At 39.6% G+C, this 144,179-nt stretch overlaps 1 protein-coding gene across 1 annotated transcript; it reads right to left on the bottom strand.

Moving 5' to 3' along the window:
• Nucleotides 1-60,049: 60,049 nt before the first annotated feature.
• Nucleotides 60,050-119,515, bottom strand: RRC1 (RNA recognition motif (RRM)-containing protein). Its single transcript, XM_087670029.1, has 18 exons — nt 119,367-119,515; nt 118,758-118,850; nt 118,547-118,676; nt 118,357-118,405; nt 89,179-89,248; nt 88,424-88,579; nt 88,126-88,245; nt 87,886-88,051; nt 87,667-87,779; nt 87,325-87,402; nt 86,970-87,191; nt 86,322-86,380; nt 86,075-86,168; nt 85,798-85,935; nt 62,448-62,672; nt 61,333-62,249; nt 61,048-61,238; nt 60,050-60,966 (listed from the first exon to the last, which is right to left on the bottom strand). The coding sequence occupies exons 1-18, from the start codon at nt 119,370-119,372 to the stop codon at nt 60,614-60,616; spliced, it is 3,180 nt and encodes a 1,059-aa protein (XP_087526155.1). The 5' UTR covers nt 119,373-119,515; the 3' UTR covers nt 60,050-60,613.
• Between the last annotated feature and the right edge of the window lie 24,664 nt (nt 119,516-144,179).

Raw genomic sequence — 144,179 nt, 5'->3', positions numbered from 1 at the left:
CCTCCTTCATGTGAAGTGTTGCTTCAAATTATACATTTGAGAAAGGAGGCTCTAGTTGTCATAGAATTGTGAATCTTATCCCATAAGTCCCCACTCCCCATCTGAGACAACATTATAGAACACCTGCTTAGAGAGGGACAATATGATGGTGGACTTACATAACTCATATAATTCATCCCAATTCTATACATCATTACGTTCAAGCTTGATATCATCATGTTTTAAAGGTGTAACCTGCATTTTTTGCACTTAAACTTGCCAAATTTGGGCTTTCCAATAGCTGTAGTTGGTGCCATCCAACTTGTTAATATTAAAGATATCACTATCATTGGAACCATTGGCCATACTGAGACCAAGTAGATGCACAGAAGGGCAAAACAAGTTGCTATAATAACCTGCAAATAAGCCCAAAACCACTGCCAGATCAAGCTGAAAAATAAGGGATACTAACCAACTAATGAGTTTTCCACAAATCAATTCAAAGAACTATCAAATGGAGGTGACTCCTCGCATAAATAATGTAGTAAATTGCAATTACAACATTCTGAAAATAAAGTACAATAGTAAGAGATCAATGCCAAAGAGGGGCAATCACTAATACAAGACAAACTACAACTATTCGGGATAGCTCCAACTACTAGCAATGATGAGTGAATATGTGATTAGCACTAAGAACTGTCAAAGGATCAATGTGTTAGACTGAGATACATCCCATAGGCATAACCATCATGCATAGAGTAGGTCTCATGGATAACAGAAGAGATCAACCAAAAGGCACAACAAACTAAGCAATGTAATGGAAGCTCAATAGAAATCATTGACAACATCGTGATAGAAATAGGTGCCAACCCAAAGTAATGTCAGATCAATCCACTAAGCATCAACTGCATACATAAAGCATGACAAGAGCATGTACATGTCACCAAGTCCCAAGGTCTCACTATAAGACCCTCGAGCTCAACTATATAACTAAAATGCTCATTGTAACATCCAAGTGTTAAGAAGCAGCTCCCACTGGAACAAAATTCAAATGCTAAACAAGAAAAAAAATCTCAAAACATCATGTGAAAGGCTTCCATACATCCAAGATCCAAGTAGCATATATCTGAGAGCATCCAATCGAAGTAACTTGCAAAGCTTTTACTAGGGCATTAAAGGACTATAAATAACAATGAATGATAGCCAATATCAAGATTCAAAGCTCCAAATTCATCTCAAGAGCATTTGGAAGTATAACCAAGTATGTAAGATCAATGTATACCCCAGTGTAGCATCCAAAGTGCTCAAGAAGCATCAATAAGCAATAGGCACAAAGTTTCTCTCGCAAAATAGCATTCATCTCTACTTAAAACTATGTAAAACTGAGCAAATGAGTGCTCAAATCAGGCCCATCGTGTTCCAATACATTGGTATAATATCCCCAGATGATCCAACATCAAATAAACATCCCGAGAAGCATAAGTGGCCTCCAGACAATGAGTGAAGTGATGCCCTAAACTGTATGACAACAAACTATCACAAACTATGAATCAATGGGCTGATTTTGGGAGGTTCAAAAGATGTGTAAGATGACAAGACCAATGTCAGGTAAGATTTCAAACATTTCCAAGTATTAGGAGCAGTGCCAAGAGCTAGAGGATGGAGCTGAGGCTATCAGAAGTGGGTAGCAACAACATGTGCAATTCACATTGTTGTTGCTACTCCTACTAATGGTATCATAAATCACCCATAAATCAAAAGGATAATTTGAAGGCTAAGAGCAAGTCAAACTCCCTGAATTTGGAAAGTTTTTTAATAAAATTAATTTTGAAAAAACAAATATACAAGCATCACCATAATGGGGAACAAGCATAACCCATAGGAATACCTTTAACTTGCTGTTTAATGCTATGCCCTACCCGAACAAATCAATTTTCGACAACTTCTTGGTTAAGTTCAATGAATTTTTCAAAGGATAGGAATATTTCTTTTGTTTTCTTGGTGATTCTAATAGAATTGCTATATTTTCTAAAACCCACACACCTCATTTTCTTGGTGAGCTTGGCTAGGCCAATCATTACTTCCATAACACTACTAGATCCATAACGTGGGATAGCTTCATAGCAAGAAGTAATATCAAATGTAATGTATAGAGTATATTTTATCTAGTAAATTGATCACGAAGTCATATTGATTTTGAATCGTCCAACAAGCATTAGTATGGATTTTAGAGAATGTGTCTATATCTTTATGTAATCCTTTAATAAACTATTGGATAACATAGTCTAAGGCTTTTAGAGTATTTGCTTACAAAGATGTGGCTCATGAAAATAGACAATTGTGGACATTTGTAATCCATCTAGATGATTTTTTATGAATTTTATATATTCCCATAATAATAGGGATAGATGTATTTTGAGGAGGGAAAGTTAAGTTCATTAAGAAGGGGAAGCCAACATGTAAAAATGTCTAGTTCCTTGAGATCAATATTGATAAATTCACGTCCCTTAATTCTTCTTAATGTTGCTAATTTACTTAGCTTTTTACTCATGAATATGGGTGTTTTTGCCACTTTATCTAGTCCAGATATGAAAAGATGCTTAGTCACATATTTCAATTCATCTAAAAGTTTTTTATAAAGATGCTAATATACTTGATTTTGGCTATGTATTGGGAATTTCCTATGAAATTTTTCCATTCTATGTTCATGGCATAAGTGGATATATAAGCCATGGCAAAAATCATTTCAATGTTTCCATAACTCATCTATAAGGTTAAATGGATTGAGAGGTACTTGTTGAATGTGATTAAGGCCTTTGCTAAACATATCACTAAGGAGAGGATGATGAAATATGTGTATATCATTAGTACTAGCATGCATACTATACTCATCCATGCTTCTGCCAAAGGATTTGAGTCTATTAGAATTAGTATAGATACAAATAAATTCATATCAAAAGGCTCCTCAAACACCTCCTTAGAATTATATGTAAAATTACCAATACAACAAGTAAATTTCCATCCAAGTGCCATTTGACTATTGAGGACCATCTGCTTGATGCCATAATTTTTGGCTAATTCAAGAAAAACCTCTCTAGGTCTAATAAAATCAAAACCTTTGTTTACAAGTAAAATGTGAATAAACCTTTTGCTTTTTTTTTTCTTATACGTCAAAGGATGAGTAATGAACATTTTTAGCAATCTCAAGCATGTAAAATTGGAAGTAATAGTAGATGATAAGAGTAAATGTAACCTCCACTGGGATAGTGGAGACCCAACAAATAAAGGCAAACACTTGCACAAATCCAGATGAGAAAGGAAAAAAATTTGGTAGATTTTGAAATACAAACCAAAGCAAATGGTCTACCCAAAAAATGGAAGTTGAGTAGGATTTCCTAGAATAACCACATTGGTATTTGACAAAGGGATGAAAGGTGTTCAATCAATTTTTAAGGAATTTTTAAGGTTTTGTCATTTTATGTACATTCAATGCACCTTTGGTTCATGCAATGAGATGCTCACTGTAACATTTTGTGTGGTCAAGTTCTGATAACCTAACAAGATGAAGATCAAATGAAAATTCGATTGACAAAAGTTCAAGGGCTTGTATGGCAGACGACTTATTTTGGTCCACTCCTTCTTGGGAGAGATTGCAAGTAATGCCAAGGATTGAATGAAAAGGGCTACAGTGGTTGATTACTTCAAAATCTAACAACTTATGTTCAAGTTAAATTGAATCTAGTTCAAGATGTCTAGGAGGAAGAAGTGGGATTACTCCATTAAAGGCACAGAGCATAATTCTACTTGACTCCTTTTGAGTTACTTTTTTAGGGAGAGATGATATAGTTTTTTCTTCTTCTAGGTCAATAGTAGGAAGAGGGATTAAAGGTAGACCATTGACCTAGTAAAGTTTATTTACTATGCTAATGAGGATACATAGAATTCAAGACCACAAGTGTCTTTATGCTGGGAAGAGAAACCAAGAGTCTTGTAAGATTGTCCACTTGGGAGTTTGGTTCTTTGTGGGCTTTGACTAAGAGATAAATCTAGTCATTAATTGAAGCTACTTTAAGGGCTAAAAGGGAATGGTCAAGAAGTGCTTGAGCTTCAAAATCCAATAGTTTTTTGTGGAAATCGGGGCCTCTCCATCATAGTATCATAACCCAATTTTACAGATGAAGGAATCCATGTATATTGCAATAACCAAACCACAAGTTTATTGGTTAAATGAAAGCATACTTTATTTCCTTAATATGTATAGTGTTAACTTGGCCAGAGATTAACAAGGATAGCGAGAGTGTGCATGTTTGATTAACAAATCCCTTCAATTTTTTTAGCTATAGATATTTAAGAAAAAATAATGATAAAGATATAAAAAAATATGATCTATTAACTCTCAATTATCATTGATAGATATGCCAAATAGCATAAGAAGTTCCATCAGAAAAGGAGAGGGATGTCTTCAATAGGAATCTTAGGCAGCTACAATCAACAGCACCTCATATCACAAGGCTAAGAATTATACTTGCATCCATGTAAAAGAAGAAGGTTAGAGACTAGTCCTTTGACATGGTTTTTATTATGCTTAGCCACTTGTTATCAATATCCATGATAACAAATGATAACTAATCCTAGCCAACCCTTGGATTCAATGTAAAATTCAATAAACGAGCTAAGTGGTAACAAGTGATAACTAAATCTGGAATACAATAGGGAATTAATCTTCTAATACGTATTATGGGTGTTATTATTCTTAGCCACTTGCTATCGATGTCCACGATAACAAACGATGACTAATCCCATCAATGGTTTCTTGCAACACTTAATCCACATTGACAACAGAACTTGCATTGACCAATCAAGAGTGGATACAACAGTATCACAACAGGGTGACAAATTTATATCAGTCACATCTAAGGAGAACCATGATGCAATAACAAAGCCTCAGGGGAAACATGGAAACCCCAAGAGCATAAGCAACCCTAATGTTGACCAATCTTGCTCATCTAGGCTGCATGAGCCCCCAGCTATGCTAAAGCCTAGGAAAACTCCTAGAACCTTGCATGAGATAGCAACCGAGCAAGCCCTTGTTGAACATAGAAGTGTCACAGAATGCTTAACTGAGTTGGATACTAAGCTCAAAGTGTTCGCACGTGCCTATGTCCTTGCGGAAATGGGTGCATTCCCTAAGGAGCAGCTTGAAGAATACTTGACATTTCCCCTATCCTGGGAAGAGCAAGAATATCTTGACGAGCACTATGACAGGCTCCTACATGAATGCATGTGACTCACCTCTGACGAGGAAGCCGATGAACTACGCTTAACTATAACATTCAATTATGTGCTCTGCCAACCAAATCTCTTAGAAATAGAGCAATTAAAGCGACAATCAGAGGGTTGAAGTCAATTTGAAAAACATTGGTTTGAAAACCACATTGCAATGGCCGAACTAATAGCCCAAAGTATGACGGTCTCAAAGGAACAGTTGGCCAAATGGCGATCTCAAAGAGACCCAATCTATGTGGCGCCGACTTTCTTTTGAGTACTGACTGACATTCGGGGTATGGACTTAGCTGGAACTAGCCAAAAAAACTCTCTGGCTGATAAGGTTCTCACTGAGGAGGAGCTACATGTTGCAACTAGACTCGGACAAGGTACCATGATACTTGACATTGCAAAATACCTGATGTTATTAAGAAGGCTGCCGCGGGTACTGGATGCGTGTGCCACACTCCAGTACAATCCTGAGTTCTACAATTGGTTTTTATCCTCACGAAGTGACTTGGATTCATAAATATGTACATAAATAAACAATGAATTTTGTGACCCTATATAGATAATATCAACACACACAAGCAATTATAGTCAAGCGCAGGGAGAAGAGTTGGGTTTGGCAAGCTAAGCTCCTTAGGTCCTCCTCTCACCACACATTTAGAAGTCATGTGACCATTCCCGCCTCCAGGTGGAGGGCATGCAACCCTCATTATTGCCATAGGAAGCCCTGACCAACATCTCTGATGGTGTAGACGGGGCACTGTCCCTTTCTATATACTTTTCCCCTTTCCAGTCTATCCTTCTGAGAATGAGCCATGTCCCACTCCATGACAACCAATCCACGTAACTTAGCATAAGCCAAGATCTGATAATGGCTGGAAGCAAAATGAACATCAACAGGGGTTGTCTCTCTACAACAAACGTTGCATGCCTCACCTCTCCCCTCCTCATCATATGCGCTTGATAACCCACTGTATAATCCCTTCCATGCAAATAGTTTTATCCTGCCTCAAGGCCTAATCCTTGGTTCGCATTTTGTAGGTCCCCCCTACAGTAGCTGACATGGAGCATCTAGTGCAGTTGGCTTGCAAGGACTTCAACCACCGTCGAAGGGAGCATGCAGCACAAGCTCCTCCGTCGGAATGCTATGTACCTACCCTTAAAAGGTATGCAAAGAAACGAGGCCCCAAGCAACACCGCCCTAGACGTAGGCCAAAAAATTCCCATGCGAGGGAAATAGAAGCTCAAGGGAGCACATGGGGCATGCAACATCGGTCATGCGGGCCCCCACCAGACGCTCGGGCACTAGGTGCTCGAAAGAGGAGAGGGCAGCTCAAGACAAGTAGGAATTTGATGCATTGTTCAAAAGCATTCTGGAAATAGTTGCGGCCAGGGACTACACCATTTAGGTCTTGGCCGACATCTTCCTTGCCCAACCTCATAGGAGCTCCTCACCAGCAGAGCCTCAGTTGCCCAACCACCCGGACTTGCCTCGCCTTGTATAAATAGAGTAGCCCCACATTGTGTAAAAGGCTTATCAAATGCTACCTGGCCATGACTTTTTGTCTCTAAATGGTTATGTGCTGACATGTTCCCCAGTTGTACAAACTTTCATATCTACATTTACTATATTTCACGTCTTTAGCAAAAGAAAAAGATAATCAAGTGCAGGTGATAAGTATCTAAGTCAACACCATGGAATTCAGATAAGTGATGTCTCAGTGTGTTGCACTGGTTTATTATAGTTGCGGCATGTGCTATGCATGTACTCTCATGAAGTGACAAGTGGATGTAGGATGACGCAGGTCTTTGTGCGAAAGTGTTCAATACCTAAGACACCACAAGACCACCAATCCCACAAAGAGCCGCAACAAAGCCACGCTGCCGAAAGCAAAAATCACCCTGGTTGATCACCCACAACGCATGGCCCAAAGCATGATCATAACCACTTTCTCTTTCTGGGTTACACTCTACACTAGGCACTCACGGCAACTCTTACCTCAATTGTACCAACATCACACGTTCCAAAGAGGGTTGCAAAATCTCAAGTGTATCTCCCCATCTCAACAACTGCTTCTCCAACAACGAGGCTAAGACACAATCATCGTTGTAATATCCATTTCCTGAGCCTTCGAAGCTTGATATTTCCTAACCCATTAAAAGGCTGATAACCTCAACATATTGCAATGGTTGTACTCAAACAAGTCAAAAAAAAAAAAGGAAAGAAAGAAAGAAAAAAGAACAAGAAAAAGAAAAGAAAAATGAAAAAAGAAAAGAAAAGAACGACGATCACAGTACAGCACCCTAGGGGTCCTCAAATTAAGTATGTTCAATGACCTTGGTCGGCTGGCTCCGTCCCTAGTCCCTAGCCCTTTAACATCACCCACAATTATTCAGGGCACATCAAGGGCAGGACATACCTAGGGAGCTTGTCTCGCCTATGGTTAGACATGTCACCCTGACCCATTCGCACGATTCCCTCTTGCACTTTGCCTTAATACCATTGTAATCAATCATGGTAAGCACCGAACGAATGGCCATGAAAAGTACACTGTCCTCATCTCGCATGTCCTATAGCTACCAGCTACCGAAAGTGCAGTGTCCGTATGTTCAATTATGCTACGTTGTGTAGTCACAATGCAAAGAATGTCTCATACACCTTCACGTGTACTTCTTCTCAACATGGATAACTTTGCTTCACCCACATGTTGTTACGAGAAACCAGGCCGCGGTCTTCTAAATACTTAATATCTAAGTATGCACGAGCACTCACATAATATTTGCACCGAAATATATACATAGTTTGGGTCCTCAAGTGCAGGACAATACTCTCAACTTACTTAGAGTTCAACATGTCTCCCAAACTAATTGAATTATGTCTTGTGCACGATAAAGAAGACTAGCACTACCCCTAGGGAGAGACCCCATATGAGAGATTTTCAATTGCAGGTATTGAAGACTCCAACGAAAGTGTCGTTCACTCTTCATCGACACTCACCTCTGAATTCTTATCCTTTATCATCCTGCAAGCTCGCCAAGAATCGTCATGTGTAGAATCCCCAACAAACCAACACTTGTGCTGGCCATCACTCGTCTAGGAGGGGGATAATGTTAACCCTCAAACGAACAAGGTGGAAAAGTTGGAAAATCTAAAGCAGAAGACACGAACAAGGCAAAAGTGAAACAAAAGATGAAGGCACACCAAGAAAAATCTGGAAACACAAGAAGCGCAGAAAAGTCCTAAATAAGGAAAAAAGCTGCACAAGGAAAAGCGCAAGTCAATACTTTTGTGAAAGAGCGCAAGTGCATCATGGTTTAATTTAAAGAGCACCGAGCTCTCACGTGTGAAATTTGTAAAGGTAGATGGGTGGTAGGAAGGAAGCTAGGAAGATAGGAGGACAATGGGAAAAAGGGCCTATGCCACATCCGGCCATGTAAAAAAGGGGATAAGGGGATGACTGCCCAAAAGGGATTTAGGGTTTTGTATATAAAGTTGAAAAGTGAATGAGAAGCTCATTCTTGTATGTGGCCAAAAGTGGGTCTCCTCTTCTTCTCCTTCTTCTTCTTCTTCTTGCTTGCTTGAGCTTGTGCTTAAGAGAGGGAGTGTGAGAGTATGAGGGAGTGAGTGTGTGAGGGTGAGGGACCGGGGAGGAGAAGCTCTCCATCTTCCCCTCTCTTCTTCTCTTCTCTTCTCTTCTCTTGTCTTGCTCGTGGCTATGGAGCTTGGAGTGTGGAGCTTGAGGATGGAGCTTGCTTGAAGCTTGCACTTGGATTGTGGAGCTACCAGAGTGCGCGGGAGAGCAGGTAACTCGATCCGCATGGAGGTAAGCTCACTACACCCATAGATATGGATGGCGCGTCGGCTATCTAAGAGGTAGTCATTAGTGCTCGGCTTGGAATGCTTAAAACAATAAGCGGTCCGTGGGTCTTGGCGGTTGAGCATGAGCTCCCACATTGTAATAATAAGGAAGCATGCATTTATTGATGAAAAGCTTACACCTAATGCTCATTAATGCTTTACCCGGATACTCAACTGATGTACCACTACTTCATTATTATGTGTACTTTTCAATATGCTATGGCATGCTTTTGAGGTGAGATTTGGGCTCCATTACTTGGCTGTGATTACATGCCTTGATTACTTTAGTGGCTTACGCAGTTATGAGCTTAAAGAATCTAATGGGTTTTATGCTCTATGCTTATGCTTCATGTACTTGATGTTATGGAAGTTGCAGTGCTACTTTGGATGTTACATAGAGCTTTAGATTTATGCAGTTAATCTTGAGCTTACTTTCACCAAGACTGTGGGAGACTTTCTTCATGTACATGCTCTCTTAACATGTATTGGATGCAATTACCCTATAGAGGGCTGATTTGATCACTTACTTTGGATCTAGCACCTATGCCCAATAGTGTATGCTTCTAGGTAATGTATTGAGCCTTGCTCAATGGGTTATGCATTTGGCAATTCTCTTCTCTTTACCCTGAGATCTCCTATGTGCATGATGTGTATGCCTACCACATATATGGTTATTAACAACTACATTTGTGACAGATTTCAGTGCCGATTGTTCTTGGTCTTTCTTTATTGTTTTCTCGCTAATGGTTGGTAGCATATTGCTACAGTTTATTATAGCAACTTGTCGTTTCAAACTTATGCATTCTATTTGAGGGCAATTACTTGATTATAGTTTGTGGACAACTCACCATTTTGATAGTGTCTCTTGCTTAGCCCTTGATTTGGCTATGATTTTAGGGTTGTTTTGTTGTATTTATAGCAACCTACTTATATTGGATTGTGCTTTCATCTCTTGCATTATGGCTGGCAGGTCAAATGACAATGCTATCTTTAACATTGAGGAGTTGGATGGCTAGTGCAGAAATTGCAGGTTAAACCATTGAGATATGAGGGTGTAAAGCCCAAATGCTTTGATACGCATGATTAGGTTGAGCTAGATAAGTTATGTAAATCTATAATCATATTTTCACTCTCTAAGAAGGTCTACTATAATGTTTTTTCTAATGGGAAGACCACCTAGCAATTATAGGATAAGATTTTTAATGTCTATTATAAGCAAAACCTTGCCTCTTAGATGTATTGGCTGAAGCAACTCATGGATCTTCATATTTAGGAGGGAACTTTCATGTCAGCCTACTTGAATGAGTTTCATTCCATTTTCAACCACTGGTCTTTGCAAAGAATCAACTTTAAGGGCAATCTTCGTCCCTTGTTCTTACTGGTTACATTGCCTAAGTCATGGGACACATTTTGTACTGTTATGTGTGTAAATATGTCTACTCATGGGTTGAAATTGCTAGATATAGAGGGTGCACTCTTGAATAAAGAGGTTAATAGAAAGAATATCAATGCTTCCGACACCTCTCATGCTTTGATAGTTAGAGGCAATAATGGTAGAAGAGATAATGACCATTGTGGGAGAGACCCTCCGAAGTCTTGTTCTCAGTCATGTGGACAGTCTCATAGTAAGTCCCATAATTATCAATTCGCATTGACTTGTCACTATTGTAGGAAGTAAGGTCATATTCAGCCACATTGCCATAAAATACGTGATGATAAGTTTAATACTTAATCTCGAATACTTAACTTTCAATCCTATTTTTGTTTCACTACTAGCCTTGAAAATATTGAACTGTCCAAATACATCACTCTTTTCCTTCATGAAATACACCCATGGCTCTCTTGAACAATCATACAATAAATATAAAAAAATATCTATTTTGCCACCAAGAGATGTGTTTTTGTAGGCCCCCAAACATCTGTGTGTACAACATCAAGTATATTTTTGCTCATATCTCTATCATGTAAAAAAGGTTGTCTTGCCTACTTATCAAACTCACATACTTCACAGACTTTATAAAATTATGCAGCTCTAAAAGTAGGAAACCCCATAAACAATCCTTTGAACTAAATTAATTTTAGCATCTTCACATTTGCATGTCTAATATATTTATACCATATTTTAATGTCTATAACCACTCCTTTGCCTTTAGCATACATAGCAGCATTCATAATAGGAATTCCATCATCTAAAGTGAATATGCTGCCAACTCTACTTTCTTTTGAGACCAACCTACACTTATCATTAAAATCTTTCACAAAGCAACCTTTTGCATTGAATCAAACCTACAATATTGCTCTACCATTTGGCCAATAAATAAATTCTTTATGATTGATGGCATATATAATACTATGATAAACTCTTTGTCCGAACCATCATGTAGGGATAATGAAATTTTTTCAAAGTGTGAAATTGGGTGACATGAATCATCACCCGTCTATACATAACCTGGATTTTATAAATCATGTATCTCTCCAAATTATTCAGCATAATTATTCATATAAGTAGATGCACCTAAATCAATATACAATACATCATCATGTGTCCCCTTTTCTGTAATAGCATTCATCATATGCTGCATAGCAAACAAATACTCATTTTTGTCTTCATTGTACTGTAAAAATTATGCATAATTTTTCATAATAGCATTCATCATATGCTGCATAACAAATAAATGCTCATTTTTGTCTTCATTCTATCATAAAGATGATGCATACTTTCCTTGCTACGATTTACCAATGCAAATATCATCATTCTTAGCATAAGAATGAGCTGCAATATGTCCTATTTTGCCACAATAATGACAAACAATACCAAAATCACCAGAATCTTTGTTCTACCATTTACCTCTTTCTTAGAGCTTTCCCTGCCTCTAAAGTTTTCACAGCCTCTTGAAACCTGCATTTCACTGAACTATTGATTCAACATGTTTTATTGGTTATCACAAGCACATTCCATACCACTGTCTCTTAAAAAGGATCTACCACGTCCCCTTCTTGAACTTGAGTAAAAAGCTTGGACTTGTTCACCATGGATGATTTACCCTGCATACTAATCGCTTCAATTATCATGAGAGAGACCAACTCATCAAAGATTGAAAATGGCTTCCATCTATGCACAGAAGTGACAATGGATTTTCAAGCCTTCTCATTATTAAGGCCACCCAAAGTAGATAAAACCAAATCATCATCATCAAACATTTCATCAATAGCTACCAAGGCATTTGCAATAATTCTCACTCTCAAAACATACTCATTAACTAATGTCTTCTCTTTCTTCAAGGTATTCAACTCTTGGTTGAGTGGAATCTTCTGTGCCTTTGTATTTACTGAAAACGTGTTCTCAAAAATTATCCAAGAAATATGTGGCCATGTGGAACTTCCATGATGGGTAGTTGCTCTTATCCAGCTTCTCAATGATAGAGTTTCCATTGTTCTTTGCCATTGTCACAAACTTGATATTAAACAACAAGCAAATCTTTTGCAACCTTTCACAAAAAAGTGCACAATAATACACTAAGCAGCCTTTTTCATTGACTATTCAATCATACATCTAATCTGCAATCTAAAGTTTTCTTCATGGCAAACACCTCAAAACTTATCAATTCGAAATCTATAATATGTGTACAAACTTTCGGTCAACACAATCGAAATTGTAGTATATCCTGAAACTAATGTATGCAACCTTGCGGATCTAAAATGGAGCCCAAAACAACTTCAAGTGGCCAAAAGAACTACAGGAAAGAGTGAATGTGTAGAATATACAATGCTCTGCTCGTATATCAAATCTCACATCAATCTGAGATTTTTGCATGCCTTGCTTTTGATGCCTCCATAAGTACTATCCAAGAGAAAGAGTGGAAGAATGGGAGAGCTTTTTACCCATTGCTTGCTTGCTTGAATCTATGCTTCTTCCCCTTTACTTTAGCCTTCAAAGCCAACCTCTCTCAATGGCACTACCATGATATCATGTCACAAATCACATGGTGGGGGGACTTGCTTGAGTTATTGTGCCACAAACACATACTATACACACGAGAGGAAGCTCACTTAGTAACACAAGAAGAGAGATGGAGACCAAAACGTTTTATTGTTGGTTTCTTTTTCTTCTTTCTCACTCAATACAATGTACAAAAAGTATAGATAAAATACAATATAAAAGAAAGTGGTCTACTAAGTTAAATAGTGCATAACTGACTATATTAATCGATTGGCGTTATAACAATGCCAATTATAGACAGGTGTAAAAAACTAAATATAATTATTGATAAGTCAATGACCATGTGAGAATCGTAATGACTACCAACATGCTAAGTGTTGAGCTTGCCATCTCAACATGTACAACTAGTTAGGCAGGCTATAGTAACAGCTAACGCTCCAATAACCTAGGACTATGATGTTAGGCAGAAGATACATTCCCCACAACCTATTTTGCAACAATCTACTAGAGATAGATGTTAGCCTAATTAGTTTGCATCCTTTATGCATTATGTTATGGTGATAGATGTTGGTGAGCCTTTTACCTACGATGATGCCATGTGCAAAGGTGGAAGTTACTCTTGGGAGATGGTCATGTAGTTAGAGTATGCTACATTGTAAAAAAATTATATGTGGGATTTGGTTTCTTTGCCTAGTGAAAAATGTGCTTTGCCATGTAAGTGGGTGTACAAGTTGAAGAGTACCCTTGGATGTCGCAAGCCAGCCTATAAGGCCAGATTGGTCCCTAAGGGTTTTAAGTAGGAGTATGGTGTTGACTTCAATGAAGTATTCTCTCTTGTAGCGTCAATATGACTATCCTATGCTTAATTTTAGCTTTGGTTGTATAGCTTAATTTGGACCTCTATTAGATGGATGTCAATACATCTTTCTTACATGGGGACTTGAATTATGAGATTTATATGCAGCAACCTAAAGGCTTTAAGGTAGGAAACACCTAGTACGCAAGTTAAGAAATAGCCTTTATGGCCTTAAGTAGGCACCTACGGAATAGTACCACAAGTTCAATACCTTCATGCACTTAGTGGGATATACCTACAGTGATATGGATCCATGTTTATACACAAAGAAGGCCCGTGATGGTAGCCTTATGATTTTGGTACTCTATGTGGATGATATGCTAATTACTAGTACTGCTCTCTGTAAACATTACACAACGCAGCGAACAGAATCTGAGAAAGAGATAGAGATAGAGAGTACACAATAGATAAGAGGAGAATTAGAAAATTTCTTTAGCTCCAACAACTTATACATAGATGGCTTTGTCCACCTGTGCGCTTCCACAGTGAAGCTTAGATGGCGATCTAGACAGAAGATAGGTGAAAAGCTTAAGGCTAGCTAGAACAACTCTGACTGGGTGAAAGATAGATGATCGATGGCTATAAAGGGGTTTAGCTTTTATAGCCCGCAAAGACGGTTAGGTCGACATGACCGACCTACCATATGAGCCTCCACTAGTCAATCAAGGGATATTCCCTTTACCGTCGGGCCTGGGGCACTGTCCCCGGACCCCCACCATGTGCCTCGAGTTGCTACCAACTTAACTACTCAGTCCAACCTAAAGATTAGACCCACAATGGTCACCTTTTTGCCATCTGGTCACATAGACCTCATTTGATATACAAGTCAGGACTCAACCAATATCCGAGCTCACATTTGGCTTCTCTTCATAATGGGGGCCTTACAACTTTGAGCACCATGGATCATTGGTCGCACCTTATGAGGGTGGGGCATTGACCATATCTAACATCTCATGATGAGTTAGATGCCTTGAAAGGTTAACTCAAAAAGAGCTTTGAGATAAAGGACATGGAACATGCCTCATATATTCTTGGGATGCATATCATGTGTGATCACTCTAAGGGGCTCCTGTACTTATCACAAAAGGAGTACATCTAAAAGGTCCTTGAATGGTTTCATATGCAAGATATTAAGCCTATTGGTTGTCATTTCTCTTCTCATGTGAGGGTTAGTCAAGCCAATTGTCTGCAGTCTAAAGAGCAAAAGATCGAGATGGCAAAGATCCCTCATGCATCCATTGTGGGCTGTTTGATGTAAGCCATGATAGCCACTCGTCCTGACATAGCATTTGCAATGGAAGTTGTGGCACACTATATAGATACACCTAGCATGTGGCATTGGAATGCCATGAAGGGTATTATGAGATACCTTAAGGGCACTGTAGATATGTGCACATGCAATGGTGGCCACGATATATGAGTCATGGGATACGCTGACTCTAATTATGCATGACATGTAGACAATAGGAAGCCACCTTTGGATATGGCTTCACCTTTGCTGGAGGTGTTGTTTCTTGGATGTCCAGGATGTAGAAATTCATAGCCCTTTCCATTATAGAGGCAGAGTATGTTACAGCCAATAGAGGCTTGCAAGGAGGCTCTTTGGTTAGGTCATTCGATCGCAGACATTGGTATTGATATTGATGGTAAAGGCACTTGTGCCTAACCACTCACGTATTCATTACATTGACAATACTTGCATACTTGTATAGTATAGGTGGTGGGTGCCCATCACTGTCACTTCATTCTTTATTCTTTCAATGACATTTGAATAAGGAACGGCTAGTCAAACATTATGATAGTTAGAGTTTCCACATATGGTGTCTCTCACTCTTGCTCTCTTGCTCCATCCACCATAGCTCTTGCTTTGCTCTTGCTTCCACTTGTGTGCTTCCACTCGGACTCTATCTTTCCAATCATAAAGCTGTAACACAAAAGTAATGTGTATAATCCTTTTCAAAGTCATTATGATGAAACTAATTTATTAAGGTATGTAGGTTGTGAAAACTTTGACTAATCAGCTTGGACAATGGAGGGTTAATTGCTTCCTCGTTGTTGGTTCCTATGGTAGAATGGATTGTTGACTTCTTAGGGTTGATATTGTCTCCTTCAAGCCCAAGTTCCTTCTCCACATCTCTCATTCCCTTAGGTGCCACAAGGGCTTGTGAATGTAGCCTTGGATCGATAAACTCGATTGTCCGATGGAGTTAAGAGATACAGGATTGATTGAGATTGAGAATGTATGAAGATACTAATTCTTTTTTCCTTTTTTTTTCATTCCTATCTACGTCTCTCTCTCTCTCTCTTTGTCTTTGTCTCTCTCTCTCCCCCCTTTTAAGCCTTTCTAATCCCTCCCCTCCTCTCTCTCTCTCTCTCTCTCTCTCTCTCTCTTTGTGTGTCTAATGCCTAACTCAATCTCTTTCCTACACACTCACTATTCTCTCCTATATGTCTCCTTACACTCTCTTCTTACTATTCTCTCTCACTCACACACACACACACACACACACTCTCTCTCTCTCTCTCTCTCTCTCTCTCTCTCTCTCTCTCTCTCTCTCTCTCTCTCTCTCTCTCTCTCTCTCTCTCTCTCTCTCTCTCTCTCTCTCTCTCTCTCTCTCTCTCTCTCTAACCTTATCTCCTTCGTGGCACACTCTCTCATTATTTCCTATTCATCTCCTCACATTCTTCTTATTATTCTCTCTCTCTCTCAACCACTCTCACACTCTCTAAACTGCACACATTGTTCAATGCAATTCTTGTGGGGTGCTCTATTACGAGTTCAAGGGGGGAGGGTTTCCATGATCCATGACAAGGGGAGGGGGGTGTGAGTCTAGGGGCAAGCAAGGGAGGTGATCGGGAAGGGTTAGTAATAGACTTAGAAGGGAATGTATTGTGTCTCATTTTTCTAATTTAATTGAGGGAAGGGGGGGTTCACATGGGAGGGGAAAACATTGCACATTCACATCTTCATTTTTTCACTATTGATTGAGCTGGGAGGTTGATTGAGTTTGGGGGTGGGCTGAGAGGTTGATTGAGCAAGGGTAGTAAGAGACTTGGAAGGGGGTCCACTATGTCTTGTTTTTCTAGTTTAAATGAGGGAAAGGGTGTTTCACATGGGAAGGGAGACATTACACATCGACACCTTCATTTTGTTTACTTGTTGCAACATTGTAGTGGTAATCACACGTGCATTACAAGTTCCATTTACTCTTCATTGCATTCACAACACCTCAAAATGTCAAGTTTACATTTATAGTTGATTTGACAGCATTCAACATTACCTAGAGTGCTTTCAAGGCACCACGATTACAATTAGTTTTAATGACTGCATTTCAAAGAAGGCATTTTAATCCCATGTCCAACCTTAGATATCAATTGAGCATCTCAAGTGTAGGCTTAGTAGTGGGCAAGTTTAGACTTGCATCACAAAAACATCTCAATGAACATTCGTATCGCCTCAAGAGTATTTAAAAGCCATCACCTTTGTGACACACGTAGGGAAAGTGCAGTCCTAATTGGCTCAATCATCAACGCAAGCATTTATATCTGTACTACATTGTTATTGTGCCTGTATCTTAGGTGATGCCCAAACCACCAAAATGTTGCCGAGCCTACTTTTCAAACGAAGCCTACTTTCAAACTTGCATGCCTTGCATGGAAAAGCTAGGATGTGCCATAATGATGATTAGGTGTGGTCTTCACTCCCTCCACGTTAATCCCACTCTTGCATGCAATCCTACTGTGCCATGTTAAGGGAGATTGCATTGCTGGGAGAGTTGGTCCTGCGTTCGCGACCATCCTATGTTCGCCAAGGGAGAGCTAGTCCTCCATTTGCCAAGGAGATCGTGTAGCCAGGTCTCGGGTAGTCAAGGTCGCTGGGGGTGCGTGTTAGAGTCATCAGGCGAGCATCAGAGTCATCAAAGCCGTCATGCATCGAGCGTAGTAGGCCTATCGGGTCATCAGGCCGTCGCTACCACACGATTCGCACCCCCCTTCCATAAGTGGTTGTTGTTAGATATGCTCAATGCCCCATCCTCATGAGGTGCCACCAATGATCCATGGTGCTCAAAGTTGTAAGGCCCCCATTATGAGGAGAAGCTATATGTGAGCCCGGACATTGGTTGAGTCCTAACTTATATGTCAGATGAGGTCTATGTGACCGGATAGCAAAAAGGTGATCGTTGTGGATCTAATCTTTGGGTTAGACAGAGTAGTTAAGCTAGTAGCAACTCGAGGCACATTGCATCGAGTTGTGAGGTAAGAGAGTTATCAGGGGCCCTAGCCAATGGTAAAGGAAATATTCCCTAGAATATTCCTTGGCCAACTAGTGGAGGTGCACATGGAAGGTCAACAGACACATGGGCACATGGAAGGTCAACAGACACATGGGCATATGGAAGGTCAACAGACACATGTGCATATGGAAGGTCAACAGACACATGGGCACATGGAAGGTCAACAGACACAGGTGCATATGGAAGTCATCCATCATGACCCCCTTCACAAGCTATAAAAGCCAAACCCCTTCATAGCCATCTATTATCTATCTTTCACCCAGTTAGGGTTGTTCCAGCTAGCCTTAAGCTCTTCACCTATCTTCTGTCTAGATCGGCATCTAAGCTTCACAGTGGAAGCACACGGGTGGACAGAGCCATCTTTTGTATCAGTTGTTTGGAGATAAAGAAATTTGTTATTCTCCTCTTATATGTTGTGTACTCTCTATCTCTTTCTCAGATTCTGTTCGCTGCGCTGTGTAATTTTTTACATGGTATCAGAGCCCAGGGGGCTCTAGGGATCGAAGAGTGCGCAAGAGGCAAAGGCTTCAACAGCAAAGAGGAACGATGTCATCTTCTAAAAGCGGTTCTGGCACATCAGGAAGTGGTGCAAGAGGTGGTGCTGCTGTTCCAGCTATTCAAACACTGAGGATTCATCCACCAACCTTCAACGAAGGCAAGTTAGATGGTACAAACTACACCTTGTGGAAGTTCAAAATTACAACTATCCTTGATTCTTATGAGCTTTTGGAGACTGTGCTGGGGATTGACACAGAACCACAGCCTATCCCCGACCCATCAAATTCTAGTGTGATAATTCCTTCGAATGTAGATCTTCTATGAGCTTGAAAATGAAGGAATGCAAATGCATTGTGTGCCTTAGTTACAAGCTATTTTGACAGTGTTCTGACTTTGATTCAGCATACAATCAAAGCATCAGAGGCTTGGAATGTACTGAGGAGTCAGTATAAAACATGAAACCAAACAAGGATTCAAAACTTGGAGAATCAGCTAGCAGCGGAGAAGTTTGCTGAAGGAGAGACGGTTGAAGCATTCATCACTCGAATTGAGAATCTGTGCGACCAGATGGCTGGCACTGGGATACAAAAGACTAGTGAAGAGCTAGCTCGGAGGTGTCTTCAAATTTGTCCACAAAAGTTTGATGGACTAGTAACTGCCCTTAATACTCAAGTGAGACCTCAAGCTTTGACTTTTGAGGAGTTTTGTGCATTATTGATGGAGGAGAAGTTGAGGCTGAAAGCCCGAGAAGGAAGCAACAATGGAGATGCTGCATTCTCTGCCAATGCAAAAGGCAAAGGTGGTTCCTCCACCAAAAATGATGGGGACAAAAAGAAGAAGGGCGGTAAGAAGAAGTTTCAAGGAGAGTGCTTCTACTGCAAGAAGAAAGGACATGCAATCGAAGATTGTCGTGTCAAGAAGGTAGATGAAAAGAATGGTACCCTTAAACGTAAAGGAAAAGAGACAGCCAATACAACTAAAGCAGAGTTGGAGTTATTCATGGCGACCATTGAGGAAATGTGCTCCACGGTGCAAGAAGAATCTATCACTAACTCATGGGTGTTGGATAGTGGGGCCTCCCGTCACATGACTAACAAGAAAGGTCTATATAGTTCTATGCAGCCTCTACAAGAATCCATCACTATGACGGTTGGAAATTATGCAAAATGCCCTACTGCAGGCACAGGTACTATTTCTTTTGTTGCTGCAAATGGTGAAGTCAAAAAGCTTTCAGATGTGTTGTGTGTTCCTGAAATTAGGAGAAATCTATTATCAGTTGTTGCTGCCATAACTGATCTTGGTCATGAAGTGAGGGTCAAGAAGATAGGTACAGAAATTCTTAACATTGTTGGCAAAGGGCTCGTGATGATTTCCCTATCATTCATCAATAGCATGTACACCATTGCGCTTTTGTATGAAGGTGGATAATCTCATATACTATAATATTGTAGGATCTAGGGCTTGGATCCATGGCCATGATGTCATTGCCTATAGTTGGCCAAAGTTACCCCTATCATGTGTTGTTTTCACCATAGCACATATCTTGTCACTTACAATTTGTGATTTTCCTATCATTCACTTTGTATGAAGTTAGATATCCTCATATACTATAATATTCCAAGACAAAGTGTGTAAGCTGAAGAAGGCATTGTATGGACTAAAACAAGCCCCCAAAGCATGGTACCAGTGGATAAATAAGTTCTTTTTAAGCTTAAACTTCAAAAGATGTGCCTCAGATACTAACTTGTATGTTTACAGGGATGGTAAAAAGTCCATATTGATTGTCCTATATGTGGACGACCTTCTTATTACATGTGACTATGAAGATATAATCAACCAAACTCGAAAGGCTTTGAGTTCTAAGTTTGAAATGACAGACTTAGGCTTGATGCACTATTGTTTGGGGATTGAAGTCTGTGGCAAGAGTCAGGAGGGATCTTCATCTGTCAGAAGAAGTATGCATGGGAGATCTTGAAGGCATTTGGTATGACCAAGTGCAAGGAGATAGCTACACCTATGGAGGTGAATGCAAAGTTATCCATTGAGGATACGTCAGTACCAGTAGACATTGGGAGGTACAGGAGGTTAGTCGCAGTCTGATCTACTTGTGTAACACCAGACCAGATATCAGTTTTGCTGTTGGTGTTTTGAGTAGGTTCTCAAACAAACCTCATGAGATTCGTTGGAAAGTTCGGATGCGGGTGCTCAGATACTTAAAGGAAACTCTTGACTATGGTATCACATACAGTTCCGAAACTTCTTTTGTGGAGAATTGTAACTCAGATAGTGATTCCAGGAAGTCTGTTTCTGGTTATTGTTTCAAGAATTTTCCCTTAGATTAGTAAGAAGCAGCCAACAATGGCAATGTCTTCTACCGAAGCAGAGTACAAGGCAGCTTGTTTTGCTGCAGGTGAAGCAGTATGATTGAGAAGGATCCTATGGCATATGGGAGTGCAGGATGAAGAACCAACTGTGTTGAGATGTAACAATCAGAGTTGCATCGCTATTGCCAAAAATCTGGTGTTTCATGCGCACACCAAACATAGAGATCCAGTATCACTATGTGTGTGATTTGATCGAGGATAGGATAGTGGAACTGATCTACTGTCCAACAAAGGAGAATGGAGCGAATATCTTCACCAAAGCACTTACGAAGGATCTGCTTCAAGTTCATCTTCAAAGACCTGGCATTGGGCCGAGGATATAGTTCTCCTATAGGTGGACATTGATGGGGGGTGTTAGATATGCTCAATGCCCCACCCTCATAAGGTGCCACCAATGATCCATGGTGCTCAAAGTTATAAGGCCCCCATTATGAGAAGAAGCTATATGTGAGCCAGGATATTGGTTGAGTCCTAACTTGTATGTCAGATGAGGTCTATGTGACCGGATGGCGAAAAGGTGACCGTTGTGGGTCTAATCTTTCGGTTAGATAGAGTAGTTAAGCTGGTAGCAACTCAAGGCACATTGCATCGAGTTGCGGGGTAAGAGAGTTATCAGGGGCCCTAGCCAATGGTAAAGGGAATATTCTATTCCCTAGAATATTCCCTGGCCAACTAGTGGAGGTGCACATGGAAGGTCAACAAACACATGGGCACATGGAAGGTCAACAGACACATGGGCATATGGAAGGTCAACAGACACATGGGCACGTGGAAGGTCAACAGACACAGGTGCATATGGAAGGTCATCCATCATGACCCCCTTCACAAGATATAAAAGCTAAACCCCTTCACAGCCATCTATTATCTATCTTTCACCTAGTCATGGTTGTTCCAGCTAGCCTTAAGCTCTTCACATATCTTTTGTCTAGATCGGCATCTAAGCTTCACAGTGGAAACGCACGGGTGGACAGAGCCATCTTTGTATCAGTTGTTTGGAGATAAAGAAATTTGTTATTCTCCTCTTATCTATTGTGTACTCTCTATCTCTTTCTCAAATTATGTTTGCTATGCCGTGTAATTTTTACAGTTGCAGGGCCAATAGCCCCTTGCAGGCCGTCACCCCCTCCCAGTCGACCGTTCATTTGGCCCCCCCCTCCGTAGGTCGTCGCCCCCCTCCTAGCCAGCCGTTCGTTTGGCCTCCACCCGTCGATTCTCCCCCCCCCCCCCCCCCCCTTCCCACCCCCACCCGCCCATGGGTTTTTTCCACCCCCCAAGTTAGTTAATTAGTTATATATAAATAGTTATTATTGTTATATTTTTGTATATTATATAGTTACATTAGTTATATAGTTAATAGTTAAATAGTTATAGCTAATTAATATAATCATTAATAGTTATAGTTCATTAATTAGTTAGTTATAATTATAGTTAGATAGTTTTTTTATTAGTTAATTAATTTAGTTTTTTTTTGTTATTAGTTTAGTTGTTACTCAATTTATTATTAGTTTATTTTTATTTTTTATTTTAAATGGTTTAATTCTTATTTTATTTTACTTTATTTACTTTAGTTATTATAATTATTGTTGTTGTTGTTGTTGTTAATTTAATTAATTACTTTAGTTGTTACTTAGTTTATTATTATTTTATTAGTATAGATATATAGAGAAAACAATATAAAGTTAATTATTAGTTATTAGTATAAATATATAAAGATAATATGATGTTATTTTTATTTTAATTAGTTACCCCTATCCCCCCCTCCCCCCCCCAAAACCTCACTCGCCCATGGGTTTGGCCCACACACCCCCAATTAATTGATTATTTATATAGTTAATAGTTAAATAGTTATATCTAACTAATATAGTTATTAATAGTTATAGTTATTTTTTATTAGTTAGTTATATAGTTATTAATTATAGTTATATTTAATTTAATTAATTAGTTATTATTAGTTAGATTAATGTTAATATAGTTATTATATTATTAGCTATATAGTTAATAATAGTTTAATAGTTATTAATAATCATAATAATGATAATTAGTTATATAGTTATTAATAGTTAATAGTTAGTTATAGTTATAGTTATATAGTTTTTTAATTATTTAATTAGTTTAATTGTTATTCAATTTATTATTTATCATTATTTTATTATGATGTTATTTTATTTAGATATTGTTAATTGTATGTATTATTAGTTAGTTATTTTTTATTTTTTATTATTATTATTTTATAAGTTTGACTGTTATTCAATTTCAGTTTATTATTACTTTATTATTGTTTTGTTATTTTAATTAGTTTTTTAATTATTTAGTTTATTGTGGTATTATTTTATTTAGATATTGTTAGTTGTATGTATTTTTTATTAATTATATTATATTTATTATTATTATTATTATTATTTAATTTTAATTAATTTAGTTATTATTATTATTATTAGTTTTAGTTGTTATTCAGTTTATTATTGTTTTGTTATTTTAATTGGTTTAGTTCTTATTTTATGTTAATTTATTTAATTACTTTAGTTATTATTCAATTTATTATTATTTTATTAGTATAGATATATACATAAGATAATATAAAGATAATTATTTGTTATTTATTTATTTTTTTAGTAGTACATATATATAAAGATAATATGATGTTATTTAAGTTTTAATTAGTTTAGTTGTTATTGTTATTAGTTTAGTTGTTATTCAGTTTATTGTCGTTTTGTTATTTTAATTGGTTTCAGTACAAGGAAACGCAAGTATAGCGACGGCCTGCAGCGACACAGGAATAGCGATGTCGCTATTTGCGTCGCATTTAGCGACGCCCCACAGAGAAAAAAAAGCGGACCGAAACCCGAGCGCGTTTCATTTCGCGCATTCGTGAAACATTGAGAGAGAGAGAGAGAGAGAGAGAGAGAGAGAGAGAGAGAGAGAGAGAGAGAGAGAGAGAGAGAGAGAGAGAGAGAGAGAGAGAGAGAGAGAGAGAGAGAGAGAGAGAGAGAGAGAGAGAGAGAGAGAGAGAGAGAGAGACTGTTTTGCATAGAGGGTGAGAGAGGGAGAGGAAGAAGGCTTGCCGCCATCGCCGCCGTTCGCGAAGAAGAGGAGTCGCCGTCGCGAAGAGGAGCCGCCAAACCCTCCTGCAAATCTTTACGGTAAGTCCATTCTCTCTCTCTTTTACTTGTTTAGGGTTTAATTTGTGTATATTGAGAGAGGGAGAGGAAATGAGAGAGAAAGAGAGGGAGAGGGAGAGGGAGAGGGAGGAAATGAGAGAGGGAGAGGGAGGGAGAGAAAGAGAAAGAGAGGGAGAGGGAGAGGGAGGAAATGAGAGAGGGAGAGGGAGGGAGAGAGAGGGAGGGAGAGGGAGGGAGGAAATGGAAGAGGGAGGGGGATGAAATGAGAGAACGAGAGGGAGTGAGAGTTTATTCTCTCTCTCTTTCTTTTGTATAATTTGTGTATATTAAGAGAGGGAGAGGAATTGAGAGAGAAGGAGAGAGAGAGGGAGAGGGAGAGGGAGAGGGAGGAAATGAGAGAGGGAGAGGGAGGGAGGGAGGGAGCGAGGGAGGGAGAGATAGAAAGAGAGGGAAATTAAAGAAATTAAAGAGAGGGAGAGGGAGGAAATGGGAGAGGGAGGGGGAGGAAATGAGAGAGGGAGAGGGAGGGAGAAAGAGAGAGAGAAAGAGAGGGAGAGGGGGAGGGGGAGGGGGAGGAAATGGGAAAGGAAGAGAGAGGGAGAGAGAAAGAGAGGGGGAGGGAGAGGGAGAGGGAGAGGAAATGGGAAAGGAAGAGGGAGGGAGAGGAAATGAGAGAGGGAGAGGGAGACATTAAACATAATAGGGAAATGAGAGAGGGAGAGGGAGAGAGATAGGGAGGGAGGGAGACATTAAACATAATAGGAAAATGAGAGAGGGAGAGGAAATGGGAGAGGGAGAGGGGGGGAGAGAGGGAGAGAGAGAGGGAGAGGGAGAGGGGGGGAGACGAAAACATAATAGGGAAATGAGAGAGGGAGAGGGAGAGGGAGAGAGAAGAAATAAGAGAATAAGAGGAAGAGAGCAAAAGGAAATGAGAGAGGGAGAGGAGAGAGAAAAGAAAAGAAAGAATGAGAGGAGAGAGAAAAAGAGAGAAGATGTTAAACATAATAGGAAAAGAGAGAAAGAGAGGGTGTGGGTGAGGGTGAGGGTGAGGGTGAGGGTGAGGGAGGGAGAGAAAATGAGAGAGGGAGAGGAGAGAGAAAAAGAAATGAGAGAGAGAGAGGAGAGAGAAAAAGAAAGAAAAATCATTAAACCTAAGAGAGAAAGAGAGGGTCAGGGTGAGAGTGAGGGAGGAAGAGGAAATGAGAGAGGGAGAGAAAGAGAGAAAGGGAAATGAGAGAGAGAGAGAGAGAGAGACGAGAGAGAAAAAGAGAAAAATCATTAAACCTAATAGGGAAAGAGAGAAAGAGAGGGCCAGGGTGAGGGAGGGAGAGGAAATGAGAGAGGGAGAGAAAGAGAGAAAGGGAAATGAGAGAGGAAGAGGAGAGAGAAAAAGAGAAAAAAATCATTAAACCTAATAGAGAAAGCGAGAAAGAGAGGTGAGGGTGAGAGAGGGAGAGAAAGAGAAATGAGAGATGGAGAGGAGAGAGAAAAAGAGAGAAAAATCATTAAACCTAATAGGGAAAGAGAGAAAGAGAGGGTCAGGGTGAGGGAGGGAGAGGAAATGAGAGAGGGAGAGAAAGAGGGAAAAGTAAATAGGACCTCACAATAAGCTCATCCTAGGCTCATAGGGGTTAGGCCAATCCTCAACAAACCTAAGGGATATATGGCTAGAGAGCCCTAGCATACTTGTGCCTCCTAGCATAATGTTCTTCTCGCAAAGAGACCTCTCATACATGGGGCTTGTCCTAGCCTCCACCACACAAATATACAACAAAGGAAATCAGCTTATCAGTATGAAAAACATTTATTTTTCATAACGTAATCCCAAAAATAACTTTGGATCTTCCATAAAAATCAATCTCTTCTTTAAAAGACAAATACAAAAAACTAAAACAATATCATTCATATATATGCTTCGCAAAACTAAAACAGCATCACCACATGATCTCTTAGGAAACTAATCTTCAACTATCAATTTTAATTAATAAATATAATATAAAATCACTTGCAAAGAAAGACACTCTTTTATCATTAACCCTCTTTCTTCCTTAGAATAGTCTTAGGAACAAATTTATGCTCTAACAAGCATATATTTGAGCATAATAACTATTTTAAGGTTTATTCCATGAGTAGTAGTAGTATATATGCAACCATCAAGCTAGAGATCATACTTTGGTATCTATGGAGATCCCAATCTCATGCCCTCATAGAGATTGTAGTGTGCAATAGTGTGGAGAGAAGATGGGTGAGTTGTAAATGGTAAAGGAGAATTCTATTGATCATGGAGAGAAGATGAGGTGAATTGCCAATCCTATTCTTAGTGAGTGCAACCTACCCATAGTCATGGTCGTGGTGGTCGTGGTCGTGATCGTGGTCGTGGTCATGATCATGGTCATGGTCATAGTCATGATCGTGGTCGTCGTAGTCATGGTCATGGTCGTGGGTCGTGGTTGTGGTTGTCGTAGTCGTAGTTGTGGTTGTGGTCGTGGTCATGGTTGTGGTCGTGGTCGTGGCCGTGGTCGTAGTCGTAGTCATAGTCATAATCGTAGTCATTGTCATGGTCGTAGTCGTCGTCATAGTCGTAGTCGTGGTCGTGGTTGTGGTCGTGGCCGTGGTCGTAGTCGTAGTCATAGTCGTGGTCGTAGTCGTAGTCATAGTGGTAGTGGTCGTCGTCGTCATAGTCGTAGTCGTAGTCGTGGTCGTGGTCGTGGTCGTGGTCGTGGTCGTGGTCGTGGTCATGGTCATGGTCATGGTCATGGTCATAGTCGTAACGTAGAAAAAGAGAGAGAGATGGAAGGAGAGGATAACAATTTAAGAAAAAAAAAAGAGAGAGATGGAAGAAAAGGATAACAATTTAAGGAAAAAAAAATGATAACAAAAACAAATTGTTTGTTGTAACGTAGACAAAATGAAAAACGATGAAGGTCCTGTTGTTCAAGATTGCGAAGTATATCTTAATCAGCGTGTCCCATGTTCTTGCTCTCAATACAACCTGGCAATTAGACGAAAACACCAATTGTCTATAGAACACGTACGATGATTTGTTGAGTTTCAATCTGAGATCATTGATCAGGCGATTGCGGATTTCCAACAAACGGTAAGAAAAGTTAATATCAATCATGCATTGTACTCGCAAGCTAATTGAATACCATATACAATAAGATTGGGTCTCGCTGGCAAATTTTCTATCCAGGAAGGTGATGTCTCATCCCAAGGAGGAGTGCACCCTTTGTGGCCAATTAGAAGATTTTGTGGGCGTGCAATGGATGGAGTGCATGGGCCAATCCACCACTTGCAAGGTCAATCTATACCGTCAATGCCAAAGGAGACAGGCAACCTTCCAGACCTACCTACAATCTTGGAGCCTGAGATGGAGGCAATGATCGATGCATTGATTTCCATGGATGTCGAGACTTCTGATCCACTTAGAGAGGAAGCATCCATACCATTATATGATGGGTGCCGAGTATCTCTCGTGAAGACACTGCTTGCACTCTTAAGTGTTCGAGCAAAATACGGGTGGAGCGATACGAGTGTGACCGAGTTATTCAAATACCTTGTACATACGCTTCGTTGATTTTTTTTCGGCACTATTATAAAAAATATTTGTGCTTTTTCAAGGTGTTTATGATTTTTTTCAGGTTATTGAAATATCATATATTACCACCTGCAAATACCATACCTGAGTCTCGTAATAATGCACGATATGTTTTACGAAAGCTTGGCATGAACTACAACAACATCCATACATGTATCAACGATTGCATACTGTTTCAAGGAGAATACGAGACTATGGAGATATGTCCAAAGTGTGGTGCTCACAGGTATCGACAGGACTTGCAAGGGCAAACCATCCTTCAAAAAGTTCTCAGACACTTTTCGCTTATGCCCCGCATAAACCACATATTTGGTACATCCGGCATGGCGAGCTTGACAATGTGGCATACGCAGAATAGGTCCATGGATGGAGTTCAACGAATATCAGCAGATTCATGTGCATGGAGCCACATTGACTCTACATTTCCAGGCTTTGCCCGAGAGCCAAGGAATCTTCGGCTCGGTCTTGCAATGGATGGCGTGAACCCATTCGGTCTGCGTTCAACTTCTTACAGTGTGTGGCCTATAGTCCTTGTCAACTACAATATCCCTCCATGGCTTTCTACGAAGAAAGGACATCTCATCCTTAGCTTACTCGTCCCCGACCGCTACAAAGTCAAAAATGTGGACGTGTATCTTCATCCATTAGTCAAATGAGCTTAAGATTTTGTGGGAGGAGGGGGTCACTGTGCAATATATGAGCAGGTGCGATGGTCGGCAGGGTCAGCCAATGTTCGAGCCATTCTCATGTGGACAATGCACGACTTTCCGAGATTTCGAGAGTGCTCAAGTGAACAAGCCTCCATTCTCGTTGGTAATATCTATATTTTATCTCGTTCAAGCTTGTATTCACTGGGTCGTGGTGTTGGAACAGGTATGGTTACCTTAGGTTATCATGCATGTCCATTGTGCGGGCCACAGTTAGACTCCCGAAGGTCACGAACCATGAAGGAGATGGTATATCAAGGGCACGTTGCTTTCTTGCCAGAGGATCATGAACTCAAGGAAGGTTTTCTTGGACGACCTCCAACACGTATGAACGCCGCAAGCTGGTACGAGCTAAAAATGGTCCACGCGAAATCACAACCAAACGGAATGCGGCGGTTCTCAGTTTTCTACGAGTTGCCATATTGGACCCACTTACAAGTCAACCACTTGTTGGATCCCATGCATATTTTCAAGAATATGGGCAGCTTGCTATGGGACCACATCACAGGAAAGAGAGACACTATAGGGGCACGAATGGATTTAAAGGAGGTAGGTAATGTTAGCAGTCATGTTTGTCATGCCTTGTCATCTCCTGCCTGTGAGCCTCAGTCTGAGTCAGATGAGGACTTTAGGAGCTCTGACTTGTCTATCACTTGTTTTGATGGAGGAGGTAGCTCATTCTAGAGCACTCAGTTTATTGCATTTCAGTGCATTTTCTCCTCCAGTCGGGATTTTATGTGCATTTCCCGGGGCAGTTTCTACATTCTTCAGCCTGCCTCACCTGCCGGACATTGTCCACCCTTTCCGGGATTTTTCTGAGCATTCCTGGCATTTTTACCAGCATTAAATACTGGTCGGATCAGCATTAAATGTTGGTCGGACATATTTATGGCCTCAAATTTCAGGTCGGCCAGTTTTTGGGTTTTTTGGCTATTTATAGTCATTTCCCACTTGGTAGTCAGTTGTATTATCATCTTCCCTCCTTCCTTGGCAAGTGCACACTCCGACTCCGTCATCTTCCTCTATCTTCGGTGCTGCCATCATCATCAGCCTGATTTGGTGCCCTCACTGACGCTTCGGGCTGCGTGCAGGGGCTGATCAGTTCATTTCAGTGTATTCAACATTCATTACAGTCAGTGCAGATTTTCTTCCTTCATTTTCTGTTGTCTCTCTCTCCTCCTCTGTGTTCGTGTTCTTCTTCCGTTGCACACTCTCACATGGTATCATCGCCTGACTGACAGCACGGAGGACCTAACCTTCTGGAGAGATACCTCACCCCTCTTCTGTTGCTATCATTTCATCTCCAACTGCCCAGGCAGCCCCTCCAGGTGGCCATTCTTCTTGCGTTTGCTGCAGACGACTACTCCCGAGGCTGCCATGTCATCAAACGACCCCTCCTGCTTGCGTTTACCATTAGGCGGCCCCTCTTTCAGCTAGGCGACACATCATCAGGCTGCGTTTTGCAAATCTGGTGGTCCTTTCCACTCCTGGTGGCTCATCTCCTGCTGGCGGCTTTTGTTCTGGTGATCTTCATCAGATACCCTTGCGTTTTGCAGCTCTAGGTGTTTGTAGGCTATCACAACCTGCGTTTTGGTGGTTGGTGACCAGACTGCTGGTCATTATTCGGCATCGGCAAAGTTTTCTTTGGTGTTTGGTGTTTTGCAGATTGGAAGATGTCTTCTCATCAGTTTACGGGCTTTGATGACTCAGATGACGAGCTTTTGTCTCGACACTCATCTGAACGGAGGCGTGATTTCTATCACGAGGACCGTCATCCAGAGTCTATTCCTCTTTCCCGTCCCCCTTCTATTCATGTATCTCGGCGATCCCCTTCTAGTGGGCTGACGATGCAGCCTTTGGTACCCCTTGTACAAGTACCCGTACTTCCTCAGCTGCCCAAAGAGGACCGGTTGGATGGCTCCAACTTTTCTCTGTGGTCCTGCAAGGTGGAGTGTATCTTGGACTCCTTCGATCTTTGGGAGCTTGTTTCTGTTCCTATTCCCCGGCCTCAGGTGGATCCCGTAGATGGGACATCTATGGATCGTGCAGCCTTATGGGATCCGCTCAATTCTAGAGCCCGATCTTTCCTCTTTCTGAGTTTGCAGGATTCTGTCCTTGTTCATGTTCACAGGTTGAAGACTGCAGCGGACATGTGGAGAAAGCTCGCGTCTCTCTATCAATAGAAGACGTTTACCCACCGGATATCTCTCGAAAAGAAGTTGCGGATGCTCGCTATTGATGATAGTCCTTCCATGAAGGACCACATCAACAGATTATAGGATATGAGGGATGAGCTTGCATCCCTCGGTCGGATGATATCTTCTGAAGACATGGCTATGATTCTTTTGACTCAGCTGCCATTGCCTCGGTTTGATGTCTTCTACACTAGCCTTCTTACATCGAGGACCCGTGAGAAGCTTCTATGGGAGGAGCTATCCCCGCTTGTCTTGGAGCATGACGAGTGACTCAGAGAGGTCACTGCTAGTGGATCCGACTCCACTAGAGCCTTTGTTGCAGGTTCGGGAGGACAGAAGAAGAAGAAGAAGAAGTCAAAGGCTAAGAAGAAGGACAGTTCTTCAAGCTCTGACTCAGATTCAGAGAGACCGAAGTGCCTACACTGTGGGAAAGGGACACATCCCGAGGAGAAATGTTGGAAGAAGTACCCTCACCTTCGTCCGGGAGCGAAGGGTGGATCTACATCGGAGCTTTCTTCTACCTCTACACCCGTTGTTACCCATGAGTCAGTGTTCCTTCATATCCATGCTTTGGAGGAGAATCCTTCTTCCATGGCTGCAGTGTCTTCTGCGCAGCCTTGGTTAGTGGACAGTGGTGCTTCACGTCATATGACTCCCCGAGGTGATTTGTTACAGGATCTCCGTCCATCAAAGGGTTCAGTCACTATTGGTGACCTTTTATCGGTGCCTATTAGTGGTGTTGGCACATTGCCTTTGTTTACCGACCGACCTTCGAGCTCCTTTTCACAGGCCCTACATGTTCCGGATTTGGGCCTTCCCCTCCTCTCAGTTTATGGCCTTATGAGGCTTGGCACATGAGTGATCTTCACCGAGCATGCCGTTGTTATTGAGGATTCTTTTACAGGAGCTGTCTTATCTACAAGTTGGCAGGAGAGTGGGCTTTACAGGCTCCATTCCCCTTCTTTGATGCAAGGTCCTCTGAGGCAGTCTATTGCTACACCCGTTCCCGCTTGTGCACCTTCTATTCCACAGGTTCCTTCCCATCCCCCACCCTCTCCTCCGGTGGTTCCCTCTACCTCCCATCCCTTTCAGAGGGGGACAATCTCGGTGATGTGGCTATGGATTTCCTGGCCTGTACTGTTTTAGGGGGGGCTTCCTAGGATCGTGAGGAGCTCCTTCAGCAGCAGTCTACATTGACGGACTTCATCGACCTTGGCATTCCTCTTGCCACCCCAGGATCCGTTTCTCCCTTGGCCTTCCACCACATCCAGGATCTGAGAGGGGGTGTTAGCAGTCATGTTTGTCATGCCTTGTCATCTTCTGCCTGTGAGCCTCAGTCTGAGTCAGATGAGGACTTTAGGAGCTCTGGTTTGTCTATCACTTGTTTTGACGGAGGAGGTAGCTCATTCTAGAGCACTCAGTTTATTGCATTTCAGTGCATTTTCTCCTCCAGTCGGGATTTTATGTGCATTTCCCGTGGCAGTTTTTGCATTCTTCAGCCTGCCTCACCTGCCGCACATTGTCCACCCTTTCCGGGATTTTTCTGAGCATTCCTGGCATTTTGACCAGCATTAAATGCTGGTCGGACATATTTATGGCCTCAAATTTCAGGTCGGCCAATTTTTGGGTTTTTTGGCTATTTATAGCCATTTCCCACTTGGCAGTCAGTTGTATTATCATCTTCCCTCCTTCCTTGCCAGGTGTACACTCCGACTCCGTCATCTTCCTCCGTCTTCGGTGCTGCCGTCATCATCAGCTTGATCTGGTGCCCTCACTGACGCTTCCGGCTGCGTGCAGGGACTAATCAGTTCATTTCAGTGTATTCAGCATTCATTACAGTCAGTGCAAATTTTCTTCCTTCATTTTCTGTTGTCTCTCTCTCCTCCTCTGTGTTCGTGTTCTTCTTCCGTTGCGCACTCTCATAGGTAAGATGGAGGCATTTTGGCCGCAGCTGAGTGCTGATGGTCGTGTACAGCTACCTCGTGCTCCTTGGGTTTTGTCCACTAAAGAAGAGCGCATTGTGAAGCAAGTAGTCAAGTCTATCCGCACTCTGACGAGTATGATGTATTTTCTCAGGTCTGCATTTTCTAAAGACAACCCATTATTAGGGCTAAAATTCCATGACTGGCATCAGATATGTCAGGTTTGTATTACGAGTGGATTGTAATTGGCGTGCACATTTTGCTATTTGGAGTGTAGCCATTATTCATAATGCTTTCTCATTTGTAGCAGTTTGTACTACCGATCGCGATCGCAGGATGTCTTACTCCAGAATTACGCGGGGTCATTTACAGGTTGTCGACTTTGGTGCAATGAATCTCATAAAAGGAGATTAAGACGTCCTCTATTGAATCCGCGAGGCGGGGAGCAGTGGAGACGATCTGTCTCTTTGAGAAATACCTGCCCACCAGCATGTTCACGATACAAATCCACCTTCTTGTGCATCTTGTAGATGAAGTGGAGATTGCTGGACCTGTCCATACGCAATGGACATTCTTCTTGGAGCACTTCATGAAAACCCTGAAAGGCTTTGTATGACAACGAGCTCGCCCAAAAGGTAGCATGGGTGAAGGTTGGTTGGTGTCTGAGGCACTAGTGCATATTTCACAATGGCTACCAACTATGGATCCAAACAGCGAAATGCTATGGTCGTTGAAGGACGATGATAGACTGACTGGAGATGTGGTGGTTGAAAATGGGGTAGAAAATAGAATGGATGCCTCAATGGAGGAGAAGGTGAATCGCTTTTGTATGTTGCACCATGCCTCTATGGAGACATGGCTTGCCAAGTACCAGATCGCTAGGTAAGATTGAGAGGAAGCACGAGCTGAATTCCGATGTAGTATGTGTCATCGATCGATTCAATATCCCGAGGGTATGGAGGAGATGTCGCGGTTCATGTCGATGCAATGGTTGCATGGAGCTTTGACCGCAGCATCTCACAAAGGGACAGAGGTCTCAATGGAGGAGTGGGAATTCTCGAGGGGATGTAGTCCAAAGGTGATGAGGTGTTTAGGATTTGTCGTATTTAAATTTTATATGCGACATCTAATTTGAGTGTTTCAATGTACAGTACAAAATATATAGTGCAGCGTGGTCATCCGGATGACATTTTCGCGTGGAGCGTATTGACAAAATTCGCTCCACAATGGACTGTGGTATCATGGCAAGGTTTGAGCAAAAGAGCCAACGACGAGCAACGGATCCAAACACGGTTGTGGATGAGATGAGTATTTTGGGAACTTGCAAAGTATTGTTATGGTGAATTACCGTAGCTTCTCCATGATACTATTCGATATCCAGTGGTTCAAAGTGGTACTTGGAGGAGTTGGAGCAACAGTTTGACGAGGTCCATCTGGATTTCTCGAAATAGATTCCGAAAAAAAATGGACGGATTTGCGCAACACCATTGTGTTGCCGCTCCATTGTGAATAGGTGCACGGACTCATTTATTTGTTAATTGTATTACAACATGGCTTATGTCACAATGGTTTAAACTCTCTTGTACGTGTTTGTGAATAGGTAATCTTCTATGCAAACCCCCGACAACCTCGATGGTGGTATGTTATACCTTCAACTCCCCGAAGTGCGAGAGTATATGATCAAAGCGATGTTCCGAGCATAGATCAAGATAATATGCAAATAGAGAGGTCGATATTACAAGGGGTGGAGGCCACCGAAAGCTTTGAGCCAGCATCGGCTAACAAAGATGGAAATACAGGAGTCCAAGAATCCTTTGAGAACGAGGTGGACTCATCCTTTTGTGGTGACATGTCTATCGACCTTCCAGTGTATGCGGAGTTGTGTCAGGAGATTGACATGGGACCATAGGATACTTCATACTTGGAGCATCCACTTACTCAATTCGTTGACCAATCGCTTATAAGGGTACATAAGATATGCATTTTAAGTTAGATCTTTTTTTTAGGATTTATATTACTGTGCTTTGTATGATTTAAATTGATTGTTCTAACATCATTTTTTATCTGTGCATGTGACATTTTCAGGATGAGTCGAGGAATGAGCGATGAGGAGTTACAGGATATCTGCACATGCATGTCTCCAGACTAGATTGTGAGATTCAGAGATATGGCAGACTAGGAGCTATCTCGGTCTTCGTCAGGGCGCTCTGCTAGATCTACTTTAGCGCAATCGGCGAATGCTTCAGCTTCAAGCAGACAAGCTCGATGCTCCAGACTTGGGCCACAGGGAGGGAGTGCTTTGGGGTCAAGAGGATGCTGCATAGATATGAATGTAGTGAGCCCGCATTCGACACGAGATACAAGTGCAACTCCTCGATCTCGTGGCGGTTCCAGGGAGCGTGGCTCAGGCTCAGGTGGATGTTGTGGAGGCATGAACGCGGTGTCTCCGTCTCATCATTCAGCTGGAGTTGCATCACCTCCACGATTTGTCACACCTGTGGGAACGTCTACTCCAATTACTTTGGCTTTTGCTCAGCCGTCAGCAGCAGGTGGCACCCCTATGGGTGCCACTTCAAGAGATATTACCCCAGTCAGTACACTGGATGCACAGGGGTCTCCTGGATATGCCCAGGAGCGTGGACACAGATGGGAGAGGATCCATCTTAGGCAAACCCCAAGGGGATATGGATATCTAGTCGATGATAGGTCATGAGCCATCATCATGAATGATGAGGAGAGGAGGATGATGGCTCACATGAGAAAGTTGTGCCAACAAGTTTTTCGGCACAACGTCTTAGATCATTGGAAGAACATACTGGAGGGGAGCAAGGACTACATAGTAGCATCCTTGCATAAGGAGTTTCCAGTTCCAGCCTCAGTAGATAGATTTTCTAAGAGCTGGATGATGGATTGCATGCATGCATATACATCACACAGACGATTTGACGCACGCAAGGCAATCAAGAGTAGGGCTGCAAAGCCCAAGTGGTTAGATGCGGATGACTGGCGCCGATTGAGGGAGGAGGCTATAGATTCTCCAAGACGTTGGAGTCAGCAACGCGAGGTGACGAGGGCACGACTCGAGGCCGGAGTGGTCCATTATCTTGGGAGTGGCGGCCACAGGACATATTTGGAGGACTTTGTAAGTTCTTCTTTTGTTTTGCTTGTTTATTTTTTTGCAATACCCTTTGTACTAACAATCATGTTTCTAACAGTTAGCATTTTGTTTTCTTTGCAGCACTCCATTACAAATTGTGATCCGACCGGCCTTGAGACTCAATATGCAGAGAGGCACGATCTCACTTCATTGATCAACCGATTGTATAGACGCAGGAGCCCTGTAAGTCACTCATCTTTCTTGTCCGTAGTTACCATGTTTAATTAGAATGCATTATTGTATGGTGGACTGATGTGTTGTTGTTTCTTTTTTTGCAGAGTCCATTCAATGCTCCTTTGCGGCGGGACGAGCTTTCGGAGGGCAAGGATATGTAGCTCGCCCGTGGATCCCTGGAGCTCACACACCTCTATTTTTTGGTCGCCTGATCTATATAGACATTTTCTATGTATTAGTGATATCTTGTCATGATTGTACCAATCGCTTATTATGCGATCATGTATTTATTTCATATATCAGTGTTATGATTTCAATATACTTTGTTTTTGTTTGCAAGCGCATTATACACAGTGCAGAAACTATTTTGTATGGCTCTAATAAACTGCCCTACCACAAAAAAAAAAATTTCTGTTACCGTCGCTATTAGCGTCATAAATTTTACTGCTCGCGTCGTTATTGGCGTCGTTATTTTCATCGCAAACCGTCGCTATCAGCTTCGGTTACGACGCTAATACCGACTATTCTATGGCGTCGCCAATAATGACGCTTTTTGCGATGACGGAGGCAAATTTTGTTATTTACATTTTCGTTACTTTTGACGTCAGTATAAGACCTATATCTTGTAGTGTTTAGTTCTTATTTAATGTTGATTTATTTACTTTAGTTATTATTCAATTTATAAAAAGTTGGTTTTTTTATTAGTACACGTGCATTAGACCAGTGAGTTGGCTTTTTAATTCGTGTACCTAAGTTTGTATGATGCACACCATACAATATTCTTAGAAAATCATGCCATAAGACGATGCAACACTCCCCACTCCTGCCAATAAAATTATAGCTCACACACTAAACCACTTCCTAAGTTTAAAAGCATCGATATAGGCTTTTAATAATGCCCCACGAATCGCAATTAGGGATGCAAAGGATAGTTCTATCTCTCAATAATGAAAGTTATGAGTAATAGCATTATAATTTAGCTCCACTCTAGTACCTTTAAGGATCGACAATATAGTACATATCTTAAAGCTACTACAGAATCTTCCACTCCATGTTTAAAAATGAACGTAAAAGATACCTTCCACTCCATGTCTTAAAACACATTTCCTAAAAAATTTATTAGTAAATTAAACATAGTTATAATAACAATAATCTGAATAACAAAATAATAACAATAACAATAACAATAAACTAATATTTATATCTCTACCTATATCTATCTAATCTAATCTTCTAATCTAAATATAATATATTATAACATATAATATAATAATCATAATAATAATAATCATAAAATAAAATAATAAAACATATATCTTATCTATACTAATAACAAATAAAATAATAAGAAATAACTAATAACTAATACATACAACTAACAATATATCTAAATAAACTAAGTTGAATGAATGAATGAATGAATGAATGAATTGAATAATACCATAAAATAATACCCCCTAAAGGTACCAAAGTGGAGCTAAATTATATTATATTATGTTACTATTTATTTGTTCATGATCATGACTTTCATTATTGAGAGGTATAATTATCATTTGTCTCGCCCATTGCGATTCATGGGGTTGACATGGTTATAATAACACTTCATGGCATTAAAAATTTATTATTGACATTTTTAAACTAATTAGGAGGTTGTTTAGTGTGTGAACTATAGTTTTATTGGCAAGAGTGGGGAATGTTGCATTGTCCTAGGACATAATTTTCTAAGAAAGGATATTGTATGGTGTGCACCATGCAACGTTAAGTACACCAATTAAAAAGCCAACTCACTGGTCATTATGACATTGGGTTCGATCCTTGACTTTGCTCATTGTAATTCATGAGTGGGTATAACTATAAGGATCTTTGAATTTGTTTACACGAGGGGGATTTTGCATCATGAAATGGATACATCCATTGTGACAAAAACTCTAATCTCTCACCTAGGGAGCCATGGGAATTTGTTTGAAATAATCCAAATGCACCTTGAAGACCCACTTGAGTCCTATGTGTGGGATAAACAAATTGAAACCTCACTCCAAATGCTACTTACTATAGCAAATCCTATTATAATCAATTATATGGTCTAATGCACGTGTGTTTTAAATTTAATGCTTTGGAATTTAATCTAATGCCATTTAGGATTTTTCACTATTTCTAAATTTTAAGATAAAATAAAAATAGTTAATATGCACCTCGATGTTGACGCATGTGTTTTGCGCAGCATGGAGAACAAAAATGTGTCTCTAGCAAATGTTGTGCAGTGCGCTCCCGGCGTGCGAATGAATATGTGCAAAGGGAAAGAGGTTATAAGGAAGAAGACAGTTCGTCATGCACTCAGGCATGTTGGAGGATATGAAAGTTCTTTTAGTTTCTTAAGAGTCATTCATCGCTTGGATAGGCTTCAGAAGCAAGTGAAGGCACTATTTCGACATCAAAGGGCTTCGTTCTCTTGGTGAGAGCATTGGTAGTCATCTACAGAGGATTGAGAGAATTTTGGAGGAGAAATATGAAGGGAACCTTTTGTCATGGGGTGAGGATACAGGATGAGTTAGAAGAAATCAAGGGTTACATAGGGGAGATATATGACCATGTCCGAAAATATTGGCCATGTATTGGATCCTTGAATGATCGTGATGAGAAGATGAAAGATCTTATTGATAGTGTTGGTCATATAGAGGATGGTATATGTGAGTTAATTGCTCACAAGAATGAGAACGTTTCCCTTGATGTGCAACTTACTTCTTTGAAAGTTTGTCTTAATAGGTTTTTGGCAATGTTAACCTAGATGAATCGTCGTGTGGGTCATCCCCTTACACTTGAGAACATTGCCCTTGATGTGCAACTTGCTTCTTTCAAAGTTTATCTAGCTAGGTTTTTGGCAATGTTAACTTGGATGAGTCGCTGCATAAGCACATCCTTGAAAATCTCCATTTTGAAAAACATTGTCTATCTCTTCCAAATTGAAAATCGCCACATACTTGATATATATAATCAATTGATGAAAATCCCCATTTTGAAAAACATTGTCTATCTCTTCCAAATTGAAAATCGCCACATACTTGATATATATAATCAATTGATGAAAATCTCCATTTTGAAAAACATTATCTAGCTCTTCCAAATTATTAAATTTTTTAACTCATTTTAATAGTTTATTTTTTCATATTTTCACATTGGTCTTCATTCATCTTTGAGCATTGAACACCTTTGGATCTTCAACACATTCGAGCCTTTGGCAAGACCTATGTATGGATGTAAATGAATGAACACCCATTAGTAGGCCCTAGAGAGAGAGAGAGAGAGAGAGAGAGAGAGAGAAAGAGAGAGGGTGTGCAAGGAGAGGAGGTTAGATAGTACTTAGCTGGCCTTTGTTGAGCGATGTGTGCATGTGCTAAGGCATGGCCATATATGCATTTGGTTATGCGTATTAGGCCTAATACATGTGCATTCTTTCACTTTCGAGTCTAGGATACCCTCGAGACTAACATATCTTCGAGTGATGCTTGCTGGGCCTTTTAGTGAGTGTCATGTGCGTGTGGATGAATGAACATTCAGTGGAGAGGAGAATCATTAATTGACTTTTGGCGAGCACTTGTATGTATGTGCTCATGCATGGTTGTTTATGCATGTGTTCATGCATGACTATTCTTTTATCTTTGAGTCCAATACACTTTCGATTTAGGGTTTTCAGTTGCAAATCTATTTATTGATTGTGTCTTTAATGGCTTTGAGATTTCTCTATTGGGACTCTTATACTCTATTGAAAGTTTTGTGTAGTCATCATGGAACGAAGCAAAGCCATGGACGATGTTCCAAACATAGTCCATTCGACTCCATTGAATGCAATTGATTTGGTTGAATTAAAGAAAACAGCCACAACATCTTCTCTTCAACGCTTGCATGCTTGGAGTCGTTCGTATGGGTATGGGAGATAGTTATTCTAATTGTATTTGCGTCAAGGTATTGTGTACATTTTGGGGAGATAGTCATTTGTGTATTTTGTTGCAGCCAAAATGTGTCAAGATTGTGGGAGAGAAGGAAGGAGTCTCACTTGTAGCTTTCTTGCTTGCACAATGGGGGAATATACACAAGGGTGGAGGCTGAAAATAGTTTTCCTCTTCTTAGTTGTGGAAGCCAAAAGAACTCTAGTACAAAGAAATAGAAGAACCCTATATATGGGTCTCAAACCAAACTCAACTAACTAAGGTGGCATACTAACTGAGCCACGAACTAGAGTAGATAAGGATAGCTATCATGTAGCTATTATTCATGGGCGGTGTACCAACCGCGTCTGCAACTGACAAGTCGGTGACATAAATACACAACAATCACCCTGGCGTATCACGAGTGGAGCTCGATATCTCAACACTCCCCCTCGAGCTCAATCCCAATTCCTGCACACCAAGCAGGTCTCTGAACTTGTGCAGCTTCTCTGCGCCCAATGCCTTCGTGAATATGTTAGCTACCTGATCCTCTGTGCTGACATAAACTAGATCAATAAGACCTAGTAAAACCCTCTCTCGCACATAGTGATAATGCACCTCAATGTGCTTTGTTCTAGCATGATAGACGGGTTATTTGCCAAGTGTATACTACTCATGTTGTCACAATAAATGACAACTGGCCCATCTGTAGACTGATGCATATCATAAAGTAGCTTATGCAACCAAGCTACCTCACATGTAGCCATTGCTGCACCCCTGTACTCAGCCTCTGTGCTCGACAAGGAAACTGTAGGCTGTTTCTTGCTGCTCCAAGTGACTACAGCACTCCCAAAAGAGAACACATATCCACTGGTAGATCGTCTATCAGAAATACTACTAGCCCAATCAGCATCAGTGTATCCATGCAACTATATCTGAACCCCAGTCTCATAAAATAGTCCATACTGCAATGTGGACTTCACATACCTGAGTATGCGTCTAGCTGCATCCAAATGTGGTTTCCTTGGAGCCTGCATAAACTAACTTACCAATCCAACAGCATAGCTCAAATCTGGCCTGGTAATAGTCATATAAATCAAACTTCCTACTATACGTCTGTACATAGTAGGGTCTTCTAGAAGCTCACCTGCATCTGTGCTCAGCTTCACATTCTGCTCCAAAGAAACTGAAATAGGCTTACAGCCTGTCATCCCATATTTGGACAGCATGTCCAATCCATACTGCCTCTGCAAGAGCTGTATCCCACTTGGTGATCTAATCACCTCAATGTCCAAGAAATAACGCAGCTCTCCCAAATCCTTCATCTCAAACTTTTGCTTCAATAGCATTTTTACATGAAGGATATCTTCATCACTGTCACCTGTCATAATCAAATCATCAACATAAATGACAAGTAGCATAATACCTTTCTCTGTTTTTCTCACATAAAGTGAGAAATCTGCCTTGGAAATCTGAAAGCCAATAGTGACAAGATATTGTCCTATCTTGTTAGACCATGCTCTAGATGCTTGCTTCAAGCCATACAAGGCTTTCTTCAACGTGCAAACAAACTCAGGATGAACAACATGCACATAACTTGGTGGCTGCTCCATACAGACCTCTTCTTGCAAATCACCATGCAAAAAGGCATTCTTTACATCCATCTGATGTAAAGACCATCCCTTTGATGCAGCCATAGCAATGACTGCTCTTACGGTTGCCATCCTTACAACCGGACTGAATGTTTCTTCATAGTCAATGCCATATGTTTGTGCATACCCCTTGACTACTAATCTTGCCTTGTATCTATTCACAGAACCATCTGCATTGTGCTTCACCTTATAAACCCACTTACAGCCAATTGCATTTTTACCTTTAGGCAAAGATACCAATTCCCATGTAGCATTTGCTTCCAAGGCATCCATTTCTTCATCCATGGCTTTATCCCATTTTTCTTTTCCCATGGCTTGCTCAAAAGAAGTGGGTTCTGGTTCCTGTATCACTTTGACCATATATGCATAGTGAATGGCTATAAATCTATCATATTTCAGCCTATCCACAGGATACCTAGCTCTCGTAGACCTGCGCAAAGTAGGTTCACTCCCAGGTGCTCTCAAAACATCCCTGGTCTTCCTTACTCCAGGTGTAACAATAGAAGGAATACCCAACTCATCATCAATGCTCTGTTCTGAGCCACTGGATTCACCATCCACATAAGAGTGATCTGCCTTCACATCAAACATGGGCTGATCAACCTTCTCTTTTCCTTTTCGTGATACCTGCATACCACTATCTGCATTGCTTTGAGAAAATTCTCCTGATCTCAATCTGCATGTCCATGGCGAAGAATGTGAACCACTGCTAGAGGACGCTCCATGCCCACTAATATTTTGTGACTACTACTGTGAATTCCGTGCAGCATTACCATTTTGTGCATCTACATCATCAATCACATTTACTGATTTATACCAGCTACTCATCTCATCAAAAACAACATCTCTGCTCACTGTAAACTTACGAGTAGTAGGGTTATAGCATCTATACCCTTTTTGCTGCAGAGAGTAACCAATAAAGATGCACTTCTCAACTTTTGGATCCAACTTGGATCTCAACTCATCTGGCACATGTACATAGGCAATGCAACCAAAAATTTTCAAATGAGAAATATCTGGTTTCCTACCAGTATACCTCTCCTCTGGAGTCATTCCATGTATTGTATTGCTGCAGTGGGAGTCCTGTTCATTATGTAGACTGCTGTAGCAACTGCTTCAGCCCAATAAAAATCTGGCAAGTCTTTTTCATTGAGCATGGCACGAGATACCTCTCCAATATGCCTATTTTTCCTTTCTGCAATTCCATTTTGTTGTGGGATATGACTGCATGAATATTGCTGCTTTATGCCATGCTCCTGCAGGAACCTTGCAAACTCATTTGAGAGGTACTCTCCCCCTCCATCTGACCTTAGGCATTTTATTTGCAGGCCTGTTTCTTTTTCAACCATAGCTTTAAGGGTTTTGAAATGCCCAAACACTTCACTTTTCTTTTTCATAAAATACACCCAAACTTTTCTGCTATAGTCATCAATAAAACTGACAAAATAATGACAGCCTCCAAGAGATGTAGCTTTAGTAGTCCACACATCAGAGTGGATTAATTCCAATGGCTTCTTACTCTCTTGAACATGTCTAGGAAATGGTTTCCTTGCCTGTTTTCCAAACTGACAGGCTTCACATACCTTATGTATTTCTACAACCTTGAATTTGGGCAATCCTGCAACAATATTTTGGGCCTGCATTGATTTAAGTCGTTGTACATTAACATGACCAATGCGTTTATGCTAGATATCAATATCTGCAACTACACCGGTCCCATGTGCAAACATTGCTGCACTTAATTCAGGCATGTCTGCATCCAATGTAAACATTCTGCCCTTCTTCTTTCCTTTTGCTATCAAGCGACCTTTATTTTTCATATCCTCAACAAAGCATCCATGAGGATTAAATCTGACCTGCAAGCCCTACTCAACCATTTGACCAACAGAAACCAGATTCTTGGTGATATTGGGAACATGAAATACATCGGACAGGTATTTCTTTTTCCCATCCTGCATAGACAAAGGAAATTTTCCAATCTGCACAATAGGATGTGCAGTATCATCACCAGTCTCCACAAATCCTGGTTTTTCCATTTTCCTTGCATCTTCCATCCATTCTACATGACCTGTCATGTGGTTTGATGCACCTGAGTCAACATACCATACATCATTGCTTTCTTCTGCACTTGTCACAGAATTGTTCATGTGCTGCACCATAAACAAATGCTCATTTTTGTCATCACCCTGTCTACTAGAAGATGCATAATTCCCTTGTTGCAGTTTTCCATTCATGATGTCATTTTGCATTTTATAGCAGTCTTTAGCCATATGACCCATTTTACCACATTAGTAGCATTCAACATTACTGTTTGCATTTTGGCCTCTTTGCCATCCACCACGACCTCTTTGGCTCCCCCTGCCTCTAGAGTTACCACGTCCTCCTCCATATGACTGGTTTTCTTGAGTTTGCTGCATATTCTGATTTCTGCCACGGCCTCCGAATCGGCCTCCTCTACCTCTGCCTCTACCTCTTCCAGCATTTGAGTAGAAGACAGCTTCTTTTGAAGTTCCTCTTGAAGAAGATGCACCACCATTTCTCTGCTCCTCAGAAATTAGAAGAGCAATCAACTCCTCAAAATCAGGAAATCTTTCACGAACTGAAATGGATGTCCGAAACTGTGCATAATCCTTTCCTAGACCATTCAAGGTCACAGAAACTAAATCATCATCTTCCACTGGCGACCCAATGGAAGCAAGTGCATCTGCAATCTTCTTCACCTTCATGTGGTAGTCATTGATGCTCATACTTTCTCTTTGCACATTGTACAACTCTTGCTTGAGCTGCATTTTCCTGGCTTGCGTATTTGTGCTATACATTTTTGATAAAGTATCCCATGCCTCCTTTGGCGTACTTGCATCTTGAATATGCACAATCGTAGAGTCTGAAATGCTGATAGACAGCCAGTACATAACTTTCTTGGATCTCTCATGCCATGCTTTAAATGCCTGCATTTGTTGTTGATTGGGAACATCAGGAAGAACTTGTTCTTCTTCATTTCCTGCAACAAATTCCCAATATCCTTTTCCCATAAGGAAATTCGTCATTCTAAACTTCCATGCTTGGAAGTTGTTCTTGTCAAGCTTTTCAGTGACAATCTGTGAAAGAGAATCAGATGCCATTACAGAAGACTGCAAAAAATTCTGTCACTGCAAAAAACAGAGTTTCACCCTCACAAGGGAAAATCTGCAAAACTAGCGAAAGTGGTATTTGACCACACAGTCACTTCCTAGTCACTATTTTGCATCAACAGGCAACAGGGATGATTCTGTAACTCCCAATGTCTCTGCGCACAAGCATACGATGCAATTTCTACAGTAACTTTTCACCGACCTGTAGAACAGTGGTTGCACAGCATAAAACTGGGCCTTTTCCTAAGTGTGTGCAGAAAACTTCCGCCTCCAAAACAGGCCCCGAAATGGCCTCAAATCAAAAAAACAAGGTCGCTAAGGGCTAAAGCCCTTGCCCGCAGCATATACTGCCCTCTTGCTTCACCGCGAAGAGCGTCTCAACCTGAGACAATGCACTCCTGCACTTTCTGGCTGTGCTACCTACAGAGATCTGCTCCCAAAACAGAAAATGAAAGCAACACTGCTCCTCTTACCAAAACACCGCGAGCTTGGCTTGCTTTCTTGAGCTCCTTACCACGAACAAGTCTCTGATACCATGTCAAGATTGTGGGAGAGAAGGAAGGAGTCTCACTTGTAGCTTTCTTGCTTGCACAATGGGGGAATACACACAAGGGTGGAGGCTGAAAATAGTTTTCCTCTTCTTAGTTGTGGAAGCCAAAAGAACTCTAGTACAAAGAAATAGAAGAACCCTATATATGGGTCTCAAACCAAACTCAACTAACTAAGGTGGCATACTAACTGAGCCACGAACTAGAGTAGATAAGGATAGCTGTCATGTAGCTATTATTCATGGGCGGTGTAGCAACCGCGTTTGCAACTGACAAATCGGTGACATAAATACACAACGGTCACCCTGGCGTATCACGAGTGGAGCTCGATATCTCAACAAAATGTAGAGTTTAATAGAGTGAATAAAGTTAATGTGCAAAAGATGAAAGAAGTGGCAAGGCAACAGGGAGGGCATGTTACTAAATTCACAAGGACATCAACAATTCAAAGAAACACAGATGATGCTTCAAGTTATTTGGAGTTTAAATGCCTCGAGACCAAGATGAATAAGTTGATGGAATTGCACATGAGTTTATCCACATGTGTCGATCACGCGCTTGCCATTTACTCTGCAAAGTTGCATGAACAAGCTAAAGGCTTGTATGGTATTGTGTGCGAGATGAAGCACACCCAGAGTGTTCTTCAACAAGTCTCGAGTGGTTTGGGTGATGAAGTGAAGGAACTTTCGCCAATTGTCTCTGAGACAAGCAAGTTCTTCAACAAGTCTTGAGTGGTTTGGGTGATGAAGTGAGGGAACTTTCGCCAATTGTCTCTGAGACAAGAAAGTTGATGAATTTGTTGTTGAATGATACGTGGGCATCGTTTTGGGGATTTCGAGATTACCACGAGCCTCTAATTTTCCAATGGGGTTGTCGACTACCGTTCTTGTAGTTTCAAATGAATGTTAATAGTTTAATGCCTTGCTACAGCAATTGAGTCGTCAAATGAACGGTCGCAATTGAGGAGGACTTGCTCGGATGAGGCTTATGATCTATTATTGTCTTGCTTATATCTTATTTTAAAGTGCTTGGGCTAGTGCTTTTTTTGTGATGATGTGTGCTTCCTTTTTGTGAAGCTTATATTGGTTTTAATGTAACGAGGTTAAGCTGAGTAAAATATATTGGGTACTTACAATGTGATGTGATACCTCTTTCTTGAGGTTTGATCTATATAAATAATTATCATGTCTTGCAATGTGGATACAACTTTATTAATTTTTGCAATGTAATGCATGCGAGAGTAATATTCTCTAATCGTATGGTCTAATTATAATGTTTGAATATTCACCTCTCTCTCTCTCTCTCTCTCTCTCTCTCTCTCTCTCTCTCTCTCTCTCTCTCTCTCTCTCTCTCTCTCTCTCTCTCTCTCTCTCCAATGTTTGGTTCAATTTATTAGGGAGCTTCAGTCTATGATGCATTTTCCTCTCTTTTAAAGAGTTTGTAAACATTGATCGCATTTATATGTGTCCATTGTCTCTTTGTTGAGGTTTGATCTATAGATAGACTTATTATGTCTTGCAATCTCATGAGAAAACTTCATTGATTTTTGCAATGTAGTACGTATCAAAGAGTAATATTTTTTGTAAAATGCTTGGATATGGACATCTCTCTCTCTCTCTCTCTCTCTCTCTCTCTCTCTCTCTCTCTCTCTCTCTCTCTCTCTCTCTCTCTCTCTCTCTCTCTCTCTCTCTCTCTCTCTCTCTCTCTCTCTCTCTCTCTCTCTCTCTCTCTCTCAAATATTATTTTCAATGTCTAGGAACTTGCTATGGATTGGAATAATGTGCATTCTTTATCTTTTGAAGAGTTTGTAAATATTAAATACATTTTTATTTTTAAGTATATTGCCTCTTCCTTGAGGTTTGATCTATAGAAAGACTTATTATGTCTTACAATCTATAGAGAACAATTCATTGATTTAAGAATCCTAATGTTTTAGGTATATTGCACATTCATATCGAAGAGCGATGTTTGCGTTTGAGTTATAGGCTTTGGGGGATCGCTTTTGTTGACTATATATTTTTTCGTATGTCTTTGGATTAGATATCTAATTGTATAGAACATATAAAAATATATGATGATTCTGATTTTGGCTACTATTATTTCTTGCGCGTAGGAGGATTGTGTTGATTTAAATTGTTGTAGTATTTTGGATTATGTGATTCTAGATTGATTCTACTTTTAAGTCTTTTTGAAAATACTAATCCCAATCAAGTCTCTCCTTGAAAGAATGCATGGTCTCTCTTGATGTGCAGGCTTTGTGAGAATCCAATCAATGTGGGATTTTCGCATCAGACAACTAGCAGGGATTATGTGTTACGTATTCATAGGCATAGACTCAACTCTACACGACATAGACGACGATAGGTTGCTAGGCCTAGGGCTCAAATGGCAAAACATGACCAAAGGGGGCACAAAGAGATGTGTTCTACTATAGTTGAGTGTCTGAACATTTTGCAAGGAGGGGCTCTAAATCATGGTAGTTTGATTCATGAGGGACTTCACAATTTGATTGAGCAGCAATTTGCTAATGATTATTATTGTGATGCTGAAAATCACCAAAATCAAGGAAATCCTGTGATTAATGAGTCACATGTCAATAATGCTCCAACCTTTAGTCCTCGAAATGGAGGTTTTTGCTCCATTTTACATGCTTTGCCTGCAATGGATATTCATCCTGCAACTACAATATTGCTATTTCAAGACCCGATTGTGCATTCCATGGGGAGTCTTTCTAAGATGTGTGAGCGATGTTCGGCTAAATTGTGGAGATGTGAGGCTCAAGTGCAGGGGTTAGTTTTGTTTGATAAACATTGTTGTCGAAATGGAAAGGTAATATTGCCACCATTGTAACATCCACCACAGCTATTGCATGATTTGTTGCATGGTATGCATCCTCAAAGTGGAGTATTCAAAAATAATATACGAGCATGTAATAGCGCTCTTGTCTTCAGGGTTGTCCAATCAACCTTTTGATGACTAGGGCTATATCCATCTCTTCTTGTTTTTTGAGGCACTCCTCCTTTCCTCCTCCTCTTTCTATTTTTTATCCTTCACTCCTCTTCTTCCTTCTTGGATTCTTCTTTGGATCTTTCTAACTCTCTCTCTTCTTTAGTCATGACCTTTCCTCGTTTGGTTGACACTTAAATGATAAAATTTCCCCTTTCTTCCTTTTTGGATATGTCTAATTTTAGCTCCTCTAGTTTCATTTCTAGTTATTACCATTGGATCTTTGGCTCATCTCTAGATTCTTATGTTGTGGATCATAGCATATATTGCCTCTCTCAGCTCTAGTGTTTGCACTAGTACCTGAGCTTGAGCATGAAGACTAGTTGTTGTGAGCTTTGGTTTATTTGTGAGCTCATCGTGGGAACTTTGGTTGCTTCTCTCCTACTAGATACTTGCCTAGTCTTGAGCTTTTGTCTTATCACTGCAATCCTTTAGATAGTTCCCTCCACTTCCAAGTACAATTTTTTGATTTCATGTTCTTGTAGTTTTCCTAAGGATTCATGCTCCAATGGTCCTACATGTGTGGATGACACCTCCTACCTTGCCATGCTTGGGGGTTTTTGGGATGTTTGTTTCTTTGTTGCTTGTGAACCCTTGATGACATCCTACATGATTGTTGTTAGAACCCCACTAATGTGGCTTTGGTTGCCACTCTTTTTCTATCTACTCTCTACTCGCATACTTCTCTAGTTGTTTCTGATATGGATCTTGATCTTTCAAATTCTTATGCCCAAATCCAAGTGCCTTTGGTGTATAATGGATGGTTTTTATGATAAAAGCATTGAGATTTTCATTGTCCATCTTGTTGCAGCCATGCTATCCAACATCACCACTTGGATCTACCCATCATAAAATTGTACCTATAATTAGAGAATAGAGCATATATTAACTTAGCTTGAACTCTCATCACTGCATGGTCTAGAATGCCCACTGGGCTTGCACCATCATTGAGAAACACTTTTTATTTGTCCATCTCAAGCATTGCATATACATCTCTTTTTGGCCTCTTCTCCTTTTTATCTAACAAACCTAGGGCTTCATGGACCACTTTTGGAATGAGAGGGATCTCCGCGTGTTTTGTCCTATTGTCATCACTCACCATGATTGACCCCATTGTGACAATTAAGATTCTAGGTCATGAGGAATTATATTTATCTTGCTTGGTATTTGAATAGACAATGCTATCTTTCAATTTGAATATAGCGCTTGAGATATCAATTAGAAAAACTCATAAATATTTTAGGGCATACAAATTAGCATTAATAAGGTCATATTTGCTCCTTCGTGGTCTAAAAAGTAAATCACTGACTCTCTTTGTTTGAGGTTGATTCAAGCATGATCTAAACAATCCCTTGAACTTCTTTTAGGTATTCTTTATAAAATTTCTTAAGTATCTTGTGAATATTATGCATATCTCGAGGGGTTTTTTTTCTTTTCTTTGGAGGGGGTGGTAGATGAGTTCAAAAAAGGGGAATATTTTTTAGAATGTTAGGTTCAATGTCTGTGGGTGTGTGCATATTTGTGTATGAAAGCACTCTAAGGTGCTTAAGAGTGTGTGTTATATAAACATACTTGTCAGATGTGGAGAGAAGTGCGCCACGTAGGTGCATACTTATAAAGTACGACTAGTAATGCATGTCACATGGGGGACACATGGAAGTTGTGATGCTACATAAATGAGGGCTCATCTCTTCTATATAGTAATCATCATATGCAATGAAAAAATAAAGAAAAATAATTGTTGAGTGTGCATATTGTATTTTGAGCCATGTATTTCTTAGTGTACTTTAACCCCCCTTAATTACTTGCATGTAAGTTATGTTCACACTATGATTAGCCTCGCATTTAGTTTGTTAACATCATATCAATGCATGTGTGGGTTCTTAATCATGGTGCTATAGTATGTAGGTTTGTCTTCTTTATTTGCATGTTTGCATTTTAAAATTTGAGTAGCACACTTGGCATATCCATTAAGGTTCATTTGAGAGAGTATTTGTATTTGGAGGAGTTATGACATTACTATTGAAGGATGTAAGAGTATTCTTGCATCACGGAAGCTAGAAGTAGAGTTTTCAACAAGCATGTGGAGCCATTGCCATCAAAAAATTTGGTTATAGAGTTCAAATATATTTGGTCATTTGGCCTCTTCATTCCCATTGAAAGAAGCTGTTGATAGAGGACAAACATATTTCATAAATTTGCCTCTTTGTTTGTTGTTTTTTAGCATGAAAGAATGCTCAAATAAGGAATGGGTTGTTGTTTGTGGACATTGGTGTCTGATTGGCCCTTATTGTTGAGCAAAGAGTATGTGAAGCTGCATATGCTTGTTGTCATTGGAATGGCAATTGGAGTAGGGCTAGATACAACCCAAGTTGGAGCATGTGGATTGAGGCATGTCTCATGTGTATGTTCAAGGACAAGCATGTGGAGTGGAAGCAAGGAAGGCTTTCACATAATTGGAACCTTTAGAGGCTTCTTAAGGAGAGAAGCTTGTGAAGAGCACCCTTGATAGGGCATGTGCATGCTTAGAGAACATGTAGGTTTGGAACTCCTACATGCAAGCTCATGAAGGTCATGATAGTATTCAAGAGATAGTGGTGAAAAGAGACATGAACACTAGAGCTAGTGCAAGTTCCCATATGCATAAATATGGCATTAGTCAAATGCATAAAGCAGTTGACAACAATTTGGTTCAACACAATGTCATCTGATAAGGGAAAATGTTTCGATTTCACAACATGCCCAGAACTTTTCTCTCAAAGTGTATCATTCATTAATCATTATGTTCTTTACCCTTTTAGCATTTAATGTTTTATTGTTAAATGGTTCATGTTTTAACATTTGGGACTTTAACATAGTGTTTTCTTTAAAAATCATAATGTGAAATAGTTGTTTGATGTTTAATTTTTAAATGTTTAATGTTTAATCAATTATGCTTACAGTCATTACAATCTATTTCTTCTAGTTGACACCAAGGTCCAAAAGACATGTCATGCACCAAGCCTACAAGTGCACATCAGCTCCAAGACTGCACACAATGAACGTATCGTTTCTCCTCAACACCATTGACTAAAGCCGCACAATGAATGAATTGTTTGTTGGCCAACAAGGATAGTTCGTTGCAACCTAGAGTGATCCCCAATCTCTATTGACCCTTAGACTCGTATTAATTAATTAATTAGTTAATGCTAATCCCTAGTGTCACCACCAGCACTTATTGGCCAAATAAATGTCCTACCAACTAAACCAAACCCAATCGACATAACTTATCACAACTTTTTCCTTTGACACCCATTGCATCCTCAAGGTCCTTGACTTGTTACTATGGAATATCTGCCATGTGCATCACATGAAGGAGTTGACACACTAATTGTATGCATAAATATGGCATTAGTCAAATGCATGAAGGAGTTGACAACAATTTGGTTCAACAAAATGTCATCTGATAAGGCAATGTATGGCATCCAAAAGAGGCACTGATTATGGCAATTTCCTACAAATATGAGTGTGGCCAATTGAGAAGCTAGCATGGTTGTTGAGAAGGAAAGGTTTGTAGAAGAGATAGAAAGATTCGAATAAGAAGACACAAACATAAGGTGGCATCAACAAGATCATTCAACTGTAGATTTGGAAGCAAAATATTAAGTGAATCATCTATGATAGGATTATTTTCTTTGCAAGCAAGAAGGGCTCCATCCGAAGTTTTACAAGAAGCTAGAGTTTACTAGAATAGTAGGCTCATGATGATGACTAGTGCACATAGCTAAAGAATGTGGAGGGTGAGCCTGCAAACAAGAAGAAGAAGAAGAGAGAGTGCAAAATAAAACGGGAGAACAAAAGAAAAGAATTAGTGTGCATGCGATGGCACTTGAAATAGGTGATAGCCTAAAATACATGTTGGTGATGAAGCCATTTGTGTAAAGTAGTAACTAATTGTCAAGTGACAACAATAAAAAATCAAGATACCACACCACAGAATTGGTAGGTTTTTTGCAATATACGCTTAGTATAACCAAAACTTAGAAATGATAGAAAATGAACCACTGCTTAGGTAATAATGCATATATCAATGTCCAAATGTTGTGAAAATCACCGCATATAGCTAAAACATGATATTACAACATCAATGCTTCCTCACAAATCTAATCACTCATGGCACATCATATGAGACAATGATGGTAAATGAATGCTTATAGTTAGTTTTGAATAATGACTTATAACCTCAAGTAACAAATATTAACTTTCAAAGCTGGTTAAGAAGTACTTAATAGTTTAAATACATCCAATTAACTACTTATTTCATTGAGATATCCCACATAAAACAAACTTTACTTCATCCTAAGAGGTCCAAAATGAGTTTCAAACTTTAAATGTATAGAACCGCAAACATGAGGATGTAGACAAGTTATAGACCAAGGAACTACAAGTTGTAAACATATGAACATAGATTGACTGCAAATGAACTTGGAGTAATTGAACTTAGAGTAGTTATAGACCTATGTACTTAGAGCAGCCGTAGAGGAAGCACAATCTCAAGATAGGCTATAGACCTGTTGATCCTTGACTTGTTGATGCAGGCCAACTGTAAATTGCGGATGGGATGAGCTACAGACTAGTAAAAATGAGCTATAGACCTACAACTATAGTTGAAATGTAGCCATGTTAGTATAGATGAGTTGCAAATGTACAAAAGGTACAACACATGCAGAGAGAGAGAGAGAGAGAGAGAGAGAGGGGGGGTGATTTTATTTAAAGAGAGAATATTAAGAGAGAGGATACATTTAAGAAGATAGAGAAGATTTATTTTACGAGGAGGGAGAGAGCAATCATAGGAATGGGTGTGCCTTATTTAGGACAGATGAGGGCTTTATTTCAAGGATAATAACTACACATCTCATGCAACTCTAATGGACTTTTATATATTAATGGAGTAAAGTTGAACCATGCACAAATGGACACTATTTACCTCATGATTCATCATATTCAATCTTTGTTGAGGTTTATCATACCCTTTTGTTACAAAAATCTATGCTAATTTTATGTTTGTTAAAAATATGCATATGAAATATAAAAACCCTTATGTGAATAAAGTTCAACATTTTAAATTATTTTTCTCTATGGATATATGTTTGTAAGTTTATCTCTTTTAACATTTGTTAATAAAACCAATGCATGGCTAATCATGGCATGAACATAACTTACATGTACATAGTTAAGGGGGATTAACATGTGTGCACCTATGTGGCACACTTCTCTACACATCTCACATCTATGTTTATAGACCATACAATCAAAAGCACCTAAGAGTGGTTTCACACATACACACACACCCACAAACATAGAAGCTTTTATTATCTTAAGTGAGATGTTTACTTTACCTTGTCACCCATCCAATGTAGTATTGCACATCCGCATGTGCTATCTCTCAAGATTCCCCCTCAATGCTATATTGGAGATCTACAATATGACTATGCAAATCTAATCCACCATATGCAAATGGATGGTTTAAGACAAATGTAACCAAGGCATTTACCTTCTTAATCATAGGCTCAATCCAATCCAACTTGCCAATATCTTTCAACAAATCATTCAAGCAATGCGCTATGCAACAAGACATTGTCATGTGTGGCCCTACTTGCTAATATCATTCAGTGAATCGTTCAAGCAATGTGCCATGCAACAAGACACTGTAATGAGTAGATATACATGCTAAACAATTTCACCTACAAGCCTATTTATGGGCTCTACATCCACAACAAGTCCAATGACTCATAGTCGAAAGAAGAACGTGGTTGGTGAGTGGTACTCTCCTTACTAATGAGAGTCTTGCTGAGCTCCAATGAATATTTTGTCTTATGCTCAAGAGGAGAGGTGATAGCTACTGTACTATGAGGTAATGTCAATCCCCACATGGCACCCAACATATCTCATTGTAGCCTTATAGGGAACCTGCGTGAAATCCTCATGCCATCGTCACTCCGACTCCCTAGTGTTGCATGCCCAAAATCCATAGGACTTATGCCAGTTCATTAAGGCACCCACTGCTCCACAAAAAATCTACACGGTTATCATAAAGACCCTAAAGTTACTCTTATCCCCATCTAGATAGAATTTTGTGTCATCCAAAAACTCCAAGTCAAGAAGCTCCTCAACTCTAGGATGGGTAACCATTAGCCTTTGATACCTATAGATATGTCTCTCAAGAAGGAGCTCATGGCCTTTACTACAAATAGGAACAAGAAGGGGGCTAGTGGGCAACCCCATCTAGCTAATCTCCTAATGTTGAATATGTCTCCTCATCCCCCATTGTGGTCATAACCTGGCCATGTGCTAAGAAGTAAAGAGCCACTATTCTGCTCTAGAAATCCCATCTTCAACATCATGCCCTCTAAGAACCCCCACTCGATGCAATCGTATGCCTTCTCAAAGTCAAGAAGGAGCACAATAAGGTCTTGGTTCATAGATCAAAGCCAAAGCTCTAGACTCCTAGAAAGTGAAGCTATTGTCCAAGATGTTGCCCTCTTGGACAAAACCTATTTGTGTGGGGTGGATAATATCTAGCAATCAATGGGGCTAATCTAAGACTGATCTCTTTTGCAATGATCTTATAAGAAGCTCCAAGAAAAGTGATCAATCTCCCAATGTATGATCACATTTTTTCACCATCCTTTTCGACAATATAGTGCATTTACAAAATCAATCTATAATAGCATGTGGTTTGCGAGGTCTAGCATGCTACCTTGCTTTGAGTTGCTATGTTTGTGCAATATGGTAGCACTTTTTTTCTCTACAATGCATGCATCATTATTTTCTGGGTGTGTTATTGCATATAGTTTATTACGTAAATGCCATATAGCACATACATGATATGGCTACATGAAAATTTTGTGCTACAAAGTAGAATTTGCATTAGAAAAGCATGTATTAAAACGTTTGTAGTTTTTCAAAAAGTTGTGCTATGAGGCTTGATAGGTCTTGTGTTATATCACATATGGTTTACTAGTAAGTGTTATAATATATAGCATACTATGCCATTTCATAAAGCAATTTACAATACAACATATGGATTGTTTGGATTTATGCTACACATTGTATGGTTTTGCTAGATTATCATGCTATACGCATATGGTTCATTGTATAACATCACATTTACTAAGTGTCATTTTGTGCATAAGTTGATGCTACACAACAATAGTTGTGTTTAACAATATCATCTATTATGGTATAGAATGTGTCTTAGATGTGTTGTGTTTGTACTATACTATCTAATGATATGCCATATAACAGAGCAGATCTAGCTTATGCAATTCTATATAATGCATGTATCACATTCACAATTGTTCAATGCTATATAGATAGATTTGTGTTACTAAAGGTTTTACTATGAAGCCTTCCATATAAGCACACTAGTGTTTTCACTCATGCACTTTAGTATAGAGGTAGTATATAGTGTAAGCATTTTTATCATGGTGCAATTGCCTTTGCAACATGAGACAACATGAAGCCAAGTGGTTTTTTAATAAGTAAGCATCCCTTCTTTTACAATAAATTCTAATCACATAGTCCTTGGGCAAACATCTTCAAATTTCTTTTGGGTTTGGAGCAAGGGATGTATGCATTCCAAAGGTATTTTCATTGCATTGACATCAAAATTGTCACCTTTGACCAATAAGCTACAAGGGCACTTTTAATACCTACATGTGAGGTTCGTCAAGTGAAAGTTCATTTTTGAGAGATCCAAAGATTGTTGCAAATTTTTGCTTTTGAGTTTATGTACATTTTGTTCTGAAGGTACTTCTAGGCATCATAGATACCCCTTCTGGAGTCAATGTGGAAGCTTCTTCTTCAATCTCATTATTCTTGGTGCCTTTCTCGGTTTGCTCTTCCTTATCTTCGAAGATTGAACACCACTCTTCATTCTTTCTTGTGGGGAGGTTTCAAAATTCTCATGCCACATTTTGTCACCATCCTTTTAGACAGTATAGTGCATTTACAAAATCGATCTTTAGTAGCATGTGGTTTGCCAACATGCTACGTTGCTTTCAGTTGCTATGTTTATGCAATATGGTAGCACTTTTTTTCTCTACAATGCATGCATCATGATTTTTTGATTGTTGCGGATAATTTTACATAAATGCCATATAGCATGTACATGTTATGGCTATGCAAAAATTGTGTGCTACAAAGTAGAGTTTGCATTGGAAAAGTATATTTTTTACATAAGTTGTGATATATTGAAACATTTGTACTTTTTCAAAAAGTTGTGCTATGAGGCTTGCTAGGTCTTGTGTTATATCACATATGGTTTACGAGTAGGTGTTTTGCTATATAACATACTATATCATTTCATAAAGCAATTTACAATATAACATATGGATCGTTTGGATTTACGCTACACATTGTATGGTTTTGCTAGATTATCATGCTATAAACATATGCTTCATTATATAACATCATATTTAGTAAGTGTTATTTTGCGCACAAGTTAATGTTACACAACAATAGTTGTGTTTAACAATATCATCTATTATGGTATAGAATGTGTCTTAGATGTGTTGTGTTTGTACTCTATTATCTAATGCTATGCCATATAACAGAGTAGATGTAACTTTTGCAATCCTATATAATGCATGTATCGCATTCACAATTGTTCAATGATGTATAGATAGATTTGTGTTACTAAAGGTTTTGTGGAATATATTATTTATTGCATGCTAATACACTATATACATGATAAACTTGACAAGACTTGGAATCTCCATTATCATACTCAAGGTGCATTTCTTAATGGCCGACTCTCATGAGACATTAGAACCTTTAGATTTTGCAATGGGGTAATTAAGATGAACAATAGGTGCATTATATGTCCTCAAAATAGTGCATCTTAATGCTCATGCTCAAGTTGCATTTCTTACTAGGCAACTTAGCTAAGACTTTGGAAGCTTTAGATATTTCACAAAGTTTCTTAAGGAAGAGAGCAACCACATTCATGTTCTTGAATGTCACATCTTTAAAATATCCATCACAAGGATGTGCATCTTTTGATACTCCATGTGTTAGTTTTGAAGCTGGCCAGCCAATGTGCAAACAATGAAATCCCTAGGTCAATTGGAGTTCAATGTTGTCAATAAGTGAGGTAGAACTCCTTTGGGATCGATGTAGTTCCAAGCAAACACGTCTCAAAACTCCTTGGGCAAGCTGATGAGATTATGCTCATTATTTTATACAATATGCTCATTGTTGTATATGGATCTCACCATCTCTTCTTCTTTAGCAAGGTTCACCTCCCCAACACTTACAGGTCCCTTCATAGGTTCACTGGATTCGTTTTCTCTCTTTGTGTCCAATATCATGACAACATAATCTTCCTTTTTCAACTTCATAAAGTGCTTAGGAAGATCCTATGTTTCTTTTGGTTGTTCACATTCAAATGTGTATCCTTTTGAGTACTCTTCAACCACTATCTTTGTAGGCAAACAAGATGATCTTACTTTATTCAGTGTAAATTGGTGAGTTGAGGGATATTAGAATTAGTTAGTATACATGCTACATTTTGTTAGTATACATGCTACATTTTGACTCCAAGTTCGACTCTTAACTTTTATAAGAAGTTAGTATTTGTATTTTCTATCCTATCAGTTACAAGAACTTCAAGAGCTAGAACGAGGTCTACGAGCTTGTACCCTAAGCGTTTGTGACCTAAGACCTTCAAATGGCAAAACCATTCTAAGTTACATTTTATTCTAACGATATTGGCATCCACAAGAAAAACCTTCAACTTTTGAGATATTTGTATCTACAAACGTTTACTTGATAATTCTCCTGTATCATATCAATGGGCTTATTATTAAAGTCAACTCTCATACTCTAATGAATTGCCTTTTGATTCACTACCTTCTTTACCATCGACGCCTTTCATTAGATTGTTGTGGCCAACTTGGTCCATTGCCACTTGGATCTCTCTTAACAATTCTATAAAGATCAATGGATTTGCTTTGGGGTTCAAACACCATTATCACGTCACATGAATCTTTTCATGCTCACCTTTTTAAGAGGAAGTGCAAAGCCCTTTCATTTTAGACTAATGTGACACTTCAAAACTCATCATGATAACAAGTTCAAAGAGAGTAGCCATGCTTGGTTTGATCATATGTGGAACAATCTCTTTTGTTCCACTAACTCATTTGCTTGTGAGCCGCTTAGTGCTTGCCCTCTTCCATTAATGGAACGTCCAACATTGCAAGAATGCCCATCCAATCTTGCTCATACTCAAGGCAATAGATATACTCATTAAGTGGACTTGGCACAATAGGGTGTGCTTAAATCACCTCTCAACATGTTGGAGATGGTATCTACGTCCATTGTTCTAGTCTTCTAGCTTTCCATTTCAATGTGAAATATGTCCTTGTTGCCTAAGAAAATCTCATCACATGTAAGTCAATTGGTGTGGTCTTCTAGCCTTCCATTTCTATGTCAAATGTCCTTCCTAATGCCTCAAAAAACTGCCCTAATCCTCAACTAAGCTTTATGTTCTACAGCTAAGGATATTGAATAGTGAGTCATAGTCTACTCCCTTCATGACCACAAACTTGATACGGAACTTGACACCTTGGTCTTAATAGCAATCCTTCAACACACCTAATTGCGGGACTCTGAATGCATTGGCTACTATCATATTGAAGTATACATCCCCTATGGGTGAGGTCTTGTTATGCTGATATGCAATAAACAACCTATAGTATGCTGTATAGCACAATTTCTGATCAAAGCAGGCCATAATGAGCCATACATAGCATACCATATTTAACAAGATGCAAAAGCAGCCTCTAGTATGCTATATAGCACATAACATCAACCCATGATTATCTAAAAATAAGCTTCAATGAGTTACTCAGCAAACAATAATATGCCATACTGCACTCCCTGGACTGCAATTACCCTCGACACTGCAGTACAGCACAAAACTAGACCATTGTTTAGAAGTTAAGAGCATGCTATTTTGTGCCATGTAGCATTGTCATAGCAGCACACCATAAATTGATTGTGGTGTTATACAGCAAAGTGTGTAGTTAATGTAGTAAAATATGAAAGAGGGTCCTCTATAATGCCCTACATAGCATACCCTCAACTGTGGTCTTCATCAATTTAAAAGACCAACTCGTTTTAATGATGTTGGTATCTCAGTATGCAGTACAGCTACCCGAGTTTCTTTTGTTGGGCCCGTGGTGTCACAAGCATCAATGAGATCAGCCACATCTAGCTTGCTCAGAGCATAGTCAACATTAGAGCCTCCATTCAATGGGGACAACTGGCCTTGGATATTTTGGAACGAAACCTCTCAATAAGGACCAATCTATGCAGTCAATATTCGTCAACAGTGATCCAAATGGAAAGATCCCCTTACAACAATTCCCCACCTTAAACTACAAAGCATTTTGTATTAGGTATGCAGCTACTTTTTCAGAAAAACACTTTGAAAGCAAAAGCTTTTGGCCATCAAAGGCATAAACATGCTCGTTAGGCAGGACACTAACCATTATTATCCTTCTTGCCCAAGCTTGTTATTTCAGGTGAGGTCGTGACATTCACATGATCAGACTTACACAAAAGAGGGGCTACATACAGTCATCTTTCTCCAGATGTGACACCATTAGTCAGTTAGTTACTCCCAAGGTCTACAGAGCATCATAAATAGTGCTTTGAGAAAGAGAATATCGTTCTGAAGATTGATCTCTTTCTGGCCAAAAAGGCCAAAATCCAGCACAGTACTCCAGATATCCCTGCCAATTGATCAGGAAAGTGTCTAGTTTAAGCACATGCAGTGGCCCAATGTCCAGACTCCTCTTAAACATCCTCAAGTTCATCAGTCTGGCATACGAGGGATGTGACGTGGGAAAGCCTGGAAGAAGGTAATATTCCAAAATTTGATTTTGCATATACCCCTTCAATCAAGTCGACCAACCGTGACAATCCTAGAGATTGTCAATAAATCAAGAAATGCTGATGTAATTGTCAAAAGCCCAACCTCCACCACCTTGGGCAACCTCCTCAGCCATAAAAGCTTGAAGAGATCTCCTGTCTGAATTAGTTTTCCCCACACAAACTTGAGAACTAATCTTGTCACAGTGCAGTATTCCCTTGTATCCACAATCATACCAACTTTAGACGACAGCTACCATGCACAACCCATCAGAGAAGAAACTAGAGACTGAATACACGTGAAGAGAGTATGAACATGCTCCTACAAGCAGTTGAACCCCATTGCATTCTTGCACCACTCCACTAATCCACTCTCTTTCACAGGCAAATGTCGGGCTGTGGCATTTCAGCATCTTAAAAACATTTGTTCCTGTCAACCGAATTTTGGTAGAGGCCTGCAGAATCTGTTTAGAAAGATCAAGCACGCCTTCTGCTTCTCTCCCGATCTCTTTCCCTGTCGCGACCCTTCTCCCTGTCCCTGCTCCCGTCTCTTTCTTTGTCATGATCATCTCTGTCCCTGCTGGTTTTCTCCCTGTCTCTCTCTCTTTCGGCACGAGCTCGATCCTTATCGCCATCCCATTCTCGATGGCTGTCTCGCTCCCTATCCCACTCATCCTTTTCCCTGTCCTTATCCTTTTCCCTATCTCTACTTGATCGTTCCCTGGCATATGAGGGGCTCTTGCTGTGACTTCGACTGCGAGGCCTCTTTTTTGAGGAGAATGAATCTTTCTTATCATCACGCCTATCTTTTCTTTCTGAAGATGTCCTTTCTGCACAGTTAAGACACCCATGTATCAGCCCTTGTAAACAGATAAACTAACTTTAACACAAACATCAGCAGCTAACAATACCAGTAGAGCGGGAGGAGCGCCTCTCTGTCCTTTTACCATCTCCAAGTCCCTCAGAAGTACCATACTCATGCTCAAGTCTGCGTCTGTGAGCATAAACTTTCCGTTCAATCTCTTCAGGATTCTTAATGCCACGCTCCTCGAGTGACTCACGGTACTCCATGACTGCTACCTCTAGGCGCCTAAGCTTCTGCCTGGATGACGAAAGTACATTTAGAAAGTAACTATATTTCAGTTTACGTCTTATTGCCACACTTTCAAATTTCACGGAAAATAAACCACACCAACCTTCTTTCCTCATCAGCAGTAATATCATTAGCTGCTCCAGAACTTTCAACACCAACATCCTGCCTACCACCAGTCTCTGCACCACCCAATGTATCCCCACTCTCAGAAGAAGAATAACTGAGACCCAGACCTTTTTTCCTATCCAGATCACTATCATCTTCCTCACGTGACCATTTTGAAGCAGGTAAAACTGGGTCAGTTTTTGCTGATTTTGTACCGAAGGGTTTCAAGTCTGGTGGTGGGATTGAAAGAGTAGCAGTCAAAGGTCCCGAACCACCTTTACTTCCAGTTTGCTCATCATACTGAGACCATGACACCAGCCGATACCCTGGAGTATCAGCACTTCCTTGCTTTCTGTCATGGTGTGTATCAGCCTCACCTGAGCTGAATCTTTCAGACATGTCATAATCCCTAAGTCCCATACCAGTTTGATTCCCAGAGGCCCACTTCCCATCCCCTCCAACTCTATGAACTTCAAAATCTCTTGAGGTCGACCTTTCTGTTCCACTGTATCCTTGCAATGACCGTAGTCCATCATCCTGTTCCTGATTCTTCTGCTTCTCAGCATCATCAAGACTTAAAAGCCTAGCAACCATTACTTCTCTTCCCCCACGGGAAGACAGGCCATTGTGCCTACAGCGCCTCTCAAGCTCTGCCAAAGGCAGGCTTGAGAGCTCCCTTGCTGCAGCTCCCTCCCCAATCGCTAGAGCTGCATCCTGTCCTGACACTATTCCATCCGGTGCCACATCTTCCACAGTACTAGTATCTTTCACAGGTGGTGCATCTCCAACCAACATATGAAATGGAGGAACACCTGAGTTTCCTGACCGAAGAAAAGTAGCCCTCAACCCATTAACATATGCATCAGAGAACAAAAACCAATCTGACCAAACTTGTAGTACTTTCAAAACACGTTCCTGCAGTAGGTGGGCATGAAGTTAGCAATTGTTTTATGCTTATCTGGCTTGCAAAAGAATCCATGTTATTAGGAAGCCAACAGTGTTAAGAGCTGCTACACATAACGTCAGGCTTTTTAAAACTGTATGGCTTGAACAGCAAAATCGACCGCATGCTACATCAGAGAAAAGACCTCTTGTAAGTTCATATAAACGAACCTTTAGTGCTTCTGCTGTTATACGCCCAGTAATTCCCCTATACAGCTCATTAAAACTCTCCATTACATCTGGAAGCGAAGCTTCGAATTTGGTCCGGTATGCTGATGCGTTTTTCACTGGTGCACTGCTGTTGTGAAGAATATCAGAGACCAACATAAGTCTAGCAACCTTTGTTGGAACTGCTGTTTCCTTCAAGGTGAGGGATTCAGTAAGCACCTCCACAATCTGTTCCATACATAAGAAAACATCTAATGAAGCTCACATATTCAGCTTTCTTTCCTTTTCACAAGAGAAGAATATAAAGCAGCTGCAACGTAACATTGCTCATCTTTATGATATAGCATTCAGGCATCTTCCCTTTTCACAAGGGAAGAATGTAATGCAGCTGCAAGATAACATTGCTCATATTTAAAAGACAGAGTAGATATGCTATGAGCATTTCACATCATGATTTTAAGCAAATACATAGTAGGGAACATTATGAATATATCATCAAAAGTCTGTCAGCATATTCCTTCGATGAATTTAAAGTTTATACATCAAGTCTACCAAAATAAATGTTCAAATTCCTTGAAAAGCCAATGTTATCTAGAACACTTCAAAGCCCTTGTAGGCAACAATCAGGGTTGTCAAGTACGAAAGGTATGATACAGTACGGTACTAATTGGTACCTTATGATTTTATAAGGTCCAGTACAATATTAGTACCCAAAAAAAAAAAAAAAACTTAGCTATTTTGGATTATAGATAATAGAACACATGTTTAGAGCTAAAATAGCAATGTCACTTGAGTTAATTGAATACATGAGGGTAACAAGGTAAAACCTCATGCACAACATACGCAACACGCTACTAGAAAACAGATGGGAGTGTATACGTAATACATCATACAACAAAGCAAATTGTAGGGTGGAAGGACAAAGAGGCTCTTCATTCTTGTGTGTGTGTGACTATGAGAGAGGCTTGCCAATTTGGTGGGGGGGGGGGGGAGATGATGCTCTTGGAATTCCATATTCATCTTGGAAGTTAGGAGAGAGAGAGAGAGAGAGTGAGAGAGAGAGACTTCAAATTATGATAATAAACATAAGGCTTAGGAATTGGAAGATATATTGTGGTATAGTCTTCATATGCCAAAAATAGCATTTTTTTTTCGTACGAATTGGTATGGATACATACCGTACCGTACCATACGAATTAGGAGTTGGAAGATATTGTGTGGTGTAGTCTTCATATGCCAAAAATAGCATGTTTTTTGGTACGAATTGGTACAGATATGTGCCATACCATACCGTATGAACCGTACAAAACGAACCAGACTGTACATAGTACAAATGCAACTATGGCAACAATGAAACTTTGGAAAACCCAAAAGTGCTAAGAGGCAGGACACATGCAAGGCACAATAGAATCATCCCATTTGAAGGAAAAAAGGATGTCCCTCCAAAGTATGGAAAGAATACTACCACATGCCATGACATTGATCATGGCCTCCCCAAAAGATAGATTACAGAGAGAGAAAACATTCAAATGGATTTTTGAATGGCAATCTAGAAAGGCATTTGGATATGTTTAATAATCGTTGATGATGATTGCAAACAAACAATACAAATTAGCATGAATGCCTTCTCTTGTGGAACACCCTTACTTTGGTAAATCGTCAAACTAGACGATAGAGCAAGATGGTTCACAAAGCCTATGGGCTTTGACAAGAAGGCCATATTGAGATAGTAAGATTTAACGAGCTAATTGGTCCGAGAAGTATGAAGGTGAATTTAGTCATTTAACATGATGCTGTGAAAAAACCATCTTAGCCTTGTGTCGTTACTATCTATCAGAAATTTTTTTCTCCGAAATATGTTTCCTTCCATGTTGTCTCACTTTTGTTTGTTGTTATCTTTTGCATTTTTAGTTACTTTACATGTCAAGAGTGCCTTGACAGCATAGTAACCAAAAAATGCCTCTCTTCCTGGCAAAATGTGAAACCTTGAAAAGTGAAATGTTTCGTTTCATTTCACGAAACAAGGTCGTGAGACAAAAAAAAATTGAAGGTCTTTGTTGAAAAGAACATGCAGGCTGTTTTTCATTTACAATTCATTTTTTTTCCACCCTCGTTGCGCGCTCAATTACCTCCTCCATCTCTTCCTACTATGTTTTGTTTTGCAAAACAAGGTTGCAAAACGAAAAAGTCTTTTAGCAAGTTTCTTTTATTAATAAAATATGCATGCCGTTTTTCTATTACAACCCACATTTTTTCTATCCTCCTCCTTGCACACCCCATCACCTCCTACTCCTTGTGCATCTCCTCCTCCTCCTCCTCCTCCTCCTCCTCTTCGTTCTCCAACTTCCCCTCTACCTACTCCTTGTGCATCTCCTCCTCCTCCTCCTCCTCCTCCTCCTCCTCCTCTACTTCCTCCTCTACTTCCTCCTCTTCGTTCTCCAACTTCCCCTCTACCTTGGGCCTCCCCACAACGTTTTCACTCATGAACATCAATTTTTACTTTCACTTTCCATTATATATTGTATATATTTTGCAACCTAGGAAATCGCAATGCCCCGTTCGAAGACCCAAAACGCCAAAACATGATCGTTTTTCCTTTTGGGATAGGAAAATAATATGGCGTCTCCCCAAGGGAAAATGTTTCGATTTCACAACATGCCCAGAACTTTTCTCTCAAAGCGTATCATTCATTAATCATTATGTTCTTTACCCTTTTAGCATTTAATGTTTTATTGTTAAATGGTTCATGTTTTAACATTTGGAACTTTAACATAGTGTTTTCTTTAAAAATCATAATGTGAAATAGTTGTTTGATGTTTAATATTTAAATGTTAAATGTTTGATCAATTATGCTTACAGTCATTACAATCTACTTTTTATAGTCAACACCAAGGTCCAAAAGACATGTCATGCACCAAGCCTACAAGTACACATCAGCTCCAAGACTGCACGCAATGAACGTATCGTTTCTAGTCAACACGGACTAAAGCCGTACAATGAATGAATTGTTTGTTGGCCAACAAGGATAGTTCGTTGCAACCTAGAGTGGTCCCCAATCTCTATTGACCCTTAGACTCGCATTAATTAATTAATTAGTTAATACTAATCCCTAGTGTCACCACCAACACTTATTGGCCAAATAACTATCCTACCAACTAAACCAAACCCAATCGACATAACTTATCACAACTTTTGCCTTTGACACCCACTGCATCCTCAAGGTCCTTGACCTGTTACTATGGAATATCTGCCATGTGCTTAAACAACCTTGCATATTTGATTAATAATTTAATTAAATGTTATCAACAAGATTAAAGCATCTCAAATTTTCACGTTCTCATGGCAAATCAAATAATTATAACACCACACTTGTGTATCAAAAAGTCATAAACCTAAGAAAATAATGCAACAAAGGGTACCAAGAATACTCTAAATATGTATTGCGCTTTATCCAAATCATACTCCAAGGATCCAATCAATCACCATCTATCTAAGTATCCTAGCCTTCCAACCAACCTCTAGAGGTCAACTATCATGAGGACATGAAATTTTGAGACGCTTTAATCTTGCTAATAACATTTGATTAAGTTATTAATCAATATGCAAGGTTGTTCAAGCACATGCGATGCACATGGCAAATATTCCATAGTAACAGGCCAAGGGCCTTGAGGATGCAACGGGTATCAAAGGCAAAAGTTGTGATAAGTTATACTGATTGGGTTTTGGTGGTGGTATCAATGTGACCCTAGGATAGTGGTTTGACCAATAAGTGTTAGTTGTAACACTAGAGACTAGCACTAATTAATTAATTAATGATGTCCAAGGGTCAATAGAGATTTGGGACCACTTCAAGTTGCAAATAGCCTAGCCAATTAAATTATGGATATGCACATTTAATTTTGGGCAAGGTTAGAAGTGATGAATTCAATTTAATTTGGAAAACTAATTAAATAATTGGATAATGCTAGAAAATGGGTTTAGAAGGCTACCACTTGGCAAAAATACCCATGCAAGAAAAACGTCCTTGGAGGCTAGAGAGAAGCATTCAAAGCATTCATCTTGCAAGAGGAAGGGAGGAGATCATGTTGGTCTAATCTACACCCATTGGAGGACCTTCTAAGGCACCTAGGGGCAAGAGAAGAGCAATCAGCAACAGCAACAGCAACAACAATTTTGAGGCTTCCTAGAGCTGGCAATAGCAATTGATGGTTGGCAACAACAAATTCTAGCATCCCTAGCAGTAGGTGATAGCTCTTGGGCAATATTTGGCAAGCTACAACCAATCTAAAGGCCTTTCTCGCAAAGAATTCCCAATTTTCTCTCTTCTAGCATTTTCTCACTTTCTCCAGCTTGTGCTCAGTCAATCTCAACATTTTCCAGCCTTTTGGAACAAATTTCAATCAAATCTGGTGAACAGTAGAGAGATCTCAGCTGTAAAACCCTAAATTTCTGCAAAAATTAGAGTTTGACCACCACTTCAGGACCCATGCCAATTGGTGAAGGCATTGTACACTGAATTCAGCACATGAAATTTGTGTAATTGTCAAGAAATTCAAATGGCAACCCATTCATTGTAATTTGGGGTAGCATTTGGCTAGTTGGAGGTTCCATTTGTACAAGTCCTGGGTGAAAAATCAAGGGGCAACTGTACCAAATCAATTGCTGATTGTTGGTACGACAAAGGGGCTTTTGGAACAGCAAAGGAGATTGTAAATCTCACCTTGTACTCATTCCATTAGCAATCAAGTTAAAGAAACACCGAAAGGGGAGCAACTTTTGGGGCGAACATGGTGTCTAATGTCCAAGATTGTTGTAATTAAGTGCTTGATCAGCGAATTACTACCCTTTCCAAAAAGGAAGGCTGGTCTCATAAAGAAGATACTCTTATTGCTTATTAGCATCCCTAACTTAAGGCATAAGTTGATGTAGCACACCACCCATATATGATGCCTTGCCAAAAAAACTTCTTGTGGATGAGGTCTCAAGCATTAAAGAGGCCATATAAGCAATAAAGCTGAGGTGAGCTCATATAATGTATCGCTACTAGACGATAGACGGTGTCACGAGGACGTGAAAATTTGATGCTTTGCTTATGTTTAATTGACATTTGATTAAAGGATTAATCAAATGTGCAATTAAAAGATGCACATGTGTTGCACATGTGAGGTGCAAGCTACTTTCTCACAGTTGAAGACCGAAGGACCACCCTGTGAAAAAGATGGGTGTCAAAGGCAAAAGTTGTAACAAGTTACACTTGTTAGATTCTAGGTGAATTTTGGTGTCAGTTTGCCCCTGGGACCATTAATTGGCCATTAAGTGTCAGTGGTGACACTAGGGACTATGCATTAATTAATGGATTAATGCTTGTCCAAGGGTCAATTAATGCATGGGATCACTTTGGGTTGCAAATAGCCTAGCCAATTAATTTTTGGATGGGCAATGTCAATTTTCTGGGCATGGATTAAGAGCTTAATTAATTTTCAAAATTAATTAATTCTGAAAATTAATTAAATGGCTGAAAATTGTTGAAAATGGATTAAGAAAGCTGCCACTTGGCAAAACTTTCCCATGCAAGTGGGGGAAAGGCTAAATAGGGCTGAAAGGAGAGAGGAATCTCGTTTTTCATTTTGGAGCTGTTGGAAAGAGGTATTGAACTCTTGCTGCCAGCTTTTGGGGCCAATTCCCAGCCATTGGAGACCATTTTGGTGATGGAGATTGCATATTCTTGACCTTGGGAAGTTGACAATTGCTGCTGATGCACATTCTCCTAAAGATCACAGTCTTTGATGCTCCTATTGTTGTTGGTGCATCCGTTTGGGGCTGGTACAGCAAGGCAGCAGCTGATTTTGATCAGTTCTTCGCGACAAATCTCAAAATTTTCTCTCTCTACAGCATTTTCTTATCTCCTTCAGCCTATGCTCAGCCATTCTCAACAATTCTCACCCATTCGGAGGAGATCTCAGCCATTTTTTGTGGGCTGATCTGTAATTTCTGCAATAAACCCTAATTCACAGCAAAAATTAGGGTTTAGCAGCCACCTTGGGATCCATGCTGCCAAAGATTGAAGGCTCAAGGGACTAATCAGCAGCTGATTATCAAGGGATTTCAGAAGCTAGCCCTTCCCGAATTGATTTGGGGCAGCATTTGGCCAGCCAAGGGTCAAATTGAAGAAGAAGTCCTGGGTGAAACAAGGGGCAAATGACCCAAAAGGCTTGCTAGACATTTATGACAGCAAGAGCAATTGGTTAGCAAGAGGAGATTGAAGAATCTCAAGTTGTACTCCTTCCAATTGAATGAAAGCTAAAGAAATACCGCAAGGGGCGCCAATTTTGGGGCCAACAAGGTGCCTTTAAGAATGTTATGGTAAAGTGTGTATTTCATTTTATGTGCATTTATTTATTGCTATAATTAACTCTTAAATCAGGTTATCACCACCCATTCCAAGAAGTAAGGCTGGTTTTAGATGGACAGATATGAGCAGTCATTCTTTAGAACGGGTGCTTGCAACTTGTCATTGCAAAGCACTTTACATCAAGTCCGCAAAGTGTGGTCCATGACAGCCCAACTCCTATCTCATGTGGGCTTTGGAATGTGGTTGTGGAGTATGTGGGTCGCAAAATGTCGTGCAATTTGTATCGAATGGAGAGACCACTAATACAACAGCAAGTGGCTTGTTGAAGAGCAAGTATCCTAGCATAACATGAAGTCCATGCATGGCACATTGCCTCAACAATCTACTAAAGAACATTGATGCTTTGAGATGAGTAAAATGCACTATCACAACAAGGAAATAGTGACATTCATCACTCATCACTATTATTCATTGACCTTGTAAGGAGTTATTAAAGTATCCAAACACCAAATTTGCATACAACTTTCTAATACTTCATCGTTTACGCCACATGAAATCTATGAGATGTAGGATGAGGCATTTTTCATATGTATTTGAAACTTCTCTAACCATTTAGACTCCTTCACCAAGTTGTATGACAATATCTCATATTTATGGCTTTATATATAGTCTTGAAACTTGTATCAAGCCAGGTAGATCTGTCCAATATGCCCTCTATAGTACCACCATTCACTCCCTACTAGATTCATGAGGGTCATTGATGTAATGATTGCAATCCTAATTCAAATAGCATTCAAAAGACAATCACCATTCAAACTTTGTACTAAAGTTTCTAATGTCTTGCAACACCTCATATGGCAATCACAATTACTTCAATCTCTTGAAAAACCCTTTTGAAACACATGCATCTATAAACCTTCACACCAATTGAAGAAGTGACTTTTCTACATCCTAAATTTGTGGAAGTACATGGTGGCTAGTCCAAAATGGAAGGGTCGGCCTACTTCTCGTACAACAATGGCACAATTGTGCTATACCACCATCATCCAAGAGGATTATAGGCCTGATGTAAAGCATTTGTTTCTTCTTTGCTTACCCAGTATGAAATTGTTGCTTCATGTGGACAATGATGTTCTGTACATTGGAAAGATTCATGAGAGTATGGATCAAATGATAGAAAACATCCGATCCATTGAGACTGATAAAGCTAGACTACAAGAGATTGAAGACTTGCAATGAATAGATAAAATAAGTATTACTCTCAAATAGATTTTGCAGCTTATGCACTAGATCTTGAGTTTCAAGACAAGGGAAGAGTTCTTCAAGTAGATACAAAGGTGATACGAGGTTGAAGTTCAACTCTTCGAAAGTTGGTTCCTCCTCCAGAGAAGCGTAGATTGGTGAAAGATCAACTTGGAAACTTCCGTAGTAAGGAGGGAATATTTGGGTAACCTAATGCTCAACATGATAGGTAATCTCATCTATCCTTTTTAAGTCATTATTGATGCATTTTTTAGTATTGTAATTTGAATTAATGATCGAGACTTTTAATCGTTATTACATTTATCTTGTAAATTCTATATTGGTGTTGTGACTTGGTGGGAGGACCATGGAACAGACTCACTTAAGCTTCAAAACTTGGCTATCAAAATTTTTAGCCAAGTTTGCTCATCATCAACATTAAAAAGGCTTTGGAGCACCTTTAGTCACATCCATACAAAGAAAAGAAATCACTTGGGCTAGATGATCTCATTTTTATCAATGCAGATCGACATTTCCTAAGAAAAATGAAGTCAAAGTATTCTCAAGATGTATGCATAGGCTTCCCTAAAAGTGAGTAGGATTCTAAGTCTATGCAAGATGCAAGTTATGAGGAGGAGGAGGATGAAAGAGGATTTGCCTACAACTCAAGACTATGACATGGATGAGAAAGACGAGGACAGAAGAGGAACTAAGAGATGATAATTAGTCATCACTCACACTCTTGGATGGTTTTGCACTTGTTTACAATTATTATTTCATTGCAACCAGCATATTGATTGTGTACCAAAATCCTTGTATGCATCAAAAAGTTGCTTTGAGCTTGGGCCTTTTGTAGAAGCCTTTTAAAACTTGTAAATTAAGAAAACTTTGATTTTGACTATGAAACTCATATTCTAAGTTTTAGCATCTAAGCATCTAGGCTCTAAGCTCAAATCCCTTGACAAGACGTTTCCATTTCCCCCTCCCTGAGACTTGACATTTTCAGTTCCGTTTCTGTTTCTGTGTTCTCATTTCCCTCAACCATGTAGTCATGAATGCTCATTTCTAAATCAATAGGTGAAATGGATGTTTTGGTTTCAGGCTTTGAACTTTTTGACTCTAGGATCTAGGTGGAATGAACATTTTCATTTTATGGATTTATTTTCCTCCTCTAATAATACTATATATAGATCTATTTTCTTCCCCTAATATTACTGATATATCATAATTTTAATTATTATAAATAATATTTTTTGAAACCTAGAAACCTAAAGGTAGCTAACAAAACAAAACGTGAAACGAAACCTCAAAACGCAAAACAAGACAAAATGTTTTTGACAACTGTGCTTGACAACATCTATCATGCAAGCAAAACTAGTGATGGTGAGCAAAAGTGAGTGTGAAAGACTACCACTGTAACTTATGCATTTCCTTTGAGTATAAGCCGTAAGGTATCAACAAGTTTAAACCACGAGAAAGAAGCATGGAGCTGAGGGAGCTCCAAAATGCACACTCATTGAGTAATTCATTCCCAAGAAGATTGATGAATATTGCAAATGGAATGCCATTAAGGACTCATGCACCTCATGAATATGGCATTGAAAGACACAACAACGCTCTCATGGAAATGGAGTGCATGCCACTTAAGGAAATTATTTGCCTAATTCCAACCAACGATTCACTTGAGTCATACAAAAGCGTTCAAATGAAATACAACTCGGGACTCCCATCAGTCTACAAGTGTTAAGATCCTATCTTCCATTAAAAAAACCTTCTCATATGAAATTTTTTGCATTTTCCAAATGATTCAAAGAAGTAAAGAGAGCATAGAAACAGAGATAAAGAGGAGTGACAACAAGAAGAAGAGTAAATACATGATGACAAAAGACCAAAAGCCCAAGCTCAAGCCCTAGGCAAAAGATAAATTCATGAAAACTGCCAACAAGAGTATAGAAACACCTAGATATAACTAGGCTAAGAATATGACCAACCAATTAGAAAAACACCCAACTATCAAGGGCAAAAGCAATCAAAAGAAACCCCAAAAAACGAAAACCATGAACTATTGCCAATATACTCTAAATAGCCTTACTGCATATTTGGAAGTCATTGCCTTACACACGATTGCGAACAACACTCTCAACAGAGACTAGAACCATTTGACTAATGGCATTTACAACATCCAAATGAACCATCCGACTCGCCTCTTTCCTCTTCCCTTTCTTAAGCCCTTCTATACACAAGGAGGTGCATTGAGAAAACAAGCATGTTCTTACAAATGTGTAAGCGATAACATGGCATCATGAGAAGACGAGGATGCTAACTTACTAAGAAGTTTTAACATGGTAAACACATTGGCATCAACAAAGTGGGTATTAGCAAGAAAGCGAGTTGTAAAGAGAGTTCACATAAGATAAACTGCAAGCAACAAATGAACTTAGATACTAGAGAGATGTAGTGTCCGAACCTCATAAGTAGAGTATATGCCTTTAGCAAATTGGTCATGTTGATGTGCAACAGTTGAAAGCTATGCAGCCTAAAGGGTTTGTTACAAGATTGCCCACCTTTATGGTTGATGGAATGCTTTTTAAATATGTGCAGCTTCTCAATTCGGAAGGCAATCAAACCATCCATTCCACAAGCAAATGTAAACTCAAGGCCATTAGACTTCATTCATTCAAATATATAGCACTTGCACATCCTTCCTCATGAGACAAGGTCATTCCCCTTGGTACTACTCTCGAGATTTCGACATCGACTTGTTAAGAGACTTCAATGGGACCTCATTGTTCTCGACACATTGTGGTATGTCATTATGAAATGCCATCTTCTCACATGAGCCACACCTAGATTCTATCTTGAGAAGGAGGAGCATGATTCTATTGCCTTAAATCACACTTAGTTGATGATGGATAGACACTCCTATCAAAAAGTCATTGTGAGCTCAATTGGTACATTAGACAAGTATAAGACTTGTTCACCAGTCAAGGGATATGTTCAATAGAAGGGCATCAACTACATAGAGACTCTTTGCTATGACAAACTACACAACCACCATCGAATTAGTCCTACCTTTTTCAACACAATTTCAATCAATGAAATGACCCAATTATTAGATGGGCATCAAGAGCACCTTACTAAATGGAGGGATTCAAGAGGTGAAGCAACAGCCCCAAGGGATACATCATGCCTAGACACAAGTAGAATATTTGAAGGCCCTATGCAAGCAATGTTTCTAAAGCAAACACTACATGCTTCATACTAGAGAATTGACTCATTTTTTATTTTACAAGTTAAATGTCAAACTCCATTTGTATTTAGTGGACTCTCTTCTTTGTTTCATTATTTCTTAAGTGGACAATTGGCATGGTAACATGGGACGGGTTTTGGGGACAGACGAGAATGGAAATAAGGATGGGAGTTGCCATCCCCTATCACCATGAGATAAAGCTCCAATATGGGAACAAGACTAAGACCACGTGGGGATAGGATGGGATTGGAACAAGAAGCTAGAAAAAGGCCATCCCATGTTACTATGAAAATTGAATTACTACAAGTTCACCATCACGTTGCCTTTGAGGTGGTTGACTTAGATTAGCCTCTTCATATAGAGATTACGTAAGACGAGAATGGGATTTTCCTTTCCTAGTAAAAGTATTGAGCAAAGATCCTTTCTATGATTGAATATTTGAATGTTTCAACTCCTATGGATCCCAACACAAGGCTTATGGTATGTAGCCAATTGATGCCACCCAATATCAATGGTTGGTTGAGTCCTTTCTATACTGCTGAACTTGCCATTTCTATCAACATTCTTAAACAATTTCCAAGTCTCCTCATTTCACTTATTGGCAAGCCAATGTGCGAGTGCTTCAATACCTCAATCTCTTGATGTTAAGTACTATCAAGGCACTACTCTATTGGTAACTCAAATAAAGATTGGTTTGGTGACATCAAAACCAAGCATTCACATGGAGGACACTACTACACCCTTGGCTTAAGTCTCATCTATTGGATGATTGGAAGCAAACAATAGTTGCAAGATGATCAACAAAAGTAAAATACCTACCATGTTACATGTGACCCTACAGCTTTTGTACCTTCATCAACCCTTCAAGAGTCAAGGCATGGGCATTGCCAAGATCAGCTCAACCCAAACTCCACTCCTTTTGAGGAAAAAGTATAATTGGGTTCATTACTATCTCATTCGTGCCTAAATCAAGTTGGCAACCCTCAAATTGGAGCAATATGTTCCTATCTAGACCGGAAAACATGTCTTCACAAAGAGCTTATCTCTCATCAGCCATATACAGCGTTCCGATTGGACCACCATGGTTTCGTCTTCTTTAGATGAGAGGAGACTATAATTTTACCTCTATATCCTTAATTGTGATTTTCATCTCATTCTCGACTATCGCCATGAAACTTTAGAAGTTAGTGAATACCTTATTCTACTCTTCATGATGTATACCCACACTTTCCTAGTGTAATCATTGATGGATGTAAAATGGTACACTAACATTAATAGACAATGTTAGTGTACCATTTACAACATAGCTTGCTTACCAACTAGAATACTAGTCTATTTATATGACTTTTCAAAGAAATTGAAAGTTATTCACAAACCATTACAGCCTCGACACACAAAAAACATTGAGACATTGAAGATGGGCAAAATTCCCCCTTCTATGGAATGAACTCAATTACACTCAACATGAGAAAGCAAAGTACTACTTACTCTCATAGATCATGCAAAGATTAAAAAATGCATGTATGCTGTGTACCTACGTATGTATGTATGTAGAGAGAGATGTCAAAGTGCAATGAATGCATAAGCGTATGGACAAGACTGAAAGAAAATGAAGACAACAAAAAGGGGGAGAGAAAAGAGATTGAAAAACGTAGAAATCTGCAGTCAATAAATGCTGAAATGAAGAGGGCAGATATACAAGGGCTGTAGACGTATCTCCTTGAGCCGTATCTCTCTCACCAACACCTAGGAAAACAAGTGAGGAGGGCAGGCTGCCAACCGGACCTACATAGGAGGAAATAATGCAATCAAAGCAAAAACTGGCCAACCTGATTAAAAAGCTGCCAACTACAACATAAATGAATAAAATAACCAGCAATCAGTCCTCCAACTGCCACATGGAATCATCGCTTGCCTGATAAACTTCCTGTACATTGTGTCTGCTGAAAATGCCCACTGACTGACAAGAATAATGAATAATGCCCTCCAAGAGTACCTCCGAGAGAACTAGCTGCACCAATGGTAACCTGAGAAATGCTAGTCCAGGGTATGACTAATCTCTAACACCCCCTCTCAGATCCTAGACACGACATAAGGCTCAGGGATCTGGAGTGTTGTCATAGAAGAAGCTAAAGAAACCAAGTGAAATGGTACTAAATCTCAATGTGCTTTGAACTAGTATAAAACACAAGGTTCCGTGCAAAAGCAATGCAACTCTCATTGTCGCAATGAAGTGTCGTAGGACCTATTTGAGGACAGCCAAGCTCTCCTAGTAACCTCCAAAGCCATATTGTCTCACATGTGGTAGAAGACGCCACTCTATACTCCACCTCCCTGGAAGAAAGGACAATAGTGGGCTACTTCTTGCTACTCCATGAGATAGCACCTGCACCCAAAGTAAAACATTATCCTATCGTTGACCTTCGGTGGTCGATATCTCCAACCCAATCTGAATTCCATCCAGCTTCTAAGAACCAAGGGGGAATCTCGAGTAGTTGTTGGATAATGAATACCAAGATAGGGGTCCCCCTTAAAAACTGCAAAATCCTCATAACAGCCTGCCAATGTACCATCATGGGTGCACTCGTGAACCCGGCCAACATACCTATAGGAAAGCACACATCAACCCGAGTATTAAGAAGCCAAATCAAGAACCCAATCAACTACCTATAGCACGTAGCACCCACTGCCGAAGAATCTACATGGGTTGTAGCCCTTTAGTTTGGATCCATAGAATCCCCCTCGAAGTCTGGTAAATCTCATGGCCTAAAAAGAAATGAAGAAGACCTATATCCATCATCTCGAACACCTCGAATAGTGCCACCTCAATCTCCTTGACCTTCTAAGCATGGTCACCTATCAAAATAAGATCATCCACATAAAGCACAAACAACGTGTGCTCTCCAATTGAGATGTGGACATACAATTGGGGATCAAAAGAAGAATATTGATAGCCCAACTTCCCTTGGAGGAACGAGTCTAGCACCACTGTCAACAATCCACTCACAAAGGTGTGGGGCTATCAACACAACATCAAAAGCCCTAGAAATCAATGCCTCAATCACTTCCAAGTGGAGGAAGGCAACTCATGAGGGAGCAACCACCTCTCTTGAATCCTTTGAAGACTTCTCCTTCTCCTCCTTGTTAGAGCAATCTTTTTTCCAGTGACCTATCTTGCCAAAGATGTGACAAGTGGAATCCTTCTCTAAGTCCTTCGATTTGTCCTCCTCCTCCTCTTTCTTTTGGTCCTTTCCCTTCTTCTGAGAGAATTGACCTATCAATGTCTCCATCTTGGGAGCATTTTATCATTTCAATTACTCCTCTTGGTCCAAAACCATAAGAACTAACTCTTTCCAACGAAGAGTCTCTATCCACCCTGAAGCAATCAAGGCGGAATAAAATGCACTTTGCCATGCCCTTTGAGGTAATCGCCTTCCGTGCGTTTTGAACCAGCATCTGCAATTGCCGAAGCTTATTAACATTCTCCTGTATAAAAGAAGACTTGTTAAAAGTCTTCATCTACACCTCCAGGGGCACCTACTTCATCATGGTCATCGGATTGTACATATGATCAAGCTCCAACCATATGTCCCGAGCCATAATCAAGTACTCGATATGAGCAATGACAACTGGAGGGCAAGAGAGAAAGAGGAAAGAACAAATGCGAGCATTCAATTTGTCCAAATGTGTCTGTACCTTCATCAACTCGACTTTCTCACCTGAAGAAAGCTTGGAGGCATCACGCTATAGAAAGGTCTATAGCCTCGGTCACAAGCTCCACCAAACCATACCACTCCAAGATGGCAAGCATTATTACACACCAGATATGGTAATTCTCACCATCAAGCTTTTGATCTGAAGGAAGAGCCGGCAACACAAGGACCTTATGGTCCATAATAGCTTGAAACTCCACATCAATTTCGGTAGTTTCAACATCAATTTCGGTTGACATTGTAAACAGAACGACATGCACAAAAACAAGGGCAACCCCTCTAACTCTATGCACAATGCAAGTGCTTGCTAGAGCCTCCTCCGCTCCTCCTCAAAGAGTTTCACTCGCCAGACGCAATGAAAACTCAAAATCTGCAGCAAAAGGCTGAAAGCACAGCCTTTCCTCCTCCATGAGAAGCAAGGACCTCCAAAAAAACAGCAACTTCGCTCCTCCAAACGCAACCTGTTTACCACAGCCTCCAAAGGCTGAAAAATCAACCTTTTGTCACGAAGAATCCTCTCAATCAAGTCTATCCACGATCAGTTAGCCCTTCTACGTTGCTCTAATACCATGTTAGAGTGCAGCGAATGTGGCAGCGTATGGACAAGACTAAAAGAAAATGAACACGAGAGAAAGGGAGAGAGAAAAGAGACTGAAGAATGCAGAAATCTGCAGTCAATGAATGCTGAAATGAAGAGGGAAGATATACAAGGGCTGTAGATGTATCTCCTCAAGCCGTATCTCTCCCACCAGCACCTGGGAAAACAAGTGAGGAGGGTAGGCTGCCAACTGGGCCTAAATAGCAGAAAATAATGCAATAAAATAATGCAGTTGGCTAGCAAAAACTGGCCAACCTGATCAAACAGCTGCTGACTACAACATAAATGAATAAAATAATCAGCAATCATCCTCCAACTGCCACGTGGCATCATCCCTTGCCTAACAAACTGCCCATACATTGTGTCCACTGAAAATGCCCATTGATTGACAGGAATAATGAATAATGCCGTCCGAGAGTGCCTCTGAGAGAACTGACTGCACCAATCGTAACCTGAGAAATGCTAGTCCAAGAGATGAAAAAAAAGAGAAAGAGAGAGAGAGAGGCATACATATGCATGTATGTATGTAGAGGGAGAGAAGGAGAGAGAATGGGTTATAAACGAACCTTTTACAGATTGAACTTGCAAGAGAGGGAAAATTGACTCTTTTTCTTCTTGGATGTTGAACAAGACATTGGTTGTTGTACACGAGGAAAAATAGCTTAGAGTCAAGTGCAAAGAGAAAAAGTGAAGTAGCACATGTCATGATGTGGAACAAGTGGAGGAACACCGAGAAGCTCAAATGACACATTGCATAAAGTTTTCATGATCGTGCTATATTGCTAGAGTTTTGGTCACAAGCGCCCAATCTAGTATTATAGGTTGAAGTATGCACTGTTGTTCTAACCCACCACACAAGTCCAATGCACTATCGAGATGAGCAATGGGAATGGTGGAGTTGTGAGATTCATGGAGTTGGAGAAATAGGTAGAACTAGAGGCACTAAGAGCGCCTAAATAACTTGCTAAATAGGTAAGGAGGGAGATAGAAGGGCAATGTCCGATAGGTAGGTGGAGAGACAGAGAGGTGGGATGGTTGAGCACAACCAAGAAGGGAGGCTCGACTTGTAAAGGAGAGAGCAAGGATGGGCCCAAGATCAACCCCCTCTAAAGGATAGTCATCGAAGAAACACATCTCGATTATATCTCTAGACATCGATCACAAGTAGCAAGGTTGGCCACCAACCAAGGATCCTCTAAAATAGACTAGTGCTACATAAGCTTGGTATAGGCTGGGCTTACTAGCTCGCAATGAAGACAGAAAGCATGTATCAAAGGTCTATCAAATGAAGCAATATAGAAACAGCTTGCCTAGCTGGTGACCAGAATCTAACTCAATGATATGGAGCAAAGGATGCTCCAAAGACACATTTAATGAAGTATGATAGGAATAATCATGATTGCAATCACAATCGCATTTGCATGGAAAGACTCCAAAATCTTTTCCGTCACGTGCATAATATAAGTTGTCATCTTTAAAAGACTTACAAATGTCTATTCTTCAAGTAAGTCCAAACAGGCTGTGACTTTTTGGTTTACTTGATCTGAAACAATCCACTTTGCAGACCTTCATCAGTATTCAACAAGATTCGAACCTTCCCTTTAATCATATCTCAAGGTTAATACATCTTCATGACAGGTCTGATAAATCTCTTCCATATCTCAAACATGTCACAAGTCAACTAGATGCTTGGGAGAGGCACAGGGAAACTATCTATGCCAAAAAACAACTGCAAAACGCAAATCTGGGATACAAAAACACAAGTGAGAAACTACAAAACATAGTTGCTGACAGCACATGTATATCTTGAGAGGGGTAGTCAAGTAAGGGAGTTCTAAGGAATAAAAGGACTAGCACAAGAGAGAGGCCTAGGATGTGTGATGAGGAGGATACTTCAGTTATCAAGTCAGGTCTTGTATGCTTTGGTCATACCCATCCATGTAGTCATTATCCAACCAAATAAAGAGCATCAGCATGTGTATTTACACCAGAACCACTCAAAAGGTACATATGATATCAATGTAGCACAAATATTAGGCAGACCACGCATGTGTAGATAACCCAAATCCTAGGATATGCACACAACAAGAATCCTTTACTAACCAAGTTAGGTCCTGTAAGCCTGGCACATAGCCGTCCTTGCAATGCCCTGTAGTGACACTTTGCATCATCCTAGTCCTACCCTTATGTAGGAATCGATTAGGCACGGAGATCAAGGCAGACAGTCGTTACGCACAGTGGGAGAGACTGATAGAGTGCGAGAGAGCAGAGTAGAGAGTGAACACGTTTTTCGGTACAATGACGAGTGTACCACTTTAGGTTTTTAGATAGATATATGTATGAAAGTACAATGTGCTAAGGGTGTGTTCACACCCGTGCACATATAAAAGGCACGATGGCCCTTTATTTCCAACAACCTCCCATCTAAAGGCAATGTGCCTTAAGAGGAGAAAAGAATCAACTAAGTCTAGGTATATACAAAGCTGAAATAAATATATCTATCCAACTCCCGTCTTCTATCGGCAATGAGCAAACCGCTCTGCTGGAAGACCCTTCATGAGAAGGTCTGCAGGATTATCATCTGTATGCACTTTCATAAGCTCAATGCTCTTGTTGTCAAGTACATCTCTAATGAAGTGGTACTTCACCTGTATGTGCTTTGTCTTTGTATGAAAGACAGGATTCCGTACTAGCATGATAGCACTCTGACTATCACAATGAAGAACACGTAACTTTGTGATGCCAAGCTCTCCCACCAAACGTGAAAGCCATAAAACCTCCTTGCATGCCTCAGTGGCAGCTACATGCTCTGTCTTTATAGTAGACAATGCAACACACTTTTGTAGCCTGGAGATCCAAGAGACTGCTCCTCTTGTGAAAGTAAACACATACCCAGAAGTGGACTTCTTGCAGTTCGCATGACCAGCATAGTCTGCATCCATAAAGCCAACAACAGATGCCTTCTACTTTCCAAAGCAGATACACAACTCTTTTGTGCCTTTGAGGTATCTCATAATACCTTTCACTGCATCCCAATGCTTTTTGTCAGGGGTTGCCATGTATCTGCTGACCACTCCCACTTCAAAGGCAATGTCACGACGTGTAGCAACCATAGCATACATCAAACTGCCGACAGCTGAAGCATATGGTATCTTGGTCATTTCAGCCTTCTCATCATCAGATGTAGGGCTGTCCTCTACACTAAGTTTCACATATGGAGGCAATGGAACTCCAATTGTTTTCCCCCCCTCCATATTGAAACACTGCAAAACTTTGGAGATATACTCCTGCTGAGATAGATAGACTAAGCCTTTCAATCTATCTCTGAGTATTCGCATGCCAAGAATGTGATTTGCATCACCAAGATCCTTCATGTCAAAGCTGCCATGAAGACTTTGCTTCAGTGAATCCAAGGCATGAGTATCCATGCCAGCAATCAACATGTCATCTACATACAAAGCCAAGATAATCAGGCTACCATCTGCTACCTTCTTGGTGTATAAGCAATGATCCACTTGACTTCTATAAAAGCCTTGGGACTACATGAATGTATCAAACTTATGATACCATTCTCTTGGTGCTTGTTTCAGCCCATACAAACTCCTTTTGAGTTTACATACCATTTTTTCCTTCCCTTGCTCAACAAACCCTTCAGGCTGCTGCATATATATGTCTTCATGCAGATTACCATGTAAAAACGCAGTCTTTACATTCATCTGTATGAGCTCCATATCCTCAACTGCAACCAAGCCCAAAATGGTTCTCAATGTAGTCATCTTGACTACAGGAGAGAAAATCTCATCAAAGTCAATTCCATGCTTCCTGCTTGTACCCCTTTGCAACCAATCTTGCTTTTACTTTGGCGAGGAACCAAAAGTGACCTTCATTTTGTAAACCCATTTGCATGGAAGGATTTTCTGCCCTTTAGGCAACTACAACAAGTCCCAAGTGCCATTTTTTTCAAGAGATTCCATCTCTGACAGCATGGCTTTATACCATTTCTTGCTGTCCTGTCTGTCCATTGCTTCCTTAAAGCAAGACGGTTCACTACAGTCTGTCAGCATGACATAATCAACCACATTAATTGCACCAGAAACAAACCTGTCAGGTTGTCTAGTAGCCCTAGACGATCTCCTAACCCAATGGTCATTGTTTGCTGGCTGTTCCTGCAAATCTCCATTTTCAGCATGCTGCCCTGGCATTTCAGCTTGCAAATCAGCATTAACAGCTTGCTGTCCTAGCTGTTCCAGCACATGTAATGGCTCATTTTTATGGGCAATAGCTGGCTGATCATTTCCAACATCATTTCCTGCATTTACAGGTTCATTTACAGCAGGTATTTGCTACTATATAGCGGGTACATTTTGCAATCCAAAAGGTATTTCTTCCCGAAATACAACCCTACGGACCTCCTCACCCTTTTCGGACTGTTTGTGCATGCGATCTTCCCGGAAGATAATGTCATTGCTGCGTACTACTTTCCTTTTCTCGGGATCCCACAATTTATACCCCATTTCACCCTTGTCACCATATCCTAAGAAAATACATTTACAGGACTTTGGCTCAATTTTGTTGCGTTTTTCTTTACGAATGTGCACAACAGCCTCGCAACCAAACACTTTCAGATGAGTATATGAAGGTGGCTTACCCGACCATGCTTCTTGGGAAACTCCCCCCTCCCTTCCCAAAGACCTATTTGGTGACCAATTAATCAAGTGAACGGCTATCATAATAGCCTCTGCCCAAAAACCATGTGGTAATGCAGCATGAGACAACATCGTACAGACCTTATCCTGTATGGTCCGATTCATATACTCTGCAACTCCATTTTGGGGTGGATTATGAGGGGCAGTGAGCTCCCTCTTTATCCCTTTGTTGTCACAAAATGCCTAAAAGGCTTTGGACATATATTCCCCACCATTGTCAGAGGGAAGACACTTAAGTGTCTTATCTGTCTGATTTTCAGCCAATGCCAAGAATTTTTTAACTTATCAAACACTTCGTCCTTGCTACAAATAGCGTAAACCATACTTTTCGTGTAGCATCATCGACAAAGGTGACAAAATATTTCTTTTCCCCTAAAGATAATCCTGGCATTTGACATACATCCAAATATACTAACTCTAGAGGAGAAGATTTCAAAGAAAGAGACTTTTTGTGAGAAGTCTGTGCATGTTTGCCATAAATACAATGATCACAGTGCTCAAAATCAACATAACGAAGACAAGGCAAGTAACCCAAACAAGAAAGCACTTTCATTCCTATTTGACTCATGTGTCCCAACCGACCATGCCACAAAGAAACACTTGGCTGCTCGGTCACAGCAACAACATGGTCACGCACACTATATATATGAAGTGGATACAACGTATCACTCTTACAACCTCTGGCAATAACCCTAGATCCCTTACAGATCTTCCATTTTCCATCACCAAAGGTGGTATGAAAACCATCATCATCTAGCTGCCCTGTCCTAATCAAGCTCTTCTTAAGCTGAGGTACATGCCGTACATGCTGAAGTGTAAAGACAGAGCCATGCTGAAACTGTAACTGCACACTGTCAATACTTACAATCTCACATGCATAGTTGTCCCCAAGATGGACAACAATATATCGATCCCCTACATAGGCAGAAAACCACTCACAATGAGGGGTGACATGAAAGGAAGCACCTGAATCAAGAATCCAGGTATGCATGTCATCATCTATATTTGCAAGTAAAGCATGTGCACCAAAATGTGAAGAGACAAACAGTACATCACTCCCACTGTCACTGTCATGAGTGACTAAATTCACCTCTTCAATTTTTAAACTGCTCTTCTTAGGTTGACTGTCCTTCTTCTCTTCCTTGCAATCATCTGTCTTCTTGCATTTTCCTTTCTCTTTCTTCCATTGTAGCAGTCGCGTTTAAAGTGACCCTTCTTGCCACAATGATGGCATTCAACATCTTTGTCACGCGATTTACGGCATCCCTTACCATCATATTTGCCCTTTTGTTGTGATCTGCCCCTAGTATGCAAAGCACTGGAAGACTTACTGCATGCATTGTTCTACCAATTCATCTCTTCCATAAGTAGAGCACTCTCTACATCAGCATACAAAAGGATCACATTAGAATTGCTCATAGCAGTCCTGAATGTATTCCAACTCTCTAGTAGAGTGCAAAGCGAGAAAGTAGCCTTAAATTCCTCATCAATCATGAACTTCAAGGCAACCAACTGGCTGAAAATGGAGTTAAACTCACTCAAGTGAATAGACATTGCTGTACCTTCTTTCATACGCAAATCCATAAGCTTTTTCAGCCAATACACTTTGCTTGCAGCACTCTTCTGTGCATACAGTTCTTCCAGTCTAGTCCATATAGCATATGCAGAATCCAAACCTTCAATGTTGAAGAGCAAGGCATCAAAAATCGATAGCTCTATGGTTGAGCGTGCAAGCTCATTCAACTCATCCCAATCGTCCCGATCCATGTCCGCAGGCTTTGCCCCTTTAGTTTTGATCAGCTTTGCCTGCTTCTTTTGTAACAGGATCTTGTAGCATTGTTTTTGCGACACTGCAAAATTATGTGCGCCTTCAAGCTTCTTTATATGCATCAAATTACTGCTGTCATTACTGCCAGCCATGGTTTTCAGCCCAAACAAAAAACCGGCAACTGCAAGCCCAAACTGTCACCCAAGTGACCAAGGTACAAACAAGTACCAATCAGCAATAAATGACCACGCAGAAGTACAGATTTCAGATCTGTAATTAAGTTTTCAGAAGCACCAAACCAAGTGCTACAGCATTATCCAACTGATTACAGCTGTTCCAAAGGGCATGTGCATCACATTACATGAGAAATCCCAAAATTTCAGCTGCAATTTCTGTTGTACATGTACCCACGGGCATAAAATTCGACACGAACGATCAAAAGCCCCAAAATTTTGTGCTCAAAGCATTAAACACACATCTGCATTTCCTTTGTCATGCATAGGACTGTCCAATTTCGCCAAAATAAAGCAATTTCAGCAAAACTCCCAAATTTTACCAAGTGTTGATGTCCAAATTGCACGGAATTCAACCTGCATGTACATAAAATGACCAAATGCTGCATGAATTTTGCCCAAATCGCAAAAGACCCCAAATTGCACGGGGTCCAATGTGCCTCAAGTTGAGAAACTGGGTCAATTTCAACCCAATTTGTGCATGTACATGAAAAGCCCCAAATGTCGGGGACAAAATGTCACAAATTCCTGCAATTTCTAAGACAAATTTGCTTGTCCTGCATCAAATTTCCCAAATCTGGGAAAAGCCCCAAATTTTTGGGCCAAAATTGCAGAAATTTGAGATTTTGTGCTTACACATGTGAAACCCCGTCAGTGGGTATAAGCAATTTTCAAAAAAGATTGACTGACAGGTCTGGCTACCCATCAGTCGTGCGTTGTGACGCCCGCCTGTTCGCCGTTACGCGCTAATCGCCCTGCTGGACACAGCGCCTATCGCAGTTCCCTCACGCCGCGTCAGCTGGTCGCCATGCAGTCGCCCCGTCACGTGCAGCTGTCGCCTGTCACACGCTTGGTCCACACCTGCTGCAGTCGCCCGCTACAGTCGACTGTCACTACCTGCAGCTTACACCTGTGACTCTCCTGCTCGCCTTTGAGCTCTCGTCGCCACCCTGGTCTTCTGCCTCAGCATGACGACCGTCTGCAGCACCTTACGCTCTGATACCAGTTTGTAGGAATCGATTAGGCACGGAGATCAAGGCAGACAGTCGTTACACGGTGAGAGATAGAGAGTGCAAGAGAGCAAAGTAGAGAGTGAACACGTTTTTTGGTACAATGACGAGTGTACCACCTTAGTTTTTTAGATAGATATATGTATGAAAGTACAATGTGCTAAGGGTGTGTTCACACCCGTGCACATATAAAAGGCATGATGGCTCTTTATTCCCAACACCTTGCTTCAATGTTTACATCTTTACGGAACAAAGCTGGCCCACTGATCATTGTGAATTTGCCATACATATCCTATAGCACCCCTACTCATCAATATAACAAAGAACCAGCCAGACTGGCAACCAGCATTACATTAAGCAAGCTTCACCAATACCTAGAATTCAGGACTTTTTATTTTAAAAATTTATGAAGATCAAGTTTGCAATCCAGCTAAAATTCTGTCGGGAACTTCTAGCAGCAAAAAGAAGGTTTTTTGGGTACCTCTCCAGCAGCCTCCGCATTATCAAGAGCAAATGCCATTGCTTCCTTTATAAGCACCCGTTCTAAGGTTAAAGCTCGAAGCATATCCTCAAATTCATCTCGTTGACTGTCAGTTAAGGCTCTTTCTTGATCCACTCTCTGATACAGTAACAGTAAGTTCAGTAAAAAGGAAAGACTAGAATTTTCCATAACCCTGACTTCAGTCAACTGATCACGCACTTTGAAAACCTTTACAGATTTGACCTTTAAAAACCAATAAATAATGCCCCACACTTACTCTTCCTTTTCCAGCAGCAAATGTGTTGCCAGAAGCTTTCTCGAGATCAGGACTTTTAATACCTCCTTGTTGGGGCAATGCAGGAGGGATCCACCTGATAAAGAAAATGTGTATCATTTTAAGCCTATCAGTAATTTCTCTCCACATGCATTGCAACTAATTCCCCACAAACTCATTGTTTGAACAGCTGCTTTGTGAAGCTAATCACCTCCGAACTGGAGTCCATGTCAGGTTGTTGCTCTCTTACCTGCCACTTCCAGTTATCATAATGAAAGGTTCCGTTCGCCATCTCTGAAGAGTATCTCCCTAAGTTCAATCATACATTGACAATCAGACCAAGACATGCATATACAATAATGACACCCATTAGGTACCAAGTAATGGGATAAGGATGGAACCCAGAGAAATCAAGCTAGACAGGCAAACAAACTACTATGGCCGATATAGATGAAAGTAAAGAGTGCACGGAGGACAACAAGATGTGTAAAGTGAAAAGAACACAAACAAGTGCACACAAGGCCTCCTGTATTGAAGCGTTACCCATTGACACAGAGAGAGAGAGAGAGTTCATGCATTCTCAACTGTCATTCCAAGCAGCTAAGGTAAAATGTGAAATATAAATTATCCACATGTCCAGCTGACTCCAATTAACTTGGCGTAACATTTTAAAGCTTGAACAAGCAAGGCAAACCATAAGCATGCCCTTACAGCAATGCTAATAAAGCAGGAAAGGAAAAGGGAAGAATGCATCAAGGAGGTAAAACCATTATCTGACAAAACATACAAAGTTGGAAATAAAGGAAACAGAGAAGAATAAGGAGCCCTTAGGATGCTCTGCTCCTTGCTACTCTTCCATTCCCTTGTCAACCCAGATACTGAACTTGAGAGCTTATACCTGAGCAAACGAATATAGCCGCCAAACATAATAGGTGTGATCTTTTGATCCCAGATCAAACAAAAAGTTGAAAAGCGGATTGTTGCGACCCCTCTCCATGATAGCTTGCTCAAATGCACAGCCATCATCTAGCACAAACAAAGCCATCGTATCTATGACATGACGAAGATGTTCGTCATCTGGTGGAATCACTTGAATATCTGGCACATTTGGTGTGACCACCTGGAAGAGAAAAGTCAAGACTGAAAAAAAATGTGTGCTTCAAAGGCCGAAGAGGAATCATTCCAATGCTTTTAAGGCATTGAACCAGATGACAGTCCTTCAGCCAGATTTGAATATAAATCAGCACACGTACCACTTCAGCTGTCTGGCTGGAAATAGGAGGAGCTGGTGGAGCACCTGGACCAGACCATGCAACCTTGGCTGCAGCACCCTGTGAAGAACACTTTGGCAATTCAGATATAGTTCAAGTTGATCCACACAGATTAGGAAAAACCTATGCAGATATGTTTGATCCACTCTTGCCAAGTATTCAGCACTGCTGACTAGAACATCTTTCCATACAATGAACCATCCAGCAAAGAGCAAGAACACAACTGATACAAATACAACCATCTCTCTATTTGTCCAGATATGTAGACTGTGTTCATGATACCACAAAAAAGTCTTATCCCCATGAAAAAGAGCCATATGTTACCTCTTTAGACCTGACTGCCATTTGACCTGGTGGTGGTGCAGGCAGAGCCTGGGCTGGCAGAGCCACTGCTTTACCCCAACCAAGTCTCACCTCATACTCGTAAAGGATAATGCCTATAAAAATGCAAAGAAGCTGAAGTTGATTAAACAGATTTTTAAAACGTTTTTTGCATTCCCACATCCCTTGTTTAAAAAGTCCCAACTTAGGAGGATTTCTCACCTTGCATTTCATCCTTTGCTGCTTGTGCATCAGCCCTTCTCATAAATGCAACAAAACCACAATTCCTCTGTCTTCTTCTTTCTTCATCAGTCCTTGGCCACATTATTTTCACACTTGCAATGGGACCAAAGCGTCCAAAAGTGCGTAATAGAAAGTTTTCATCAACCTAACACCTTATGAATCAGTCCCCCACACTGCACAAATAAGAGAAGAAATTTATACAAGTAAAAAAAGAAATACCTGAGGTGCCAAGTTCCCCACATATAAGTTTGTGGTTAGAGGATCTCCATCATCGAACGATCCTACAATTTTCCCATTTGGGTCGAGATCTTCAGGGAGTTCATCGAAGCGACTAGGCGGCTGCCTGACAAGAAAATGGTTACACTTGCATATGTGATCAAAACTTTGACTTTAAGATTTACAAGCCTTGTCTACATGCCCTTATATACATGTAAAGACCAATGAAGTAAGAATGATCACAAAAATAAGTGCCCCTAGACTAAAAACACAATGATCGTGTTCAAATCAAACTTCTTACGCTTGAATTGCCTTTTTGTCTACTTTCTCGGTTTCTGAGCTCACGTTCTTGAGTTCTTTTCTCCCTCAACTCTTGCTCCATCTTTAATTCCTCCATGAAATTATCAATGTTGCGTGGCTTTGAGCGGTCTCGCTCCTTACGTTTTTCCTCTTCCTTCTGCAGAAGTAATCACCATTACAAAACACAGACAGCTCAATAATATCCTTCCGAAAATCATAGCTGAAACCATTCACAATTCTACTAGAGATCAGGGAACTCTTTGTAAAGAGCAAAGAAGAAAACAAGCACACTCAAAATGCATGATCAGAAGTTCAAAATGTAAAGAACACATTGGAAGTGAACCCAATATACTTGAAAGGAATTAAGCTAATACATATTTACGGGGCAAATGAGCCTTAATGTGTAGTGTAAGTGTGAAAAACTAAGGTATTTTTAACCTGCACTAGATCTCTGACAGGGATAAGTTTGCTAGGCACAAAAGTAATGCCAACTATGTATTGTCCTGTCAGTGCCAAGTCAGTAAGAGATCTACTAAGATCCTTGCCTCAAACACACAAAAAAAATGGTACAACAAAATATGGCCTACAAGCTCACATTTCTTTCTTCTTCGAGTTCCTGCCCTTTCAAAAAATCATCTACCTGTATGTCACGTACTTGCATTTTATGCACATTCCCACACATAGACAGCCATGATTAGCTTTACAATGCTGAAAGACCATCAACCTGATGTACTTAAGGGTGAGTTACCAACTTACCTTCTTTTCCGGTTCTTTCCCACTACTAACAGCAGCAGCCAAGCTAGGAGGTAGGAAAGATGGTACGTATCTGCATAAACATGTCATAACAGTTAGAGAACCTTGTTAGATCACCCACAAAAATTCATAGCAATCAAGTTCTATAACGTTCAGTTGTACTTGAATGAAACTATCACATATTCTGCATCCTCAGTTACTTAAAACCCAACACTATAAGTTAGAGAACCTGATTAGATCACCCAGAAAGATCCATAGCAATCCCATAACATTATGTTATCAGTAATAGTACTATTGGATTTCCTGCATCCTGACTTACCTACAACCCAATAGTATACATTGACATGACTGACACATTGACTACAATGATTTCATACTGATATGGCCAGAAATTATACCACTAGCAAATCACATCATAAGATTTCAGACCTATCACACTACATATTCCAATGCTCTTGAAGATCCACTGTTATCAGAGTACATCATGTCAATATCAGATACTTTGCAATACTGTCATGTATTCATCATAATTGAATTACTGGAAATTCCACTCATTGACTTTGTCAAAACCAATGAGCTCATGAAAGCCATTGAGTTTACACAAATTCACACAAGGAATAAGGCAAATACAGATTATAGCTTCAGTGTGCCTTTGAAAATTATTCGTGAATATCATATCAATAAGAGATTGGTTTGATACTATCATTTACTCATCATAACAGAATAAATGGGAACTCCGTGCCTTGGTATTGGTATAACTGATGAACTCTGCAGAGCTTGTTCAGCACATTCAAGGACACATCAAACTCAAAGACATATCTCTCTAAGAACAAGAGGAACACAGGTTCGAGTTCTGATTGGGCCTATGCAATAGACATGAGCAGGCCCATAATCAAACCAATTGCTTCCGAGTAAACCACCAGTACCAGAATCCCCACTGATACACAACAAGCCATAGCCTTACCAAGTCATATTTCTGGCCCAATCTTGAAACCGGGTGAGCTTGATTTAGTCCCCCTCCCCAGGTTTTTTTTTTTTTTTTTTTAAGGATGTCCTATGAAAGCTCTTAACAAGTATATTACAAGAACATTGTTGGAATCTTCATATGAATTTTCTATGCGAAGTGCCAAAGACATGTGCATTTGAAACTTTCAGCTATAGATGTGCATCTTGTTGATCATAACTATCTATTCTAGTAGATCTAGCCCACACTTCAAGGCATTAATCCTTTCTATGTGTGAGCTGACCCTAATGTGCTTTGAGTCTAATCACACGTGCCCAATCAGGTCATAAAGGTGAACATGTATACTATCTTTTCTTTAAACCATTGTGTGGATCCACCATAACCTATGATCACTCATCAATAGCCAACTCTAATGCACTTCTCTAGATATCTAATAATTACAAAGGAAACAAATCTAAAAATGATTTAATACTGTTTGACAGCTAAGATCATGTGAGAGAAGGTGTAGTCTTCAAGTGCAAGTATCTTTCCTTTGATTGAACCAAGGCTTGGACTTCGCAGATCTCTTCTACATAATGGTGTTTCAAAGGCTTTGTTGGATCATCATGGTTTCCAGTGCTAGTCATTGAGGATTCTTTATGACACTTCTCTCCCGGTGTTACTAGTTTTGCTTTGGTGTTAGGAGGGAGTTCTAGCCACTTTATCCATAGCCCTAGTGGCACTTCGTAGGTCAACCTCAATTTTCTATAGCAGTGTCCTGTCCTCTTGCAATTTACATGTGTGCCTATCTTCCATATTCACTCATCTATCGCATCCCCCCAAGTGGCCAAGAAACCACGGCTTTTTTTTTTTGCCAGGTGTGTCTGTTTTTTTTTGGGGGGGGTATATATGGGTGGTGGGCAGGAAGGGGGATAGTAGTGGAATGTAGTATGTGTGTGGGTGGCTAAATGGAGGAGAATGAAGGAGATGATGTGTGTGTGTGTTAGTAAACATATATCTTGTACCATCATCTATTGTACCTGAGCTTCAGTGTGAGTCACACGAGGATATTACAAGCCGTGATATTGTCTTTGTTTGTCATTTAATGTGCCTTGGATACTTTAGATAGAGGATATATAAGGGCATTACTTTTTGGAGACTATAGATTGTCCTAGATGTCCACATTAAGGACATGGCCATTACCAATTGTGGCCCTAGTTTGCCTATATATAAGAGTCATCCTCTTTCATTCATTCATCGCATCATTGTGATCATTCAGCCAGCCCTCCTCGTTCTCTTTCGTCCTCTTTTAATTTAATCAGTTGGATAATGCTGGAAAATGGGATTAGAAGGCTACCACTTGGCAAAACTTGCCAATGCAATTGGGAGCAACGTTTTTAAGGGCTAGTGGAGTTTATTCCAGCCATTGTGAGAGAGGAGGAGGCTGCTAGAGAGCAAGGAGAGGCTGTTGATGTAATTTGCAGCCACCAGAGATTAGTCCTACAGCATGTGACATCAGTTTGGAGTCCTCCAAGAGCAAGTGACAGCAGTCCAACATTCTTCTAGCGCAAATGACAACATACAAGAGGCAACAGTCTTTCTAGTGGTCCTAAGCTGGAGGTGACAGCTTCCATGGCTCTTTGAGTAGAGCAGCAGTATTTTTTCAATGTTTCTCAATGAAACTCAAAAATTTCTCTCTACAACATTCTCTCTCGTCCCCAATCATCTCTCAAGTTATCTCGACATTTTCTAGCAATTTGAGCCGTCAAGGAAAGAGATTTCAATCAATCTACGCTATGAGCCCTAATTTACAGCAAAAATTAGGGTTTTGATAGCCACCTCGAGATGCGTGCTCAAAATTGAGGACATGGGACTTGAATTCTAGCAACTAAAATTGAGAAATTCCATGGAGATTCAAGAGGCCAACCAGCTAATATCAAATTTGAAGCTAAATTTGTCTTTTAAGGAGCAAGGTGAATGCCAATCCCCAAGCAAACCAAGGGGCAAATTGGTTTGGAGGCTTGCTGGCCAGTTTTGATAGCAAGAGGCACTTGGATTAGCTAAGGAGGTCGGAGAATCTCAATTGTACTCTATCCATTTGCAATAAAAGATAAAGAAATACTGCAAGGGGCACTGGTTTTGGGGCCAACAAGGTGTCCAATGTCCAAGATTAAAGTGGTAAAGTAAGCATTTCCAATTTATGTGAATTTTATGCTTGTTGTAATTAGTGTTAAATCAAGTTATTTACCACCCTATCCAAGAAGAAAGGCTGGTTTCACTAGACTATAATGATAGTAGTACATCCTTCTAGAACTCGTAATCTCTCAACCATGTACTACATTGTTTAAACCACTATGTCATCTTGTAAGCAAGCAACTTTGAGGAGCATAGTGCGAATTGGGAACTCCTACTGGACTCAGATCCTATAGTCTACATATGCACATTCACTTGGAAGAGAGCCTCAACCACCACAAGGGCAACAACTACCTCCATTCGCATGATTTCACATACTACTAATGGTTTGTTGAATATCATCCTAGCAATCTTGATAACCACTAGTCTCTTCATTCCCACAGTATCTTCCCCCTGGGTAAAGGCATAATCCAATCCATTGGCCCTTAAAGTTCGGTTGAATCCATCTGTTAGCATTGAATCCGATCTCTCTGTCCTAATTCGCCATCCATTGTAATGGCTAGGTCCCAAAAAGCAGTTTCTTACATCAAGGCTAGGGTGACAAGTTTGTTAAAAGGCCACGACTTTAAGCTTGGCTCTTGAAACTAGATCTAGAAGCACACCCTCTCAGGCACTAGGATTGTGAATCCTTATTGAGTTTAGGAACTCTCCATGGAGAGCTTGGGCTCAAAAAAAGTAGCACGCAGTAAAGAGAATACTCACTTCACTCTATTGCCTTGGTAGGTGAACTATGGAGTTGATGTGGCTGTCTAAGTAGCAACAAGAGGAAAAAAATGAACAACATATAAAACTAGACAACATGTTATATGATTTGATAGTTCGAAACACATTGACTACTTTCAAAGAGAAAACGAAACAATATGAGCACGATCTATGATGGAGAGAGAAATTAATTAATGCTCATTGCTCACCAAGGAGCTAACCAATATTAGAGAGGAAATGACTGATATGATAGAACAGGTCCGCTTCCTCCAAAAAAGACAAGTTGAAGATTAAAGAAAACTCAAAAGCAAGTGAACTATGGATAAAGAATACACTAAGAGCAAGCACATTGTGAGAAAGGATCGAGACAAAGAATCTTGGAAGCAAAATGGCTCTGGATGAAGCAAGTAGGCTCTATGAGGAAGTATACCACAAGGGAGAAAGCATCATTCTAAAGATTTAGGACTTGCAAGCAGCACACAACTTGTAATGTCCACAAGAAAGGATAACACCAAGCCCAACACTTGCAAGACAATCATGATTTGCAATACACTAGCCGTAATCTTTTATTCCATTGTAGAGTATGAGTTGATTATATCAACCAAGAACCATGGGCATATAACATTCAATAAAAATTGGCTTCAAACAAGGATACTCCACCCTTCACCACATTTTCATACTACAAGTCATCACAATAAAGCTTACAAATTGTGCTTCTCTATGGATTTCTAAATAACATTTCACATCATACCATGGATCAGGTGTCACAAGGACGTGAAATTGATGCTTTGCTTTGCATTTGATTCAAATGTGCAAATGTGAGATGCACATGTGATGTGCAAGTTAGTTATTTCACAATGATGGGCCAAGGACCTCGAGATATCAATTGGTATCAAAGGCAAAAGTTATAATAAGTTATATTAGTTAAGTACTACTGGTGACAAATTTTGGCATAGAATATTATATTAGCCATTAATATCAGTGGTGACATTAGAAACTAAGTATGTCAATTCAAAGGCTAATAAATAATTTTTTAAGGAAGAATATCAGTGGTGACATTAGAAACTAAGTATGTCAATTCAAGGGGTAATAAATAAATTTTTAAGGAAGAATTAATCATTCAACTAAATTTCAGAATTATTATTCTGAAATTTAATTTAATTGGGCTAAAAATTACTGAAAAATGCATTTGGAAGGCTATTACTTAGAAAAGCCCATGCGAGTGAAAAAAAGACTATTAGAGATTGGTAGAGCCTCATTCCAACATTGTGGAGGTTAGAAGGGGAGGAGAGAGAGCTACAACCTTCAATTTTCCGGTCGCTAGTGGTCAACCTCTCTCCTACCACCTAGAGCAACCCACTACCACTCTAATCTACTGTCCCAACATCAAATCAAGGAGGGGAAGGACCTGGAAAGATTGAAGAAGGATCGACGACCCCGAATTAAGAAGATTCAAGTTTGACATCAACTTAGACATAGTCTTTACATAGTGTGTTTTCACACTGTCATTACTTGTGTCTCTTGACACATTGTAATATACTATTCCACTGATAAAATCTAGGAATTCGAAAGTTGATTTGCTACTGTCCCTACAAATCCAACATGGAAAAAGACTCTCCATCAGCTTGCTTCAAAGGAGTCGGGTTTCACACTTGGCAAACCCGCATCAAACTCATCTTGATGAACAAAGATTTAAATTGAGAGAGACCATGCTATAGATCATCATCTCATAGACATCTAATTGTAATATTCTAGACATAACTTGAGGACAATACCACCTACTTTCACACATTGAGATAGAGAAATGCCATAGATCACCATGGCATCAAGATACTATGTCTAGTTTGAGGCCTCTAGTTTTTTATAGTGCTCTTAGTTGGGAACACCTATAGCAATAAGCCTACATAAATGCATGTTTTCAATTGCCATCATTTTCAATCCATATGATGTACCACGGTTGGTGCCATATTACTAGTTTAGTAGTTATTAGATAGTTAAAGAATCATCTTCACAATATAAGGTTATAACTATGAGGAGGAGGAGGAGGAGGAGGAGGAAAAGAACACGATACAGATGAGAACTCAGATGTATGCACGGGAAATGAAATCCATAAATCTGAACACGAGACAGTCGCATACAACAGTGAGTCACTGGTTGCGTGAGCACTGGCACTGGCTCCTCTCTCCACAGAGTCTGCATATGGTGAAGATGATGATAATGACTGAGGAGGAGCCACTGAGAATAAATAGGCTGAAAAAGTGGGGAGCAATAAATGCTGGTTGGCCAGTATTAATGCTGGCCGACTGGTGCATAAAATGCTCCACTGGCATAAAATGCCACACCAGAAAAATACCTAAAATACCTAATAAAAATGCCCAGCCCAGATCAAGCTCAGACTCACACATGAGCTAACAAATACTCTGCTAACACCCTCTCTCAGATCATGGATGATCTGATACAATACAATAGTACAATGAAAAGGAATCAGAAACTATACAACATAGAACCACCAAGTAGAACCATGGATACCCAAGCAGTGGGTGATCAAGCCACCACCAAGGTGCCTCGGAGAGAACCTGATGTCGATGTCGATCGTACCAAACACCTAAAAGTAGAGAAGATCATAGCATGTCTCTGTGTCCATCACCAATGTCTCGCAGTAGCATACAAGACCAGCCTGTCAAAAATGCCGCTGAACATATGTGACCATGGATTCCCCGCCTTTGGCCAAACCACCAAAGTGTCCCCTCATATAAGCACCAGACGAAAGCCTCCCGCTCTCTGTCAGATAACCAGCTCATCATGAACCTGGATGTCAATCCCAGCTCCAGGATTGGATTCCGCCAACAGACTGAAGGCGATGCGTCAGGGACGTCCCTCTCTGGAACCTGTGCACCTGTATAAAAGTAGAGATGAGGCACGGTTGCCCCATCTGAACACCCGCTCACACTCCCTCTCTGGCACAAGAGAGTCGTGAGGAATGACCTCATCACCACCACTAGAAAGTAGCCGAGGAAGGGGCCACCAAGCCCTTCCCGCGATCCGAAGAAGAGGATCCCTTCCGCGCCTTGGACTTCACCTTGGTCGAAAGATCTGAGTCAGAGTCTGATGGAGAGGACTCATCGGTAGAGTCAACAGCCCGCTTCGTCTTCTGCTCCTCCTTCCTGGAAGCCGCTAACGTCTTGCAGTCCTTCCGCAAATGTCCCTTCTTGCCACAGTGGTAACACTGGGCCTTCGACTTCTTCTTCCCGTTACCCCTCTCTGAAGCTACATAAGCCTCGCCTCCATAATGTACCAGAAGCCGCCCCTGTAATCTCAAGGATGTCTCATGCTCAAGAAGCATCGAGTTCATATGTGTAAAACTGACAGGAGTCAATGATATCTGCGCCCGCAAAGCATTGGCCACTCCATCAAACTCCGGGGGAAGATTGTAGAGGACTGTCCCGACGAAATGTGCCTCGGGAAGAGCAGATTGCATGTGCCGAAGCTGGTCCTATACCTGCATAACACAAAGAAGAAAAGACTGAATAGTATCTTTCGGCTCAAACTTCATCTACTGGAGCTGGCCATAAAGTGTGACTGCTCGCATGATGGAAGGTGCCTCATGTATCTGCTGCAACTTCTGCCATACTTCAGGAGATGTCCTATAGGAGGTAACTGCCGGTAAAATCACTTTAGAAATACACCGAAGCAATGCCGAGTAAGCACATGCATCGTCCGAGTCCCATGTGAGCACCGCTTCCTCATGGTTGTCCTCATCAAAGTCTTCAGGAAGAGGAACAGGACGGAGAGGTCGAGCAATAACTCCACAGACGATGTACCATTACCGCTTCTGCACAAACCAAGCTTTCACGACAACACTCCATGTGAGATAATCAAGTCCATGTAACTTATCATCAGTGGAAGTGCACGGAGGAGCCATATGGAAGGTAGAGAGGAAACACAGCCAAAACACAAGCACAGACTGCAGAAAATGAGAGTTCACATGCAATATAACCCAAAATCTGATCAATAGAGGACAAAATCTGCTGCAGAAAGTCAAAAAATCAGTCAAAAACTGCCAAAAACAGCAAAAACGGCCTGAAGTAACAGTCACCCAGCCACGAGAGACGCTGAATTAGCAAAACGCAGGCTATAAACTAGAGAAAAACAGGTAGAAAACTGTCGCCAGCAGCTGCTGATGGAGAACGCAGGCAGCAGAGGGTGGGGAGGCAGCAAGAGATGGTAAAACTGCAAAAAACGCAGGTCAAACAGGTCGCCTGTAGGGAGCAGCAGCCGCCTGAGCAGAAAAGGGGAAAACAGTCTTGAAATCAGCAATAAAACACAGCAGAAACACAAATCCTGAAAACTGATACCATGTCAGAAGTGGAGCAGCAGTGGAAGCATAAACATGTGCTGAAATAAACTGCTGAAACACAAGACAAAAAGAGAAAAGAAAGAACACGATACAAATGAGAACTCAGATGTATGCACGGGAAATGGAATCCATATATCTGAACACGAGGCAGTCGCATACAACAGTGAGTCACTAGCTGCGTGGGCACTGGCACTAGCTCCTCTCTCCATAGAGTCTGCAGATGGTGAAGATGATGATAATGACTGAGGAGAAGCCACTGAGAATAAATAGGCTGAAGAAGTGGGGAGCAATAAATGCTGGTCGGCCAGCATTAATGCTGGCCGACTGGTGCATAAAATGCTCCACTGGCATAAAATGCCACACCAGAAAAATACCTAAAATACCTAATAAAAATGCCCAGCCCAGATCAAGCTCAGACTCACACATGAGCTGGCAAATACTCTGCTAACAGGCTTCAATCAATCGGCCATTCATAACAAGGCAACATTAAATTTTAGCCAACTTTGGCGATGAAACTTTGAAATTTCTCTCTCCAACTTCCACTCTATTCTCTTAGCCAATTCACAGATTCTCTGAGAGAATTCAACCAATTCAGTCCCGAAAGGATGCAATTGAATAATTTCTGCTGCCAAACCATAATTTACAACAGAAATTAGGGTTTACCAACCACCCCACTAAGAGTGCTCTAAATACAAGAGCCTAGCGCTTGAAATTCAACAGCTGAAATTTTGGCATTTCAGAGAATTTTAAGAGGCGAGCCAGCCAACATTAAGTTTGGAATAAAATTTGTCTTCCAAGGAGCAAATGGAAGGCTAATCCCTAAGCAAACCAAGAGGCAAATTGGTTTGAAGACTTGTTGGTTGCTATGGACAGCAAGTATTGAAGATTGAAGGAGATCGAGCTAGATCTCAATGTACTTCAACCTTTAGCAATACAAGCTAAAGAGATACCACAAGGGGCACCAGTTTTTGGGGCCAACAAGGTATCCAATCCAAGAATGATTCGTAAAATTTGTATTTCAATTAATGTGAATTTTTTCATCGGTATAATTAGTGCTTAATCAAGTGATTTACCACCCTTGCCAAGAAGGAAGGATGGTTTCAACAAGTTCTTACGTCAATGGGAATAATTCTTACATCAACTCCCAGATATAGAAATACCTTTTGAGATGATACAAACTCCAACTAGTATGAGACATGACACAAGCTACTCTCATGATATAGAACTTAAAGGGAATGGACATCAGAAAGACCATACAATGTACTGAGTCACAACCATGTTCCAAGAGTTGGTGTCCCATACCACCAGCCCAAACCATCCCAATGTATGGACACTTCGGGCAACAATCATAAAGTCCAAGAGTGGTGATCGCACAATGATGAACCTTTCAGCACACCTAAATGTTGAGAAACCCATTCAATAAGTTCATTTCCTTTCATTAATTTATTCTAGTTTTATACTTACAACCCCAAAAAGGGCTAGGTGCCTACATTCTAGGGCACCACTCGAGACTGTCAGTGCCTATAAATAGGGCACCAGCTCCCTTAATTCTACATATTTGCACACATTCATTCATTGATTCTTTCCATCAGATCACTCTATTCTATCAAAGTCCACTCTATTCCTCAACCTCTCCACTGCTGTCTACACCCCCTACCTGAGGACATCTCAGTTCGTGGACGATCATTTATAGCTGTCTACTGCTGGCGCCCCATTCCATTCACTCAGGCTGCATTTATAGGGGATATGCTGCCACTCAGCTGCCATACATCATCTGGTTGATAGGTGTCATCAGGATCGCTGAAAGCAACATCTTCCCCACCAGCCAGGATTTTCGTTTTGCAGTCCATCACCTTTCGAGCATCCGACTCATCTCTGATAGGCAGTCTACACCCCCAGTGTACTGCATTTTCCTGCTGTTGGGGCTAATGGACGACCTGCTCTGATATGAATATGGTGACATTGTTATAAGATAAAGATGCCCTGAGGTAGTTGATACATCTCAAGACCAAGGAAGAAATGAAAAAAACCAAGGTCTGTCATATCAAACTCAAAAGAAAGTCTCTCTCATGTATGCTCCACCTCCTCTATAAGGCTATCTATCAAAAATGCAAAGACTTGGGTGCTTGCTTCAAGCCATAGAGGATCTTTTGCAAACAGCAAATATGTTCCTCCTTGCCCTACACAATGAAATGGGGTGGCTGATGAACATAGATCTCCTCCTATAAGAAGCCATTGAGGAAGGCTAATCGGATGTCCATATGATACATTCGCTGATGATGATGGGCTTCTAAAGATAGATTATCCCAAGTGGTAGACGTCCAAGTGGTCACTGCAATTGTCTCTGCATAATCCAAGCTAAGCTTTTTGGCAGAACCACTTCACACCAATCGTCCTTCACTTAGAAAGATGCAAACAGACCAAGATAGTCAAAAAATGAAGTCACTCCTAATTCCTCTATAAGCTCACAAAACCAAAAAGGAACCGTATAGGACTGATACAGATCCCATGAAGGAGGCAATGAAGCCTTTGTCACCTCAAGGACTCTTGTATCTAGCAAGGGCTCCACCTCATAAAGGTCCCTATCTAAAACAAGAGGAGAGGGAGAAATAGGCACCTCTAGCCGTTGGATGTCGCACCATTGATACAAGAAGAAATGGAAGATGAGAGAAAACCTCATCAAAGGCCACATCTTGACTACTCACGATCCTTTTGAGAGTCAAGGTCAAAAAGGTGATAGCCGTTGGTGTGAAGACTATATAATCAACAAATACATGCCACTTGGACTTGGCATCTAACTTCCCCTCTTGTTCTTTCATAGATGGGCATAAGCATCACATCCAAAAATGCAAAAAAAGCAGGGAAAAGAGTTTCTGCCTAAAATAGGCCTCATAAGATGTCTTCCCCCAACACTACAATTATAGGGGACACATTGTTGATGTGAATGGCAATCAAAAGAGCTTCAATCCCAAGGATAAGTGGAAGCCCTTTGTGCTCAAGCACGGACAAGCCATCTCTAGCATGGTCCTACTTTGCCGCTCTACCACATCATTCTTCAATGGCATACCTATATTGACAAACTTCATACGAAGGTCATGTAGCCTTCAAAGTCTGTCAAACTCTAAGGAGCGAAACTCGCCTCCAAGATCGGCACAAACATCAAGTACCTTGTAGTTGGACTAATTATCCACCAGTGTTTTCCATTCACAAAAAGAATATAAAGCTTCTAATATAGGCTTCAAGAAGAAAGCCTTAATATATCTAAAAAAATTGTTCACTATCAACATCAAATAGATGATCTTGCCCAAAGGAGGAGTGCACACTAGCCTACATAGATTTGTATGGACAAGCTCCAAGAGGGTAAAAGCCCGATGTGACGTCTCCTAGGGCAAGGTGCCTAATGTTGCTATTCACTGAGACATGTAGGGCAACACCGCAAAAGCTCTGTAGAAGCGTTTGGTAAACCCTCTACCAAACTCTCAGTAGCTAGTCTAACAAAGAGCCAAAATTGAGATGACCAAAACAAGCATGCCCCAACATCCCCAACTCCAAAGATAAACACATGAACAAGCCACTAACGCAATGAGCTTGTATTTGCCCACCCTCTTGCTGATGAGTACAAAAAGTATCTCTTGAGGAACCATCCTCTACCCCAACCTCCTCCTAAGTGAAGATAAGGTAGGTGCTAAGCCAAGGTAGGCCATAAACAAATAGAAGATTGAAGCCTAAATCTAGAACATAAAGGACTTCAACTACTGCATGGGGATCCTTACAACTTGGAATAATAGGGATGGTGCCACATCTCAAACAAGTGCAATGGAATTGTCACCAACAATGATGAAGCCCCCTCTATCATGCATATCCTAGAGCCAATAACATTTTAAAAATCATGTGACTTGACACACCCCTATCAACAAGGCAAGGCTTCTCAAGTGGAGAAGAAGCCAATGTAGTATCATGCATTTAATATATGTGCTTGAAGGCATGTTTTGTCATCATGGCTAGTGTAGCCTTAGACTCCTTACCCCTTCCTTTGGCCTAGGCCAAAGATGAGCATGCTTCTTCCAACATTTCTCCTAAAGTTAAGTAGTCTTTCCACAATGAGGAGACATGGGAAACTCTCCTTCTCATCCTTGTTTTTAAATCTTCTCCATTCTGTTGATGTGGCCCTTCATTTGAAACATCCTCCAAAAATCCAACCTACATACAAGACACAACACAAGCCACACACACATAAATAAACCATAAGGAATTGGGCATAAGCCCTAATGTCCAATTCCTTATGGTTTCTTTACATGGATATGGTACGTGTGTTGTCTTGTTTGCACTTTTTTTTCCAGAGATATGAGGATGTTTCATTCATGGTAGGCAAATTTAAAACAAAGCAGAGCGAGTTGAAGCTTCACTTTTGGAGTCATGCAATAAGTAGAGGACTTGACCTAGTAGAAAGAAGAAAGTCAAGTCTAAATATAAGCAATAATGCAAATGTGACATATCTACATGAGGATTGCATCATTGCAATTGAGGAAGAAGACAAAAGGGACTCAAGAGTTGAGTATATCCCTTAAAGCTGTCCAATCCACAAAAGCACCTAAACAAGAATCCACAAAAGGACAACGATAGGAACATTGACAAAATCCCAAAGGTCAAAAGTGTGGAGGATAGCCTCAATTATGCGCAACCACATTGGATAATTTATCCCATTCAACTTTTGGGCAAGTGTGAGATTGGGAACGATAGGCACATAAACATGTGGTGCCATAAGAGTGAGATGAGGTATAGACATCTCTAATGAAGAAGGGGGAAGGGAGGGGTCCCAATCACGATCCGCATCACAATCCATGTCAATCTTTGCATTGATCTCACAATCAAGGTCTTCGCAATGATCCTCCCGATATCACTATTCCTCACGACAATCCTTGCAATCTTGTCAATCTTCATGACGATACTCATAGTCTCATTGGTCTTCGCAACAATCTTCACAATCTCATTCAAACTCCTAATTCACACGATCTAAGCAATCATACTGCTTAGCAATCTTGATCCTTGAAAACTAGTAAGACCACTTCAAACACTGATGATATCTGCTACAAGGCTCACGGACTTGTTGGTCTTTTGCACTGATCTTTACGTTCTTGTTGGCCTTTGCAATGGTCCAACAAGTCTCATTTGAGTTCCTAATCTTGATAATCTTGACAATCATATTGGTTAGCAATCTTGATCCTTGAAAGCCTACAAAAACATTTGAAAAGATGGAGATGTCTGCTACAAGCCTATGTTTAGATTTCTATGACTTCCTATTTGTTGGTGAATGCATTTGATAATGACAACCTGTTGTTGCTAATACAACCTACAATTGAAACATATCAGCTGCTTTTTGTGTAGATGACTGTTGCAGCACGTTTGTTTCAATGTTGCTTACTGAGGAGAAAGCCAATGAAGCGAAAATGCAGCAATTGAATCACAAACGCACCACACTGAAGGGATCTCCATGTACACTAGCAATAAACACAAAGAAATATCAAAGCACAAGGACACTGGAATGAGAGGCATCATAAAGGCTGAAAACAATGATGAGGGCGAAAGCTACATGACTAGGGAGGCACTAATGCAGGCTATCTAATGTAGGAAATCAAGATAAATATGGCTGACTACTGCCCAAGGATGGGTCAATCTGCTCTGCCCATGCACAAAATGGCCAACTAACAGCTGATAATGCCATTACAAATGTCGAATACAGCCAACTTGAACAACTGCCAATGTGGCAATGTATCTCTTGAATGACAGTGTAACAAGCTCAATGCACTAAGTGGCAACATCTCATGCATGCATGCACAAGCACAAATGTCAAAGCTCCCATGTCTTCATCAATCTATGATGGAGCTCACAACGAAGAGATGACAACAAAAACACATGGACTGCCAATACAGTTGACATACAGCACTAAGATGTCAAACACTATAAACTTCTCCAATGCTCTTCCACCAATACTGAATGTGCCATGGCAGCCACTCCGCCCGAAGACAACCCTTTGGACCAGCATTGACGAACGCCTCTTTCCCCTAGCACAAAGCAACATCTGCTTAACTACATGAGGAGCACCTCATGAAAGCACACACAGGCACAAATGTCAAAGCTCCCATGTCTCCGTCACACTATGATGGAGCTCACAACCAAGCAATGACAGCAAAAATACATGGACTGCCAACACAATTGACATACAGCACTAGAGAAGTCAAACACTACAAACTTCTTCAAGGCTCCACCACTAATACTGAAAGCACCATGGCAGCCACTCTGCCCATAGACAACTCTTTGGACCAGTATTAACAGACGCCTCTTTCCCCTACCACAAGGCAACATCTGCCTAACTACACAAGGATCCAAGCTATTATCTCCCATCATTGTTTAACATTCCCAAGGAGATTCGCCTTAACAAACATAGTCACACACTAGAACACCTAAATGGCATTACTACTCTCGTGCACATAATGTCAAAGATCGTCTCAAAAAAGAAACAAGATTGGGATAAGAAACTATACGTCAGGCATGGCTGTATAACACGACCTTTAAACAAGCTACTAGCCACACCCCATTCAAATTAGTCTATGGAGTGGAGTGTGTATTACACCTTGAGATTGAGTTACCTACAATAAGATTAGCGATCAACCATTCTCTAGGGGATGAAGATGCACTTTTCGAACACTTTCTATGAAAATAGACAAGAGGGAAGAGAGGTGAAGAGACCAAGAATTGTGTTCATTTTTCTTTATCATATGAAAAAAGAGCTTGGGAAAACTTGTGTACTAGAGCATAAGACAGCAATGCCTTCATGACAAGCGCAAGAAACACATCTTTGTGTAAGGACATGGCTCATCTATACTTAAGTCATTTTGGTCTCAACACTATTGTAGCCTGTCATGAATGTAAATGCAGCTCCCTCCCTTGTCTCAATCCCCCTCTTCCCTCCTTGTGTGTGTGTGTATACACAATGGATAACCTATTTACTGTGAAATCTCTATTTTATTAGAGAGAGACTAGAGAGGAGTCCCTGATCCATTCAGAAAGAGACATGAATACTCTTGTGACACTTCTTAGTTCATGGTGGTGTAAGGTGACTTTCTAAATGAATTTTATATTTCCTTGCTATGCTTGAGTTTGACATTATCAATCCAAACATTGGGGTGTCTCCCTTGTAGTATTTGCAAGCCTGAGCCTGAGCAGAAAGAGGCCAAGTTGCCCGTGAAAAAGTTTCCACAGAATTCAATCAACTTACGCGCATGCACCTGATTTGCATACTGCTTGCCAAAAGTTTCCACAGAATTCAATCAACTTACTCACATACACTTGATTTGCATACTGCTTGCTAAAACAGTCGTATGATTATGAACAGATTTTATGGCTAGCATCCACAGCATCATTTAGAGGTCTTTCTCATATCAAGGTTTATTTTCTCTTTCTAATAGTCCAAGACAATGAGATGTAATAACCCAAATGAGGGAAAGATAAATCACATATGCCATACATAGGTGTGTATGCTATGATGTCAACTCCAACTTATTCCAGGTAAGTGCTTCAAGGCCAAGATTTGCAAATAAACTTGCTAAGAGATTAATGAGAAACAAGCCACAAGGAGTTCTAATGTAAGACCCTCTATAGACTTCTTTTCAACAAAGTTGAATTCTATGGATGTCTCATCCTCAAGGTGAACCATGAAATGGTTTTGGTTTTGCATATACCAAAAAGTGATACCACAATGTGAAGCACCACAAACCAATGATTCTAGTGGAAATTTGTGCAGCACTAACGTTTTCTGCAATCAATTGAACACCAAGTCCCTGCCACGCACTTAGGAAGGAGTCAATACACGAGCACACTTTACTTAACAGCAGGGTCTAGCACTAAAAACCCAAAAAACAGCAGTTTATGAGCAAGCTAAATAGCAGAAAAATGCTAGAAATTTCCTATCAAGGACAGCAAACCAATCTAACATGATCAAGCAACATGTCAACAAAGCCAACAGGTGACAGCTTGCAACAACAGTCTATTTTAAGGGTTGGCTTCAAACAAAAGACTTTATGGTAGCCACTTTACTAGATTTTGCAAGTTATGTTTCATATGCCCTAAAAATTTCCATCTCAAGAATGTGTTATAGCCCTCGAATATCAAAGGAACTCCTGTTGTTCCAAGTCTATCTCGAATTGCAAGTAAAGAAAGACATTATGGAGGATGCTAATTGTGCCATTGGATGCACGAAGAATCTGCATCACACTTCCAGTCCATCATATGAATATGCACAGCTTTGCCCATAGCCCAAGCTTTACAAAACTCATCTCCCTCATTTCAAGAGCTAAGGATCATAAAATAGAGTTGGTTGCATAGTGTCCAAATCATCTCTTAGGCTGAAAAACCAGTGGTCAGAAAGCTCTTTTCTTTTTTTGCAGCTCACATCCTCTTTGTAAAAGAAGGGCCTTGAGGCCGAAGCCTTTTAAAGTTAACCTGTACTTTCCACGCAGTGATAAAAACCAACTACCTTCTTTCTGGATTCTCTTTCACAAGTTTCCTGGAGATACTCTTGTCCTCGTTCAATCCTTTATAGGTATCACCACTTTTTTGGAACATAAACATATCACAGCTAAAGGTGTGAGGGCTCATTGTATTGGTTAGAAATCACAGCAGGTAGATCTAGTTCTGCAGCAAAACAGGATACGAGTTGACAACCTCAAATTCACATCCCGAGTGAAAAGTAGATAATTATATACAGTTCTAACACAGAAACCTTCGAAGAACAGAAACCCTACAACTTTACATTCAGGTGAACCATGACAAGCTTCCATAGTGTCTTTTGCGCTCTAAACATGTCAAGAACGGCACAAACACTAACCACTTTCTTAACTGCAAAGAAAGCAGTTTAGATTTCATGTCAAATACCTATAAAATAAGATGTCTTCTACATCCTTTTGGTAATCAGCCATGAACCCCAGGAGCAGACAACAAATTTTGCATTTGAACTTACCATATACCCAAACAGCCAGAGAAGAACAGAAATAGATAATAAAAACAGATTTCAGAATAAATTAATGATAGACAAAAACAGTCAGTGAAAGCATGAATTCTTCATACTACCAAAAAGCCATAACTCATGCTAGTTTGCACACTAAAAGAAACAACACCTTTGACAGGTGGGCTTAAATTAACCCCCCTTCCCGTGCTCTCACACCTTCCTGATAGCCAGTCAGTAGTCGGAGAAAAGAATCAATTGGCAGTTTGTGAAACCTTACCCTTCTGGACACACCATACTTTCACAATCATGCATCAGTAAGCACACACTGCATCTGATTTGCCAAGGGATACTTTAATTTAAGAGCTCCTTCCGTATATGAGAAAGCTTTCAAATGCCTCCAACATTGATGGCCTCTATCAAGCCCCAATGCTGACCACCCTTTTGGAACAATAATGAAGACTAATACAATAGGAAAGGATTTGGGGATTAAACTCGTTTGGAAAGGCAGGCATAGAAAATGAATGGTATTGGAAATTGTTATAGAAAAACAAAAGACATCTTACGTTAAGCAGATAGAAACCCAGATCGTGCTAATTGAGCTTGAACCTAGAACTATTGATAGGAAATAGAGGCAAATGGATAAAAGCACTAAAAAAGCTTTAAAATTTCATCAGATCTCTCTAAACATATTGTGCAATTTTCTGCAGGAAATCTACAGAAAGACAAACAAGGTTTAAGTTTCAACATGCACATATTTTACGTTGGAATTTCAATAACACAGCTTGGATTGCTACAGCTTCATGCCATAGCAACTCCAAATCTAAGCACTCCTTATAAAGTGCTAAGCTAGGCTTGTGGCAACATGGTTCTTGTTCTTTTCAGTTGGCTTTCCATCTTTTTCCCTCTTAAGTGAAAATGGTTCCTTCTGTTAAGTATTAGATGGCCGTCAATGTTCGATGTCGGAGATTTCTACTAAGTGCCCCCCTCTGTTATCAGTCAAAAAATAGCACGAGAGATTCCGTTCGTCTTACCACCCAGCCATGCCTAGAACGTTGCTGGCTTCCTTGATCGTGATCCAACTGCTAGCCGTCAACTTCAGGTGAGTGATACTCTCTTTAAACTCACTTACTTTCTAGGCTCCCCTTGACCCTGTTCAGGTGCCCAAGGCCCCCAGACGGTCATCCCTCGCACTTGTCTCCCCATAACTTACATTTATTAATGTAACATTTCCTCCCCCTTAAGAATCGGTTTCGTCCTCGAAAACGATACTTGGAAGGTCCAACTGTAAATTGGCAAACCTTTTCCTTAAAGTACTTACTCACTCTCATGTTGAGCTTTCTTCTGAACAATCTTTCCATTTGACCAGATATTCTTGATAAATAGTATTCCTTGTTCGTCTGTTACGAAGATTTAATATTCTTTCTCGTTCATGTGGATTAGATTGGTCATCTAATAGCTCCTCAATGTTATTATTTAAGATTAGATTATCCATATCACCCGGCTTCTTTCTTAGCTTACTTACATGAAAAACTGGATGTGTTTTACTACCAACAGGTAGTTGGAGCTTGTAAGTCTGTTTCCCCACCCTCTTAAGTATTGTGAAAGAACCACAATAACTGGGTGAAAGCTTTGGACATCGTCCCATTTTCATAGTTTTAGTTTGTTCAAGCACCTTAAGATAAACCAATTCTCCTTCCTCAAAGGAGATGTCTCTTCGATGAGGATCTATATAAGCTCTCGCTCGATTTTGAGCTTTCTTAATATTTTCTTGAGCAAATTTTAACATATTATTCATAACCTCCAAAAAGTCCTTGGCTGCTTGAACCTTTTCCTTATGCAATCCTATTGCATGAGGAGCTCTAGGCTGAAACCCATACATTAGCATAAATGGACTATATTCAGTGGAAGAGTGCTTGGCACTATTAGATGCAAACTCTGCTATCGGTAAATACTCTTCCCAATTAGTTTGCCTTTTACTTACATATGCTCTCAACATATCATCAAGGATTTGGTTAACCCTTTCAGTTTGCCCATCAGTTTGCGGGTGCTCCGCCGTACTCATGCTAAGTTTAGTATCCAATTTCCTAAATACAGCACATCAAAATTGACTATCAAATTTTCTATCCCGATCAGAAACTATATTTGCCGGAAGGCCATACAATCGGTATATGTTCTCTATGAACAATCTAGCCAATTCTGGTGTTTTAACATCAGTTGAAGTTGGAATAAACCTAGCCATTTTGGTTAACCTATCCAATATCACCTACACAAAGTCGTGCCCCCTCTGTGTCCTAGGTAATTCGACAATAAAGTCCATAGAGATACTCTCCCATTTTCCCGAAGGAATCTCTAATGGGTGGAGAAGTCCTCCCATTTTCAAACTTTCAGCTTTATTAACCTAGTCAAGGACGTCCTTAATCATTCTAGGCCAATAGAACTGCTTTTTCATAAGACTATAAGTCTTATTAACTCCTGGATGTCCCGCACTAGGGATATCATGACACTCAAAGAGTATCTGGCGCCTTATTTCTTCATCTTTCGGGACACATACCCTACCCTTGTAGAGTAAATAACCATTATCAATGGTAAAATTCTTCCACTTGAATCCCATTTAAGCAACCCCTAATGCTCCATTTCCTTGTTGAACATCCTCAGATATTCCTTCCTCAATGGAAGCCCTTCCATTTGGATCCCCATTTCCAATTGCTTCCCATATGTTGGATCAACCTGGCATTTTCCTTTTAAGGATTCAAGCAAATCGAAAGAGAATTGAGTAAAACTCAATTCATTTATGATGGGCATTCCGCTGAGTGCATCAGCCACTATATTATACTTTCTTTTTCTATACCTTATCTCATAGTCGAACTCTTGGAGGAGTTCAGTCCATCTGGCTTTACACCCTTGTAGATGCGGTTGGTCATTAAGCCACTTAATGCTTTCATGATCCGACAAGATTAAAAGTTTAGCACCGTACAAATAGTGCCTCCATTTCTTCATTGCATGTACTAATGCATAGACCGCGCCTGCTGCCCTATCACTTGCATCAACTTCAACCACGAATGTTTTATTGGGATCCACAATTAATAGTATTGGAACTATAGCAATAGCTACCTTAAGTTTTTGAAAACTTTCATTTTGGTATGTTCCCCAATTAAAGCTCTCCTCTTTCCCTTTAAGTCGGTCCGTTATTGAAACAGCTATCTTGGTATAATCTCGGATGAATCTACGATAAAATCCAGATAAACCTAGGAAGATCTGTAGCTCTGCTAGGTTCCTTCGAGAAGGCCATTCAATAATTGCCCTTACTTTTTCTGGATCCATCTTGATTCTCTCTTTCGAGATAATATGCCCCAAATATTTGACCTATTGTGCGAAGAATTCACATTTAGTTTTCTTCGCATAAAGGGATTGTGTTCTTAACAATTGGAATACTAATCGTAAGTGTTCCAAATGTTCTTCTCTTGATTTACTAAAGATCAAGATACCATCCAAAAAGACTACTACAAAGTGTCCTAGATAGGGCCATAACACACTATTCGTCAGCTTCATAAAAGTAGCTGGTGCATTAGTGAGGCCAAAAGGCATCACCAAAAAATCATAATGCCCATATCTAGTACAAAATGTTGTCTTAGGAACATCCTATGCCTTAATTCTTACATGGTGATAGCCTAATCTTAAGTCTATCTTTGTGAAGAGTTTTGCCCCTTGTAATTGATCAAAAAGATCTTCCATTCTAGGCATGGGAAATTTATTCTTCACCGTTATTTTATTAAGTGCTCTATAATCAACACAAAGTCGCATAGAACCATCTTTTTTCTTTACCAATAAAATTGGCGAAGCCCAAGGTGAATTGCTGGATTGTATAAACCCTTTATCAAGGTAATCCTTAATTTGTCTTTCGACTTCTTGGTGTTGTGTTTCGCTTAGCTTATAACGTGGTTTAGAAATAGGGTATGTATCCCTATCTATGTCAATTGGGTGATTTACATCAACCCTATCTGGTGGAAGGCCACTTGATAAATCAGAAGGAAACACATCTTTAAATTCATCTAACAAACCACTTAATTGATTACTTACATTCAACTCACAAACATAAGAAAATTGTTGCTTTATATTACAGAAAGTAAAAGTGCTGAACTTCAAGGGAACACATCAAAGGGTTATCAGATACTTCATGTTCACCTCGAATCACAAAAGTTTTACCATCCCTTTCAAATTCTAGTGTATTATGATGATAACTACGCTTTAAGGATGGTTCCAATCCCCATAGCCACTCCCTCCCTAAAGCAATATTAGCCCTTTCCATATTCATAATTTGAAAATCAAGCTTATCTTTATATCCTTGGATCTCGATTTCCAAATTGGATACCATTGTATCCCATATTTTATTATCCTGACCTTGCATCATAGGAACAACATATTGATGCTCACTCTTTTGTTGGGGAAGTTTCAATTTTTTGACAAGTGCATAATTTATGAAATTGTGGGTAGCAAAGTCATCAATCATGGCTCTAACCCTCTTTCCCGCTATCAATCCATGCACTCTAACTAAATCATGTGGCCCGAAAGTAGGCTGCCACATAGAAGTTGACATACAACACCTGTATTGTACATCCTTGTGCAAAACCTCTAAAGATTTATACTTTTCATGCCCCTTTAATTCCAAGGTCTGCACTACATGGATTTGTTTCTCTTTTCCCTTACCCTTGTCCTTATCCTTTTCTTTATCTTCCCCTTTTTTCCTTTGAGGGCAATTCCATGCAACATGGTTAGAAGATAGGCAGTTGAAACACAACCTTTCTTTTTTGGCCTTATCAAAGTCATCTTAACTTCACTTTGGCCTTACATATTGTTTCTTTTCAAAGGGTTGTTTCTTACCCTTAAGAAATGGCATTTTCCTTTTAAATTTGTCTACAAATTTTAAGGCTTCAAATTCCTTAGTCTTGGGCTCCGTATCAGTGAGACTAGTGAGTGCACCTGGACACGTATTATCTTCATTAATTAATGCAAATTTAATTGCCTCTTCAAGCGTCTTGGGTGAACTCCTTTTCACTTCCTTTTTACAGGCCTTATCTAGTCCCCTTATGAATCCTCGTCTTTTGAAATTCATCTATTCCTTCCAATTTGAGGATTATCTCATGATACTCCAAGAGAAATTGCGACACAGGTTCGAATCCCTTTTGTTTGACATAATCCCAATCTTCCCAATTTCTTTCCATGCCATTTTCAAGAAGGAATTCTGTCAAAAAGACCGATTCAAATTGAGCCCAAGTTTTAGGTATTTTATTTGCCTCCTTTAAAGTTCTCCACCATTTATATGTCTTTGGCCCCAAGGTTAGACTAGCCTCCAATGCTTGGAGATGTGGTGGAGTATTCTTAAGTTTGTGCAAATCCTCCCATTTTTGAAGAAAATTAAAGATAGTGTCTTTATTTCTGTCTATTTCCTTCCCGTGAAACTGAGGGGGTTTCATATCTTTTAACACTGGGTTATCCCTAAGCTTTTGGTGGGGTTCCCTAAGGTCTCGCATAGTCACATCTAGATCTTTTGATGAAGATGGAATATCTGAGGTTTCTACCTTACCTTTATCCCTTTCTAGTAATAAGGCTAATTGAGATTTTATTTGTGAGTGCTTGAGTTAGCAACTCCATTTGAACCCCCTGTGCTTGCACACGAATAATTAGATCATCAAATTGTTCTCGTGTAGCATAAAATTCTTCCCATTGTTCTTCTTGAATTTCCGTTTCATGGAGATCCACCATAGGATGGTCCCCTGAACTAGAGCCTTCGGTTACCCCCTCTTTCTCTTTCCCCTCCATTAATACACTGGAATTAGAAAGCAAATATAAGAAATTTGCATACAAGATGAGGTACTTCCCCGATTACAGTGATAGGGCAGATGTCAATGGCTTTTACAACTTAGTGATAGCAAAAAACATGAGGAAAAGTTCGACTTTCCTCCAATCTGTGCAAGTCCCGTGGGAATAAGGCCTGTCGGGCAAAAACACAACATAAGGAGGGGATTAAACACCCCCCAGGTCACGTGTGAACAAACCGTGACCACAATTGTAATTTAAAACGGGACTTCGCCCGACTTGCACCATCCTGTCGTCCATGCCAAGTACACTAACTCTGCTCGCGACGCCAACACAGACGTAATCTGTCACGCGATGCCTACCCAGGTTCGAATCCGGACTTGAACTGGAGACCTCTAGTGTGTGAGACTAGCGTGATAACCACCGCCAATCTTGCAACTGTCGCCAACACAAAAGCGTCCGCAGAAATGTCTAAGACGGGACCCGACAGCTCTTTCTGAAAAGACGGCGTTTAGCCGAGTGGTCTAAGGCATTGGATTTAGGCTCCAGTCCGGAAGGGCAACAACTGACGTGACCCGCTCTAATACCAGTATTAGGTGGCTGTCAATGTTTGATGTCCGAGATTTCTGCTAAGTGCCCCCCTCTGTTATCAATCAAAAAATAGCACGAGAGATTCCGTTCGTCTCACCACCTAGCCACGCCTAGAAGGTTGTTGCCTTCCCTGATCGTGATCCAACTGCCAACCGTCAACTTCAGGTGAGTCATACTATCTTTAACCTCACTTACTTTCTAAGCTCCCCTTGACTGCGTTTGGGTGCCCAAGGCCCCTAGACGGTCATCCCTCGCACTTGTCTCCCCATAAGATTTATTAATGTAACATTAAGTTCCTTTTGTCATCAAGCACCACATTCAAATAACATATTCCGATCCAAGATCCACTACACAAGGACTTCATTGACATTAACAACACGACTCAACAGCATCTTATTGGCCTGCTCTATTGCTTTTGAGTTGCACAAGTAGTTTTCTATCTTTTCCACATTTCGAAGCTTTTGTTCTTTGAACTGATTTTCTCAAATGGTGACTCATTCAAGGACAGCTGAGATGCTCTTGACTAGACCTAAAACCTCATTAAAGAACATATCCTAATCCAAGATCCACTAGGCAGGGATTTCATACAAGTTAGCTACACAACTCAATAACAACTCATGCAGATATTGGCCTGCTCTAGGCTTGTTTTTGAGTTGCACAAGTAGCTTCTATCTTTTCCATTTCTTGAAGCTTTTGTTCTTTGAACTAATTTTGTCAAACGGTGACTCGTTCGAGAAGAGCTGAGATACTCTTATCTAGACCGTAGAACTGTATATTTTTGGACCTTAAAACAGGCTTATAATGAAGTTCAAACAAAATACTCACCGACTGCAAAATCCAAGAATAAAACTTTAGTTAAAACCATGTTTTCCGTGGTTTTGGCAGGGAAGCCACAATTGTTTGAGCAGGCACTCGTTTCATGTAATTCTCTTATTTAAATCCATGAGGATGACACTGGCCTTCAATGAACCAAAGCACAGTGAACTTTAACTTGCAAGCATTTAATATGCAAAATAGAAATTCTTTTCATCAAGAGAAAAATAAATCAAACAATGGAGCTGGAATGCTCCTGCACCCAGCCACAATGAACAATTGGCCCCAAATCATGGTGCCCTTGACAATATTTCCTTATCATTCCTAAACTGCATAGTAACATGGGACAGGTTGGGAACAAGAATGGAAATGGGGGACACGGACATGAATTGCCATCCCTTGTCACTATGAGAAGGGACTCGAAGACGGGGACACAACTCAGACAGTATGGGGATCGTTTTGGGATCAGAATGAGAAGCTTGAAAATGGCCATCCCAGGTTACTATGCTAAATTGCGTGTACAATTGTTACTGCTCACAAAACCTTACTCGCTTTCCAAACTCCGCAATCACTAGGCCAATCCAGTACAAACTACGCACCGATCTGTGCTCAAGTACCTGTCTCCAATTGCTCTCACCAACCAAGATTAAGAAGATCAAATTTAAAGTAAAACAGCTATGATTACATGGAGTTGCAAAACAATCAATCAGCCAAACATCAGATCTTACCAAAAAACCTTATTTGACAAAAATTGTCACAATAATTCTCTCTAAAATGCCTTAAACACACAGCATATAAGCACAAAACAGCTCCAAGACCACTGGAGCAGTCTCAGAACAGCATCGCCCAGCCTAGAACAGCATTATCATGCTCAAATCAGTTTTCACCCTGCTTTGGACAGTCATCACCCAGCTCTCGAAAGCTTTGCCAGGTTCAAATCTGCCCAAAGAAACATCATCAGAGTCAAAACAGCTCCATCCTGCTTCGGAACAGCCCCGCCAAGCTCAAAACAGCTATGCCCTGCCTTGAGAGTTAGGATAGCTTCACCATCTCAGGGAACAGCATGATCAACAATAAGAACTTAATGATCAGAATGGTAGAAGACAGGTGTTACAATCTACCTAGATATAGACCACATGATGGAGAAAACCTATATTTTCATGCCTTTCACATGTTTCTCCTCCTTTACTTGTATTTTTCGACTTTTAGCTTGAATGATTCAAAATGCAAATTTTAATTAATCAGCCATAAATTTATTACATTTAAGTGTGTCAGCCTGAAACTTTGGGCTTACAAACAAATTTAACAAAATCAAACAAAAGTTTCATTAAGCTCTTTTCCAATTAATTTAATTAAATGTGTGCACAAACTTGCACATATATTACTTTCTTTTTAACTTGCATTCATTAATTTTGTTCCTTACTCATATAAATTTCGTTTTCTTCACTCATAGAACCTTAATTGCCAATGGGCCTACCAATGTCCAACACAGCTCATAGCTCATGCAATGTCCTAGACCATCAAAGTAGTGTTCCGATGACCAAAGATAAGCCCCGTGACAAGGATCCAAGATTTCTTTGCCTTCTTGTCATTGGCAATTGCATTTCAACAATCGAAAGTTTGAAGGCACGTTGTTCACTTTGTCCATAGCCTACATAGTTTGTGTCTTGTGATATGTCACTTTTAGTAAAATGGCTTGTGACCTTTCAAAAAAGGTGGCCATAAATAATGAGCCCCCTGTCTATAATTGGCGATAGAGATGATAATCAACTTTTATGGTAGGTCAAATTGGAGAATTTGGGGATGATAAGGGAGTCCTCATCTTCATACCCCCATAGCCCCAATACTCCATCATCCTCATTTTAAAACTCCATATGCTATAAGTTCTAGTTCCCAATGTCTGTTCGGTAATAAAAGTGCAAAGCTATAAGTTCTACTTCCCAATGTCTGCTCAACCCTTTAGATATGAGCATGTAAGCAATGAACATAAAGTGAATGAGAGACATTAGAAACACATAGGCAAGAATGTCTATTAAAATTGTGTGCAAAAAGGTGCTCTATCTTTTTTCTTTTTTTCTTTTTTTTTTTTTGGGGGGGGGGGGGGGGGGGGGGAGGCGCGCTGTGGGGATGTGTGAGAGTGGGTGGGTGGGTGCATGGGTGGGGTGAGCATGAGATGGGAGGGGACAAGGCTTGCCTTCCATGATCATTTGAACAATGAAGCTATTACTTTGCAAGGACAAATTATCCATCCCACTAGCCAACCTCTAGTTGTGTTGCATTTCATGCATTTTGTATTGGACCTTCAAAATGTACCTATAAACCTCTCTTCAAGACTCGATTGAATTCTTAAGCAACTCATCAACCACATGCTTTTCAAAGATATCTAGTATGCGCATGCTTAGGATGAGAGGGAGGGACAAGGCTTTGCCTGTGAAAGCAAAATACTAATCCCTTTACATTTATTTCATAAATTCTTGTTTCAACTTAGCTTGACCTTGTACAAAGGCTTCTAGGCACTTTCAAGGTCTAACCTCTTGAAAATTAAATTAATTCACTACAAAAAGTTGCAATTCTATAAGAATAAAATAATTCTTTTGCTAGTGACTTCAATTAATCTCATACAAGAATCTCCTAGAGACTAACTGCTTGAACTTGGATATGTCAAGTCCTTGACACCTTTCAGTTGTGGTTTGTAGAGGCAAACCAAGTACAATTGCAAATTTGTAAAGGATGATTTCACTAAAGAAAATGCTTGCCTTGGACACATAGTGGCATGAGAAAGAAATAAGAAACCGAATGTGGGCTCCTTAGCAAGTCATGAGCAACTTGGAGGGAAGGAAAACAACAAGAGGAAATTGATCTTTAAAAATCAAGAAAAATGATACCTTGATTCAATTTGTATACTACTACCCAAATTCTTGGTCTAAACAAACATTACAAGGCTTAGATGAAGAAACATACCTCGCAAAATGCATTCGGAAACTGATTGAGACATTCTACAAAACAAATAGTACATTTTGATAACCCCATTAAGTTTTTCGTATTAACTCTACAAACTCCGAATTTCTTACAAAATTCTTGATTCAAAAAGATGAATCAATTCTTCACTTAGTTCTTTAGTCTAAGTTAGCTTGATGGGGAACAAGGAGCCAAGAAAGATTGGGCTAAGGAAACGTATGGAAGGATTTCCTTTGTGGAAAACAAGGTTCCCCTATTATCATGGGACCCATGGGCCATAATCATGGCACAACCCATTGATAAGCCATATGGCAAGCTACTGTGTTAGCAACCCAAGTGCAACCTTTAATTCCTTGGCAGAAAATTACACATAGCAAGCTACAAAACATATACATGGCAATCTGTTGAGTTAGCAGCCCAAGTGCATTCTTCAATTCCTTTGTAGAAAAGTAACTTTTATTTACTACCTAAATTTTGACCACTCTCCAACATTTACCTTCTTGATTCTCTCCTCATACCCTGTAAGTTTTTTCGTAAACCCTCACTTTCACATCTTGATAGGGTCAACAAATGACCATTTGTGAGTACTACCTAAACTTTGACCACTCTCTAACATTCACCTTCTTGCCAAATTCACTTCTCGTACTCTTGGCATTTTCCTACACAACATCACTTTCGCATCTTAATGGGATCAATAAGTAACATTTTCTTACGATTTTCTGTTCATCTTTGAAACTCATGGGCTCATAATGATCCTTTCTTGGGCCTTGAAATCTACAACTTAAAATCTACAATTTTTTCATTACTCTCACAAATCACTCATACATATATCACAATTCTTTTCCTTGAGAACTCGCTTACAAAGGCCAAGGTTCTCTTTTTCCTCAATAATCCTTTCCGAAGATTGTTTATCATCCAAGAGTTTATGCATCATTAAGAGATTGCACATATTTAGAAAATTTTCATAATCCAAGTTCAAGAACTTAATACAAGAATAGATATACCATTGAAAACCGCACCCTAAGATCACTTCTAGCTACATTGTTTTGCATCTCTAGCAAGAAACTAAGATCTAAAAGTGATCTAGCTTTTGAACTAGGCACACCTCTCAAACATAAATGTGACTTTTAAGCGTGCACTCATAAACTTGCCTAACGGTTCTCATTCATAATTCTAAAAACTAGACAAACTAATACATCAAGTTAAAGCTGAGGCAAAATGTGAATATAAGTTTGCTAGAAAGCCCCTTCACATTCACATAATTTTCACCTTTGGTCCATTTGCACTAAGTCAAGATATGTCTTTCAATTGACACATCACGATTTAGCAAATAAAATAAATATCGAGACTATCTAAACCAATATTTAGAACAAACTTGCACTCCCACCAAAGTGCACCTAAGCTAGAGAGTTGAGTAATGAATTGGATGAACAAGTCCAAATCATTGGGATTAAGAAAGCAAACCATTTCCAAATCAATCCTTGTGGAAACTTGGATTGCAAGAAGATAGATCACTATTATGGTGTAAGGTGTGAATCTTGAGCCAAAAAGGCAAAAGATCAAGACATCTAGACCGCTGATTTTCTAAGAGAATCATGCTATTTGTCAAAGGACCACAAAAGAATGGTTGTGGTTGAAGCATTGGGCAACAATGTCGATCTAGTGAGAAAGATGAGAAAATTTGCGTCAATAACGCAAATCGCAGTTGAAATTTCTCGGATGTATTTATGGCACATAACAAAAGGCTTACACCTCACCGAGCACTAAGTGCAACATAATCAATCACCGATAAAATACTCTAGGTACCTGCTCCCAGGCTTCTTAGAGCCAGAAGAACCTTCTTTTGATCCAGCCCCTGACATAACAAGACGGCCTCATGGAGTCAGGCTCTTGTGCAATATTTGAGATAGGTGAATTAACAGTGAATTTCACATCTTTGACATGATACATGTGGAGAAACATTCCAAATTCTGGTTTGCAAAAACCATAATTATACCTTCACTTTTCAGCTTGTCATTTGGGTTGATTGTTCCTCCACGCACAAAGGCCTTCCCTGTTGGACCTTCATCTGCCTTGAACGACTCCACAAACTCTTCGTAAATTCGTTTAGCTTCCTCATCAGCGCGCTGTATTCATGAAAGTTAGTGGCATGTTGATAATGCAAAGTACAAATATAAAGGCTCGCAATACCGGTGGACAGACAGCACCTTCTTTTTTGCTTCCTCTTCCTCCCTGTGCTTTTGAAATGGTGTCTTCTTGCGGACAACTGAGAAGGATGTCATCTTTTCGTTGGAAGAAGCCTGCAAGTAAAGACAAAAGTGAAGCAATAATTGTTAAGGTCTCCTGAGAGTCCATTAATGGAGCACTCTGAACCAGGAATAATCTCCTGAACCAGGAAGATTATCTCCAGTAAGGGATACAAGCAACTGTTCAGAATGTGCAGGCATACATACAAGCCCTACCATGCCTTCAGCTGTGTAAAATTGTATTACAGGATCTGAGTGTTTGGAGTTCGCAACTGGGGGAGAGAGAGTTTGTGTGTGTGTGTGTGTGCACGCGCCCCCCACCCGAGGGGGGGGGTGTCTCTCCGTGATTGTTCAGTGAACATGTCCTGGGCATTCTATCGTCCTGCTTGTGTTATAAATACTTTTTCCCCTTGCTCGTGCGTATGCAAGGTCGCCAGAGCAGGTCTCTCCTCCCAATCCAGTTAAATAAGCGCGTGCAGGGGTACTGGCTATCTCTCTCACTCTTTGAAGATGCCACAAAGAGCTCGATCGGATTTCAGGCGATTCATAGAGCGCAGAGAGAGGACTTACCTTCATGGCCGCAACCAGGAGGATCGTCAATCTTGCAGAAAAACCACGGCAGGCAAGGTTCTTCTGTTTGGTGTTGTTATACCCCCGACCCTCCCCCCGTTTTTTTTTTTTTTTTTTCGCTTCGCCTGTGCGCACAGAAGAATAGATGACCCTGGAACTACAAGCTGGACATTAAAGCTTTCTATTGTGACGTGGCGCCCAATAACCCCAAATTAACTTCTCACTAGCGTTCCTTCCCGCTTCGCTGGAGCGAAGCGAGGTGCAAGGGAAGTGAAGTTGTCGTGTGTCCTATCACACAGTGATAATTGCTATCACATAAATATCACATGCTTTATTCTTCTCTACTCACAACCCCTCTATCTCTCACTTTTTTACACCTCCTCCCTTGTATCCACACTTAATCACTCTCTCCCTCCCTCTCTCTCTCTCTCTCTTACACATATGTATAAAAGACCAGATATGCATTTGCATCCAGGAGTACATAGACTCATATATACATGCAATGAATATGCACCAAACTTGTAAACTTGTATCCATACTTGCTCTGCACAACAATTAGAAGTAGCTCTAGATGATCCTTGGATGTTACAATGAGAAATAACATTGATACGGTGAAACAAACCACAAATGAAAGACGTATGAACCACACCACAAAGTTTAAGTCTATCCAAGTATTACATGCAAACTCTTAGTATTAATAACCCACATAGGTGAAGCAAAGCCTGAAATCAAAGTTTGTTCTAGAGACTGCGCTAATAACCTTGCACCACAAATTCAAATATCAACAAACCACAAAGTGTCACTCCTTGATTGTGTCTGTGCATTTACATCCAAATGTTACAATATTTTTGAAACTTACCATAGGATCTAACCAAAACGAAGCTTTCTTTTCTTTGAGAAATAACAGGGAAATTTTTAACTCTCCAACATAGCATGGCTAGGCGAAGCAAGCCCCATCACCACTCTTCGTTTTGTTGATGGTACAGGGGACATGATAGTCTTTCCTCTCTTTCATACACCTAAAATTTTAGAAGTCCACAACGTAAATGTAAGCATATCTAACAACCAACAAAGACTACTTAATATTAAAACAACAATACCTAGCCTAATATCTGCAAACTACTCGGTAGGCATTGTCATAGCTTGATGCAGCGTCACAAAACAATCGAGGTCTTTAGATTCATACATAGCCTACCCTCTTGGTACTCTATCAGTGTGAGATCGTCAAAACCTCTTATCCTATTCAACTTCACCCATATGCACTTGAATACGCTGAGTATATCCACAATGTATTCCTCCCTCCTTGGTCTATGCCTCTCCTTTGTTTGTGACTCCTCTCCCACACAATTTTTACATCTCTCCCTATCTTTTCACACACACACATACACACACACACACACTCTCTCTCTCTCTCTCTCTCTCTCTCTCTCTCGTGTACACCAAACCATAAACAAAAGACATACAAAATGCATATTTTGTATCCTTGAGTGCAAGAAACCATATGCTTGCTTACTATATTCTCTCTATCCTAAATCTCTCTCACTATTTTTCGCCTCTTCCTCCCTCTCCCTACCCGTCTTCACCCCCCTCCATTTGCGACTCTTCTCTTGTATATTTGTTACCCATCTCTCTTTCTCACATCTATCATCCTCATTCCCTCCCTCCTCCCTTGTTATCTTTCTTCTCCCTCCACAACCTCTATCTCTTCCTCCCTCCCCCCTTTTCACATTTCCCTCCCTCTCCTCTTTTATCCCTCTCCTCTACTCTATCTCTCACCCCTTTTACACCTCTCCCCTCTCTATTCACACTCACTCACTCACTCTCTCCCTCCCTCTCTTACACACATGTACAAAAGGCAAAACATGCATCTAGGAGTACATAGACCTATATATACAAGCAATGACCATGTACCAATATTGTAGTTGCATCCATACTTGCTCTGTGCAATAGCTAAAAGTAGCTCTACATGATCCTTGGATGTTACAATCAGAAATAACATTGCTACGCTGAAATGAACCACAAAGTCTAAGCATATTCAAGCATCAAATATAGACTCTTAGTAGTATTAACAATCCACACAGGTGAAGCAAAGCCCACAACCAAAGCTTGCTTCAAAGCTGATAACTTTGTACCATAAATCCAAGTATCAACAAACCACAAAGTGTCACTTCTTAATTACACCTGTGTATCTACATCCAAACGCTACAAAAATGTTGAAACTTCCCATGGGGCCTAACCAAAATGAAGCTTTCTTTTCTTTGAGAAATCACTAGGAAATTTTCCATTCCCCAATATAGAATGCCTAGATGAAGCAAGTCCCATTGCCACTCTTCGTCCCAGTGATGGTACAGGGAACATGATAGTCTTTCCTCTCTTTCTTGCCCCTAAAATTTTAAAAGCCCACAACGTAAATGTGAACACATTTAACAATCAACAAAGATTACTTAATATTAGAATAACAATACATGCCTTAAGATTTGCAAAGACTATTAAATTACCACCCATGATGAGTAATGTACCTCAGCTAACGATAATCGTTCTCTTTTCAATTTTTGTGGGTTAGCCAAAGTTTGGTAGAAGTACGATTTACCAATGGCAATTTCCTTTTAATTAATCTTTGAGGAATCTCAAGCCCACTCGGTAAGCATTGCCACATCTTGATGTAGCATCACAAAACAACTGAGGTCCTTAAATTCATATGCCAGTCACCCCCTCAGTATTCTATCAGTGTGAGATTGTCAAAGTCTCTTTTCCTGCTCAGCTTCGCCTATATGCACTCAAAAACATTGAGTATATCCACAATGCACCACCTCAATAAAAACCAGAAGTAAAATCTCTATATTGACATCATCATATAAAAGCTAAATGACCCTTGCAAGTGTTCTTCTTATAATATCATGCATTGTGACTGCGCGCAAGATACACTACAGTTCCTTCTGATACTCAGAAGTTGGATAATAGCTTCAACTTGGAGTAGGCATTTGCAAAAGTCAAGCAAACACTTATATACAATGTAGGAAATATATACTCAATTCAATAGATACATCTCTGCAAAAATGCAAGCATATCATTCCACCCTCCAAGAAATACATCACTATATGCATCTTTGCAAAAAAGCAATGCACCTTATTTCATCTTCTGAAGTACATCCTTGTACACAATGTTCATCATGATATTCACGATGCTTCCATCCTCATCCAATAAGACCCTCACACTGCATGAGGATTTCACCCTTGAAAATGCAACATACAACTATCCATGTGTAAATACTAGTGTCTTTAAGTAAAGACCAACAACAGACAACGTCTGGCCTTGCAACTTATTGATCGTCATAGCAAATGCCAGTCGAACAGGAAATTGCCTCTGCCTCATAGTATATATCCACAAATAGTGTGCGCACATTTCTATAAAAACACCATTAATCATTAAGATCATTAAGAAAACTAGTAAAAATCATGTAAGTACTCCTAGGTACATATACAAGTAAATGAAAGTAGTTGTGACTACTTTAAATATAGATAGGTACAGATAAGTAATCATAACATGTAGATGTAACAAATAATGCACCTTAAACTAAGAGATGCTTGAAAAAAAGGATCAATATACTTGTAAATCTTTTAGTGCTAGAACATGCCATTTATGGATACCTTAAAGTGATTCTTGAAAGATCAAACCTACAACACAATATGACCCATTAATAACAACATATGCTCAAACCATTCAAGTTGACTTGGATGAAAAAAAGAACCGATAGAATTATACCTCTATGGTTGCATTGTAAATCCATGTAATCAAGACATATAGGTATAATTCCATCCTTATGTCAGTCACACATTTATGAGTCAAGAATGCTTTAATGTAGGCCTAAAATTTTACAACATTTGATTATTACACTACTTGTGTAAAGTGGCATATCTTAAGTAGATATTTCCACAACCCTAAGATGAGCTCCTAAGTGTACACCTTAAGTATTACACTATTGATTTCTATGTATAATTATCATCATCTATATAGACACCTGTAGATCTTGCAAAATCCTTGATGACATGGAAGCAATATGATGGAAATAGCTCTTTGAATTGCTTAGAGGTAAGCACATAGATATATATAATGCATTGATGTGATAATATATGTCAAGAATGATGATATCAATATCAAAGCATATGACATTCACATAATATAAGATTCACCCAACATCTTATATGCTAGGACATTCATTATCCCACTCCTCAACATGGAAAGAGCCTTTGTACAAACATTATAGTATAGGGGTGTACTCACTACCATAAAGTAAGGGATAATGCATATCTTGCTATCCTTCAAACCTTAATGCTACAGCCTACTAATGAAAGACAGTCAAGTATGCACAATGATTCTGCATCAAGCCAACCAAGTTGTAGCCATCAATAGTCATATTAGAGTTTATATACCAAGCTAGTTTATGTACCAAGTTGGTTTTACGTCAATGTAATAATAGAGTTTATATACCAAGTTGGTTTGTGTGCCAATAAGAGAAGCTAGGTCATTCTAGGCTAGTTCAAGTTCATGAGGAGGGAAATCTCAAGGCCATCAAATTGCTAGTCAAAAACATGAACACTATGATGTGTAGTTAAGGTATTGCTATTCCTAAAGAAGTTGGCAAGGCTAATGCACAAGATAGGTATGTCCATGTTGTTGAATGGGTATGTTTGAAGTTTTCACATCTAGGCACTTGCATAAATCAGATTTTCAAGAGCTATTACAATTGATAAGCCAAGTAGAGATATGATCTAAAGAAAATCCTAAAGGGTCTACACTTTAAGCTGCTTGTTCTAGTTTAGACTTGTAGGTTTGCTATGTAGCATAACATAGATTAGCCAAATATACAAATTATACAATATTATCATCACAATATTAAAGCGCACTATGAAGATGAAAGTAAATCTTGCATATTGTAGTTTTCTCAATCAAACCATAAGGTGCACATGGGCATAGTGTTATCATTAGAGCTATAGTAGTCCATGGAATGTGCAAAAAGAGCAATGTATGATATCCTTTGCACGTAACCAACCGTGGTTGGTCAGTCCGTTATACTCCTCGACAAAAGTGCAGTTTGACTAGATTCCTAGGTAGGCATACATAACAATCTGTTAGCCTCTTGTAGTTAGTGGTATTGTTGATTAGGAAGGCCAGTGTGAAAACCTTTAAAAAGTGGTTTTTTGAGGCCACTTTTAGCAAAGGGAGGCAATATTTCCCCTCTCCTCCATAGCACCATCTGCGTTGTCTTCTCCCCCTCCAAGCACTTCCATTGATCAACAATAGGCAGTCTTCTACTCTTTGCAGTGTGCTAAACCCCCTCACAAGGCAATCTTTTGCTACTTGCCATCTACTATTCCCCCCCCCCCCTCCCCTCTTCCCTCTTCTCCAATGGTTTACCCCTTCCACCACCCTCCATTTTCTCCATCGTAATTATTTGCCTTTCGCTAAAATTATGTCCACCTAGAGATGTTGTCTTAGCCACTCAATGACATGGATGAATCCCTTGGTAAGGCCCATATTCTATTATTCCGAACACCTTTGAGGCCAAGGAAGCCTCCACATCTTTCACAATATTGCTCTCTATATATAGTGGTACTTGTTTGTGTTGTTTCGACTAGTCACAAGAGCAATGCATCAATCCACTACCTATTTTTGAAATTGGTGGGACTTCCCTAGACAATACACATTTTGGCTTGGAGTGCAATAAACCATTTGGATCCATGAGGATGATGCATGTGACCAATTGTTCTGCAAACATTTCAGATTTGATTATGCTTCATTCCAAATGCTTCTACAACTTCTACAGCCTCATTGGCCATGATAAGGCAAAGGATACTTTGTTTATGTGCTTATCAAGTATGGGCGTGTTGTTAGCTGTGCACATCTTTGACTCACTCACAACAACTCCACACATCATATTGCTGACCATAAAGCTTCGATCAAGATAATCTCAATAGAGGAAATCAGTGTCATGCCGAGATTGATGACTCCAATGGTGGGGAGTACACACTTCCAGCTAGTTCTTGTGATGCTACGCCGTTGAACCGAGGTTCACTCTATGTATGCACAATGCTGGCTTTTGGATTCCAGTGCTTCATTTCATGTTACACCATGCCGCGAATGGTTTCACTTCTACTGCACTGTCTTTGGTTCATCACTTGGGTAAAGATAGGTCACTTGCTATTGTTGGCATTGGGGATGTATGGTTGCAGTTTTCTATTGGTAGTACTTTTCTATTATAGAATGTATGTCATGTACCTGCGCTTACACATAGTCTTATGTCTGAAGGGTAGCTTGATGATGCTGGATTTCATGTTTCATTTCAGGATTCTACCTAGAAGATCATCCGTGACAGACATGCTTGCTAGAGGTGCTAAGGCTAGCAGCCTCTATCCTCTTGTAGTTGATGGGTCCTCTGTTGACCATGTTTTGTATGTCAGTTCCATCCCACATGTATCTCTTTGGCATGCCCGTTTGGGCCATATGTCCTTGAAGGGAAGGAAAATACTTTCCGGTTTGCAGAACTTACTACCCCTTGACTATGCATGTTTTGATTCATTTGAGCATTGTCTTTATGGCAGACAGACTAGGAATACGCATAAGAAGTCTCGTAGGACATGCATGAGTGAGCCTCTAGCATTGGTACATTCGGATGTCTGTGGGCCCATGCCCTATCAGTCTATGGGTGGTGCAAAGTATTTTGTGGCGTTCATTGATGATTTTTTGCGTAAAGTCTGGGCTTACCCCATTAAGCTCAAGTCAAATGTCTTGGCTGTGTTTCAGAGATGGCTTGCATTGGTTGAGAATCAAATTGGGCATATGCTAAAATGCCTTAGGATTGAGGATGGGGGATAATATGTGTCACGTGCCTTTGAGCCCCCTATACCCCACCCTAGAATGGTTTGGCTTAGCAGATGAATAGAACTATCCAGGAGCGTGTACTCGATATGCTTAGCCATGTAGGCCTCCCACAGAGCTTTTGGGTCGAGGCAGTCAGTACAACTATGCATGTAATCAATATATCACCTTCCGATAGTTTGGATTTCCAAGTTGTTGCAGAGGAGGTATGGATTGGGAAACCTCCGTCTTATGCGCATCTACGTGTCTTTGGATGTGAGGCATTCTGCCATGTGCCCAAGGACAAGCGGACTAAGTTGGATCCTAAGAGTGTCAAATGCATTTTCCTTGTCTATGGAGATATATACGAGATGGGTTACCGCCTCTAGGATCCACAAGCATGAAAAGTCATCCACAGCCCCATGATGTAGTCTTCCATGAAGACAAGATGCATAGGCAGCCTGAGAAGGTGGTATAGATACGCATGGTTATATTCCAGGAGGAATCATGTGCTCCTGCACAACTAGTTGGATAGCCTACAACAATAGTTGGTACACATGGCTAGGGTGTTGGATAGGATGCTAGACATGCATTAGAGCATGTAGTGAGATGGTCTGCTAGAGCTAGACATCCACCTGATAGATTTGAGCCCTCGATGCATCATGTCTTGGTTATAGATGTAGGAGAGCCTCTCACCTATGATGAGGCTATGCGCAGGGGTGACAGCCACTCTTGGAAGAGGGCTATGCAGTTTGAGATGGACTCCTTGCATAAGAATATGACTTGGGATTTGGTTGCATTTCCTAACAACAAGAAGGCTTTGCCATGCAAATGGGTGTACAAGCTGAAAGTGCCCTTGGGCACCCCAAGCCGGCTTATAAGGCAAGACATGTTGCTAAGGGTTTTAAGTAGGAGCATGGAGTTGTCTTTGATGAAGTCTTTTCTATTGTGGTCAAGATGACCACCCTACGCTTGGTTTTAGTCTTAGTCACGTAGCTTGACTTGGACATGTATCTAATGGATGTCAAGATTGCATTCTTGCATGGGGATTTGCATGATGAGATTTACATGGAGCAGGCTAAGGGCTTTGCAAAACCTAGCAAGGAGCACCTAGGGAGTGGTATCATAAGTTTGATGCCTTTATGCAGTCACAGGGCTACAATAAGAGTGCTGTGGATCTATGTCTTTACACGAAGAAAGCATGTGATGGCTCATTGCTTATTTGGGTACTTTATGTGGATGATACGCTGATAGCAGGGAAAGCTCCTAATGAGATGGATGCTCTTAAATCTCAACTGAAGAAGAGCTTTGAGATGAAGGATTTGGAACAGTCCTATCACATTTTTGGTATATGCATTAAGTGCGACAAGCCTCAGGGACTACTCTACCTCTCATAGAGGGAATACATTCATAAAGTCCTTGAGAATTTCCGCATGCAAGACCTGAAGCCTATTGGCTGCCCATCACCTTCTTATGTGAAGGTCTCATAGGCCGATTGTCCACAGACAGATGAGCAGAGGTCCGTGATGGCCAAGATCCCTTATGCATCAGCCGTAGATAGTTTGATGTATGCTATGATAACCACTCGTTCAAATATTGCCTTTGTAGTTGGTGTTGTGGCACCCTATATGGCTACACCTGGCAAGAAGCATTGGGATGCCGTGAAGGGTATCATGAGATACCTGAAGGGCACAACATATATGTGTATTTGCTATGGCAGCTAGGATATAGGAGTTGTGGGGTACACATACTCCGATTATGCATGACATGCAAATAGTAGGAAGTCCACTTCTAGCTATGTATTCACCTATGTTGGAGGTGCTGTCTCTTGGATGTCTAGGGCTCATAAGTATACGGCTCTCTCTACCATTGAGGCCAAGTATGTTGCAGCCCTGAGGCTTGCAAGGAGGCCATATGGTTGGGCCATTTGGTTCATGACCTTGGGATTGATTCTATACCTACGTTGCATTCGGATTCTATGAGTGCTATTCAGCTAGCCAAGAATCTAGTCTTTCATGCGAAGACGAAACACATTGAGGTGAGGTATCACGTCATATGTGGGGTCGTGGAGGACAAGTCTATTGACCTTGTCAAGATCTCTACTGTCAAAAATCCTGCAGATTTGCTTACGAAATGCCTCACTACTAAGCGCTTTGCTTTCCTCAGGAGATTGATGGGCGTTGGAAGAGATTATGTTTTTCCTCATCCTATTGTACATGTGTACATTGTACTGTCTTTTCTTTTTCTTTTCACTCATCACTGGGGAAGATTTGCCTTTAAGTGGAAGGTTGTTGGGGGTAAAGGCGCCTCTGCCTAGTTTCCCATGTATTGCTACATTGATAGTACCCACCACTGCACGTTGCAGGTTGTGGGTGCCTGTCACCATCACTTTATTCTTTATTCTTTTAGTGACAGTTTGAATAAAGGAAGGCCCGATCACACATTGTGACTGTTGGAGTTCCCACATTGTGAGTCTATCTCTCTCTTGCTCTTGCTCTCCCACCATAGCTTTTCCTTGCAAGCTTCGTGTTGAGATATTTGCAATCACACCTACTTTAGTCTCTTTAGATGGAGCAGTGAAAGCTTAGGACAAGAATCCCATAAGCATAGTAGGAGGATGTGCTACCTAGACTTTCCTATAAAGCAATGTACTTGCTTCCTTTTCTTTAATAATATGATAGTACTCTTTTCTTTTCAGTAAAGTGTCTATGTCATTGTCCACACACAAGATTGTATATATGAGTCCAAGTCTCAATCTTGAAACCTGATTCACTTGTGTGACAATGGAACTTGTCTTTCTCTATGTCTTCGTGAGTTTGGTCTTCATCTTTCAACCTCCATAGCTTTCGCATTGCCATGTCCTAAATCCATGTTTCAACATGGTATCAGAGCCTGGTCGAGCATGGCCTAGCTCATCTCACTTCTCTCTTAGCTCCTCTTCACTTCTACTCAGCTCATGACTTCACTTCCAGCTCCATTTTCACTTGTATCTTCAATCAAGCTTATGGCAGCCATAGCCAACCTGTACCTTGCCTCCTTTGAGCTCTTGGATCTCTTCATAGAAGCCATATCTCATTACAAATCCTTATAGAGAATTATTCCTAAGCCAAAGGCACTTTTCCTTGTCACTTAAAACCCTAACATTGTTGCCTCTTTAGATCAGCATTGCATCTACAATGATTCATTGCCCAGAATGCACTTGTGACCTGTCGTACTATTGACGCTATGCCCATAGTCCGCAATGTTGAGGACTATCATGGGACAACTAGAGCTCTACACCTAAGCTCTCTTCCACCCAGAGGGTTTTCAAAATGGCTACCTCTGTGAGCTGCAATGAGTGAAAAATCACGCCCTGTTTTGAAACCCTAAAAGGCAACCATAGCCTATTGAGCTAAAGCTCAAGTATTTCTTCATTTTCTCTCTCCTACCACTTAAACCAGGCCAACTCTGATCTAAAGTCCCAACATCAAATCAAGGAGGGGAAGATTTGGATTTGAAAGATCTTGAAGTTTTTGGAAGACCCAAGAAGATGCAAGCATAATGTCTATTGAAACTCATTCACTGATTTTTGCCACGTGTCCTTTGACACAATCAGCTCATTTACTGATTTGATCTAAGAATTTTGGTGTTGATTTGCTGCTACTCAAACCATCCAACATGGGAAAAGACTCTCCAATAGCTCGCTTCAAAGGAGTCAGGTTTCACAACTGACAAACCCGCATCAAACTCATCCTGATGAAGAAGGGCCTATGGGCCATTACCAATGGATAAGAAAAGAAGCCTTAGGATGCAGCTCTTGCAACTACTTGGTAGAAGAATGATGACAAAGCACATGCCATCATCAAATTGGAGCTGGATGATAGCTACATCCATCATGTAGATGCTTGTGACATGTCCCATGACACTTGGGATAGATTAGATACATTGTTTGGTTCACAATCCAAGTCCTCAAACTATGGTTTACTGATTGAATTCTTTCGACTTGATATGAAGTCTAATACATCCATGGCATCTCATTTGACTACACACACACACGCACATACATCACTTGCTTTCATATAATAATAAAATAAAATTATAATCCATAATCCTGTCTTGGTCATGGAACTATCCTCTAAAGGGTATCTCTAATCCAAAGAGACACCAGAGTCACTAAAGTGTCCTTTCACAGTGAACTACTATCATTGCCACTTCGAATCTTTTAATCTAGTCTTCAATTTCTACTTTCTTCGATTAAACTAGCTAAGAAGAGTTTCTATTCCCATATTTCCAAAGAAGAAAAACATTTACAAGCCTCTAATTTATCATATAGAAACCATAAAGCATACGAGAGCTCACAGAAGCTATAGAAGGAACTCAACATATCAAGTAGAAGAAGCTCTCTATCACTCTCTTTTGCTTATAAAAATGAAAGCATGACCCATAAAACTCAAAATAGACTTAAAGAAGAGTAAAGCAAAATTGAGCGACACACTATTGGGTGTAATTTCCCCCCATACATGGAGTGGACATCTCCTCCATACCATATTTATGATATTAAAATGAAGCTTGCTTTGCCCAAAGATAGGCACTTTACAATCACTCTTTTTATAAAATAGTTTGAGTTCATTGAATAAATGGTTGCAATCATTTGCACAACTTACAATTGGGGAGAGCCATAAAATATTTCTAGAATATCTTCAATATATCTCCTAAAATCTCAAGTATGAATAAATATTTACAAAGAGGATGTGCGCATGCCTTAGAATAATTGGTGGTGCACCTATTTAAATAATTCAATGAAGAAGTCTATGGAATAAATTGCTCTTGTCAGGTATATCCAATTCATCTTGCTTTACACATCAACTGTAAAAAGTTCAAAAAATCATGTTAGAAAAATAATTAACTGAATAAATACTACTAGCCATAATAAACCAAATAATAATTGAAATTCCATTAAATAATCAAATCATGTAGACACTAGCACTTGAGATATGAATATTGTGGCATCATCCACGTATGACTTCACCCACAATGGGTGCCCATCACGTGTAGTGTACAAGTATGAGATCATAGTGTGTGAAGTAAATATAGCATGGCATGTAATTCACTCTTAGGAATGTGCCGTGTGCCAATTGAGAACCATTCAAGACACTCATCCCATCAATGTGCAGACAATGGAGAATCATTGAAGGCTCTCATCCCCTTGTGTAGGTGCCACATGGCAATATACCCTTGGGATGGGATAGCAATGGTCCTCAATTGCTATTGGCGGGATGTGGAGTTAATAAATGTGGAGAGCCACGCAAAGCATATATAGTCATCCATTAAGTCTTCTCAATAGGATCGTATTGAAATTTTATAAGATAGTGGGGATAAGTATTGCCAATGCAGGTGGTCATATAATTGGTATTAATAAAAGATTTAAGAATTAAAAGTTCATGATCATCTTCAAGCAATGGTGGGGAATCATACACTAGATGGGCAGGTAATGAACCTTTAAATGGATGGAAAAGACTAATATAAAAAATATTATGAATTTTCTAGTGGGTAGGCAATTCTAATCTAAAAGCATTAGCATTGATCCAATGAAGAATTTTGAATGGTCCATAAAATCGAGGTGCAAGTTTAACATTAGGATTCTTCTTAGCACTAGGCAATCTACAATTCTAAATTCACAACCAAACACAATCACATTCTTTAAAATGCATAGCTTGGTATTTCTTATTAGCTTGCTTAACATAGGATTGTTGGGCCTTAAAAATCAATTGTTTAATATATTAAAAAATAATGGAGTGAGTATGTACCCAATCATCAATAGAAGGCACTTTCTAACTTAAATGAAAGATTGGTGTTGACATTTGTAACCATAGTTAATTTCAAAAGGTGCTTTATTTGTAGTAGGGTGAGGTGTATTATTATAGGCAATTTGTAAAAGATGTTAATGTTGATCCCATGTGTTGGGTGAAGAGATAGTATAGGTGTGAATTAAATCAAGAATGGTGCTATTAGTGGCTTCAATTTCACAAATAGCTTCAAAATGAAAGGCTGAACTAAAATCAATTTAAGTACCAAGGTTAGAGGATAGAGATATCCAAAAAATATTACAAATATGGGATCACGATTAGATATAATATTGGCAGACCATGATGTACAAATATATATTTAAGAAAAAGATTACCATCTTGTGAATCAGTTAGAGTTTTCTTGCAGAGAATAAAATATGCTTGTCCGAAGCATATTATTTTGTGAAGAAGTCATTGGCAAACTAGTAATAAAATCCATTGAGATTTGTTCCCAAGGTGAGTTAGGAATAGGTAAATGCATTAATAAACCATATTGTTTACCATAATGTTTTTTATTTCTTTCGCAAACAAGATATTTAAAAACAAAGGCAAAAATATATTGATTCATGTGAGGGCAATAAAAGTCTTCTTGCAAATTATGAAGAGTAGAAATGATGCCATGATGACCCATATAAGGTGGATCGTGAACTTCTTGGAGAACAAAATGACGAAAAAGGGTGAGTAACACACAAATGTTTCTTATAAAAGAGAAATCCATTAGAGATAGAAAATTTATTAACAAGAATCCATTGGTTTTGAGACAAATGCAACCAAGCATTATGAAAATCAAAGTCATGGAAATAAGTATTTTCCATAATATCCTATGAAGATGTAGAAAGTACATAAATATTATTTACATACGAGGTCTATGACTTAATGCATGAGCTACAACATTTTCTTTACCGGTGGATTAAAGGATGGAAAGATTGAGTGAAAGATGCCCATTGAATATGCCTACCAAAAATTTGTGGTTGAGAAAGAATATGTTTGATACTTTGTTGATCTGTCTTAATAATAAATTTTGATCCCATTAAATAAGGGTTCCGTATTTGTAATGCATATACTACAGCTAGAAGTTCCTTATCATATGTACTATATATAAGTTCATAGGGCTTCAATTTACAACTAAAGTACACAATTGGATGGTCATCTTGCATCAATACGACACCAATGCCAGAACCACACATTGCTAAAAAATGACTAGAAAAAATGGTCTATTGAAATCAGAGAGTTGTAAAACAGGTGCATGAGTTAATGCATGCTTTAGCAAATCAAAGGATCATTATTAATTGTTGCCTCGATGAAATAGAAAATCTTTCTTTAATAAAAATTTAATAAAAAAGCAAGTAATTAAAAGTTTCTAAAAAATTTACAATAAAAATCAGCGTCTTAAAAATGAATAGACTTCATGCACATTTTTTTATGTAGGCCATATATTAATAGCCTCAATTTTACGTGGACCAACATATATTCCTTTAGCAAACACAACATAACTTAAATATTTAATTTTTATTATAAAGAAAGTACTCTTTTTTGGGTTAGCAAAAATATGATTTTGTTTTAGTAAACTAAAGACTAAAGATAAATTATATTCATGTTCTCTTTCAGTCTTACTAAAAACAAGAATATCATTGAAAAAGATAATAACACAATGCTAAAAATTTAAAAATATTCGATTCATCATTCTACTAAAAGTGATAGGTGCATTGGTAAGACCAAAGGGCATTACTAAAAAATTCTGATAGTCAAATTGGGTCCTAAATGCAGTTTAATAAATGTCCAGGTGTAGCCATACATACTTAATGATGGTTGGACTTAAGGTCAATCATACTAAACACAGTAGCACCTTATAATTTGTTGAACAAATCATCCACACGAGGAATTAGATATAGATTTTTTACAACAATTTTATTCAGAGCTCTATAGTCTATGCACACATGATAGATTTAATTCTTTTTCTTTACTAAAAGAATAGGAGCTCCACATGGTGAACTACTATGTTAAATTAATTTTCTATTTAATAGTGCTTCAACTTGTTTTTGGATTTCTTTTTGTTCTACACATAATTATGGCGATAAGGAGCTTTACATGGAGGTTGACTACCAGGTAGAAGGTCAATTTGATGATCCTCGGGTTGTGATGGAGAAATTTGAAGAGGGAAGGCAAAATAATAACAATTAATAAAGTTTATTAATAAAGTTTTGTTGTCTTATGATTAACTCAAACTTGACAGCTTTGACTTTATTAATTAATATGAGAAAAGCTTTAGATTGTTTTCGAATGGCATGCTTCACTTGAGTGTGACTAATTAATGGATATAGCTTAGTATTTGTTAGTCCTTCAAGAAAAAGAATTTTATCTTCATGTCGAATATGCATCAAATGCGTGTCATAATCAATGCTAGGATTAAATTGACGTCACCAAGGCATACCTAAAAGTACATCACCAAATTGTAACAATGCTATTAAGAATGTTATTTTTTTCTATAAGATCCAATGAAAATTTAATCCATGTATTTCATTAGTTCTGTTATACCATTGCCGTAAAATACAATTTTAATTTTATAAGTGGACATAATAGTTTTAAGTTACAATTTTTTGACTGCTTTTTCTGAAACAAAGTCATGCGTGTTGTCGTCATCATGCAAGACAGTCATTTCATTATTATGGATTTCAATAAAGAGTGGATAGAAATTTTATTAGCAAGTTTGCCAATGTCGTTAGAGTTTCTCCCACGAGCATGGCTTCATCAAAATCAGACATCGCTTCAAGGTCTTCAGTTGCTTCGTTAGCTCCAAGATAATTTCAATGTCCACTAGGATTTTTTCAATCATGAGTATTGGCCATAAGACAATGACTCAAATATGGCCAGAATGATTGCATTTACAACAAATTACATTCTTGGAATTGGTATTTGAGATACTTGGATTAACATTTTTAGGTTCAATTGACTTAGCCAAATTAGAAGGTAGATGAGAAATCTTAGGATTACAATCTGAAGTAGGCTGGTCTACATTATTATTAAAATATCTCATCCAAGGTCTGATTCTTTTCAAATTGAAAGTTTGAAGCACAAAAAGAATTAAAATGAGTGTTGTTGTTACCCATATTATTTCCCATGGAAGCTAAAAGTTATCCTTTAGTTTGTTTTTTTTCGATGTCATGTGCCAAAGAGAGCCTCGTCTAATGTGTTGGGTTTAAACATGTTGATTTCAGCTTGGAAAAACGAAAGAAGGTCAAACATATATTTCCTTTTAAAAGTTGATTTGGCTATAAGCTCAACCATTTGAAGTCGCGATAAAGTACTCCAGAATTTTTCGGTGTACTGTAGAATGGTCTCTTGCTCTCTTGTTGTATAAAGACATCCCCTTGTTATTGTATGCAAAGCTCGAATTAGAAAGTAAGAAAATTAGTGAGAACCTTCTTATGGAATGTTTCCCATGTAAGATGATGACCAGTGCTCTTATGAGAGACATTCCACCATAAGGAAGCTTTGTTGATAAAATGATGTGAAGCACACTTGATTTTATCCTTTTTAGCATAACTTTGATTATCAAAAAATGAGTTAAATTAACTTATCCAGGAGAGAACCTTACAACCATCTTTAACTACCATCGTAAGTATTAAATTTAAAGGTACATTTACTTATCTTTGCCTCTTTACAGATGGATTGTGCTTCAAGGGTGGCATTGATGATGCATACCATAATATCATCGACTGAGGAAATTTGTGATACATGACACTTGAGAGATCGTAGCTCTTACTCCAATTGTGGACTCAATGTTGGTGCTCTTCTTCTAATTGCATGGCCAATAAATCCATGCATTGCTCCATGGTTGGTTCAGGAAGTGGCGATGTGGAATCAAAATTTGCAGTGCTAAACGGTTCTTCATGAGACATGGTGATTGCTTATGGCTTGATGAAGATATCCGAATAATAAAGGTGCATTGTAATTAAATGACACTTTGTTTATGGCAGTAAAATTTTACAATGTAGGAACCAAAATAAAGAGCTGCTTCTTGACAAAATGATGAGACGGAATAAGCAAAAAGACAAGGAAATTAATGCCCAATAGAACCTCATAGAAGTAATCAAAACCCAATGGGCATAAAATAGAACTCGATAGAACATTATAAACTAAACTAAAATCTCAACGAGATTTCAAAAGATATTCAACCCAATCCAAACTCGTCCCAAAACTGTCAAAATCAATCATAAATGATTTAGAACCCACAAAAGCATGCATCAAATAGGAAATAAAGCTCCAAAAAACAACAAAAATTTGCCAAAAATCAATCACTTCAAACATACAATATATCCCACACTTAGCTAGGGAGTGAAGGATGCCCTCCCACGACATAAACTCAACAAAAAGCCAAGGACAAAGCACACAAAATGTATGTGTATGGCTCTGCCATTAATCTCAAAATTGAAAAGAAACCATAAATCTCTCTCTTAATAATGAAATATTTTTTCATCTTCATCATCTTTATCCATAGCTTCAACCATTATGCACAAAAGATAGAGAAGAAGGATAGAAAAAGATTGACACCATAAAAAAGGGGAATGTGTGTATCTTGGAAGAAAGGAGAGAAAGAGGCACATAATCATTAGCCATGCACTCCACCCCACCTTTTCCCCCCTAAAGACACATAACCTTCATATTTTATTATTTCGTTGATTTTTTTGATACATTTGTATTCATAAGGCTTTAGCCTTTACATTTCAATTCTTTATAATATTTTTCAAATGCATGCACATACACTTTTGTGTATACCATTTATTAATGATGGATTGGATGTGGCCCCCCCATGTATAAGGTGTATTTTAGTGCTTTTGCAACAATGTAAATATTATTCCCTTTACAAAAGATGAAATTGTGATATATGCATAGACATCTTTGTACCTTGTTTCTATGCTTCTTTATCATCAAGGAGCGTCCTCACAACCTTGGAAAGAGGTAGACTAAAATCCTTCTAGCTAGTTATTCTTCCATCCTTGACTTTATTAGCACCAAAGCGAACACCACCATATCTTCAAGAAAATTGGGCCTAAAAAAATATAAAAGAAAAACATAGTGATCCATTAAACAATCAATCATTAACAAAATGACCAAAAAACTGTGTAAATGATATGATAGGTTGTTCTTCAATACATTAGATAGATGTTCACATCAACTTTGACCACCAAATCGTAGCTATCTTCAACTAAACCTTTGACATTCAAGAATCCTCTAGAATATCCATGCTTGTGAAGAGGATAACATGCATGTGCATACATGCACACATACACACATACACATTACATAGACAAAAAAGACATCCATACACACCTTATGTAGACACTTCTGACTGAGGGGTTCCTTGTTGGTTAGTGACCATTGAAATCCATGAATTCGACTAGTTTGTCAACGTCAAGTACTCTATTTCAAGTAGATAAATTTTGGGCTATTTGTTGCTTTAAACATAAGTAGTTATTACTAATTATATGCAATAATATGGATATAGGGTCCAATCATTGGGTGTAATCCACTTGCCTAAACCTCCCACTATTAACTTTGCATGCAATTCAACTATCAAGGGTGTTCACACATAGCCTGTATTTACTCTTAACCACTTTCCTTCACTCATAGGCACCTCTTTGCGGATGCATGGTTGCATATTTGAACTCATTAGCATAATTGGCTTCTCTACAACTCAATTAAACACAACAAGTTAGATAGGCACATAAACACTCCCCCCCCCCCCCCCCCCCCACACACACACACACACAACAAAGATAGAAAAGACATCCACACAAACATACAAAAACATATACACATAAATAAATATGATAGTTTGAATGATGTGGAAAGTGTATTAGATTGTTAGGAGAAATTGGGATACATCAATATGCTTAATGAGATGCAATGCTTATTTTTAAATTGCATGTTTAACTTTAGTCTATCCACCACTTTTTTCTCATCAATAAATTAAAGGGGAACATTATGGACGAATTGCAAACAACACATCCTCTCCAATAAAATTATAAATCTTGTAAGAAATGCCAATGCAAAATAATAGAGCACATCTATTTGAGTAGAAAATAGATCCTTGTTAGGATTGATAACTAATGATAGAATTGACTTGTGAGTATTAATGTGTGATTGTTGGTGCATAAAAGCCAAGTACCAATAGAAGTGTGCGGCCAATTGCACAGAGACATCTCTCAATTACACATGTGCTCAAGCAAACTAAAGATAGGAATTGGAACAAGTTGTAGGGGTATCCTAGGAAGGAGAACGATAGGCCAATTAAAAATTGGTCTTATCAAGGAATCTTGTAAGGTCTATTGCTATCAATGAAGAATGTCACTATTGAATCTAGGTGTGTCAAGAACCGTTTGCAAAGGGAGTTTGATGTATATTTTTAGTTGATGAAGGGAAATAAGTGAGGAAAAATGAAGAGGCGGGAAAGATAAATCATAGAAATTGCATAATTGAAGGGAAAGGATGTGAGAAAAAGTGTAAAATATGTCAAAAAGGATTCAAGGGATTATATGAAAAAGGTAGAAGGAATAGATGGTTCAATTGGAGGGGGATGTTGAATGGTAGGAGAAAAGGTGAGATATGCAATAAAGGGACATGTGCTAAAGATAGGAATTTGGGGAATAGTAGAGGTGGTAAAAGATAAAAGGGGAATGGAATTAGGACAGTAAGTAAGGAGGGTGATATAATGAGGAAGGTAATGAGCCATTTGTTAATAAATAATGCCAAATGAAGAGTCTAGTGCCTAAAGAGAACTACAATAATGGAAGTCTTGGAAAAAAGTATCAATAAATAGAAGATTGAAAGTAATATAGTTGAGCACAATAGTTTGCAAAGCTTGAATATTAGATTTATAGAAGGTTGCCCATCGATGATTCTAGACCAGAACAATATCATCTACAAGAGGATACCAACAACACTCACAACACCATGAGGTACATCGAGCATACATATGATGGGCTTCTAATAAAGTCAATTGTTCCACAAGTGCACATCTAATCATCCTGAAGAATCACATCCCCCAAATACAGATTCATATTCTCCTCATTCAAAATGTAAAACTCACCCCATATATACATGAAAGACAACAAATGTGCTTCATGACTAATGATTAGTCTGCTACTCAATCAATCACTGATGTCAACAAGTCAAAAACCCAATAATTTTTCTAACCATTAGTGGGGGCCTCCAGATCAATAGTGCCGAGAAAAATGTAAAGAGCATCAGCCTTTTGTTGATGTTTGATCCAGAAAGATGGAGGAGGAGATACACGATTAGAAAATGGAGGAAATCGTCGTATAGAAAATTCATGCATTGTTGTAGCCGCTTCAACTTGTTAAAAAAAACATCACAAAGCTTAGCATAATTTTGAAGGCGATAAAGATTAACCCCATGGAAGGTAGCTTAAAAACGGCCATAGGAGAAGGAGGAGAAACATAAAGCTCAACCACATGACACTATATATCTTGGATGGTTTTAGTGGGATTCAATAGTGTTATGAGTGTGTTGCAACTTGCCTTCACATGCACCAAGTTTAGTGGCTAGACTAAGCATCTCTCAAAGAGCATGATCTCACTCTACACTAGTAAAGGAAACATCAATGGCCTGAGATGTAGATAATTTGACTTCCAAATCTTGAATGCTATATTTTTGTGAATCCACGATAGCAATAATCTCGATCCTCTATTTATGAATGTCAATGAGGATAGCCTTGTCAAAAGACAAGTGCTCCAAAGCTTTACTTAATTGTTATGTCAAGGAATCAATCTTGTCCTGCAAAGAGGTATAAACTCCTGTGCACATGGATTGGAGACATAAAGTAATGTTGTCTCTAAGGTAGCCTAGACATTGGTAACCATATGGGGAAGCATTGGCCTAGCTATCATTGTTTGTAAAGAGGAAGGAGTGTAAGGAATCAAGTTGTCCTTCCCATTGTGCTACAAATAGATTTTGGTAGGAAAGGAATGCATGAAGGGAGCTAATCAAGACAATAGGAGTAGGGTCATGTGCAGAAGAAGGAATAGAAACAAGAACAGAGACAAGACATGAAGGACCTTGCATGTGAAACCAAGGGGAGAGGAGCATCATCATCAGAGCTATCTTGCATCACTCGAGGAGAAGGAATAGGAGGTGAAGGTTGCGATGGATATAATCTACCTCCAATAGTAGAGAATGATCATGTGTCAATAGTGAGACATGATAAACCACTATTGGGGGTGTTATTCATACTACACAAGAATAAACCTATATACCCATACTAGGCAAAACAAAAGAGAGCTTTTACAAAACCAAAAAAACACAATCCAAAAGTAATGATAGAAAAGACTGAAAGAATCACCTATGCACACATCGAATCAAAAGCTTCATGTAATGTAGATATATATGTGTCCTAAACCCCGTAATCAAGCATACAAAATAAAAATAAAGTCAGATGTCAAAGCTTTCACAATCTCATGACTGCTAGACTTGATGGAATACTTATTGTTTCAAGTGCTTCATTCAATTTGGCAACAACTACCTCTCACATAGCCTATACATCCTCTACACTCATTGATCTATCCATTCTCATTCCCAAAAATCACAAAAAAGTAAGAATGAACAAACCAATGAGGGTGTAATGAACTCATCACCTTACCTTCTCCTCAAGGCCACAAAGCAAAAGCTTGATGGTGGCTCCACAATCTATGTGATGCTACTTGATCTACATCCTCTACTCCATAGCTCCCAACCCAATCCAAAAGCACCTGATCCACGAGAGAGAATATGAATAAGGAGAAAGAGAAAATAATTTCTCCTTCCATCTACCTTTCATCCAAGAAGGGGAAGAAAATAAGAGAAATGCACAAGGAAGAAGCTTTAGTTCTCATGTTCCTCACTCTCTCCCTCACTCTCACACTCTCCTACTCTCTCAAGATGGAGCACATGTAGATAGAATAGAAGCAAGAAGAGGAAGCATGCTCTCACACCATAAGAATGTGCTTATCCATTCACTTTTTGATTTTTATATATGGGGTTTGAAGTTTGGGCTTTCACTTAAGTTGGGTGTCTATCTCTCCTATTTGGCTCTTGGCTAGTCTTTTCTTATTTATGCATACATATTAGATTACATTGACTATCATGAAAGTGAATGAAAGCTAATGCCTACATGGTTGCCAAGCTACAAGTCTTTCTACTTGGTGAAAATATTACAACTTGTAGGGCGTATGTTTGGCTTTCAAAATAATATCATAATGAATTGTATGATTGTGGGCTTTGATAAAAAATTGCATGCCTTATACCCTTCACTTGATTTGCACTTCTTTTTACTTTTTCCACCTTTGCACATCTTTGTTGATTTGCTTTGCTTTTGCATTTGCATATCTTTACTGATTTGCTTTGCTATCATATTGCCTACGATTAATATTATCCCCCTCCTAGATGAGTGATAGTCCCATGACACTCTTTGTTGGAGGTAGCATGCTTCAACTTGCATTGAAGACAAAGAATAATAGGGAAAGTTAGGGGATCGTTACGAGGAGAGTGGTGGTTGTCATTGGAGCTTGATTGGATGTTAAAGTCATTGGAAGGCCTTAACCAAACACATTAAGACATGGGGTCACTCCAAGAATCTCATCCAAATCATTCATTTCATCAATGACACGACTCCAATGAGTTTATTACACATAAGAATGGTCAACCCCTTCCATAACATCCTCACAAGAAATCTTAAAATAAACTTCTGTATCAACAACATTACACACTAAATCAACACAAGGCAAAAAATTCAAGTCATAAATCTCATCCCAATACTCCTTAACTCCCCAATCCTTAACAACCACATTTTATCTCCTTTTCTCTAGTTTTAGATCTCTCTTCCCTTAATGTTTCAATTGTTTTTGTAGCCTTACCTAAGTTTTCTCTCACATTCTCATTGGTGTCACTCTCAAGATCCTCAAAACCCCAATCGAGATCCTTACGAATATAATAAAAAAATCTAGGAGAACTTAAAGAAACTGCAAGACTATTAGACAAAGTTTTCTATTCTTCTTTGTTGCCCAAATCAACCATATAATCATTTGCACAAACATCAAGAAGTATCAGGTTAGGTCTACTCAAGGCAACATCAACAACTTCACAAACAAAAGCCTCTCCATCATCAACCAACTCACAAGCATCATAAGACTCACCAATGTCACAAACAATTGCATTAGCACAATAATAGTCAGAATCCATAACCTCAATACTCTTTGTATTAGCTTCTATAGCTAGAAGCTCACTACCACACTCAACCACATCAACCTCATCAGCATGCAACAAATATGAATCCTCAACTTCATCTTTAAATCTTCCAACTTCTAAGCCCTCCCACACATGGTCTTCCAAAAGTCTCCAAAAATCCTTCTCAACTCTCTATCTCTCAAACACTCAGGCCTATTACTTTCTTTCATCATTAAATCAAATAAGATAGTCTTAACTCTCTTTTCTCTCCTCATCTCTCTTAGAATTTACTAGTTCTACTGCAATTGATGAAACTTCTTGATCATAATCACTCTTTAAACTCTCATCCTCACTATCAGCTCCCTCAAAAATGTCACTCTCTTCCTCCTCTTCTTCCTCACTATCATCCTCATTTACCAATTCCTTCCTCAAAGCCATATCAAACTTCATTGCTATTCCTTTATGATCATAGATCGTTATAAAATTTTGAGAAAGAATTGGCCATTGAAAATAGTCTCAACAACAATCCAATTTCACAAAATAAAGTCAAATTGGCACTCCTCAGTGGGGGCACCAAAATAGATGTCGCATGAATGGTGATCGAGGAAAACCCTAGTCACAATCCAAAGACACGAGAGAAAAAGAAGTGTCGATAAATAAAATGACTTTGTTAAAATACAAAACTCAACAATATAAATTTCCAAACAAGATCAAACCAAGAACACTTATGCCTCATGTAACCACAAAACACATGTAATGTAGAGCATATACAAGCACCAAAGAAACAAACTTACAAAATTTGCAAAGCCACAAATATGTTATTTCCACAATTCTTGAAGCTCATATGGACCAAAGTTTTCCATAAAAGCCCTTAGCTTCTTCAATCCAAATTTTTAAAAGTGTGGCCCTCCTCTCCTCACATAAAAAATTTATATCACAAGAGAAGGGCCCCTCAATCTATCGGCCTCCCCAATTATTTATAGTTTTTCATGAATAAATGTAGCTTGTGTTCTAAAAGCTTTTTAATATTTTACTTTATTTTTAGGCACCTTGAAAAACCTTGTGACATTTCTTCCATTGCCTTTGACACTTTTTAATAATGCAAGCTACCACCTGCTACATCATGGATTCTTTACTTCTGTGAAATCATAGTGATATGTGCCAACATCATTTGTCTTCTTTCTTTAGCTTAACTTCTCTATCCCTCTTGAGCCTATCACTACTCCTGGCTATCATGATTGCTTGGCCAACTGAAAATCACATTCTCAACAATAGGCACTATTAGTTCATACATGAAATAGACAACCACATCTAGAATAAAACACCTACTACTTGGTTTCCCTTGCTTGACCTCACCTCTACTTCTATTTGACAATGACATTGTAAGTCAAAGATCATTTCATCCCTCTGGTATGTTATTATGAGAGTTTCTAGTTCCTCCTTTCTCTCATTGAAACATAGTGATTGAAAAGCAATAGACCTTGTATGCTTGCTTTTAGTAAAAACAATTGCATCCTTCCCTAATTGCATTGCCCCTATCTTGAAACTCACTCCAAATTGACCTATAAGACATTCATCATCACTTTCTAGCTTTTTGTGTCCAAATGAGACATTATCTATCACAAACAGAACAGATATATTGGATTTCACTGCTTTTATATAGTGTTCCTATACCATAATGTCAACCCTAGTTGCCCTTGCATCCTTGGTTTGTCATATAGGTAAAAAACCATAGGACCACTCCTTCCTTCAATTAGTTCATCAAAAAGGACTCTTGCTTGAATGACTTGAATCATGTACCTGATATGACTTCTCTTCATAAGTTTTAAATGCTTTCCAATTGCTCTCTCTCTTGTTCTTTAAGCCCATTACCTACATTTCATAGTATAGGTATACACAAAAAATATTCAAC

Source organism: Lygodium microphyllum, chromosome 3 (genome assembly GCF_053477565.2).
Source record: "Lygodium microphyllum isolate KBCC chromosome 3, Lygodium_microphyllum_v1.1.10, whole genome shotgun sequence".
Taxonomy (NCBI): Eukaryota; Viridiplantae; Streptophyta; class Polypodiopsida; order Schizaeales; family Lygodiaceae; genus Lygodium; species Lygodium microphyllum.
Note: the sequence above shows the minus strand (reverse complement) of the source record. Positions and strands in the feature narration are given on the sequence as shown.

Excerpts from the sequence above, each read along its gene's own strand:
- RRC1 (XM_087670029.1), bottom strand. Across the intron at positions 88,246-88,423 it reads GACAAAAAGGCAATTCAAGC|CCGCCTAGTCGCTTCGATGA; the intron begins GTAAGAAGTTTG and ends CTTGTCAGGCAG. Across the intron at positions 87,403-87,666 it reads TGGCAGTCAGGTCTAAAGAG|GGTGCTGCAGCCAAGGTTGC; the intron begins GTAACATATGGC and ends TGTTCTTCACAG.